The 117,351-nt window shown below is 42.7% G+C and overlaps 2 protein-coding genes and 2 long non-coding RNA genes across 9 annotated transcripts; 2 read left to right on the top strand and 2 right to left on the bottom strand.

The window, feature by feature from the left end:
- Nucleotides 1–14,453: 14,453 nt before the first annotated feature.
- Nucleotides 14,454–77,672, bottom strand: arhgap12b (Rho GTPase activating protein 12b). Of its 6 annotated transcripts, XM_080305890.1 has the most exons (20): nt 76,653–77,122; nt 76,419–76,506; nt 72,725–73,466; nt 27,789–28,061; nt 25,547–25,687; nt 25,344–25,424; nt 24,705–24,827; nt 23,240–23,314; nt 22,808–22,869; nt 22,651–22,732; nt 22,351–22,473; nt 19,204–19,308; nt 18,988–19,086; nt 18,669–18,771; nt 18,460–18,579; nt 18,258–18,356; nt 17,410–17,487; nt 17,175–17,309; nt 16,950–17,055; nt 14,454–15,854 (listed from the first exon to the last, which is right to left on the bottom strand). In XM_080305890.1, the coding sequence occupies exons 3-20, from the start codon at nt 73,397–73,399 to the stop codon at nt 15,680–15,682; spliced, it is 2,655 nt and encodes an 884-aa protein (XP_080162016.1). In that variant the 5' UTR covers nt 73,400–73,466; nt 76,419–76,506; nt 76,653–77,122; the 3' UTR covers nt 14,454–15,679. The 6 variants fall into 6 exon arrangements, with proteins under 6 accessions (XP_080162016.1, XP_026034931.1, XP_026034933.1 ...); XM_026179146.2 differs by lacking the exons at nt 76,419–76,506; nt 76,653–77,122 and adding an exon at nt 77,482–77,672; XM_026179148.2 differs by lacking the exons at nt 22,351–22,473; nt 76,419–76,506; nt 76,653–77,122 and adding an exon at nt 77,482–77,672.
- A 2,602-nt stretch (nt 77,673–80,274) lies between these two features.
- On the bottom strand, nt 80,275–99,071 carry LOC113029553 (kinesin-1 heavy chain-like). Its single transcript, XM_026180447.2, has 26 exons — nt 97,731–99,071; nt 96,701–96,788; nt 96,551–96,624; nt 96,333–96,437; nt 96,209–96,257; nt 96,075–96,130; nt 95,554–95,641; nt 93,727–93,851; nt 93,134–93,238; nt 91,020–91,165; nt 90,575–90,723; nt 89,923–90,122; nt 89,220–89,288; nt 88,694–88,900; nt 88,455–88,598; nt 87,529–87,717; nt 87,224–87,341; nt 85,585–85,640; nt 85,399–85,508; nt 85,214–85,315; nt 85,060–85,120; nt 84,079–84,150; nt 83,342–83,446; nt 83,027–83,240; nt 82,343–82,460; nt 80,275–81,937 (listed from the first exon to the last, which is right to left on the bottom strand). Exons 1-26 carry the CDS (start codon nt 97,854–97,856, stop codon nt 81,931–81,933), a joined length of 2,883 nt encoding a protein of 960 aa, XP_026036232.2. The 5' UTR covers nt 97,857–99,071; the 3' UTR covers nt 80,275–81,930.
- Nucleotides 99,072–110,665: 11,594 nt separating this feature from the next.
- LOC145430901 (uncharacterized) lies at nt 110,666–111,526 on the top strand. The gene is made up of 2 exons (XR_013911233.1): nt 110,666–110,796; nt 110,888–111,526. It is a non-coding gene; the product is annotated as an uncharacterized LOC145430901 (long non-coding RNA).
- Nucleotides 111,527–113,206: 1,680 nt separating this feature from the next.
- Nucleotides 113,207–116,748, top strand: LOC145431107 (uncharacterized). The gene is made up of 4 exons (XR_013911462.1): nt 113,207–113,212; nt 113,478–113,558; nt 116,319–116,503; nt 116,590–116,748. It is a non-coding gene; the product is annotated as an uncharacterized LOC145431107 (long non-coding RNA).
- Nucleotides 116,749–117,351: the final 603 nt, after the last annotated feature.

Here is a 117,351-nt window from a genome sequence, read left to right as displayed (position 1 = left end):
GAATGGAAAACTTTTGTTTTATAATTATAACCATGAACATATAAGACATTATATTTACACTGTAAAAAAAAAAAAGATGTTATCTCATTTAAATAGGCGGTTTTTATTTCATTGATACCAGTTTTTAAAGTGTTTTTGATTATTATATTTAGTCTTCTAATTTCTAAGTGGATATTGTATAGATGGTGTATAATTGTGCCTCTTAACCATTTTTTAAAATCTAAATATACATCTAACTGTTAATGTTGAACTAAAATGCCAATTTTAGTAGAGTTGCGATTGTGATTGAAATGACGTTGTGTTTTGACTTTTGATTCGTCTGAATGTTTGATGTGGTTTGTGGTTAAGAGTTAAGAGCAGAAGGTTTCTAGTAAGTGAATAAAGACTCCTAGTTAGTGTTCCTGTAATCACACAGTGTATGGGGTATATGCGACAAAAAAAAAAAGAACAACAACAACAAAAAACTGAGATCTCTTTATTTATACAGCACCAAATCACAACAACAGTTGCCTCAAGGTGCTTTATATTGTAAGGTAGACCCTACAATAATACATACAGAGAAAAACCCAACCCTATGGGGTGTCACATGCCCCTATGGTGACAGTGGGAAGAAACCTCGGGCAGAACCAGGGCAGCCATTTGCTCCGCCACGTAGCACATCATTATATAGCAGCTAGCCCAACTTCATTAACCCTACAAACGTCACTGCTGTTCAGTTTTCTGTCTTCATTTATGTGATAGCAGTGATAGCAGTTTGAAATCCCTCAGCCACAACATGGTATCATCTTTAGATGGAAATTAGTGAACTAACGCCCTGCTAACTTCAAATGGCCTGTATTTGTATAGCGCTTTACTAGTCCCTAAGGACCCCAAAGCGCTTTACACAACCAGTCATCCACCCATTCACACACACATTCACACACTGGTGATGGCAGCTACATTGTAGCCACAGCCACCCTGGGGCGCACTGACAGAGGCGAGGCTGCCGGACACTGGCGCCACCGGGCCCTCTGACCACCACCAGTAGGCAACGGGTGAAGTGTCTTGCCCAAGGACACAACGACCGAGACTGTCCAAGCCAGGGCTCGAACCGGCAACCTTCTGATTACAAGACGAACTCCCAACTCTTGAGCCACGATCGCCAACTTCAAACTCCGTTAAACTTCATAAATGCTGTTTTCATGGATGCCTGGATGTTAAACTTTAATAAAATGGTCAGCGTGGCTGCTCTCCCAGGTGTAACAATAAAGACAAGTTTGTAGCTCACAGTGATGCCGCAGTGTTCGTTTGACTTTGGGACCTGAAGCAGAGTTTGGACCCGGAAACAGCTAACGACGTCAGACTTAAAGACTGACATTGGCAAAGTGTTAGCAGTGTGCAAGTATGCATATCCAAAGTTTACAATAAATACATTTTTTCACACATTATAGCTTAATAAAAAAAGGGTAATAATTACTTTTATTATTGTAAGAGTATTTATGGACAATAATAATACTGTGTAACACATCACATGTAAACATGCTAGTTGCTTTAATATTTAATATTTAAATGAGCATGAGCATAAACTCTCGCTGGAAGTTTTAAACACTGTGGTGGTCTCTGTCATGGTAATGTGTACATCATTTCATTTCATTAGAGACCTTGCAGTAGCATTATGGAATATTAGTTTAAGAGCAGTTAACGTCTTGTCTAAAGCGTCTTTCTAAAGAACAGAGAGTAAACATCCAGATGTGTTACTGAGCTGTGAGTCACTCAGCAGCCAACAGCTGAGCTCAGATAAACCGACTCTCAGCTCTCTCACGTTTGGGTCACCTCACCAGTGAGGTCTCTTTTGTTAATCCGCTCGTTTCTCCCTCATCTATCGCACTCGTTAAGAATGTGTCCACCATCACCATCCCGCTGCGCTCGACCTTTGGCTGCTCCCAAGGTGTACATGCCTCGGTAGAGATGACCTTTAACCTACACCGTTCTCTTACTCTACTGGGAGATGGCGGTGTGTATGTGCATGTTTCATGGGAGTAGGAACAGAGGTTAACAGAGGGGGATTTCCTGCGCTTTAGCAAGCTTGTTCATCACTACTCCTTTCACCGATACCTGCGCTCCAAAGCACCTTCCAAATCACTCCCTCACAGTCTTCCTCGCCTCCTCCTCAACATACTTTTCACCCCCGGAGCTGTGGTTTTCTTGCTTCTCCTCTGGCTGATCGGGCCCAGAGACTTTGACGGCACCTGTTGTTTTGAATCCAGCGATTATCAACAGTTTTGGTCTTCCTCCCTTGCGCTAACAGCAGAGTCTATCAGCTCCGGCTGAGCCGCTGTTGTGTCTGAAGCCCAGGCTCCAAAGGCTCCACGGCTTTTTGCATAACAGTGTAAAAAGTGCAAGTAATGAAAGGAGCCCGTTTTCTAATTACAGACAAACTAGAACAGAGAGTCTTGTTGGGGATAATTTCATATCATCACCTTTGGATGAATACTTTGTAATAGTAACGTGGGCTTTTAGATTCAATACGAAGCTTTTTTTTTTAATGTGGCTTGCAAAAAGAAGCTCGAATGTGCCTACACAATAGTGAAACCACAGAGAAAAGTGGTGATTTGAGCCCTCATAAACAACACAATTCATTAACTGTGTTTTCTTCACCGTTGGCACGTGACAGCGGTGCAGGAGAACACAGTGTATGAATATGCAGGGTGTGATTTGTGTCTGTTTTTGAAACATGTTTATTCAGGGAGCACAGCGGGTACACGATGAAAGTTTATTTGCTGCCGCTGTCGATGTGAATTTATTATTGTTTTAGAAGCGTTCAACTAAATATGTTTGAAACTTAAACAGAACTACTGCATTATCAAGAGTATTTTTATGTCTTTTAAAAGGACTCATTTGAGGAATATTCTCAGTGTCACCTTTTGTCCTTATTAAGATTTATTAAGCAAACAGGTTAACCTTTGGAGCTGAAAAAATAGGCCAAAACCTGCAGTTCCTCTAGCTGCCACACGAGGCTGACCTCCATCTATACACTACCATATCCAAATTTAACAGAAAGTTACATTAAATAATTTTGTTCACTGTGGATAATTTTGCCCCTCATAACAAATCCAAGTCTGGTTATTTTCTTTTCTATAAATTATCCACCTGGATAAATGAGTTAGTGATGTCCCTGCTTTGACTGACGAGTGTCCCACCACAGGCAGCTTGATGTTGGTGAGTGCTGTGCTGTGCAGGGTCTGTGTAGTTGGTGCTCAGTTTTAATACAACATCTGACTGCTTTGAAATTCTATCATCAGTCCGTTACTTAACACTAATTAGCCAGTATGTCATACAGTTTATGAATGCAGCTCGGCAACCGAGTTACATAGAGTTAGCGGATATAGTTACCATATAGGTAACTTTTAGCTTTAAAAAAAACAAACAAACAAACAAACAAACAACAACAACAACACAGCGTCGGACAAAATGCTAAGTACAAATTTTCAAAAGATTCAAAAAGCAGAGCACAAAACAACAGGTGACGAGCACAGGCAGTGTTAAAGATGGATGTAGCTACCGTAAAATCATCCATTAGTTTTTGAAGTCCTGTTCTGAAGGTTTGAGATGAACGTTTCCATCATATCATATTGGTTGCAAAAAGATTTTACGCTGTGTACAGTGACAAGATGAAGAGAAACAGCAAGCTAATGGGATACACTATAATTAACATCATGAACACATTGCTAGCTAAAAAAAAAAAGTGCTTAGCATGGGCGTTAGGTCTAGTGAGCTTGTAGTATACCATAAAAACATGGCTAACTGTAGGACCTATGGACATGACATTTGGGCTTGTTGATTTGGGCCTGATGATGTAAGGCCCAAGTAAATGATCTGGGTCTTTAGCTGCTCAATATTCCATTAAACTAAATGGCAGCAAAACTTTTTGGCAGACTGATGAGTTTATGATAGTGGTGAAAGAACCAAAACAATCAGTTCATGGGCCATAGATAACCAAACCAGCAAGCTAATAGGTGCTAAAACTTGCTGTAATACTCTGATCCAGACAAAGTGCTTCACATTTCTTCATTAATATCAAATATTATAGAAGCAACAATTACAGAAAAACAAACATATTCTTTTTCCAAACAACAGTAAATCAGAGTTCATCTACATCTCTGCTCAGACTGCTGGCCCGTGACCTGAACCCAGGTAAGAAGCAGAAAATGGATGGATAGTTTGTGTGAAAGTGTATATTTCCAATAAACATGAAGGTGAACTGTTGCTACGCATTGTTGTGTAGACATTTCAAATCAATTTGTGCTTCAGCTACACTTCCCCCTCATCTTGGGCAACTTGAAAGCGTTTATTCTAGAAATAACCTGGAAATTTCCGAATGTTCCCATCTTTCTTGGAGACACCATTACCTTGCCCCGGGGATGCCAACGTGGCTCCTGTCACCTACGTTCCTTAAACTGAGGTAAAAAAGTGCCCAAATGTGAACGATGGAGTTTCCGCCTGGCAGCGTTAGCAGTAGCTTGTGTGTTTTAAAGTCTCTAAAACGACTGAGGCTAATTCACATCATTACTCAAAGCCTCAGCCGTACACTCGCACTTTCATTTGTTCTTCTTATCACAACCTTTAAAAATGACAATTGAAATGAGGCTCCCAGTCAGAGGGTGACAGAGGGAAATGAAGAGGAAAAAGGGGTGGGGGTGTGAGGGGTGGAGTGAGATGATGAGGAGGGATACTAATCAGTGCAGGCAGCATCCATTCTCTCCTTCTGTCTCTGTCTGTCCCCATTTCCTCAAGCTCTTTTCATTAAGACGCTGGTGGCCTCATTTCTGTGCCAGCGTCCAGCAGACCCTCTGACCTTTTGATGCCCTCTGTGCCCCCCCCCCCCCACACCTGGTGCAATTGTTAAGAAATGTTTGGGTGTCCCTTTTTCACCAGCGGCTGACTGCTGCAAGCCCTGCCGTGCCTTCTTTTCTATGCCATTTACTGGGTGTGGCAAGAACGACAGAAGCAATCTTGCTTTGGGTGTAGCTGACCCACAATAACAACACGTTGTCCCCAAACGTTAAAGAAAAAGAAGACAAAGAGATATCATAAAATCCCACAGAGTACATGCAGCATGTGCGTGTAATCCAACCCGCCTCCCCTCTCAGGAAGGAGAACAGGTTGGAGGCCCATCTTTCTGTGCCAGATGGCTCCACATTGACAAATCAATTAAGCTCCACCTCATCACCAGGGGGAACGGCCCCTACCTCCAACACCCTGGGGTTCTCGCTCGACCACTCCTCCGTCTCCCCTCACCTTAATCACCCCCTTGATCCCCAGGAAAGCCTTGGCTGGGTAAAGGGGGCGAGGGAGGCGAGGAAAAAAAAGATAAAACAAAGAGGCTGGCAGCACATGAATCACCTAGCATCAATATGGATGACTTCCATGCTAATGCAGAGGGGACCTGGAGAGGAACAGTAGCAAAAGCTTGATTTTGTCTGAGTGTGTGTGTGTGTGTGTGTGTGTGTGTGTGTGTGTGTGTGTGTGTGTGTGTGTGTGTGTGTGTGTGTGTGTGTGTGTTTTTACAAGCTCAGTCGGAGCAGATTTGCCATGTGCCAAAGATCCAAATGTCTCTAGTTGTTTTTCCTCCTCTATGTGGAGGTGGGAGAAGAGGTGGAAGATGAGGGGAGGGTGGACGTTTGGGGAAGTTAATCCAAGGAGAATAACAGCGCAGCCTGGAGCAGGTATGCATCTGGGTCGCCGGAGCGGAGGGTGAATCCATGTTCTTCGCTACAACCTAGTGGGAGAGAAAAGGCACTGCAGAGAGCGAGAAAGAGTCATGTAGACTCGCGGCTCATCGGCAGGAAACTGTGGACTAAAATAACGTGTTGATGATGTATAGAAATCCAGGCAGAGCTGAAGGTCAAAGAGCATTCTTACCCACTGATACCTGAACATGTGCACTGTCTGTGAAATGTGATCCTATTAAACACCACGAAAAAGCTTTGACAGTGAAATTACTGTAATAACAGACAATAATCCCATCCCAACAAGAGTAAAACTCACCACAGCAGGCTTCCAAAAAAGAAGAGTCATCAATTTATGGAAAATATTTTTAAAAAATGACAAAGAGCAAGCCTCGCTATAAAGTTAAAAAGGTATTTACAGACTGAGGAAGTAAAAAAATCCAACTAGTGTCCCAAAATAGGTGCTGGAGTCTACCCCTGCTGACATTAGGCCTGAGGCAGGGTAGACCCCGGCCATGTTGATAGTGTGCCACAGTGCAAACGCAAGCAGAGAGACTACCATCCACACCTACGACAGATTTAGAATCTCCAATTAGCCTAACACGGATGTGTGTGTCCTAATTTTGCCAAGATTGTGATTTTGCCTCAGCTAATCATTGTTTTTGATGTCAGAACAGAGCTCGGCTCGCCAGTCACTATAAAGATAAATAAAAAGGCTACAGGGAAAAGTCACAGAATGAAAGCCTTCAAATGTATCAGTTAGTTACTATTTACTTTTATTAGTTTACAGTCTGCTGCTAAAACTTTCCTTTTTGATTACATTAAAATGCATTTTAATATCATATTTGCTTCTTCGCTTAACATTTTTTCACAATGGAAATAAGGGAATATTTGCTTGCATGGGTTAATTGCTAATAATAGAGGTATAGATTAAGTACGGAGCCCCCCAGGGGACATGGGAGAAAAAAAATTAGGGAGGAAAAAAAAATTAAGACGGACTTTTGCGAGCGCTCGCAAAAGTATTGCGAGATCTCGCAAAAGTTTTAGCTGCATTCTTCGGAGGCCGCCAGCTCGAAGCCGACCGGGAGGTCGAGGCACGATGTGCCGGGAAAGTGGTGTTCCTCCCGGCTGTAGTAGGTCTCGACTTCCCGTTAGCTTCGAGCTAGTGGCCGCCAGCTCGAAGCCGACCGGGAGGTCGAGGCACGATGTGCCGGGAAAGCGGTGTTCCTCCCGGCTGTAGTAGGTCTCGACCTCCCATTAGCTTCGAGCTAGTGGGTGTCAGATCTCCAAAAACGTCGGAGCTCTTTTGCAAATATGTGATGTCTTGTAAACCGAGCAGGTATCTGACGTTTACACAACTACATTCACGCCTCAAAATATCTTAAAAGTGTATTTTGTGACCCAGAAAGAGTAATATTACAACTAAGTAGCTGCCGCCATTGTTGGAGTTTTGCGAGATCTCGCAATACTTTTGCGAGCGCTCGCAATACTTTTGCGAGCGCTCGCAATACTTTTGCGAGCGCTCGCAATACTTTTGCGAGATCTCGCAAAAGTCCGTCTTAATTTTTTTTTCTCCCTAATTTTTTTTTTCCTCCCTAATTTTTTTTTTTCCTCCCTAATTTTTTTTTCTCCCATGTCCCCTGGGGGGCTCCGTAATTAAGCCCTAATATAAAAGATAATGCTAAGCTAAAAGTTAGCAGTGTCCTAGCATGCTTCTCTTCACTGGTTAAGTCAATGCGAATGCCCTGAATAGATTGGCAATCAGAGAGACACTCACATTCACACTTAACCTAACATGCTTCAGTCTAAGCTGAAAGACAACAAAATGTTGAGCTGAGGGGAGCTGCACAGTCATTACGAGTACCACCTTTCACACCACCGATTAGTCTGGCTGTAAAGTTTGTTAACTCGTGGCAATGGTGACGACGAAAGTGAGGAGTGTGGGAAGGTATCAAAGCAAAAAAAGGGGGAGAGGCAGATCAAATGTGTCATCTTCATCACAAACACCCCGAGTCGAGGCCTGAGCGGGGAAGGTAGGAGGCAGGTTTGCGCATTAGGAGGGGCGGTGGGGTGATGAGAGATGTGTGGGTGCCCTCCTGGCTTGGCTCAATCCCCCACGTCCCTTTACTCATCCGATCTGGGGGCAGCGACGGGAAAGAAAGAGAGAGCTGATGCTGAGACCCCTGGGGAGAGATTAGCGCTGACAGCACAACAAAGAAGAATTATGCCAGGGGGTCCTCAGCTCTTCGACAAATTCAAATGTAATGTATGGCTTTAACCACGCCAAAGGAGGATCAACATAATATATGATCGACCCACTTTGCGGTGCGCTCCGTTGGCAGTGATGTAAAAGCGATTTATGCCCGTAAAGATGTGCAGGCTAATTAAGTAAGACATTGGCACAGGAGCAAATCCAATGAGCTTATGAGAGAGCTGGCAAACTAGCGCAGCCCTCCCTCTGAAAGGTCTACCTGCGGTGAGAGAAAGAAAACTTCCCCGAGCTCAGACCAGAAGCAGGAACTGTCAAAAGTGGCTTGTCGAACGCGGACGTCCACGTGTGAGGCTGTTGATCTGCTAATTGAATTCTTGTTTGTGATTTGTTTAGGGTCCCTCCTCTCCTCGCCCGACAGCATTGGAGGCCCAGGGCCTCTGTAATTACGCTGGGCCTTTTCCACCAATCAGACAGCTGCGTTGAAAAGGCTGTGGATGAAATGTCCTAATTACAGCCTCGGCGGAGACTGGCCCCACCAGGGGAATACATGCGCTGTTAGCTAACATATTCCAGAGCCAACAGTGTTAATGAGAGAGAGAAAGGAAAAACAGAACCACCCCACCTCCCCCCCAATCCAGCTCCTTTCACATTAATCAGAGCACCTAGTTCTTCCTTTGTCTCACTGTCAGTACTTATCACGGCCAACCTCCACCTCACATCTCCATCCAGGCTTGGAAGATCACTTCACAGCTGCCCTCATTTCCAAACGAGGAGCCTCTCCCTTTGCTGCCGATTGCTTCTGATTCCTGCATCAATTAAAAGCAACACACCGAGTGTAATCATCACTTGATGGCCCCCAAAAGCCATACATGCCACTGGCACATAATCGAAAGGTCTCCGGGGGGGAAGAAAAAAAAAAAGGGAGGGAGAGTGTTGGTGCAGATGAAGGGAGGGGCAGCCAGCTCAGCCCATTTCTCTAATGAGCTGCTGAACAGGCTGTGTCACAGACCTACAGAGGCCAACAAGTACCTACGCCACGTGTTCCTCGTCGTCACAGGAAAGCAGACGCTGTACTTGATATTAATATTGAAGCCTGGAGCATGAGGTTTTAACCACCAGTTGACAAAGCCAGGAAAGAAAGTATTTTTTATGTGTTTTTTTTTAAAGCTTCGAGTTGATTGAAGTCCCGTTCCACCTCTGCATATATACAGCATGCCACTGTTGTCTTTGTGTTCTCGCTCTATCTACAGTTAATTTCCCCAGACCCCCATTGCAGCTGCCGCAGGTAGACCTCAGAGAGGTGTAAGGAGGAGGCCCCGTCTCTCCTATTCACCCTCTTTTCCTAAGAGCTGCCTCATTTCAATTCTCACTGACAACAAGAGAAAATACTGGAGCAGAAGAGGCGGGTTTAGACTACCCGTGTGTGTCTGCTACAACAGCAGCTGTAACTGTCCAAGGGTAAATAAATAGATATTCTGGAGAGAGCCCATTATCTGTCATGGAATGCTGATACAGTCTTGCCTTGTATTTATTGCCTACTTAATGGACTTGATTGTATTACTGAAGGTAAGGAGGAGGGGGGGAAAAAGTCCATTGCCAGCTAGAAGGTGCTTTCAGCATCCTGCAATTACCTTATGTAAATCCTGGCCTGGAATGTTGATCCACCGCTATTTAAAATGCATTGAATTTCCATGGAAAATGATCCACTCCTGCCACCCGAAGCTCATTAATAACAACGACGAGTCGGGCTGACGTTTGGAATACTTACACGCTTACTTAGCATCACCATGCATGCGAGAACACAGCCCAGTCAGCCACGCGCTGCATCTATGACAGCACATTTGGATAAAGGATGGCTTTGAGTTCAAGTGCGCTGGCAAAATGAGTTATTTCTGCAACAGGAACCGGTTCTTCTTCTTGCACATGATGTTAAACTTGTATGCGCTCACACCATCTTTGGTTAGACAGTGTAGGAACGTGCAGACTTCAATGCACCCCCCTTTTTTTGTTGTCTTAAATTTTACCCTCACATTAAAAATGTTACAGTGTGTGGGCCGTGTTAAAGGCCAGCTCTCTCAAATAACTGAAGAAATGCTTTCTCATCTACATTTTTGCTTTTATGTCTCCAGGTTATGTGATCTCTCTCTGAAAAGTGTTTGTCCAAACCCCAGTGCACTTATAGAACCTTGGACATGTTGTGCTCACAGCTCAAATGCGTTTAAAAATCCCTCCAGTTGAGCTCAGAAATAGCAGTTTGTCTGGTTTTTGTCATATGGAAGTGAAACAGCTGCATTTAGGAAGTCTAGAGGAGCTGCCGAAGGTCTGAGGTTGTCGGTAGAGTCACAGGTTAAAAAAAAAAGAAAGAATATAAAACAGCATAATTTTACAAAATGACTGATAGGACACGAGGGGAAAAAGTCCTGCTATAGGTACTTGTAAAGAACTGCGGTGTTATACTAGTGTAAAACAACAGAGTCCAGCATATATGCTGTATACCTGAGAATAGCTACAATAGTGACAACAAACTTGATAATACTGCCTTCTGTCACTCGTTTTATTCAATGTAACCAGAAATGGGTGAGTGCAAATACACCCACTCGGAAAGTGCTTACAGAAGTCAGGGCCACAGGACGTTTTCCCCTGGACAGGAAGTGTTTTTGTAACCACAGGTTTAGTTTAAAGGTCATTACATCTCAAATGAGCAAATTTATTTTTGAATAATTTCACCTCTGATTTAAATAAAACCTTCATGGTCAAAGGTTTGAATATATATGAAATTTTAACTTAATATATGAAATAATTTGTGTTTTCTGAAAATGGTGTGTTGACTATTTCGGGGCTGTTATTCGCTCACTGAAATCTGCAGCAGTGTTTAGCCCTGAATATCTCAACAACAGGATCAAAGTCTGAAAACTTCCCTGCTTTTACTTACTATGAACTATGAGTATTAGCTAGCTGAATACACATGGAATGAAAAAGAATAAAAGCCTGGTCTTTTTTATCATCAGAGAAAAAAAAGACATGAGTTTATTTGCAACGGATACATTAAAAACTGTTTGAGTATTAGCCTGTAAAATCCAATATTTGAGTACATACCAATTAAAAAAATGTGACACTGCAAACATAAACCAGTGATATAGCAGCATATAGTTGACAATCATGCAGACTAAAACCTGTAGAACACTTTATAACTTTGAAATTCTTACACAACCTGATTCACTGTGATGGATTCATTCACACAGTGAATCAGGTCGCCGATGAGCACAGATGCCGGTCCCTTTGTTTGCCCTGACAAATGCTGCTGCCTGAAAGCTTCAATCACTGATAAAACATTCAGTATTTTTAACTATATCATCATAAATATCATTATTGCAAATTTCGATGAAATATCGTGATATAATTTTGAGGCTATACCGCCCACCCCTACATAGGTGACATTATATTAGGTGCATTCATCCTGTATTAACAGCTTCAAAAACATATCGAGTTCATATCAGTGTCAGCAGACGTCTTAAGTTTGTGTTATCAGACATGAAACTGCAGCGCTGAGTGATGTCGCCCTGCTGCTGCCACAGAAATCATTAATGGTGGCGTAGCAGGCTGGTGGATGGATGCAGAGGAGGTGGAGGAACATTAGTTCATCTGTCAAAGAGATGTTTGGACTGGATTGTCAAATGAAACGTCACTTCTAATGCACATTAGGATCTTCAACAAACCCGTTTCACCAGAAACAAAAAAGAAAGAAAGAAAACCTGTGTAGTAAAAAAAATTAAATTAACTGTCAGTCAGAAAACACAACGTTTAAAAGCTCCAACGCTCTAACTGCTGCACAGCTCAACAACCAATCAGCATCATGGAATCTAAAAGTCTCCTCTTGGATGTCTTCATCTTGCAGCACTGAGCTAACAGCACCTCACGCTTGCTCTCTGAGCTATTGGTAAAAGCAGTTGGTAAAAATGTCTTTACCACAGAGTAGAAAAAGAAAAACCTCCCAAACCATTTTGTTCCTCATTCAGCCACTTTGCTGACAGCCCACCTGCAAATGAAGCGGGGGGGGGGGGGGGGGGGGGGAGAAGATCCATAAATCTTTTATGCTCCATAATGGCTTGTTCACATTACCTACCCACACCTCGGCCTCCACGGAGCAGATCAGGCCTGAAAACCACTGCAAGCATACGGAGCATTTCAAACACTCAAAGCCTCTCCAGGCCTGCGCTGTGGTCACATCCATGAATTATAGAAATGATCTAATTGTTTTCTCATTTGGAAATACTGAGGGCCCTCCTCCTTGCATCTCAGTTTTAACGGCCTGCGGTTTTCAGCGGGGTGCACGACTCAGTGCTGCCTACCTTTGACACGTTTGTTGAATCCAGGGTGGTCCGTCCTGTCAAAACAGAGCCAGAGCTGAGGTATGAGTTAAACCTGTTGCAATAAATTAACACATAGGCAAAGAGAGCGGAGGTGGTTCAGAGTAGTGGCTTCAATCAGAGGAGGGCATGTGGTGGAAAGAAAAGAGCCTGTAGGCTGGATGAAAAGTTCTGTTTAACTCCCTTAGAGAAAGTACAGAAGATAAATACTGCCAAGAAAGAGGGAAAAGTCACACGAGGTATTCTGCTTACAGTATTAAAAATCTAACATACATGTGACTCACACATGATGTCACACATCGCACAGCTTTTGTCATCTGTGAGATACGGTCAGTCATAGATTCTAAACCCTCACATTAATGTCTGCGGGCTAATGTACAGGCTGAAATGTTAAATCAAACCAGGGAATCCACCAACAGCAAGCATTTGGGAGATCCTGAAAACCAGGTAAGAGTGAGATCGTCTGCTAGGCTGCTGTCTTCAGGTGTTTGACCTGCCCATTGAAGAACTCCTTTCTTTGCTTTGAGGAACTCTTGGGTCGATTTTGCGGTTTGCTTTGGCTTATCCATCTGCAGTGTGAAGCGCCGTCTCATCAGTTTTGCTGCATTCGGCTGAATCTGAGCAGCGGTCCTGTACACTTTAGTTCATCCTGCTACTTTTGTTAGTAGTCACATTATCGGCAAACACAATTTACAGGTTTCTGCTGACAGCCAGGCCTGTGCCATAACATCGCCTTCAGCGTGTTTCACAGATGCTGTGGAAAGCTTTGGATCATTTCTCTTCTCATCATTCTGACAGAAGTTAATCTTTGTTTCATCTGTGAAGACTTTTTCTGTCACATCTGCAGCTGATTGTCACCATGTTGTGTGAGGACACAACATAGGTTCTGTTGTGCTTCTTTATGTGTGTGTGAGTTTTTGCATTCTTTTCTATTCGCTGGTGCTTTTGACCTCTCCAGGCCACCGTACTTTCACGTTTTCTGTCAGTCCAATCTACCCTTGCTGTTTTTAGTATAGGCAAAGGTTTACACTGTGTTGTAAACGCTGTTTACATTCACGACATTAACACTGATTATGATACACCTACCTCCCCAAGAATTTAGTTGCCTGCTGTGGTCTTTCAGGCCTTTTGGTTTTCTTTGTAGCTAATTTGGCTACTCTTAAAGTTTCTGCTCTGTCCTTCACTCCATTAACATTTCTTTGGACCTCATACTGAGTTTCAGTGAAAAGATACCAAATGTATTGACTTAATTTGTCATTAAATAGCCTCATCGGGCCAAGAAACTACTACTATTATATATATATCTATATCTATATCTATCTATATCTATATCTATATCTATATATCTATATCTATATCTATATCTATATCTATATATCTATATATCTATATCTATCTATATATCTATATCTATCTATATATCTATATCTATCTATATATCTATATCTATCTATCTATATATATATATATATGCACAAAAAAATGATATGAAAAAGAGGTTAAAGTTAACAAGGTGAAAACAAGGATATTCTGAAACTATAACAACGGGAGGTGTCTTTAGTTGACGTCTTTGATGTGGCATTCCCCCGACAAATGCCACATTCCAAAAATCAAGGAAAATTAAACACTGGCGCTAATAAAAACTAAATTAGATTAAAGCAAACCCACTCTGGAAACTTCCAGATATGGAGACAACTACAGAAAATATACACACAGGCTCTGTGTGGCTTTCAGCAAAGCAGAGTTTGCTCCACTTCGTGCTTCTTAATCAGAACTGACACTGTGGCAATTACCTAATTAGACATCAATTAATCCACACCCTTCAGGTCTGCAGCCACGTTTGACCTGAGACGTAACGACAAAAACGGCGTTTGAAGAACGGAGAAATCAGATTAATGGAAGTGGAGCGGCAGAGGTTGGGCCGCGTTCAAGAAATCTCCAGAAATACACCGACGTTTCATTTCATAATTAACAGGTAGGAAAATAATTGATTGAGACATGAAAGCTTAATCACTCAATTCAATAAGCAGGATATCAGTGCTGAGTAGATTAATTCAATTATGTAATTAAAGACGAGGGAAAGGGGGGAAGCTTTAGAGCTGATTGAAGGTTAAACAGCCTGCTAACCTTTTCTTCACTTCACATCCACCACAGCACACACCGACGTGGGTTTGTCTTGTTTTTTATTAGACATAGCAATTTCACAAACAGCAGTTAGCCTGAAAAGTACATTCAAATGTATGCCTGACCATGCGCAAACACTCCAGATACACCTGCAAACAAAAGTAACAGTCGGTCACGGGTTTTTTTTTCTTTTTCACAATCTGTCTATTTTTCACGTTTTTGATTCAAACTTCAACAAAGTCAGACTCTTTCACTGGTTCGCCATCAAAAGCACACATACCTCAGTCACTACGACAGTTTAACAGCTACTTTCTTTCCCTGTACATACGCTCCGAAAGGGTTTAAAGGCTCTTCTTTGCGTTCGAACAGCCGGGCGCCATGTTCCCCTGTCTGAACACTTTGTAATATTAGCTTACGTGAGGAGAAGGGTCAGCAAATTCACGTGAAATGGTAACACTGAAGTTCCCAGAAGTCCGCTTTGTTGGTTTCCAGTAACACCAGGACTGAGGTTGGCGACCTTTCTCGCCACTGAAGTTTTAATGAAGTTCACGAAGGACCGCGGCCGGCTTAACGCAAATGTTACCAAAGCACGTTAGACTACACGACACACAGTTTGTTACAAAGTGGCAACACAGGGATGCTTCTGCTCCGATTTGATGCCATTTACCTCACTCGGCACACTCGTGTGTCAAAGGGTTAATGGCCAACACTGGTTGAAAGTGGGGGCGGGGGTGTCACTAATAAGTGGGATAAGTGTAATTCCAGTTCATCCAAGAGCCAAAAGACAGTCTGTTAGCTTAACACTGATTCTTTTTCCACCTCATCCAAATACTCAAAGGGCTCACACGTCACAAACGAAGCTTCACGACACAGAAACCAGAACCACTGCTGGTCGGATTCCACCAAGAGGTGCGAGCAGCTCCACTTTCATTTACTGGCCACAGGGAATCCAGTGTATGTGAAAAACACCTGAATACTCAAATCCACCACATCGTCCACACGTCATCGCAGCACCACTCTGAAAAAAACTCATCTGGCCCCACTACTCACAGCAGGAATGGCAACTGAACAAGTGGGTGAGATTTATACACTTTGTTTTTTTCTTTTAAATCATCTCCAAAACTTCTTCAAGTGCAACACTTTAGGAATTTTTTTTCTGCTTGGTCCACAGCAATGTTCAGTTCAGTCCAGAAACAAAAGAGAGGAGGGGAAATGGAAAACAAGTCCGTGTTTGAAAAGTGTGGCATCCTCTTCCTAAGTAGGCACCTCTACCTACCAAAAATACTTTCGTACTCGAGCAGTATAAGCTCTACTATCTGGTTCTGGTAGACCATGTGGACCGCGATGTTGCCCGTCTCGGTCTCGGGCCTCAGCAGCGTGGGTCCGAACACGATGGCCACGCTCTGCGTAGTCATGCGGTTGGCCTCTCCGTGGTCCACCACCCTGGAGAGAAGAGGAGAATGGGGAGAAGAGGAGATTTAAAGATTGCACGTTTTATAAACAGCTTCAGATGTTCGCCGGCGTTCCGGTTTCATCTGGAGAAAAGTGCATTACATACATCTTTAAGGCTCGAGCCGGAGCGCAGAAGCAAACTCGGTAACACGACAGAACGCTCCAGGCAAGAGCATAATAGCTTTTTTAAATAGAATCTACATCCTTGCATGCAGATGCACAAAACAATAACATATTCATGGAGCGAAGGAAAAAAGAAGGCAGATTAAATCCCCCTGCTGATATATGTAGACCTCCATATACAGAATGTCACGCTATAAATTTCCTCATGAAACACCACTTCACAGGTACTGAATTACAGCAAACACGGCACCATATAAATGCAAATTGGAAAGCTAGGCAAATGTCATTGTGAACATATGATATTGCCACTGGCTGCAGTGAGCCAAGAATACACAGCTGGCTCAAGTTTGTGTTTGCATGTAGGCTGATCGGAACGAGGGAGAGTAAACAGCTGAACGGGTCCGTTTGAGCCACGCGTGTGAAACTCGTTCAAGTAAAACGTGACCCAATAAATCAAAGAGGACGGGCATTAGAGAATACACACTTGAAGGCGTTTACTTTCTCCGTGTCGGATGTTCCTCATAAACGTTTATCACCAGTTATATTTTTCAAAGTGACTGCTGATGAGTTGGCCAACTAGTTATGATCCTGGGCTTCACACTGGGATGGGCTGGTTACAGTTGTCAGGCTGTACTTTTCCCATGTGTTGATACAGACACAGGTCCGAATATTTGTTTTTATTTGATGGATCTTCAGGGTAAAATGATTTATATCTGGGCTGAAACAATGTTTTGTCATTATACCTTAGTGTATAACAAAATACACAGTAATAAATAACTAACATACAACACAGTGGCTTTAATTCAGAGAATATCCGACTTCAATTGGGAAACCTAGAAGTGAACAAGTCTGACTGATGACTCTCTCACTTCTGAAGACAGTGATGAAATTTCACAGGTTTCAGGATCTGAAGAAGTTATTTATTAAATGGATGAATGGAAAGTGTCCCAGCGCACTGCTTACCTCCTCAGGTGTTTGAAGAGGATTTGCATTGTGTCATGGTTGGGCTTTGGCAACTTCTTGATTAAATCTTTGATTGAATTCACTCGCTGCTTGTAGTCGGAGCACTCTGAAGAGGAGAAGCAGAATCAGCGAAAACACATGGATGCAGTGCCACCTTGTGGTCACACCAGGCAAAGGATTTAACCTAAAGATTGAGAGCGGCACTATTTTAACCGTATAACTCACTGATGGCATTCACAAAGTCATTGAAGGATCCGTATGAGAAAAGAGGCTCTGGAAGCTCCCTGAAAAACATCTTGAGAGCTCCGGTGGTGACGTGGATGTCCTCCCACTTGCTATCATTGAGATCCACCTTCTCATCTGACAGATGACGAGGAGGTAAGGCAGAACACAACTATTACCAGAAAGCTGACCCTTTACATCACATCACATATAGAGATACAGTGTAACTAGATCTTACCATGATTCACAGCAAAGCGAAGCTTCTGGATCACTGCCAGGTTCCCGCTCACTCGATATAAGCCGTCAATATTAAGACCTGTGGGTGTAGTTGAGAGGAAGGGAACACAGACAGGAGCAGGGAGTGTAAACGACAAGCCCGCGTTTATGTTTCCTGACTTTAAAGCAGCAGCACCAACAAAGAGAGACTGATCAAATGCTTTTGTCTTCACTGCCTCGCTTTGTGTTGCTCTGGAACAAACTGCAGGTAGTCTGAATGAAAACAGTTGAGTTGATGCTTGAAAGAGACTAAAATTACGCCTGATACAGAAAGTCGCAGCATCAGAAGCAAAAACAATTTAAAAACAATTGAAATTCCACACAGATGTTTAATATTCTGAACTGGCTGAAGTGGCAGAAAACCTGAGTTTACTTCTGAAAGACTCTGCCTCTCTCCGCCATGACCTGGACACAGGTCATGTTACTGGCCTGTGTCTATGTAACCTCATCGGCTGGAAGATCTATTTATTTTTGTATTTACTGATTTTCAAACATTTTTTCCATTTAAATACTTTTACACAGCCTCTTCCAGTTTACGACTCGGGTAATTGGCTCGTGTACTTTTAACCTCTGGAACTCTGTTGTTTAATGTGTGTGAAAAAATAATGCAACTGTAACAAACGACTGGCTGAACATGAAATAAAACTGAGCCGAAACCATCGCCATGGTGATGCATGATTTATAGCAACATATTCTGGAGTCTTTAGATTAGAATGGGGGAGCTTAATGTCTGCATTTGTGAAGTTGTATATAAAAATCGATAAAAATAATAAGCAGTGTGACATATGCGTATGTATGGGGGGCTCGTACCTGTGTTCTCCACATGGTCGATGCACATTGTGACAAAGTTGGGCACTGATGTGTTCTCCCGCTGACACAGACTGGTCAGACTGCAGCCGAACACCTGATCTGTGAGCACGCACAAACATTTATTTCCATCTTTCACCCGTCTGGTGGAACATCACAGAGCACTCTCGCTGGAGTCACGTGCATAGAGCTGCTGTCCGCTTACCTTTAATGTATCCTTTGTCTCGGACAGCCTGGTATGTGGGTCGACGAGTCAGGAACTTCTTGAGCTTCATCCTGGTTTTCTTCTGGTCTGATGAATCCATGCTCACAGAGTTCTTCATTGCTGTAGGAAGACAGGCTCCATGTGAGTGCATCTCTTTTGCAAACACACTGAATGTCCATTCTGTAGCGCAGGGACACTCGCAGACTTACCTCGGCTCTTCTTAGAGTCCCGGTGCTCCTTCTCCTTGTCCTGTTTCTCAGCTCCCGGAGACTCTGGCATGTCCTCCTCAATGGCTTCATCCGACTCCCACGCCTGGACGGGGAAGACACATACATGCTGTTAGCTTAAGCTGGCTCAGAATGAATTTGCTCTCAGTTTCTATTTATTCTGTCCACTCCTGAATATTTAACCTTTCACTGCAGTTTGTTTAAACAGGTGTAAACTGGGATTTCAGCTCTGGCTGGACTTGCACTGAATTGTGGGAAAAGTATCTAAATTAAAGGTAAAGCTTCTGTGTCCTCCACTCACATGTGTGTTGATGGTCTCTGTAAGGGCGCGGTACCAGTCACTGATGACACTGTCGATCTCAGACTGTATCAGGAGCTCTGTTCCCTGACGGGTCTTCAGCTAGAGGAGGAAAGGATAAAAAGCCAAAACAGCTCAGCTTGTTCTGACATGTTTGAACCGAAAATGACTGAAAAAACAAGAGCTGAGAGTTGGGAGCAGGTCCAGTGGGTCCAGCACCTCGATGACGTGCTTCTTGCTTGATTTGTCCTTGGAGGCCCACTCCACTGTCCCCCCGCGCAGATCCACAGTGAACTCAGGCTTAGACTGATTGCTGCCAAACTTCTGGAACAGAGAGACGGGACACAGTATGAGAGACAACATCTGACGCACACATAATATAACAGGGATGTCATGCTGTGTCTGTACAAGGATGAAACCAGATATGCAACAAAGGGGTAAAGACTTAACACTGGACTCAGTAAATAACACAACAGTTAATAAAATAGTCGTTAAATCATCTAAGAACCTCAGTTATGTTCATTAATATTGCATTGATGTCAGAGGAATCACTGGTGGAGCAGGAGGTACATATTGGATCTCTTCACACACAAAGATCTTTAGTTTTGTGTTACGAAAAAGCAAAAAGGCTATTAGTTATTTATATTAATGTCATGCATATTAATAAACACAATGTTTGGAGGTTTTAAATCTAACAGCGTTGTAATTCAGTCAGAGCTATTCCTGGAAATATCACCGGAAAGTGATGAACACCGTGAGCCTCCTAAATCTCTCTTCTTGTCAGACATGCGGTCCATATGGCAAATGCCTGAAACTGTGCGAACAGATTCCTGACATCAACGCCTGGTCAGACACCCCAGCAGAAAGCTGCACGTTGGAGCAGTTGATCAACTCCAGCACTGTCCCCAAAGTCTGGCTCTTCATGTGTGGGTAACTTTCTGGAAGGGGATGCCAGGACACGACCCAGCACTGTTATTAATCACTGGAGCTGTGGTGTGACCCGTCATAAAACAAGGTCAATTATAAGTATCTCCACTTGTTGTAAATGACCAAGACAAGATTTTAAATTTGGCACTGGATTGTAGAGTGACTTGCTTTATTTTATTGTGCCTCACTCTGGACAATGTAATATATTTTTGGAATAAGACCAGGGAACCCCTCTGACTCCTTGGGTCCTGGACCTATGCTTGGTAAGCCCTGTTAGCATTCTGTATTTCCTCCCTGTGTCTTTATATGCTGCCATAATATCAACTCTTGCCTCCTCTCTCTCCCAGTATGCACTTTGTGCTTGTCTCTCCGTGCTCTCCTTCTTTTCTCTTACTCTCCACACACAACTACCAGCCAGAGGTTTCTTCCAGCTAAATGAAATATCAGTACTGCTTAAAAAAAAAAAAATCTTTCAGTGACATCACAGAGAAACTGTATGAAACACACTGATGCAGCTGTTGGGTGTGAACCTTTCATGAAGGTTTGATCACACTTTGTTCTTCCTCTCTTTAAATCACTTTTCTATAGTTACTGGAATGCTGATTTTCTTTAAACTCTTTGCATTTTTTCTTTCTTTTCTGCATATTTTTACTCACTTAATATTTAAAGAGCATTCCATTTATCAATAAAGTATTAAACACACTTGCCCCAAGTAAAATATAAGTGGATGTCCTCCTGAGGAGAGACACACTGCATACACTTTTATCCAACAGAATAATTTAAGTCCTCTTTATTAACTATTTTCTGTTTGTCTGTCTGTTTGGGCTCCACTGCTGCTCATTAGTGTATCTATGGCTACGTCCACACTAGCCCGGATAGATTTGAAAACGGTGTTTTCGTCTGAAAACACTCCGCATCCACACACTATCGTCTTCAGTCATTTTCACAGAGTTGTGCGTCCACATTGAAACGGGCGAAGACGCTTACGTTCCAGTACTGCGCATTCATGAAACACAAGACGATTCGACCTGCCTCATTTCTGCCTGCCGTTTATTTACTTTCTGACTCTTTGAAACGTCGCAGCAAAATGTCGAGAAAAAGCACCGAGTTTTTTTTAAAGTGGACTAACAATGAGGTGGAGTTGTTGGAATTTGAAGAAAAGCTATCTGAGGGATGTACAAACTGATATCAAAATTGAGAGCAAACAAAACAACTGCTGTATAATGCCCACCGCTGTTTAATTAGACACTTGATTGCATCACATGACTAAAATGTATCATTGTTTTCAAAAAGTCTCAGTTTTTGCTGTCCACACTGCGACACAAAAGCACCATTTTCAAGTGTATGCGTTTTCCTTCACAGAAAATGCTGTCTGAGTGTGGATGGGAGGCCAAAATGGAGAGAAAACTATGCGTTTTCCAACGAAAACGCATTAGTGTGGACGTAGCCTAAATCCTGGCTGCTCTCCAAGCACCAGGTAAAATGTGCAAGTTTAATGCCACAAAGTGCAACAAAGATCAAAAACGTACGGTAGCTGCTTTCTTGTAAATTTAAGATAAAAGTATAAATATCACACAACCTTTAAACCTGCACTCAATCTACAGCAGGCGGTGCTGGACCAAGGCCAGGAAGATCGTGAAGGACCTCAGCCATCCCAACAACAGACTGTTCTCTCTGTTGAGGTCAGGAAAGCGATTCCGCTCCCTGAAGACCAACACAGAGAGACTGAGGAGGAGCTTCTTCCCGCAGGCGATACGGTCTCTCAATCACACCACCACACAGTACTGACCCACACATATGGTTCTTACACACACTGGACTTTCTGGACTTTGGTTTTGCACAACACTGGTCACTATATTCTTCATTTCCGGTTAATACTTGTACAGCTGCTGTTATTGTGTATATATTTATTTATATTTAGATTTCTTCATACATTCTTATATAGTTCTATATTGTGTATTGTGTATTTTGTTGTACAGTTATTTTATTTTCAACTTTAATTTATATATTTATCTTATTCTTCCCAGTTAAATTTACCTTTCATTCTAATTTGTGTTGTACAGTTATTTCATTTTTAACCTTAATTTATATTTTATTCCTTCCTAGTTAAATTTACCCTTTTTAATTTTTCATATTTATTTCCTATCTTATTCATAGCCTTTTCCTTTTTTGTTCTCTTTAGGTCACGAGCAGTTGTCCAAGCATTTCACTACATATCGTACTGTGTATGACTGTGTACGTGACAAATAAAATTTGAATTTGAATTTGATTTGAAAAGAATCCTTTGATCTCTCTCTAAACCGCTGTTTCTCTAAAGTGAAGTTAAGGTGAGTCAAGCTTGACAAACACACGTCAGTCAGTCTCCTGGTCAGTCACAGCAGGGGTGAATGAACAAATGGGAGAGAGGTGGGAGCGCATGCAGAGAGAGAGGGAACATACAGCGGCAGCCTGACCGGGCCTACAGTTCACATAGGAGACAGCGGGACGGGGCTTGACTGAGTGCTTCCAGCTGCTAAGAAGAGTGAGGAGCAGCTCTGGGATAGAGTCGCTGCGGTAGTAAGACTTCAGAGAGAAGAGGAGAAAACTAATAAACAGAAGTTGACAAACGTCACAACACAGATGGCATGAAGGCCAGTGAATACGCAGGAATATGGAAAAGGAAAATATCAGAGAAACAAATGGAATGATAAAAAAAAAAAAAAAAGCAAAAGAAGAAGTCCGAGGTCACAGGATACATACCCAGCTGGTGCTGCCCCCCTGACCCTTTGCAAAGAGCAGGGATGAGCCCTGCAGCACAGTCCATGAGGAGGTCCAGTTCTTCCTGTTAGTCAGAACAAATGTGTTAATGAGATTCTGTGGATGCAGAGAACACTTTTAGAGAGTAATCACATCTTACCTGACTTTCTTTCCATTCTCTGTGATTTTGGTGACATTGAGAACTCCACACTTCTCTGAAGGCTGAAGAGAGAGACACACAGTGGCAGATAAAAACCTGCTGGAACACATGAATGAAAATACACACACACACACACACACACACAGACACAGATCCTCAACAAGCAAATGGAGCGGAGCAAACAGTCTTAAAGCTGCTGTGTTGCCTTGTGTCATAGCTAAACACCACCAGCAGATGGCACCCTAATGCTGCAGTGTTGAAATAGTAGTTTAGTAGGTAGGTGATAGGTTTGATGCAGGTAAATATGGCATGCAGCAGACGATAGTAAACCAACTGGGTTGTTGAGAAGATTAAAGATGAGAAGTGTTGTCTTTACATGCAGAGACAGCAGGATGATGATATGCAGTGTGCAGTGCAAGCTGGGATACTAACGGTCAAGGGGTGCTTAGGAGATGAGGGGCAGGAGTCAGAGTCTGGAGAGCTCTGCTTGGGCACCGAAGCACACTCCTACCAACAAGAGGCACAGTGTGATAAGTCACTAATAACTATACATGACTACACATGAAGACAGTAGGTCTGAGGTTAGAGAGTGATGGAGAAGAAACCTGGGATGGAATCACAAGAATGAGTTATTGTTAATAGAAGTCATTAAAAGAGAAAGATAAAAAAGACAAGTTAGGGTTTAAACTGCAAACATCTTGGATTTCGGCTTCAGAGATGTTCAATATTTAGTCCAATAAGCTTCTTCTTTTCCTGATCTGCATCAACAACAATGTACACTGAAGAAACTAACAAAACACCAACATATAGGGTGTTGTTTTTAAATCTAGCCACTCTTTAGCCAGTTCTTTTAACTCATGCATATTGTTAGATCCCATATTAGAACCATTTCTTTAATGTGACTTGCTAAACTCTGCATCAGGGAGGGTTAAAAAAAGAAAAGAAAAAAATACGTGCCTAGTTGCATAATAAAAAGTGCAGGGACTAGTTTTTGGAGCTTTGCCCAAACTGAAGGGTAAGGTTGAGGATGTCTAAATCTCTGCAGCGTCTCCTTTCTTTTATCAGTTTGTATTCTGTGAGCTTTCTTTTCAGAAGCCCTGAGCGGAAAGTGAGAAAAGCTTGTGGTGATTCATTTTCTAATCTCTAACACGTTTATTTTCCTCCTGACTTAAAAGGTAAAAATCAATTTCAGACCGTTTTACAATGTTTTACTTTTTCTACCTGTGAAATGGGAAGAAAAAAGTTCTCCAGTTGAAACAGGTGAAAAGAAAATTAGCCAAGTTTGTAAAAAAGTTTCTTAGGTAAAAAAAAAACAAAACAAAACAAAAATGTATTTTCAACCTGTGAAAAAAGTTCCTCAGAGAAGCTTTGACAGGGGGGAAAAGCCCCCCACCCAAAAAACCGTTACAGAAGCAAAAATTTTTGTTCTCACAAGAGACAAAAACAAAAAAGCACTCTCACAAACAAAGACACAAGCGAGACTGATAACTGACCCAGATGGTAACAGATGTTGCATTGTTAAAAGGAATTCAGGGACATTCAAGTGTCAGCGTGTGGGTTTGTGAGCTGTACTTTGTGGCTCTGGCCCGTTTTACATGTCACAAGATTGAATCACACACAACATGACGAGCAGGTGCCCACTGTCCTCACAGAGATATGCTGGCTACACACACCATGAAGTCGTCCCCAGAAAAAGCAAACTTGTTAATCCATTTTTTTGGCCATCATTAATTTTCACAACAACCTGCTCTCTTCTTTTCACACACAGAATTATTCACCACCTTTCCATATGCTGAACTCAAAGTGCACACAAAACACAGCATGAACAACACAGCAGAGCCTTTTTCCATCAGCCTAACACTGTTTAACTCCACATTAGTGGTGGTCTCTGTCCTACCTTGTCATTGAGGTCTAAGACATAAGTGCTGTGCCTCCACTTAGTGAGGACAATGGGCTCCGGCTGCTTTCTCTCCAGGCTGCGACTCTTAGGAACCTCGCCAGGCTGAGGGGAGATGTTGTACTGCAACGACAGAGACAAGTGGTGATGTTTACAGTCCAGATGTTTTTCTAACAGACCTCACATCCCCTTTCCCTACCTCTCCTTTTACTGTCCACAGGATCATTGGACAGAGGAACTTTCCTTACACAGCAGGCATTGTTTACAGTAAAGTCCACTGACTGTACCTGCGTGTGCACTGGACCACTGTTTACTCACTCTGCAAACGAAGCGGTCTATTCTGATCGCCTCTAAAGCCTCCAGATTAGGTGGTAAAGTGCCACTAATAGCCAGTCACTTAGAGTTCAACGTAAACTTGGCTCTTCCGTGAGCTCTCAGAACTTCATCCACTTACAACAACAGGACTGGTCTCAACACTGCTAGGATGAGGCAAAGTGTGTTACAGTGCAGTGGTGCCAGGTGATGTAATACGACAAGACTTGTCATTGTCACAGGAAGGAACCTGCATTAGGTGGTGGATGTCTGATTAAAGAGCGAAGACAAAGCACACGGACAACCAAGTTCATCATGTAATCTTACCTTAGGCAATTCCCACTCTGACCTGGAGCCATCAGCGCTGTAGTAGTAGGGTCGGCCTTGTTCGTCCACATGTTTTATCCACTGTAAACATAAACACTGGTCAGCTGCAAATAAAGAAAAAGCATCTGATGGAAGTGCAGTCGCTAAGGGTGACAGGTGAGGTCACCCGAACTCTTTTAAGCACAATCAAAATCAGATTCCACCTTCTCCTGTGTGTATTCAGACACATAGAGGGTGTGTCCATGTTCATCCAGCTCTTCAGACCAGCCTCTAGGGGGTGACCCATACTGGCTGTCAGACTGACTGGAGTGGGTGCTGTGGCAGTTTTCCTCTGAGGACAGTGGCTGTGGAGAAAGAAGGACAGCAAAGAAGACCTTAAAGCAAAGAACTGGCTGAACCAAGGGTCACACGTATGACCACACGTATGACCACATGGCAAGTTTGTTCTAACAGGACACAAAGTTATAGTCAACCAAAGTAAAAACTGGCTGCTGAGTATAAAACTCCAACATGTGAGTTACAGTGGATGTTATGCACTTCAGCAGCATCTCCATGGCTTCATGTTGATATCACTGTAAGGTACAACACCAACATTTAAAAGGTTCTCAAGTAGTTTTCAGCATCAATCATCTTGCCCAACTGTAGGCAAGAATGTAAAACTGTAAACATCATGTAAACATTTTAATGCAAAATGCTGCAGCTACACTACTTATGAGGACCACAAAGAAAGAGCATATTTCGCCAGTATCAGCTTCTCTTCATTAGGTTCCTGTTGAATCCCCCTCCTCACATATAAGGTCTTAAAAAAATCAGGCCCCATCTTACCTTAAAGACCTCATAGTACTGTATGACCCCAATACAACCACTTTGCCTGCAGGCTTACTTTTGGTTTCTAAAATATTTAAAAGTAGAATGGGCGGCAGAGCCATCAGTTTTCAGGCCCCTCTTCTTTGGAACCAGCTTCCAGTTTGGATTCAAGAGACAGACACCATCTCTGCTTTTAAGATTAGAAGTAAAACTTTCCTTTTTGATAAAGCATATAGACAGGGCTGGATCAGGTGACCCTGATCCCTCGCTTAGCTTCCCACAATGCACTGACTGTCTCTTTTTCACTCACCTTTTTTTCCCACTCTTTGTGTTTAATTCAATTCAATTTTATTTATACATCGCCAAATCACAACAACAGTCTCCTTAAGGCGCTTTATATTGTAAGGTAGACCCTACAATAATACATACAGAGAAAAACACAACCATCATATGATCCCCTATTAGCAACCACTTTGGCGACAGTGGGAAGGAAAAACTCCCTTTTTAAACAGGAAGAAACCTGCAGCAGAACCAGGCTCAGGGAGGGGTGGGGCCATCTGCTGTGACGGTTGGGGAGAGAGAAGGAAGATATTTAATCATTAGTTATTAATCTCTGTCTTTTGTCCTGTCTTCCTCTCCTCACCCCCAACCGGTCGCAGCAGATGGCAGCCCCTCCCTGAGCCTGGTTCTGCTGCAGGTTTCTTCCTGTTTAAAAAGGGAGTTTTTTGTTCCCACTGTCACCAAAGTGGTTGCTCATACAGGGGCCGGGGTCATCTGATTGCTGGGTTCTCTCTGTATGTATTTACCTTAAAATATAAAAGGCCTTGAGGCTGCTGGTGCCAGAAGAGAAAAAGAGTAGAGAAGCGTTCAACCAACTATATTTAGTGAATATAAAAGCTGAACAACCCAAGCATCAAATAACATTTGACGTGTTTCTTTTACTTTATTTATTTATTGTTCTTACTTTATAGCTGACTAATGCTTTTATTTGTGTAAAAATGGTTAACAGTCACAGCTGGAAAATAACATATTGAACAACTTCACACTAGTAGCTGATGGTATTTGCAAATGTCAGTGGCAGATTTATCTGTCGTGTATCGCCACGTTTTTCCTCAGGCTGGTTGGAATTTCATGTTTTAAGTCTTTCAGCCAAGCAGCACAATCAACAACAATAAAACAAAGGTCCTGTGACAAGCTGGAATCAACACGTTTGTTTTTTAGGCTATAATAAGCCACTCCAGTGCTCTATCAGTTATACATCAGTACATTAATGCTTCACAAGGGGGCAGTGTTGGATAGTTAGGATGAAATGACAACCTACTAAGAAACCGAAAACATGGTTTCTCTATATCAAAGGCGCACTTGTCTTCCCACCTTCGTCTAACCACAACATCTTTTAAAAGTGAGGTTGACCACAACTTCAACAGAGCCTGTTTATTTAACGTGAACTGCCAGAGACGCCATTTACAGACCATCATGATCTGATTCCTGTTTCCACATCCACTCACACCTACTAAACCCTTTGGCCCAAACAAAGGATTATTTGTTTGAATGCTTGTTCATGTTTGACATTTATGACTACTTACAGAAACAGATCATTTTTAGTATCTCTCTTCAAATACTCCAGGCACCCCTCACCTCACTCTCCGCTGTGCACTGACTGTCTCCTCGGGCACTGCTGGTGCTGCTGCTAGTATCCCTGGTGCGTGGTGGCTTCCAGGTCCGCTCCCCAGTGGCCCGGTTGTAGTAGAAGTGCCTGCCACTCAGATCTTTGTGGGTCTCCCAGTCACCCAGGATGTGGATTGGGGAGCCTGAGGGCACAGGAGGCAGGCTGGACTGAGAGATCTTCAGCTCCTGGAGGTTGGTATAGACAGGTGAGTCGGACCGGCCCTGACTTGTCGGTGATGTTGTCTGGACGAGACAGATGGAGGAAAAGAGGGGGAAAGATCAGGATTTGTGGTGCATTCATTCACGGGTGGCTGATCATCTTTTTTTCATTTATATTCACTGAGTTGTCCTGGGAATTTACGACTGTCCTCACTTTATTCTGAAAATTCAATGACATTCCAGGAATTCCATGACCACAAGACGCCAGTGTCTGCTGACATCCAAGCTACAAACAGCAGCAGCTGTCACAGCGTGGACCCAACGGTAGAACGTGATCAGCTGAGCTGTTTGCTGCAGCACAGTTAGCATTACAAACATAAACATGGAATTTAGCTGCAAAGAAATATAACTGTTGCACAATAATCTAATTTCTCCATTTAGAAGAAGGAAAGTGAGTGAGTGAGGAGGCAGACAAAGGCTTTGAGCAAGTCTGGCAGTCTGCACGGCAGGATGGAGGCGGCACATGTGGCTTGCAGTCACAGAGGTTGAAATCGCACCATATCAGTGAGACTTGAACCACATGCACTCAACAGAGTTATGTAATCATTTATCTGTCAAATCAGAGGCAAATGCTCTGAGGACAAATGTCTGCTGGTATTTTAATGCAAGAAATACCCATGTGGGATAAAAGATATGAAATGCAAAAGAAATGAAATGGTGAATTTCAGAGATTTTACTTCACGGTTCATGCATGAGGCTGTTTAATAGTTATATTAAACAATATGTAGATTGTTTTGGTATGAGCTGCCCAGTTTTTCAGACAACTTCTGCAGCAAGGCTCCTTGAATGTATTGGAACTGTTTCTACTCCTGTTCACACAGTTATTTATTATCATACAAGCCTAAATCTTAACCTAAAGCTAATGATACCATGCTGTCACACTGGCATTAGCACTGCCAGAGGTACAGGTGTAGTTTCAACTGTTCACTAAAAGGACTGCAGATTTTTCTGAGTAACTGGGTCTTAATTCCTGGAAAGAAATATGGATTTTTGGTGCTTTGAGCACAATTTACTTCATCAAGAGAAGGCAGACATACAGCAAATTTCCCCCTAGCACACAAAAAGAGCTCTACAGGTCAGAGGAAAATACAGAATTTTAAACAGAAAGTTTTCACAAGACTCTGTGCAGGCTTGTGAAGAGCTGTCACTTTAAATGTGGCTTTTTGCCATAACAGACAGCACTGTCACGGCACGGCGACCTAACAGCTAAACATCTCCTTAGCAACCATAAATATTGCTTCAAATTGTGCAACAGCAGGTTAGAAAGATTGAAAAATTTGGGGAAACAAGCGTTAGAGAAAAAAAAAAAAAGCACGTTGCACAGCAAAGGCAAGAGGAAGTAGAAGAGATAAGTTACGTGTGTCTTTTGTGCAAATGGCTGGTATAAAGTGCCGATGCGGTATAGAGATAAAAAGGTTTCTATTAACTAAACAGTTTGTCTTCCATTTAGATCTTTACTTACACAATCTAAGAGATGCCGTCTGAATATATTTTCCTGAATTTGGACCTGGCCCTGCAGTGTCAGAGCAGATAAACATCAAAGACAGTTTTTGAGATGGTCTTTTAAAACTTGGCAGCATCCGAAGGTCACTCCACAAAAGGGAAAAAGCTAAGTTACCATGGCTACGGCTCAGAGCGTTTAACGTTCTGTATGCTCTGAAAAAAAAAAATTGGGGGCTTTTGGAGCTGAGCTGAGTCTGACCGGTGCCAGCTTTGGGTGTCTCTAGCGAGCAGGAAAGCATTAGATACAGAACGCTGTGCCAGCACTGCCTCTGTTTGTTACAGGTGAGGAATGTAGGGGTGGAAACACACTTCAGTTACAAGCTTTTGGGCATCTTTCAGGATGCAGATGGAACTTCCTGCCGGTTTTGGAATAACAGGAATATTTTTCACATGAATTATTATTTAATATCCTGCACACGTGCTGGACCGGAGCAAAGGCCTCGTGGCACCCTGCTGGCTTCAGTTAGTTTTACCCGCTGCTTCTCAGTTTCAAGTCCAACACAGAGCGAGCAGCTGAACGAGGCAAAGCGAAGAGACATGACAGTTTGGCTGAACTCGAGTTCAGACTCGTTCGTCGCCACCAGAATGGATCCAGTGTGCTGCAACTTTAACTGCTCTTTTTTTTTTAAAGGAAGTAATACAGCAATGATGGAGTCTCGCGGCTGTGGAGAGCACGGCTGGGGTCAAATCCATTTAGATTCCACTCAGCCCAAACAAACCTGAATGCATCTGGTGGAGAAGTAATTTATATGCTTTAATGTCTGTTTTGACAGAAGGGAAACCAAAACATTTTTTTTGGTTTCTGCATTCAGAGTCATTTCAAAATGATTGTAGTCTGAGTGGAGTGTGCACACACTTTATTACTGGGTAAAGGAACACAGTTCAACTGCTGACCACACATGCTACAATCATTTTATATCATATTCTGCTGCCTGCATAGAGTGTTTGTCTTCTTTAGCTGCACTGGTCATTTTGCACCACCCTAACATGTAACGTTTAAAAGGACGCTCAGCTCTTCGTTGTTGTTATTAGTGTTATTACCAAAGACTGGACGAAGCTCCCTTTGTGTTTCCACAGGCTGAGTAGTGCTCCCCTCAGTGCTGTTAATGTGGAACATAATGAGTAACAAGAAGAGCACAACCAACAGAGTTTATTACCAAACACCCGACTAATGACTACTGTACACTCAAACTTAAGGCAGTGAGCAAATGCAGATCACAGTCACTGCGTGTTAGCATGACAACGTAACCACAAAGCTATAGTGATAAACTCACTATAACCTTCACCAAATTCTGTGTCGTAATTCCCAATGACATGTAGATGTTTTGTCACATGAACGCTCACTTTCTGTGTGAAATCAAGCGCACACCTTAAGGTTTCCAGTACATCAAACTTTATATATTATTTGCTTCCAGAGAAGGTACCATGATGGTGCACACACACGCACAGACTAAATCACAGGATGAAAACAAAACTAGCTTTGCTGGTTAAAAACAAAACAGGAAAAACAAAAAATACAGCCTCTAACACCATGATTCACAGCTCTTTCATCCTCATCAAGCCATTCAGTGAAAGCTCATTACAAATGATGATCCACTGCTTTCCAGGAAGAGACCACTACCATCAAGATAGATATGTTTCATCGCAGCATACAGGTGACGACTCAGGACCATTTCTAGTGTACACACAGAACTGAGATATCACCAGCAGATTCCCTCCTTACTACAAATGGTAAATGGACTGGACACTTAAAGCACTTTAGCACTTTGCCTCATTTAACAGCTGCACTGCAAGCTGGATGCATCAGAAAGCATGGGGTTAGCATCTTGCCCAAGGATATTTGGCTGCAGACTGGAGCAGCCAGGGTTCAAACTACCAACCTTTTGATTAGTGCTCTGACTTCTGACTTGCTCTACCTCCTGAGCTACAGCGACCCCATGCAGGGGTTCAAAGTCTAGCTTTTCCTTTTTTGTTGCTAATCTGTATGACATCTAAACTCGAAAGAGGGAAAAAAGTGGCAACTCCCTCGAAACTAGACAGAAATGAAAATAGCAACATGAAGAGAGGCTGTTCTGTATGAGAAAGAAAAGCTTCATGCAATGTACACCATAGACTAAAACACAACACATATCTGGTATTGCAGGAGACAACAGAGGAACTTTTTTTTTTTTTAATTCAAAATTAAACTTGACATGAAGAGAAACATCACTGGCAGTCACCATCTGTTCCCTAAATTCAGACTGGCAAACTTTCACTATGCTGTTATTAATAATACCTGGAATCCAATGCAACAGTTTCAGGAGAACAAAGCTGCTGCTTGCTGCCAGTGCTGATGGAAAGGTCTCAAACTATAAATGAACAGTCTGAGGAAGAGCACAGAGGAACTAATTGTTATGGGACATCAAAATCCATCTGTGCTGGCAACGCAGAGGCACTGTGCTATATTAATGCAGAGGGCAGAGATCTAAGCAAGCTGACATGGTGAAAATATCTAGCAGTCTCATTTGTGTCACCTTGTGTCCAGAGCTGCACACAAAGACGTCGTCGTCATCCTCCCCGGCTCTCCTGTAGCCTCTGAACACACTGAATGCACGTCGCATGGTGATGCACGGCGGCCATCAAGTGCAACGGGGCACGCGCTGTGGTTTCAAAGCACCCCTCACCAACACAGACGCAAAGAAATACACCGCTTTCACTCAGTCCTTCTGACTTGTAATGTTCCAGCTGAAGGTAACAGGAAATCTGAGACCTCACTTTGTGTGTGTGTGTGAGGTGGAAGGATTCTGTTCCCCTTTGCACTTGTCAAACACACACACACAGAGCGCGGCAGTGTACACAAACGCAACTGACACAACAGGAAACTGCTGAAATAGTGTGAGCTTCCCCTACGAAGAATGACTTTCTGTGGGTTTCGCTCAGACCAGCCGCCGACAAAACTGCTTCACCAAAGGCCAGACTCTATTTTTACCACAGTGTAGAGACCTGAGTGTGCTGATGAGAGATAACACCCCCGATCACTACTCCTGTGGACTCTTCTTTCACCGGGACAAATGAGTGCCATATGACAGATTAGGCAAAGTATATTTAAAGGAGGTTTGACAGGCAATAAAAGTGATTAGGAGAAGAGGAAGGTGTTATTTAAGTTTTAACACCAACGGCAACAATTCTCTAAAGATTTTTGCAATTCCATGTGGCAACATGCTGAAGCTCTTTCACCATTACAACACTTAGTTTTGATCACCGATTTCACTTTGTATTGTTTCTAGATGATACCTGGCACACGACAGAGTGTTAAAAATTACACTGGTAATCTTTTAACATGTTTTAGGTGCCGTATTTAATGTACTTGAGAAACAGTTGAAAAATACATCTGAGAATGTTACACTACAGCAGGAAAAGCCATAGTTAATCTTCAGGTATGACAAGCTGCAGCCGACTAAATTTAAAGCACACACACATGGCATCAGTTATCTATGTGTATCATGTGAAAGGGGTCACATGTCATGATGCATGTGCAGAAAATTATTCCCAGTATTGTCATATCTCATAAGAGCTGCAGGGACCAAATCACAATAAGAGAGATACCAGGGTCAAATAAGGAGTGGATGTAATGACTGCACCTCCTCTGATAGCAATTACCCAAGGTAGGCTATTAATGCTATATTAAATATGACTTGAAACTATCAATGAACACCAAAAAGTAATCAGTAAAATGGTAAATTAGGTCATAAATCAAGTGAGAAGTGGGGCAATTTCCTCATTAACTTAAAAAGTGCAAGCTTTAGTTGACAGTCACCTCTTTTTGCAAACACTTTATTTCAACTAATTATATTTATTTAATGCTAAATCACAACAGTCGCTGCGTTATATTGTAAGGTAAAGACCTAATCGGACGAACCTCTGTGTACAAGCACTTGGTGACAGTAGGAAGGAAAAACTATCTTTGATTAAGGAGAAAACTTCAGCAGAACCAGTTCAGGGACGGGCGTCCATCTGGGGGTGAGGGGAGGGAAACTTGACAAAACACAACGATCAATAACAACCGGGAGGCTTCCCCTGCTGGTCAACAGGAAGACTGCAAGTATAAGGCACTTCCTTACCTGTAAGGTAAGTAAGATACGATTGTGCTTATGATGATGATGATTATTTTGATGATAATGTGCCAATTTTAAAGATAATAAGCATTATTTAACCAAAACGTATGACACATTAATTTAAATAATTCACTCAATTAAATAACACACTTTTTAAAACACTCTTTTTCAACAGTACCAGAAAATACAGGCACACCTGCTAAAATCTTCCCTGTGGTATTACACAGTAAAATACAGCAGGCAACTTCAGCATGACGTCCTCCCACAGTATACTCCCAGTACCCTCACTGTAAATCGCTGTATTCTCAACAGGCAGATTCCTGGCTGAAGTGAATGAGATGTGGCAGAGAGCGGGGAAGGAGGGATCAGGACCCAGGGTCTCTGACAGGTAATTAAAAATAGAGAGGATCTAGGGGATGGGTGGAGGGAGCGAGAGAAAGAGAGCAGGTGATGAGGAGAGAGGGAGAGAGGTGCTGTTGAATACAGAACAGTCTTCTTCACAGCAGAGCAGCCTGTCTGTTGGCAGAGCCGTGATAAATGAGTTTCAGACTACAGGCCAGTACAGTATAGGATCTCCACAAACTGCATTAAGAATGCATTACGCAGGCTGAGTGTGTAGGCCCGTGTGGTTTCATGTCGTTAATTCAACTCAGAGGTCTAATGGAGAAATTGAAGGAAGCTGGGAACGGACGTGCACAGCAGAAAACAAAACAACTGATTAGAGAGAGGTTTACTAATAGATCCCGATGAGCTTAGGCTCTGTTGCAGTTTGCTATCGCCCTTGTATTTATCGCCATATTGAGAAAAGCACACTATAAATCGCCTCCCTTCAGTCAGCCTCCTGTCCCACAGAGCTTGTACAATCGCTGGAGAAGGACTGCACCCAGCAGTGCGCTGTAAATTAAACCATAAATAATTCTCTGTGTAAAGAAGTACAGGTCAGGGTGAGGGCAGCAGGGAAGCACAGGCTGCAGTTAAACTGCAGGTCCAGTAGGTGTCTCCCTTGGGTTACGACAGTAGGCACAGGGGTGGGAGGGGGGAGAGTTTCCATCACAAATATCTGGCCATGAGGAGAGTACCGTGAGGGGGAGGGGTTTCTAGCACATGGCAACCCACTCTGCAGCATCTCCATCAATGGTAGCTGTGCAGCAGTTTGCAGTCCAAACAGCACACAAAGGCAGATCAAACACTGCATTTTCTCATTTCAATCACCGATTCAGGATGCTGCTACTGCTGTCAGGATCCTGACAGACTAAAAAAGCCGAACACATTACATAATGTTTACAGATCTCACTTCCCTCCTTTGTAACACAGAATCTACGTTTCTGAATAGACACAGATATTTAAAAATGAACAGAAACAAAACGTCTTTTATGTCTTTTAAATGTCTTTAAATTGTGGGTCTGAAATGACACAGCCCCTTAAGACATCCATGCTGTTGCACTTGGTTTTGCAAATGAAAAGAAAGGGAAGTAGTTCCGCAAAGATGAAAGCACACAGCATGAAACAGAAGTTCAAACTTCCTTAACACGGCTCCACCTGTACTGCAGGCCAGAGCCTGGATAATACAGACCTACTGTGCAGTGTTTTGGGTCTGATCACTAATAGTGAACACCAGCACATAACTCCTTACTGGTAAATGTGATGTTATTTATTTGCTGGTAGGCAAATATTCTTTCCCACAAAGTCAATCTTAGGAGGTCTGCATTGAAAATTAAAGGCAGCAGAGAGATTCAACAACAAGCTCCACTCTCTGTAATAACTGTTGTTAAAATAATAATTCTGTATTCCTCCCTCTCATCACCGACAGCACACGGGTCAATCTCACCTCTGAGCGTGGCTCTATTCCCCCGGTAACCACCTTACATAATGCGACTGAGTAATTGAATTAGATGAAAGCAGGTTAAAGGAAGTACGGTGTGGTGGTGAGAATAGACGGCATGGTGACTGAGACCACGGAGACATCCAGCCAATAAGGTGGTCACCACGAGAACCGTTTGAAGCTAGGTCATGAGGGTTGGAGAGAGGGAGGGCAGGGGAGAGCATGCAGCATCGCTGAAACGCTGCCTCAATCTGCTCCCATTCCCTCTGTTCTTTTGTCCTCAGCTCTCTCATCTTTCTCTGCTGACCTCTTCCCATCGCCGCCTTCCTCTCTCGCTTCTGTTTCCCCTCTCAAGCCACGTTTCTCTGCAGACACACACACACCAAACAACCCTTTCATCTGCTGCATCTTTTGATAATCATGCACCAAAACCTCTTTGGCCATTCTTTCCCTCTTTATCCTGTGCCACCTTTCAGTCAGCCAACGCCCTACTGCTACCCCTCCTTCTCACATTCATCATACTTTCTCTCCCTCTGCTCCAGGAGATATGATGCTGATGACGATGGCCACATCCATATGATCAGATTAACCTACATTTCCGCGTTGCTAGTCATCGCTCCGAACACATTCGCCCACTCTCTCATCATAATATTTCTGGCAAAGCCCTCCCTGTCTATTTTCCATGAACATGAGAAAAGACGCATGCACACACGCGCACCACTCCTCACCTCCCTTAGCAACCAGTTTAAGAAAAAGAAAAAAAAGAAAAAAACGTCTAAATAGTTTGTGCAGGGAAAAAAATGTTAATGAAACATATATATGCAACCTGCACAGGTAGACAGGTCAGCACTTGACAACCAGGGTTAGGCACAAAAAAACAAACAAAAAGAAAAAAAAAAAGAAAAAACCAAGAGATTAAAATCGAGTCAGCATCTTTTCAGCGGTCGGCATGACGACAGCTCCTTTCATTTCACGGATCAGAAGGTTTGGTGAGGCTCATGCGCTGATAGAGATGCGAACAATTAACCTTTCGGTGTGGAGCTGATAAGGCTCAGCTAAAATGTCAGTTTGTTGTGATAAACCTCCAGATAGCTTGTTGGAGAATAACAAGTCTAATAGACACAAACTGTTGCTGCCTGGATACAGCAGACAAAAGAAGGCTCCAAGTGCTAAAACAAGCTGCAGTGGACAAATGAATTTTTGAGTTTTTGTTCCAAAATCATCTGTTTTACATGATTTAAGGCTTCTTCTTTTTTTTTTTGTTCAAACAACATCTCTGCAAAGAACAGAGGGAGTTTCACTGCCACACACTGCCTCTCCAATCAGGTTTCCTTCTTGAAATATTAATTGAGTGAGGGGTGGATTTTGAGGACAGGGGAAGCCTGCAGCCATGTTCAGTCTCCTGTGCATAAAGGGGAGACTGTCGTAGAGCCAAGAATGAGTGTGCGGCACTGTGCTCTGCCTATCTGCAACAACGCAACTGAGAATAACTAGAATGAGCCAATCAAAAGCTTCAGTTGTAAAGGACCCAAGGACCTGGTTACTTTACAGGTAAACATCAGATCACAGGGGTCGGATTCTATTTGGGCCTCAACACGAATCAAAGTGTGAATGCGAACACAGACGCAGAGAGAAACTTTTTTTAGTTTTGATCTTTTCTTTAAAGCACATGGAGACATTCCCAGACTATTTAAGAATGTGTGTGTATGTGTATGTCAAATATCACCAGGTCAGTGCATGCAGCTGCTCACACTAGCAGGAGAGACGGATCAGAAACATGTTTGTTGCATGTGCTGCTACTGTCAGTGTATGATGTGATTTGTGTAACAAGCCGTTTCAGGTGGGTACCACATGTACCTTTGCTTCACCTGGCTGTGCTCAGTCTCAGTGGTCAGTGCCTCACTGCAAACGGTGTGGTTCTTCTAGAACAGGGGTGTCAAACTCCAGGCCTCGAGGGCGGGTGTCCTGCAGGTTTTAGATCTCACCCTGGGTCAACACACCTGTTTCAAATGATTAGTTCATTACCAGCCCTCTGGAGAACTTCAAGACATGTTGAGGGGGCAGTTTAGCCATTGGAATCAGTTGTGTTGGATCAAGGACACATCTAAAACCTGCAGGACACCCGCCCTCGAGGCCTGGAGTTCGACACCCCTTTTCTAGAAGCTCCGTGCAGTCTCTATACTCACAAGCGTAAATGATTAAGTGCATACTTGACAGATCTGTGGACCTTATTACACTCCAGTCTTACGTCTTGACTCCAACAGACTTCCATTGAATAGATTATTCATATTTCATTAACCAGTTACGACAGAGAAACATATCTGCCTGTAGCAATCAATTCCACAGCAGTGCATGCAACATAATGAATTTTGCTGGAATTTTTTCTAGAGTGGAGCAAAGTTGCTACTGTTATCATGCACAGTGCTATACAAATGAGCTGATGCAACAGAGTGGATGAATTCGAAGATCTGGACCTAGGCATATTAACTGCTCCTGTAGCTGAAAGACAACCATAATGTTATTAGCAGGTTGGACTAGTCACAGCATACATCAGCACTTCAGTTTTCGCTCCACTCCATCTTTACGCATCAGCATGTATGTAACCACCTAACATGTTCTCACTGGTTCTTTTGGATGCCCAGAGGTTAGTTTATGGTGGTTATGGACACCCCTGGCGCTCCATTGGCTAATAAAGTTAGAGTCATTTAATATTGTTTTAAATTAACAAACTTCTGTGGGTTTAATTCACTGCAAAGTTTCACTGTTTAAAGTGCTGGTATAACTATGCCTTTTCTCTAAGAAATACTCAGTGCAAAGGATTGTCTAACAGAGTAACAGATTGCAACAAAGAATCTGAATGCCCATGCTGGGGGAAGTTAAAGGCCACCGATCTGCACAGGAGGACAGACTCCCAGACCCCCCAGGAATGTGTCCAGTCTGGGTCATACCCCCCCTACTGTTCAACTCCTTTTGCTTTTCATTTTCTGCCAAACTTGGAGTCAAACTTTCACTAAAAGCTGCGAGCCAGCGTGTGTGCTCTCCGATCAAAGTGTGAGACACGCAGCCAGACTTGTGGGAAAGGACGACAGAGCCGTGCTGCAATCTGTTACCCACACAGCCGTCCAATAAAAAAGGAAGAACAGGATGTGATGGATTTTGCGTACGCTCCTGAGAGAGAACTGGAAGGGGTCTGATAAATGAATTCAGGCTGCACCAGTCAAACGACCTGCCAGCACCCTGACAGCATCAATTTGTTCTGTTTAGTTGCAGTGGGGTTATGGGGGTTGGGGGTTGGGGTATCGATGACGCGCTGAAGGAAAATTCAATTTCTTTAATGGAACTGGCGTTGGCAAATCTCACTCTTATTTCTCATTTCAAGTGGCCCTCATAGTACAAAGAGTGTCTGTGTTCAAACTCGCTGCCATCAGGTTTTCTCTGACTGCAGAGCCAAAGCTAACAGAGGGTCTGTTCTGTGGTGACACCACTAAACATTACACATTACATTCTGACACTTCAGACTATGAAAACTTGCTTAATTAACACAGACAGTGTGCCTGTTTTCAGGTCCTCCTGTATCCAGGCTCACAGACTGCATTACTGCACCAACATCTGTTGGACATTAAAAGAGCAGCACCGGGCTACATATGCAACGGAGATATTTACAGCTGGTGTCTGATCCATCCACCCGTGGCTACGGCTATTAACAGAGCAGAGCGGCAGACAGCGCCACTGTATTTTAAGAACTATTTCGCAGGCGTAATTTTTGTTTTCTTGCCATGTCTTGGTGGCACGGGGCTGAAGCAGAGGCTTAGCAGCATTCCTCTGTGGCTGACAGCTGACAGCTAAGCCCCCAGTTAATGACTAATCCTGCCCTAATGCCTTCAGTGTGATTGGTTCAAGCTAATTACACCGACTCCCTTCCCTGGGTGCAGAATGGCTGGTCGGGTGGGATGGAGAAGAGGTCAAAAGGTGTGTGGACTTGTGCAGCAGAGATCTTGGTGAAAGATGAACAGTCAGAAAACTAACAAGGACCGATTCTAATCAGCTGATTAAGTTGATTGATTTAAGCAAAGCTTTAAAGCAGATTTGTCAAAGTTTTGATAGTTCTAGCTTTTCAAATCTCAAAGCAGCTTCTTTTCACTTGTTGCAACTAAAAGCAGCCACTCCAAAAGTCAAGAGTGCTGAGGCCCACGTAGAAAGCAGAAAACCCCACAGGTCTCCCCCAGTTTTAATCTTCACTCTACTCAAAATACAAGACAAGGTATTGTATTTCTTTGAAATATTTGATTAAAAAAAACATAAACAACACAGCCTGTTATGTAAAAATTGCTGCTGCTTGTTGAAGTTAAGGGCGATATGTGACAAGCCTTCCACTAGGACCCAAACTCCAATGCGAGCATATATCCAGCTCGCCATTGAGTTCCTGATGAAGGCTCTTAGGGTCCTGTTGATCTTGTATCCAGCTGTGGGGCATTGAGTCATAGGCCTTCTTGTAATCAATCCAGGCAGTGCACAGGTTGGTCAGCCTGGTCTTGTAGTCTCGGCTGACTGGTCTGTCTACCAGTAGCTGGTGTTTTACGCCTCTGGTATTCTTGCCAATCCCTTTCTTTGCCCCATGTATTGACCCGGGTGTCTCTCGTCAACTAGCAGCTGGTTCATTTCTGCTGCCAGACGCTCGTGGAGTGCAGTCGGCTTCTTTAGCCAGTAGGCGTGAACCATGTCGGGGCCTGGTGCTGTCCAACTCTTCATACTAGAGACCCTTGCTTGGATGTCTGCCACCGTGATGGTTACTGGACCCTGTTCAGGGAGGTCGCTGTGGTCTGCCCTCAGATCCACTAGCCACTGAGCATTGCAGTTATGGGTTGCGTCCTTCTCCCATATGCTCTTCCAGTATTGTGCCGTCTCCAGCCTTGGTGGTGCTGTTCTCTTATTGTTCCCTTGCCACTGAGAGTACACCTTTGCTGGTTCTGTGGAGAACAGCTGGTTTATTCTCCTGCCTTCTATCTCTCTGGTGTACCTCCTCAAGCGGCTGGCCAAGGCTGTGAGTCTTTGCTTGGCAGTTTCCAAGGCCTCAGGTATGGACAGCTTGCTGTACTTTTTATGCACTTTCTTTGTCGCACCTTTCTGCAACTCCGTTAGTTGGCTAACCTCCCTCCGTGCTACTTTGATCTTGCCCTCTAGCCTCCTTCTCCATGGAGGGTACTGCCCCTTGTGGCTGTTCAACTTATAGCCAAGTATCTCACTGATCACTGCTGCCGTATTATAGATCAGCTTGTTAGTCTCGGTAAGCGTGGTTGTAGGTATCGTCCGTAGTGCTGCATTATCATCATCTAGCAGACCTTCTGAGGGTACTTCACGTAATATTTTTTATATTGTACCTCGTCAATCTCTAGCTGTGCGAGCAGTCCCTTCTTTCGAATGTTGGAACACTGAGCTACTAGTTGTTTCGCCGTCATTGTGGATGTTGGGTATCGAAGAATCCATAGGTCCTTCATCCTATTCATGTAACCCCTTCCGCCAGGGTTACTTGCGTAGTAGCATTCCAACAACGCCCTGTTTTCGTGTCTTGCCCACCGATGCCTGTCTCGCTCATGTCTGCGGTAACATCATGACCCACCAGGGGGCCCCACTCCCATTTTGGCCATGACGCACAAAAGAACCATTTTGGATTTAGCTTTAAAGGTTTCCTTGGCCCCGCCTCTCGCCCTGTGGTAGCTGGGATAGCCTGATAGTTCAGCGTTGCTTCTAACCTGCTTAAATCACCACAAACACTTCTGCAGAACACACAACCTGCAAGAAAGATGGTTATGATCAGCTTCGAATGGATGAAAATAAGTTTTGAATATGCAATCTGTTGAGCCGTACATTGGTAAGACCACGGTTACCATGGGAACCTGCAAGCATTCAGATAATCCATAAGAGGCATGAGTTTGTTTTTTGACGTTATCACTATTTTTCATGCCCGGACTTTATCTGCCGACAAACACTGCAGCACTGCTAATGCTGCAGCTAACAGAACACAGAAAAGAGAACTGATTGGTTTGTTGTACTAATTTTTTTTAAGTCTTAATTTTGGTAAACAAAGCTTTTATCAATTAGACCTCAATTACACTCTTATACTTCTTGGAAGTCCACCACCTGGGACACACACATAGTTGGTGCCTTATAATTAAAATTCTCAGCAGACGAGTCTGTTACGTCACAAAAACCATTCAGATACACGTCCACACAGACCTGTGTCACATTGATCCGGGAGGACCCCAAATAGTTGCCTTTCCTTTCTGTTATTTATTGACCGGGCTAACTCAAAGAAAACTTGACTTGATCCACTATCCAGTGCATTACTCCGCAAATGCAGCAGCACAGGATCTGTGTTAACCCAGCTGCTTAAACAAAGCCATTATCCTTCCACTTGATGGTCTCATACTGAGCATAGCAGGCAGGAAAACCTCGGCTTTCATCACACACAGAGCAGAGCTGTTATTGGAGAAGTCTATCCAAATGCGGCATTCTGACGAGCCGTGTTTGTTTCTAGTGAAATACAGATCTATTTTTATTGTACAACATTGCTTTACAGTAGATACAACACACTTTACTAAAGCACAAACTACATCATAAAAACACATATTCAATCTGTAACAGCTCATTAGACAGAAAAACAAGGTCAGCAGAGAGCTGAAGGATTTCATTACAGAAACCAGGCTGTTATAGCATTAATCTACTGCCACAGCAGCCTTTACTTTTATGATTTTAGGATTTTTAAGAAATGCTGGAACCAGGCTGCAGGGATCTGCTCCCATTTATCCCCAGGCATATTTGTGAGTTCGGCCACTGATGCTACCTGATAAGGCCAGGCTTCGACCACAACACTGATTGATTACAATGTTTTAAAATTTGTGTCTGAAAAAGGTAACTACATGACTCATGGTGCACCTTGTTAGCTGACAGTTGTGTTCAGGTGGTAGTTGAATAACAGGTACTGGTAAGTATAAAATTCAATCTTGACTTAAAAAGCTGGAACGGGTATCATGACAGTTTATGGGGTTTGATTTATTCAGCTCAGCTCTGTGTAGTTTGATTTTCAAAGTTTTCCCATGGTCAACCTTACATCACCCGACTTCTAGGGATGGGTATCGAAACCCGGTTCTTGTTGAGAACCGGTTCCCACTGTTTCAATTCCCTTATCAATTCCAGTCGCCCCAAATGACGTCACCATGTTGCAGAGCGTCGCTTACCTGGCAGGAAACACGGTGCCTAAGCGGCTCAAACGCTCAAAAGCTTGGTTATACTTTACGAGAACGGATGACAACAGGGCAACTTGCAATACTTGCAAAGTAGATATTTCATTTAAGGGAGGAAACACTACGAATATGCAAAAGCATTTGCTCACAAAACACGCGATCGTGTTTTTAAATCCGCTCCGGACTCGTGAATCTCAACCCAGCAGCAGCGGTAACGTTTACACGTCCTCTCCCGTTAATGCGGCAGGTAAATAATCAACTAACAGTGCATATTATGTTAGCGCGATCTGCCTTATTACAAAACCTGCTATTACTGTGCATTTAGGTGACCATGATGAGACAGACAGAGTCTGACTCAGATGCTGGCAGTTCTCACTGCAGTCTACTGGTAGCGTCTCCTTTCAGGCCAGGATAGACGAATGTCACCGAGCAGTGACTAAGTTTGTGGTAAAAGGCTTGAACCCATTTGCCACAGCAGATGCCCCCGATTTCACTTTGGTAAGTGAATGTGTTTAATTGTAGGCAGGGACATTACTGGATATTCTTGTGTAATTGCTACAGAATAATTTATGTTATACTTTGTTATTGCTACAGAAGAATATTTATTTTATTATTTTACATTTACAATTTTTTTTCCTGGGGACCCTGTGACACCCCATTGAAGAGCCGTAGGCTGGATCTCTCAAGATCTCACTGTTGGGTTTGTAAGGCCATGTTACTCCTAAATTTCTATCTTGTTCAAAGAGAAGATATAAAACAAAGTTCTAAGCTAATCGACCTTAGTGTTCTCCTTTTTTAAAAATAAGAATCGATAAAGAATCGAATCGTTAAACAGAATCGAAAATGGAATCGGAATCGTGAAAATCTTATCAATACCCATCCCTACAGACTTCATACAAGGTTTTAGACGGAGCTAATGTCTCTGGGGTTTGTTCTTCAGGAGCAAGCGGGGGAAAATATTTTCCTCGTGAACATCAAACGTCAAGGCGTTTCCTTGGTTGGCACAAAAGCTCTGTCCCAAACCCTAACAACCCCCAGTCCCATTATGACAGCATGTGATGGTACTGTGCCCACTAAATCAGCCAATACAACATGGCAACCAACACAAGCAGAATGTATCATTAACATGCCCGTTTCAGACTGCATTTCATTTTGCCAATAAGAGTATGTTTAACTGCGCAGGTCTTCATGTGCGTCAGCACCTGGTTTTTATTTTAATGAATCTGACTGGAGCCTGAACCAGAGGTCACTTCCACTCTGCAGCAGAACAAAGCTGGAACATTGGCTCCACACATCAAAGATGGAACGAGGCTTTGTTGTTGTGAGAGACGAGGAGAATGTGTGCACGTGCACATATCCTTTTAATACACGTGCAAGGGCTCATACGCACACGCACACACACACACGCACGTTTCAACTTTTTATAAAAGAAGCGTTTTACACACAAAGGCTTCAACATATAAAGAAAAACGTGTCAGTCTGCAGAAAGCACTCCCTCAGTGCTCCCTGTTTTAGTAGATTAGGTTTCAGAAATCACAAACTGTATGCAGCAGTGGAGGTACATAATGACCTCATTGATGAGTTCTGGAAACATGTTGATGTATATTAACATCTGTATTCTTGGTTTGTCAGCATTTGCAGGCACTTGGCTCAAATTAATCAAATCCTGATGAGTCCTGAGCAGGTGAGAAGAAAACAGCAGGATGTGTCATGCAGTGAAGGCGTGATTAGACCGTTTCTCAGCTGAACTAAAACCAGTGATTCATTTCACGCCGATAACACCGAAACAGTTACATAAATAATGATGAAATAAATCCTAGCCGACTCCTGGAAGAGAAGGAATGGTGCACTCCCGTCCTTCACTGTCATCTCAGCATCCAAAAAAATGTTCCTGCTGCAGACAGATGAGCACTTGAAGCAGGGACTGGGACAAAAAAAGATCGAGTTACTGTCTTCACAGTACAGACGCCAAATATATTGCGAGTCAGCTGCCATCAGAGCTGAGATATCAACCTGTTAGATAATTGGGACTTTTTTAGTGATGACAGCTTTTACAGATTACTAAAATCTACACATTTGCTGATAACACGCTGATGGCGTGTTCATTTTGCAAACTTAAACAAACAGTAGAGGATTAGGATAATCTTATTGATCTATGCTGCAGAAAAATTTCTTGTCATCCTCTTCAGGGATTCCAGAGGTCAGGGGTGGCTACTAAATGCTGGAACAAGCTAGCATGCTTTAGTTAAAGCCTTTCATACAAAGGCTTCTCCCAAGTCAATCATCAGCTGTTTTCACACATCAGGATGTTCATTAGAGTTAGGTCACTTGTCATAGCTTAATTCAGATATTCCCACACTGGTGGAACAAGTCACAGTACACAGATATTATATCTAATAAACTGTATAAACAGAAGTGAAGTATTATTTTTACGCTAGCTGACAAACTGCCTCATTGTCTGGAATAATTTATCTTAAGACATTAATAAAGTAATGATTGCAGCTGATCGGTGTAGCTACTGTAAGTTGGCATAAGCACAGAATGACACAGTTTTTGCTATTTTGGTTTTGAAAGCCAAATAGTGCAGTTTTTTGTTTTGTTTTGTTTTTTTGTGGAGCCTTCCAAGGATCATCATCGTTTACTTTTACAAAATAACAGGATTTTAGTTCAAGTGCATGTCGGTGCTAGTCCATCCAATCCTCACCGAACTTGGAAAAAAAACGACTCAACTGCTTCAACCTTTTACACACCTGGAAACTGAATTTTGTGTCCACTTGCGTCCTTTGTGTTACTTTTAACTGTGTATCTTTTACTATTAGTATAATTTTAAATACTCTACATCATTGTCAACAACAGCTAGCCTTCAATAACATGTAATATGTTTGACATTATAGGTGACCCAGTGCCGTTCTGGGATATTTAGACTTTTGTCTTATATTAATTTTTTAACATCTGTGATTTCCCACAAGGTAGTGTAGATTATTCCCGTGCATGAAGAACAAACTGGTCAGATGCCAACAGATTAGTCAAAACGAGTGCATGTCTAAAAAAAGTTATACTGCTGCGAGAAAAACTGACAACCTTAGGTTCAAGATGTCACATTTTATAAACACCAGCCCTGTGTTTGCATCCTGTGAAGCTGATTATGTAATACCTACAGTAGCCTGCTAAAAAAGGTCAGCCTCGATTTAAGTCACTGGACTGTAGTAAGTCCTGCTACAGAGGCAGCAGTGGAAGAACACTAGTTTTAGACACAGAGAGGTGTGTGTGTGTGTACAAGTTTAGAAATCTTTGTCTAAACAAATTGGCATTAGGTCAATTAGATTTGTCCTCACTAAGATATGAAAACAAATGTGTGTCTGTTTTTATTGAAGAAGATTCACCTGCAATAACAGAAATATGTCAGAATAAGTCTCCCTGCTTTATGTTTTGTATGTGACAAAAACATTTTTTAAGGTCTGTTACCTAAAATTATATATAAACAGCCCTCTTATCTAGACAACTCACTGGGGCTGCTGCTAACTGAGGTCTAATTAATTCACCGTAATTACAAACATTAACTTCAGTGAGTGATTGTTGTCAATATGCACAAGCCCTGAGGGGCAAATGAAAACCGAAGAGAACGGTGGTGCGTTACGGCTGCAAGCCTTCCAAGCAGACCGCAGGTTTGAAGGTGTCTGACACCTTTTCATGGCAGCAAATAAACCCGAGTGCAACCAATGACATTTCCAACATAAAGGCTCTATTATAGTTATGTGTTCCAGTTCCAGGTGCTATAATCCTATATCTAATTAACATCCCATGCATGAAAAAGGTTTATGGTTAAAGCAGACATTTGGAATTGTCACAATACAAAGAGCACTAATAACATTAATTACAGCGTTGCTCCATCCAGGTAACTGCAACAACGTCGTTGTTATATGAGCCGACACAATGAAAAGAACTGCAGGAATTAGTGATTCACCGTTATGCAACAGTCAGACATGGTACGGGTCTTTCTGATCGATACTGGCCTACGGACTGAGATGAGAACTTTATGCATGGCTGTGGCCGTTTATCTATTATGTCACATCATTTTTGTGAGCCATTTGAAAGCTAATCATTTTAAAATATTTGTGGTGCACATACAAAGGTGTCACTGAATAATTAAAAAAAGCATAAATTAAACACAAAAAAGTACAGATACTGGAGAATTTGTTGATTGAAAAACTGATTGCTGAAACTTGAAATAGTTCTTTAAGGAAAAACACCTTATGAAAAAGTGCTTGCCCTACTGTATCAAGTCAACATGCTTCATGATAACAAATGCTAGAAGAAACAGTCATCACTGCTTTATACCAGCGTTCACTGAACAGTCAACCAGTGCTGCAGTATTAAATGATTATGTATCATATGAGAGGGCTGGATTAAATGTGACAACTCTTCGTTGTCCAAGCTTACATCTGCATGCTCCTTGTTTACTGGCTGCAGTCTTCCATAAAACAGTTAACGGGCAGAAATAGACGGTTTCACAGTTCACATAAGAAGAATTTTGAAATTGTTCTGGTACATGTGAGGTATTCCGCTATCCTCCCCTTCACTGTCCTGTACATTGTGAGGAGGGCTGATGGAAAATACAGGCCCTGAGAGCCTGGTAGCAGTAGGTCTGAGGTCTATTGATGCTGTGAGCGATGAAGTGCAGAGACGGCACACAATACAAGGGTTCTTGGTACAGAGGATAACAATGACCAGTCAGCCTTCAGTCACTGCAGCTGAGCAGCTGACTATGACGGGGGAAATGGAAGAAATGGGGGGGGGGGGTTTAAAAAGAGGTGTGAAGTGTCACAAGGGTTACTTGGTAGGAGGGAGGGAGCGGGCAGAAACATTGTGACATAGGCAGACACTAACAATAGAGAACAACAGAGCCACAGTAGGTACTACTGTGGTTGCTGTGGAGAGGTGGTGGGTGGAAGGGGTTAAGCCAACCTGCCAGTTATTATTAGAGAATAAAAGAACTGTCTGTACATGGTGTATTTCAGTCTTTTCTTCCTTCACACTGGAAGGCAGGTGTGTGGGTAACAGAGAGGAGGGGGGGGGGGGGGGTGCTTCAACTCATCAACCCATGTTGAGGAAAAACTTTAATTGTGAAGACAATCACCTCAGAGCACGCAGGCGAGGCACTGTCACATCTCACAATATCAGCTCTGTTCACTGACACAGTCTGTTCTCGTTACAGGCCCGTTCAGGCTGAACTGCATTTGCCCCGTGGTTAAGTGAAGGTCAGATCCTCTTTATACTCACTCGCTCCGACTCCCTTTTGATGCTGGAGGAAGAATGTGAAAACAAGCATCAGCCTCTTCTCTCTCATGTAACCCGAAACAGACAGACAGCCAAGGTTTAGAAATACTCCTGAGGATGCTTTAGTCTTACCAGGGCTGCCCCCTTCAAAGTCACTGTTTCAAAGCAACAGTTAAGGATCCCTGATTCAACTCAAAAGATTAATTTATCAAGATGATAACATGCGTTGTGCTCGTGGCTATCAGAAGAGAGAAGGCGAAACCTTAGGTAAAGTAATTCCCTGCTAGCTGAGCCCCTCTCTAAAAAAAACGCGGTCATGTGGGTGACCTCCTGTGTGTTGATCTCTCTCTGTTGGTGTTTTTCCTGGATCGTCATAATTGATGTTGGTCCAAGTACCACATCGCAAGTCAACAATCACATTACTGTGACGTCATGGTTTCCTGCAATCCTACACACATAACCTTAGCCGCTGTAACTTTATCACTAACCACGATAACGCTCCCAGCCCTGACCCTAGCTTCCCATTTTCTGAGTTTTTTTGTCCTGAGTGGACATCAGCAGGGTTTTTTTCTGCATTGTAAAACTATGACATCATAACAATGTGATTGGTTACTTGTAGTGCTAAACCTTAACCAATATTCATTATGAAGATTCAAGGAACAACACCAATGCAGAGATATCAGTACACACTGAGATGTAACCCTTAACAACACACAGCTGCTGTAGTTATTCAACCAACCAAGAAATGCCTTTGAGTTGAAATAGTGTTTTCCCCCTCCAATAGCATGTTATTATGTCAAAATAAAGGAATTGGTATTTGAATCACTGTAGTGAACTGCAGAATCAGAGTCAACTGAACGGGGAGGTCCTAATTGTCAACCTTCTATAAGTAAGGCCCAGTTGAACTTGCCATTCGTGTGTTAAATGTTACTTTGACACATAACGCCCACGTAAAGGTTGTTGAAGATGCATGTTCCCCATGGCAACCGGTTGCCTAATTCAGCAGGATAATGCACTCCACCGAACTTGTCCCAGATCTCAATCCCAGGCTGAACATTTATGGGACATTTCAGTAAATCCCCATGAGACAACACACAAGACCCACAGGAGCAGCTACCAATGACATGCCTCGACTTTTCTGTTTTTATGTCACGGGGTTGAACGGTGTTAACCAGGTGGTTTTAATAATTGCGTATATCCTTTGGATGTTAGGTCTAACGTTTCCACAGAAGTGGATCTTGAGTGCTCATATTGTAGAAACCTACCGATCAACAGTTAAACCACCCTAAAGAACGCCTTGCTAAACTATATGGACAAAGGTATTGGGCCAGACCTCCTAATGTGATTTCAGCCCCACAGTGTATAAAATAAAATACATTGTTGAAAAAAATAGGTAATTCTAAAGAGCTCACTGAATTTAACATGGTGATGTAAGAATTCAGTCAGTTCATGAATTTTCTCCTCTCCTCGATATTTTACAGTCGACTGGAACTTATGCCCCCTGCTGGAGTGTGTGTATAAGGCATTTCTGCATTGGCTTCCATTGTTTAAACTTATGAGCTGTGGAATGTTTTAGTGTTACTGTTTTGGTGACTGTCTGGTAAACAGACATAGCTCCAGTTCTATGATGGATGCTTTGATTATAGATTTCATATTATCATATAGATTGCTATATTGCTATTTACCAGTGTAGTTTGGATTACTGTCATCTTTTTTAGTTTTAATTCTCTGGAACTTCACTCGTCATGGTGACTACCGGGAGCCAACAGGTACAGCATGAGGTACAAAAGCAGTTTTACTACGAAGCTGCTCTGCTGCTATTCTAATTAAATGATCAACTCGCACATTCAATTTTTAACGAGAAACGTAAAGTAGCACCTCTAGCTCTATATTTAGTATGCACTTAGGTGAAACAACTATGCTACAGCATAGAGGTACTTGTTTATTCCTATTATTTAAAAACGAAATATACAGAAGTCGGATATCTAATAGTATTAGTCTTTTTTATGGAATTATTCTATCAATAACACATGCTTTTTACACAAGGAAATTACAACAGCAGCAGGGCTCGCAAAATTGCTAGCCCGACGTCCCGGGGCTAGCGATTTTTCTGGTCGGGCTACCAAAATCCATCTCAGCCCTGCCCGTCAGGCTGTCATAGGAAGAAAAAATATGTCAATGCTTTTGCATTCTTTGGCAAACGTAGCTGTCAGTATGTGACATATTGAAATCGCGTTTGAATTTCCGCTTGTTTTTTGCTTCACTTTCACTTTGCGATCGCGCGAACTGTGAATAGAGAGCGGCAGCTACTGACTGGTGAGTGACAGATTAATTGCGCACTAATTCCTCTGACATCGTCTTATCACTCATTAGCTTACTATTCAAACGTGACAAGTGAAATCTCCCGCAGCAAGCTTAAACATGTGATACAGGTTGATTGCGCAGAGAATCGCTGATCATTATGCAAGTGCCTGTGTAAAAGCAGATGGATTTATGCAGGTATTTTAGTTCTGCAGAGCCAAATAAGACAGGTCAGGGTGAAGAAGGGACAGCCAAAGAAAAGCCGATCACAAAACGGAAAAGATATGACAAATCAGGCTATGAGGCAAAAGGAAAGCGCAGCTTTTTTTGGTTTCATGGACAAAAGAATTTCTGTGGCTGGAATATGACGAGCTAAATAACATAATGTTCTGCGAGGTGTGTCTTGAGTTTCCCTCGATTTCTGAGTCAACAAGCACCTTTGTTACTGGGACCAGTAATTTTAAGAAAGACCCCATTAGAACCCATGAGAAATCCAAGAAATGCATTATTGCTCAGTCTGCAGTATCTTTCCCAGAACAAATGCCAATTGCAAAAAAACTACTAAAAATAAACCCAGCACAACAAGAAGTCCAGAAGAAACGCAGAAGAAAAAGCTGTTTAGAACAGCGTGATGTTGCAAAGAGTGAACTACCTTTGGCAAAATTTTGCAGTCTTTGCAAACAAAGCAAATGGCCTAGATCTTGGTTCCACTTACCTCTTACCCGTGACTTCAGTGGAAATGTCAGATTCAGAATCTGACACAGACTGATTCATGTCCTACACAGTTCTTACAAGTTCATAGAAGTTTCTGTTCAATTAGAACCAAATATTTGAGTTGATGATTGTATTTTTTTTTTTTTTTACAGTTGTTGTAATTTGTGTTTTAACAATTTTTTAAGTCAATCAAAGAAAAATTGTCCTCTTTTTTTTTTTTCAGGCTACTTAAATTTATTTTGGGCTACCATAAACTGAAGAGTGTCTGCCCGAAGGGCTACCAGAGATTTTGAAATTATACGAGCCCTGAGCAGTCTGCTGGTACAGCATGGTAGTGATTATCAGAGACCATGACAAGATCCCAGACTCACCAACACCTGCTCCACTTTTCCCCTCAGCCAAGTAGCCTAAGCCTTGACACATCCAGTCCCATTCACTAAGCCTTCTCTTACACAGTGCACAATGGCAGTTACTCACAATGTAATGAGGGGTCCTCAGGTATGAAAACATGGTCCGAAAGAAGAGAGACGAGTCCGGTCAGGGCTGGGGTGGTCCTGAGCAGGTATGTCGATGTGGCAAGTAGTAGCTACAGTAACAACCTGACTACATCCACACAGTCGTCACGGAGAACAGAAGAGGCCTCAGCGGCCGATTAAAGGATCTTAAGAGATCTATTTAGGGCTCTGGTGCTAGCCTTAAATAGGAGGACTCATTAGCTGAATGACCTGATCCTCTCAGAGACACAGGGAGGGAGAGAGGGGAGATGGATGTAAGGAGGGAGAGAGAAAGAAAATACAGAGCAAGATGAAGGCAATGGCAGAAAGAATCAGAAGGGACTGCTTGAGAAGTGGCCGTACCATGGACAAAGGCTATAAAAAGGTCAGAGTTCACAACCTTGGGGTCATAAAATCTGGTTCACACGCTCCATTTAGAGTGACAGACGCTCCAGTGAATTCTGCACTGAAAACTGTTGTGAATCTACTCACGACAAAAGCCAAAAACTAATCTCAGCACTTTCCGAGACACAACAAGAGCTCAACAAAAGCCATCGGAAAGCCAATCGCAAACAGGAAATAACATCCAACAAGCCGCAATGATCAAATTGCCAAAACCCACCGCCATCGAGATTAGATTTTTGGCATTGTTGTAAGTCTGCCACCAGCTGTGTGTGAAAACAAAACAAAGTGATCACAGCTGATCCCAGTGCCCCCCTTTTTGTGTGTGGTTTCAGTCTGTGAATGGAAAGGTCAGCCAAAACAGACGAGGATGATGACAGATTAGAGTCACTACCTCGTTAGCCGGGCAGCAGATCGGTGGGAGGAGTACGTCGAGCGCACATCACGGTTTTGTTTTGACGAGCCAGGTGACAGAAGGCATCAGTGCAAGTGTTTGGTGTGGGTGGAAATCCGAGAAAGGTGTCAAACTCATACCCTGCCTCTGCTGCAGTGCACAGGTGTGCACACACACATTCATAGACTCACCAAACACACAAATCTTTGTACTATAAAGGAGAAGATGGCGTTTACAAACTGGCCTGAAATGTACCTGAAATACAACATGATAATACTTTCTTCCTTATTTGATGTCACCTATTTATGTGAAGTAAACATCAAGTACTGATGCAGTTAAATGGCTTTTTTCCTCTGCTTCTGTAGCACTAAGCCCGTCCATTACAGAGCATGTAGCAGAGGAACTTCATAGGCCACAGGCGACGTTTGGGTCCCAGCTTACTTTGGCTGACAGCATTAATGCTCATTAAACAGTAATACAGTCAGCATAAACAAGCAGTACATCAAAACATCCAAGGTTTCCCAACCAGCTCCTTCTCAGTGACATCTTTTCCGCTTCACACACCCATGTGAAGAGTTCTGCTTGTAGCAGAGTGCAATGAACAAGTTAAAAACAAACAAAGTAGAGGGGCACTTGGAGAAAGCAATGTTAAAGCCTTAATGTGGATACAAGAAATACGAGTGTGTGCGTGCGTGCGTTAGGGGTAGGATCTCTCTGTCTTTATAGCAAAGCCAGGTTTACTTGAATACATATACTACTTAATACTTGAACAGCATTGTTTCTCAACTTGACTCCCGCTATATTAATGGTCACCCAAGTGCATTTTGTAACTCATTTTACCATTTAATATTTTCCATCCTCAGATTATCTCCACGCTCTTATTTTGAAACTTCAGCTGCTTCTTACCAGCCAAGCTTTTGACTTTACATGTCACATTCTCTACACGGGAGTTTGATTCTGTGCTGACCCTTCATGTCACACAGCTGCTTCTCCACACAGTCTCTCGTGGACTCCAGCTCCAAAGCCGTGGATCGCGGCTAACAACAGTACTTATTACCCAGAGCACTGCTCTGCCTTATTTGATCCTGCAGTTCAGGTGGAAATGACAGGAAAGGTAGTCTGTTACAGATGTGGTATTTATTGTTCAAAAGTAATTGTTTTGTCATTTTTTGGGATTCAGTAAAGTGCATGTGCCGCTCTTTTTGCATGTGTGGGCCTGCTCATGAACTCATTACCTGCAGCTGTACAGGAAAACTTATTCCTGTCCTTTCACACGTTGCTTTACTTCCAATCGAGACTGCTCTGATTAAACTTTTCATCATGTTGTTTGTATTTCTTCGCTAGCCTGATATATCATACTTGAGTTTTTATTCTGACCAAAGATTAACCTGGAAGCACAGCTTACCAAATACAGAGTTCAACTTGAGATGTTATTTTTATGTTTCTATGTTAGTTGCTTTATTTCTCTTTTAGAGAAGGCTCGTGGCAGAGACAAAGGGAAGCTTGTCTATCTGTGCTCAGACACAAGATGACTCATTAGTGGAAAGAACAGAGTGGGAGCGCCTTGGAGCCGCCGAGCACGCAGGTTGCGGTGCATCAGGGTACTAACCCCAGTGAATCAGGTTAATTGAAAATCAAACGTACAGCGAGGAGTGCTTTTATCTCACAACAGCATTACAGGCAAAATATGAAATGGGATGGCAAGCTGCGTGAGTTGTGAGTCAGTGTGTATCTCCATCTCAGTGTGGGGGATTGTGTTTGCACCATGCATATGCATTAGTGTTTTCATGTAGCTGATTTCTAATGCTCCAGATTTAATGATCCTCCTCTCCAGAATGTGACCCAGATAAACGCCACCCTGCCGCCCTCGAGGTTCAAATAGAATAATTCCACACATCTCCCTCTCTCTCTCCTTCTGTGTATCACCCTGTAGCCGTCTTTGGAGTGCTATAGGGTGTGAGGGGTGCGAGAATGTGCGTGCGTGCATTTCATCATGTGAACTGAATTATTAAGGCCCCTGGTTGCGATCACACTCTGCAGAAAGCTGACACAAACCATGGTGAAGCTGAGTGCCAAGTGGTACCACTTCACCAGACAACAGCCAACCGCAAGGGAAATGGAAACTTCCTCCAAGAAAACAACCTCAAACCAGCAATCTGTAGTAAATCCAACTCACGCACAAACACAGGCAGGCAAACAGGAAGTGCAGGTTGTGCTTCGACAGCTTTCCTTAAATTTAGGCTGAAGGTTCTGAATATTTAATGAGAGTTTGAACAAGCTACACCACACAGGCTCTGATATATATCAACATAATGAAAATGTCTTGTTGCCATGTTGGGTTTTGTTGTAGCTGCTGAGTAAAAAAAAACCTGAAAGGCAACCCAGGATGTGCAGGATATTCAGGTGTACCTGATACTCTCATAGGACAAGCAATGCAAATTATCATGGCATGACAGATACAGCAGCAGCAACATCTATAGAGCAGTGAGGGCGAGCGCTAAAAGAGGAGGGACAAAAGGTGAAAAAAAGAGCTAGGACGGAGGGATGAGGTGGTTTGGGACCGGCAGACAGTAATGGCACATCTGGGCTGGGAGAGGCTGACGGCAGGGACCCCCCACAGAGCTGAGTGCTGCACTCGCAGCTCGTCTACAATAAGGAAATGGAATTACCTTAGCAGAGCGAGAAAAAGAGCCATCCAATACGAAAGCAGTCCAGCTTTACTGATCCTTGGAGAGCCACAGACTAAGACAGCTACAGGCAACATTTGATGAGCCTTCTATAGTTTGACCTGTGGGGGGCCTTATATGACTTAATTTCCAGATAGATCTTCTAATTTATGAGCTTATGAACCAGTTCATGCTGTACAAACGACAGTTCGAACAAATTTGGGGAGAAAAGAGACAATTACTTTATTTATTTACAAATATATTTCTAATATTTACCTTGAGTCATGTGGAAATTCACATAAAAAAAACCCCACTGATGGCTTTCCACTGGACAGAAAACCCATTGATAACTAATCATTTCCGCTGTATAGACGTTATCTACAGATTTGCTGTGTAAATAAATTCTTCAAAATGTTCATTTTCAAAGCCACATTGTTCTTGTCAAGCTATCAGCGTCACCAGAGATTAATTGTTCAATCTGTGACCTTAGTAGCAGTGAAACAGTGGTTCGATGTATTGATTGGTCATTTGGAAGAAGCTGAGCTGATGATGTTTTATCACACAAGAATGTCACACATTTGATTACAGCTACTCGAAAGTGAGGACAGGGTTGTTTTTGCTCTTCCACCAACCTCAACTGAATCCCACTGGTTTCTTGACATACGTAGAAGACTTTGCTTTGGGCTCTGGTGAAAGGGCAGCGTCACTGTAGATTAGTTAATAATGATTTACCACAGCCTTTAGTGACAGGGCCAAGGAAAGTGGGCTACTAGGCTATACATACAATTAAAAGGGCACATTTAAATCTCCAGCCTCTTCACCCCACTCTACCCACTGGCCTACATAAAATGACTCAGGGTGTTCAGCTGGCTGTGTGTGTGTGTGTGTGTGTGTGTGTGTGTGTGTGTGTGTGTGTGTGTGTGTGTGTGTGTGTGTGTGTGTGTGTGTGTGTGTGTGTGTGTGTGACAGAAAGATGCATTGTGTCACAGGTTATGGGTCAGGCAGCCCACAATCTGGACTCTGCCAAGCAGCCGGCCCTCCCCTCTTTGTGCCCCCGTCCCGGGGTATATCCAGCCAGAGAAAAGTTCCAGCACGGGAGCAGCCACTGTAAAAGCCATTGTTGCGTACAGTCTCTGCCAGAGAGAGGGCTGCCTTGTCATCTATACTGCCTGGTCACATGTTTGGGGTCTTTAGAAAAGTGACTTGCATCATCAGCTAGCCACTGGTCTGCATGTGACACAGAAAACATGACTACACACTGAACTGTGCACTGCTTGCCACCTCCTGAGTTACACGTCAACATATTCTTGGCAGTGTGGTGCTCACATGCTGTTAGACTTGTATTCCTCTCATATTTGACAGAATCCCACTACCCATATTTAGGTTAGAAAATAAGAATGTATTAAATAAACAAAGAAATCTGGTTTAAAGTGGTGGATTTTCATTATTCTAGGTAGGAAAAAATGATATAAAATACAGAATATAATCATGCTACACTAAAGCACAAGGGAAAAACCAACTATCACATGTACACGCATTCATGGGCTCCAATATCTTTTAACAGATAAGCTTGTTCTCCTTTGTCCTCTGGTTGACCCACATAAAGGTCTTGGTTGGGTAATTGACTGTCACAGAGCTGCTTCTGTAGAAAGCAATTCAATTTCCACTGGGCGAGTTTGACCACATTATCGAGAATGCCGCCATTGTTTTTGTCAAGCCAGCAATGGCACGTAAAGGCAGCTCAGACCAGTGGGCCTTGAACAGAACGTGTACCGGGCAGCGCAGAAACTGGGGCAGTCGGTAACCCTGAGCCATGAGGTGGTCCCCTCCTGCTGAGTGGTGCTGACAGCAATCTGGAACGTGGCTGTCACTAGGTTGGATGGCATTTACGATCAGGGTCAGTGGGTTTGCTTCAAAGGAACAAAGGGGCATTGGAAATGGGACCAGATGAACCAATGGGATGGTTCAGAACGGAGAGGCATTAACACTGCCTGTTAAGAACAAGAATGGATCAGTTGCCCAAAATGTAATCTTGATCCGTCAGCTATTTATTGGGGTTTTTACATGTATTTATAGTCACACTTGGACTGTAAACTATGACTGGTGCGTAGAACTGAAAATATTAACCTGTATATGCATTGGTCATTATCCAGACATCTGCTGGTTACATTGGAAGCCCCAGAACATTGGTCTTTGCCCCCATAACGGTATCATCTGATACCTTTGTAGACCTTTTAATCAAAAATAAATGTATTAAGGAGTCCTGACAGTAAAGGTTGTTTGCTCAGCATGATGGTTTGGATCAGTTTTAGCTGAATAAAAAATACCAACAATCTGCAACAAATGCTGTAGCCTTGGTTCCTTTTTGTTGTCCTCCATCCAAACTATGGGATGCATCAGGATTCTCACAATTCTAAAAGGTGAACTGAACATGTAATTAAACTAACATATTTAAAGCAAACTGGTGTTTCTGTGATTGGCTTTCCAACACCCTCATCCTTAAACAGTGTCTCATACACAGCATGCTTAACATATCTAAAGCGCTGCAACCTAGTAACCAGTGGAGTGGGTGCTATCTGCCCAGAATATGTCACCATGGTTGCAAACGCCCACTCATTTTAGATCAATAGATGCTCAAGAGCCTGGGGACTGGCTGGCAGATCAACAACAAACATTTTTACTGACCACCAGGAGGGGGTCCTGGCCCGGGCCACCGAGCACTCACATAAACCCCGACTCTAAGAAAGGCAGATTACTTGCCTGTCAGTTACCACTGAGGGTTTTTTAGTGACACCCCAAAAATAAGGAGAGTGAATTTGTAAATTAAGCGACAAAAAAAGACATGGAAGCAAACAGCAAGCACTCTCGCATCTACCTAGGCCATCAGTATGGCACACTTGGCATTTGGATAAGGTGGGGTTTTGTGATTTGCCACGCCACAGTGAGGGTCAAGATAAGCACATTGTTCAACAACATGTTGGTGTGGGATGAACAGGAGTTTGGAGGGAGGGGTTTAACCCAGGAATGTACCGTGCACAACCCCCTTAATCCAGATATGTAAGAAGATTGCATTCTAGTATGTGTATGTGTGTAGAGCAGTGTGCCTAGGCTGACCAGTAAAGCCCCTCTGTCTCACAGTTGCCAGTGCAGGAAGCTTAGCCATTGAAGCCTATAACACTTTTCAGACGATTATGGCACTCCAGCACGGTCCATCTCTAGGTTAATCCACTCAAAACAATGTTCCAGTAGTAGCACTTTTCAGAGAAAACAAAAACTACACTCAGGCTTTAGTGTGCCATATATGTTGAATTATACACAAGCTGATTCCCTGATGCACACAAACATGAGACTGTAATACAGAAAGTACACCAGAGGGAAGTGAATCACTGGACTCAGACAACTGACCTTTGTCATGGGGCTGCTTTCAGGATTTTATTTGTTTACTTAGTCAAGACTTAGTTTTTCCAATTTAATCTAGAAAATGAAAGATGAAACAAATTCAAAAATAAAATATTAGTCCTGATCTGTCTAGACACTTCCAGACCTTCACAACACCTAAAAAGCTATCAGAGATAGACATAAAAAAAAGAAGCAAAGAAGATAAATACAGCAAATATATCTAACCACCACCCTGTGCTAAAGTGCCAAGAACTGCCGCTCCTCTAAATGCCAGCATTAAACAACTTAATTACAGCCAAAACACAAAAGTGGTCCTGGCCAGTATGGATAATTTCTTACAATAAAATGATTGCACCTCAGGTAATTGATTTTAACGCATCTGCTTGAACTATGAGAATATTGCAGTTTAGGGGCTGCTTCGATTAACCGTGTGTTGTAGCAGGCAGCTGCTGATTTGGTTCATTTGAAGCGCTGAACTGGAAAACTGTGTTTAATGAGATCATTTAGCAAATAATATGGCCTCCTGTATGGTACAGAGCATCCAAGAAGTTTGTGATTCAGGTTTGGTGAGTGGAATTCTAGTGTTTAAGAGCCTGTTGTTCTGTACTGATCAGCAGGTATGCGTCTCTGGGCATTACTAGCTCCATAAATGCTTATGCTGAGGTTAATGGGTGACACCCTGTGGCTAATGTTTATATCTTATGATCAGCATATGCCAAAAGGAACTGCTGGCTGACGGCCTTTCACTGTGGAAACAAGAAGAATTTAACCTCTATTAGTGGTTTCGGTCACATCCCACAGCCAGGGATCAGCAATACAGAAAGAGAAAAATAAATCATATCATGCCAAAATTTCAGATCAAAAATTAGATCAAATCATCTTTCTATCAAGCTTAAAAGTTTGAAAGTATTGGGAAAGAATCCCACAAAAACAAACAAAAAACCTTCTCTATACATCAAACAAGTTCGAGAAGTTTTGTACACAAAGAAGAACATTAACTGACATATTAACTCAGTTGTGGTACCCTTATGCTCCAAAAAAGGTAAATCAAATACATTTTTTTTTAGAAAGCACATGAAGTGCAATACTGTCTCTGAGTGAATCTCATCTATGGATGTACAACCACAAACCTGATATATATGACACATATAGGGCCAAGTACTTTAAACAGATGCTTAAATCCAATATATTCAACTATGCTAACTGGCACCATGTCTTTTACAGTAAAGTTACCTGTTGCATTTGTGATATTACTGTGTCTCTTCATTTTCTGTTGTATGGTATGCTGCAAGAACAGTCGTTACGTTGTGTGTGCATTGGGTTGTGCAGGCCACCCAAAGCAGTGTCTACTTCTCTGTCTGTCCTTCTCTTTTGAGGCTTGGGTTGTTTCCTTTCCCTGTGTCAACCTAATTCTCAACTATTCTCATCGTCACTGGCCGTTAGGATGAGTTCTATCGACTGTATATTGACCGTGTCTCATGTATGCATCGATGAAAAGTTTATTTTATTTTATTTTTCCCCCATTTTATCGACCGGCCATAACCACAGCCAGTGTGAGAAACAACATTAAAGAAAAACAGCAGGAGAAGGGAAAGAAGAGATGTTTGATCAGATAACTAAATGTGTTGTTACGGAGAAACTGACATAAAGAGGTGCAGAAAAGTATTCCTGATTTCTTTGTTCTGTTTTTGTATATTTCTCACACTTAAACGTTTCCGGTCATCAAACTAATTTTAATGCTAGACAAAGATAAACCAACTTAATACAAAATGCAGTTTTTAAAATTTGTTTTTTTTAAGGGGGTAGGGGAAAAAAAGCAAGGCCCTGTGTGAAAAAGTAATCGCCCTCTAAATCTAATAACTGGTTGTATCACCCTTGGCACCAAAAACTGCAATCAAGCATTTGAGCAATGAGTGCTTCACATCACTCTGCTTTAGTCTACCCTTCTTTGCTGTATTGCTTTAACTGAGCCACACCAGAGGCTTTTCGAGCGTCCAGTATAAAGTCATGTCAAAGCATCTCAATCAGATTTAAGCCCAGACTTTGATTTGGCCGACCCCGGGAAGGTTCAGCACTGTTGCAAGTTTTTCTCCATTTGGGGATAATGGCTGTCAAACCCTTAGAAATGGCACTGTAACCTTTTCCAGACTGACAGATGGCATGACTTTGTTTCTCAGCTGTTTCTTTAGTTGGTGGCATGATGTGCAGCGTTTCACGTCCTTTTAGCTTGCTACTTTGTCAGACAGTTCCTGTTTTAGTGATTTCTTGATTCAGCAGGTCTGATCGTAGCTAACAAAACAAACTGAGCTTTCGAAAAGGTGTGGTTAATCACAGATAATTTATGATTTAACAAGGTGTGTGTCTTTTCCTTTAACAATTAAAATCACCACTTTGAAAGATTAGTCAAATCTCGAGTAAATACAAACTAATCTTAGACTAATACTATTTTCTGATGCTGTGTATGTTTATAGTTTTTCACAACACTAGCTCTGAGCCCAGTGAGAAAGACTTTGCCTTTAATGCTCCTTCATAAAAGTATTTGCCACAAGCTGTTTTGCATCGTGTAGAGTTAATCTGAATTAATTTAAAGAAGTTTTTAAAAAAGTTTTAAAAGGGGTGTGCAAGGCAGGGGTAATGCACTATGTCACTGGTTCCAACAATCCCCAACACTTGGCTGTTTTGCTCCCATTCAGCTAATGCTTACCTGACCAAGGTCCATCACCAAGGTCATGCTTCAAACAGCAAAGGAGGGGAGCAGAAAATAAGGGAAAGAAGGTGCTCATCATTCTAAAGGTTCCACAGACCCTTTTCTTTAATGTTGCAAAGCTTCTCAGATGAACTATGAACAGGATTTTGTCTCCACTCCTACACTTTAAACACGAGCCAGTCTATACGTTTATGACGGAAACTCTAATCTCTCCCTGACAGAATAACCAACGAGCTGTCAATCAGTTATAAACAGGGGTGCACATAAGTGGTCCGGTGCGCATTCGCTGTCAAAATAAAACATGCGCACCAGATAAGAAGTTGCAACGTGCATTTGCGTACATATAAAGGCACTGTTTTTGGGATTTTCATGGCATATTCTGCACCACATCTCTGTGCGTTCATCATTTGTTTGAAGCCAGCTCACCTTCTGCAACCACTTTTCCAAGAATACGCGCTTCTTTTGCGGTTTGGACTCCTTCTGACATTTCTTTGGAGGTGGAGGAACACCTGATTAAAGGAGATTGCTTCTTGACATCTTTAAGAGTTCTAAACAAATGTCTGTCCTCCTCCAGAAAATCTTGTGTACGCAAACGCGCGTTGCAACTTCTTATCTGGTGCGCGTCTTTTTATTTTGACAGTGAATGCGCACTGGACCACTTATGTGCACCCCTGTTTATAAAAAGAGCTGATCAGCCCAGCCAACAGCACTGCAGAGCCAGCAGAGCATAGAGGGAGCACTGAGACATCCGTTACTGCAGACATATCCATTTCATTAATGGACACCGGGAGTGCCTCTCTGCCAATCAAATGCAAGGGCACTGAAAGGCTCCTGGCCTTGGAAGGTTCTTCCATGTGTTAAAGAGAACTCTGATCACCATCCTAACGCCTATATTTTATCAGTAAGCTATTTCTGGTCAGCTTTGAGGGAACGTACAGACACACATACTGTATCCCCTTAAGGCAGGGTTTGGTTGGAGGATTCCCCACTGAGCTGAAAGCCCATCTGAGAGCAATTATAGGACTTGTGCTGAGGCTGTGTTAAAATTGGATTTGCTGTTTGGTTACAGAGCTGTAAAGCTGGCAGAAGGATCCGGACTGATCCACAGCGGTATAGTGTGTCCACTCCCTGTGTATCCCCTTTGTTTTTCCCTCTGTAGCATCTCTGTTCGGTGACAGCTGCTCGTGGAAAGTTCTGGGGACAAAAACACAGTTTCTGGAAAGTTGGTTCAGGGGTAAACGACTATCTGGGCCACGCATGCTCGACCGCGAGCCTAAAAATGACCTACACGAACAGAAAGGATTACACACCCACTGCAGAGCTGGTTCAACTAATGCCTATAACCTCAGTGCCAAAAAAAATCAACACTGTAGCACTTCTTTGTGCTACTGAGTTTTATTTATTTTTTAAGTAGGTCAACTAGTGCTAGGCTTCATGCCCAATAATTTGACTAATAATATTCTAGCAGTCTGACAGAATGTGAAACATAAAGAAAATATAATTACACATATAATAGATTATTTTTGATCAGTTTGTAAGCTTCTGATGTATCTCTTTAAATGTGACAAACGGTGTTTTCATCCCAATGAAACACCAATAAAAGACATTTAGATTATTTCTTGCATACTTTGTCTCCACAAAATGATTCTGCTTTGTATTTTTAGGTACTCCTGCAGCACTTTGTAGTGCGTTAGGTCAAACAGCAACTGTACCAGCCCACAGCAACAACTCTACACCTTTCCATGCGCCTGTACACTCCACCAGATGATGTGACAGACCAATTCCATTCTCCTTTTAACAGTAAATGACCTCTGGCAAGACAGCCGCCAGCAGAACAATTTCGGCGTTGATCGATTCACTGCTCATACTTTGTCTCTTTGGCAGCTGCATTAAGTAATTAATGATAGCAGCAGCATATGACGAAGACAATACGTGCCCCTCGATGCCTCGAGACTCCTACGCTCTGATGCTTTCACCAGTCCTCCCACTCGCTGGCAACCAGCTCCCAGCTGCAGGTCTCCTGAGGAAAACACTGAGAGCAGAGAGACACAGCAGATGGCTCTCAAATATTGTCTTTGATCTGCAGGAAATTGCTGCAGTGTTGCGCTAAATCGCTGAGAAATACAAGCTGTTACACTCAAAGACAGAGTGCAACAAGTCAAAGAGCAGCCAGAACCCAGGGAAGAGGGCGAGAGGGCCGCAAGAGTTTTATAACACACTGATTAGTCCAAACTCTGACTTTACATGCAACGCCATTACCTGCCAAGTTGTGCATTTTGGATAGAAAAGCTGTTAAAGAAACAGTTTTTGAATTGTAAACATTAGAAGCATGGTGACGTGATTTCAAAATTCAGTCTTTATGCAGGCGAAACTAGCGTGGGCGAAGAAAAACAAACAAAATGCCAAGAACAGTGGGATACTGATGGTGCTTCACTTCAGCGCTGCGCTGACTGTGATCCCTCAAGGTGCAAGTACAAACCTCAAACACAGATGCAAAACACTGCAAATTCTAGCACTCTATTAGTCTGTTACTTAACACTAATTAGCAGATAAATGTGCCTGTGCACTGCTCCGGCACGGTTTATTAATTTAGCCTGCTAACCTTGGGTGATAACAGATGCAGCAGTTTTGAGCACGCTGGTCACTTAACAGCACATGTTATTTATTTAGAGACTGAAATATTCAGTATACTTAACAATGGTTTTATTTAGGTCCTAGTTGATTTGTCCACTTTAAAACAAAAATAAAACCAATTAGGTAATTTAGCCTCCTTTTCTGCAACAAGCAACTGTGTGCTGCCAGATACAGTTTTTATCATCAACACAGAAAGTGCAGTATTTGTGAGATTCTTAAGAATAGCTTGACCTGACCACTCATCCACACCAAGAGGCGGCTGGAGGGTGTAAAGGACTAGCAGCTGTTCAAAAGGCTCTGGACACAGCGAGAATCAGTTATGTAACTACGCAGAGAGAGCCCAGTGCCCCGAGCATCATCACTTGTGTGCAAACAGACCTCTGTGGAAAACACAGCAGAGGGGGAGCTGGCAAAGTTACTTTCTAAATAAATCCTACACTAGAACACCCACACGTGCCCAGCACCATATCAAACACATAAGCGTACACACAGCAGTTGGTGCTGTCGGTCTGAGTGTTTCCAGGTGAAATGCCACAGGCAGAAGGGAATGAGGTTTCCACATTGATTACAAACAACAGTGAAGGGGAAGGAGAAAGCATGGACAGGGAACGATCCAGAGGGGGAGAGAAGACCAGAGGAAGGCAGCTTGAGAAAAATAATGTAGCCGAGTTATGAAAAGCAGCCCAGATAGGTGTTCTTCTTACCTTTTCTGGGTACATACTGTCCCAGTGCATCAAGCTACAGCAGTGAGCCAGGCTCAGAGAGAGAGAGAGACACGTTGAGCGACAGGCGAGGGACTAGCTAAACAACAGAGAGCTGCGGAGCAAGGACGAGCAGAGCGAGATAGCCGGAGTGAGCAAATTAAACAGGTGATGTACCCCCGTCATCCACTACATGAATAGGCAGCACGCTGCCTCACAGGCTGACAGGCAGAGCAGCTTTAGGGATGCTGGATACGAAGAACTGCAACTAAAAAGGGAGACAGAAGAGAGGCCAAGGCTTCGGTCTCTCCTGTGTCAGCTCTGTTCTTCAGTGACATGCGGCTCACTTACATGTCAAGTTTACACTCATTACCTCATCTTGGAAGAACACAAGGTAATGAAGACAAGTAACAACCGATGGATTTTAAACACTAACCAACCTGTCACTCTCACTTGAAGGAGAAGTTGCCGTCTAACCAATGCAAAACCAATGTTAAATGATTATAAACTACATAACCTGCTTTTTCCCAATAACTGAGCAGTAACTGAGCAGATGTAGAATATTATGGTTTTCTAGGAAATCACTACAGGACAGCAACCCTATTAGCTTGTGACACAATAACATGTTCTCTTGCAGAGCACTTCTTTGTTACTGAAATGCCTAAGGTCACATGGAGTATGTATGCATTTCAGTAACAAAGAAGTTGTTACTTCTGGTTGTGCCCGGTTTTGTTTATGCCAACTGCAAATGAGGAAACAAGCATTGACAGAACTTCTGCAGGTTAATATAAAGGGATTTGTGCATACACTGCAGCCTTCACCTGCTCTACGCCATAACTGATAGATGGGCATCTGAGAGCAAACATGCAATGTAGTCAAAGAAGATATCAAATGATCTCCAACCTAGTACATGGTCTGTGTGTTGTCTGATTGTGCCCTCAATCTTTAGCTGGCTAATAGGAGTGATTATTGGAAGTACGAGCTCAACATCGGGGAAAAAAAGCCTCTAAGAGTATGCACTTCTCGAGTGAGTAGTTACCCTTAGGGTATCCCCAGAACTGTTTGGGCTGAAAACTCCTGATGTCCTGACATGTCCGTGTCAGTTCTCAGTTATCCAGGTCTTGGGGGAAAAACAGGCATCTGGACTTTTTGTGGAGATATTTCAACTCTAATCCAACGGCTTCCTCCATTCGAAAGAAAAGGTGGAGAGGGCCAGGTATTTAACCCCTAGTGGGGGTTGTCTCTTGGCCTCTTAGACGAGAGGAGGAACCTCTTCACAGGTTCAGCTGCCTTCTTTTTTCAGGCTCTTAAGATTAACGTCTGAACCTGTTTTTAGGAGTGCATGTGCGAGCAGCTTACGCCCTCCAATGCCATCGTTCCTCTGTTCTGAAGTGAGCGGTTTCCGTCATATTCCTTCCTGTTTTCTGAACAAAATGACTGGGTGTGCATCATAAGTTAGTACGGATAATGTCTGCCTATGTAGCTATGTGCTAACCTTGAAAAAGCTGGGAACCTTATCTTGTGGTCAACAAACCACATCTTTATCGATATATATGGAGGTGTCAAAACTCGTCATTAAGGGTACCAGGTGAGGTCATCAAATGACGTCTTTATTGGGGAAGAAGAAGAATTAAACTGGTGTGACACTTTATGACAGATTGGTCTCTCTGGCTCCTTTCATGTGAACGCACACTGTGACTTGATATGAAATCTTCTTATATCAAAACATTAATAAAGGAAAAATGGAAAGCAAGCAATCCCCCATAACAGCAAGCCTTAATATCAGCTATTGTGGGTTTCTTAAAGCCTTGTTGCTTGGGGCTTGTGGATATAATCCTCATGCGCATGCGTCACAGAGGCATGCATCGGGATGGATGTGGAGGAAGAAATAAATAGAAACATCAGAAACATCAATAGAAAAATCTCATATCCCGATATAAGGCATTTATCGTCCCGACAACGATATATAATAACAAAAATTTTACATTTTCTGTAAATTCTGTTAATCTCGGGCAACTTGACTTGCGTGAAGTGTTTTCAGCTGGGCGTTGTGTACCTGGAGTCGAGTGTTACGTATTTATTACACGGCGTGCTGCGGGGGAAAGCCTGTTCTAAGCTTTTTCTTTTTTTTTTAGCACCTGACAGCTCTTTTTAGCTTCTCATGCGTAAACACTCTGCATTCTATTTCACTTGATTCAGTTTATTTTGAAAAATCTCAACAGGCTCTTCAGCTTTATTGTGAAAGGTTTATGTGGAAAATAAACATGCGGACGGCGGAGCCACGCGGTGGTTTTACCGTCGTTGTTGCTAACGACAATGCATAAAAACAATCACTTGTCCGTCTGTAGTGTGGCTATATTAAATATAAGAGAAAGAGAGAACTTCAGGAAATTATACAGTGACCATCAAAACAATGAAAAAAATATTGCCGTAAACAGATGATTTTGCGACACCACGAAACAAACGATAACATAATATGAAACAGACGTTTTCACATCGTCATCCGATATATATCGTTATATCGAACAGCCCTAGTCACAGGTTGGAAAGTGGACCAAGAGGAGCCATTCACTAAACTCCAGAGACAGGTGTGCAGACTGACTTAGCAGAGGGAGCAGCAGAGAGACAGAGCGAGGCAGAAAAGTAGAAGAGAAACCTCAATGCCCAGACAGAAGAGAGAAAAAGAAGAACTAGGAAGAATGCATGCAGCCAGATGCACGCACTCGCAGAGACAGACGCTCACATGAGCACAGCAGATGCACTGTTTGCTCAAGTTTATTATTAGATTACCAAAAGGTCTAGTGCTGCACTTCTGAGGGAAAAGCAAGCCTTCATTGATTTTACTCGCTTGTTGCCTCACCGTGAGTGAGTGTGCGTTTGTAGGCACTGATGCAGGAATGTCAAGCACGCGCTGGAAAACAAGCAGGGGCCTCCTTTTCAGCCGGACCGGTAGCAAGTCTCGGCACAGGAGATGGTTACAGCACTGCTTGCGCTCATATCTAGTGGAATTTACTGTCTTTGTGTAATAAGAGTGTATGCTTTCTTCAAAAGCTTTCAGCTTATTTGGAAATTGGCTGTAAAGAGTCCCTGCACATAATTTTAGGCTGCACGCACAAAGGGCCCATTTAGCAAAACATGCAATTAGCAGGTTATTGTGGTGCTGTGTGTTTAAGAGCAGGTTGTTTCTGTACAGTAAACTCAAGAGCTTCCCAGGACACTCAAGTGGGACAGAAAGGCTTTCTCACTATCCACCTCACTGTCCTTTCTAAGAACAATACACACATTCTGCTTCACGTGGGAGAAAACGCACGTCACTGAACTTTAATGAGCCGATTCAGCACAACCAAAATAACAGCGGTAAATTCATCAAACCTTTCAGCGAGCGACTGCAGTTTCAAAGTGCATTTAGGAGTCTCAAGCAACCGCACGTAGCGGTATATTTCATTACACTGCTAAACCCTTGATGCACATTCCCAAACTTTGCTCTGTTGCGCAAGTCAGCAAACATACAATGCAGGAGGACGGGGCCAACGTGTGCACGTGCTTCCCTCTGCGTTTCATACACAGGAAGAAGGAAACAGCAATGAGCAGGCCATCGACATCCCAGCATATGCTCACACATTCACAACACCCGCTTTTAATGCTCTCCTCCATCTTTAATGGTGACCTTGTAGTGTCGCTATTCTGGATCACTCAGCTCACCGTGGCAGCTGCTTAGAGGTTCACAGCTCACGTGCTACAACTAATCTCCTCATTAACCAAAAATATGACAATGTACCTGTCTGGGATGCCTTTGCCATCCCATAACCGGGTACGAGCAGCAAAGTCAGGGTCCAGGGCCTCCAAGCCTTCCCCCCGTCTATCTCTCCTCCTCCAGGCACGACTAGCAAGCAAAAAGACCACAAAGCAGGCTGAAGGCAGGCAAACGCTGGCCTCAAAACAGCAGCATACTTTCATTTTTAACCCCTCTAAGAATCCATCTGGATGCATACAAGCTTGTTATGTCACTGTGGCTACACAGCAGCCCTTCAATTAGATTTCTCTGAGAGGAGAAAAAAAATAAAAACAACAACACAATACTAGAAGACAGCTTATTTAATGGGAGTGACTGATCCATCTTGTAATCTCAGGGAATTACCAGTTTCATCACAGACACAGAGAGTGCAGCCTGTGAGGATTTACTTAACAGCCAAATGTGTTGGAATTATGAAAGAAAGGGAGGGTCCAGCAGTGTTTAGACACTGATTGTGTCAAATGGTATAAATCCTGGCGTGAGGGTGGGGGCTTTAAGGCCTTTCTACCTGTGAGTGCCTGCAGGGCAGCTGGCCGACTCCATGGCATAAAAACACAGACCCAAACACTTCCAGGGCCACCACATCTGTGTGACACATCCACTGAGAGAGAAAACAACCATCCGACCTCTCCAAAAATCCCACAGAGTGGCATTCATCTGCTCATTAAGTCACAGTGCTTTGGAACAAAGAAAACTGCTTCCAGTCAAAAAAGAAGAGAAGCTGAGTAAAAAGCACTCCTGAGGAACCTGACTCAAAATAACTTTCTTTGTGGGGATACACACACTGTGTGGTCAGACAAACAGACAAAACAACAGATAAAAGCAGAGTAAGCGTAGAGAAAACCAAGATGTTTATGTGGAAAAAAGGGCTTTAAATCACATGTTTGCTAAATTCAAAAAAGAAAACACACAACAGATCCTACTGCGAGGTCCCCGAGAAGTGAGGAAAAGAGGCTTATTTTGCCCGTCCAATAAGAACGTAGTAGCTGTGCTGTCTAGACGAGAGAGGAGGGGGAGGGTTGGTTAATAAAAGGGAGTTGGTTTGGATGGGGCTGTGTGACCACCGGCCCAAGCAACCTCCAGTGGTGCAGAGGAGGCGTGGAGTGAACCATCAGTCTCTGCCAGAGCCGGCGAGATAAGCAAATTACACGAGGAAAGCATGAAGAGACACGGAGGCGTTAATCGCCACCCGCACATCAAATCAAATCAATTAAGAGGGGGCCAGCTGGCACTTGAATCCTCCCATCCAGTCTCCATTCATTCAAAGGCTCCTGAGTCGATGTGCTCAGGAGAGGAAATGTGTTTGTGGATGGGTACCGTTACTGCAGCTTTAGCCTCTTCTAATAACCTGATTTGTGGACAAGGTTTGTCCTCCTTGGGTGGCTTTAAGTTGTAAGTGGGTTAAAATTAGTCTTATTAGATGATACTGCCACTCCAGACAGCCTGACAGCAAGTGTATTAGTGCCTGGCAGTCTGCATTTTCACTGCACTGGCATGCTGGGACACTGGACATGCTCGTTGCCATAGAGATACATCATGACATCATGGTTTTGCACCTTCAGTGAGGATCTGAGATGACTGTGACGTTTACTGCAGCTTCAACAGTGTTTGCTACCTCACGTTTAGACCAGCTTCAGCAGCTTAACAGAGAAGCTCCTGTATGTCAATGAGCTACTCAGCCTTCAGTGTTGATAAGATAAGATAACCTTTATTAGTCCCACACGTGGGAAATTTGTTGATGGGCTATATGCTAATATATCGGCCACTGTTTTCCCCTTTCAGAACATGAAACAATCAGATTTCCCTAAAATTTGTTATGTTATGGGGAAGAGAGAGATGAGGAACATTGAAAGTGCTGCGAGGTTACGCAAATAAAAGTTATCATCTTGTTAAAATGGAGTGTTCACAAGCTTGGATTCTAGTATTTATGTGGATGCTAATTTGAAATGCACCACCTACCTAATCTGTTCCAGATTAAGCACACTCTTCATGGCACTTGGCAGCTGACACCTCCCAGCAGGATACTATGCACTGCCACACCACAAAAACTTAAGGTAGTCACACCAGATCGCAATATGCAGAGCGGGGCTGATCCAGCACGTGATTCATGCTGGACCAGCTCCGCTCTGCAACCCAGTGGACACAAAAGCTCTAATGCCTACATGCCATGTTGCACACCACAGCACTGCCATATCTATGCCACAAAGGTCAGAGGTGTCATAGTGGTGCGATGGTGGCCCACCTTGGGTCAATCAGATAATTTTATGTATGTTTTAGCAAGTCTCAATCACAATACAGTGGAACCCCGACTTACGAATACCCCATTTAACAAAAAATTCAACTTACGAAGGCACTTAACGGCAATATTTCTGCCCGTGTTACGTCAAAATGCCCGCTTAACAAAATCTGCTGGCTCTGATTGGCTGAGCCCAGAATGCCTACAATGCCCACAATTGGCTTTTGTACTTGCGCTTCGCTGTTCCACTTGAATGACGTATTAGTGTTGCAGTTAGCAATTAGCCTATAGCCTATCGTTCACTCAAAAGGCGCAATGGGTGCTTCGACTTACGAAAATTTTCGACTAATGAAAGACCCTCAGGAACGAATTAATTTCGTAAGTCGGGGTTTCACTGTATTAAGTAAACACAAAGGATACAATTAACTATTTTTTTTCAAATCGCATAAAAGTGAGTTTTACCACTCTGGCACTAACAAGTGTCTAAAACCAACTTCTAAAATACAATATTGCCTCAGCAGGAACCTCCCTCTGCCTCTCTCTCTTCAGGGGGCAGTTTGCTTGTACCCGTGCAATGGCAGGAAGCAGTGGAAGGAGAGGAGCTGAAAGAATTGGGCTTTCTGCAGGGTCATTCACTTGCCTGGCAACAGGCCAAACAGGACAAGCTAACACAACAAGGTACAAAGAGAGAGGGAGTGGGTTCCACCTGCCCCGGCGACTACAGACACCGCAGAGCTTGACGGGGAGCTCTGGCTAAATCCTGTCTGCTGTCTGTTACTTATGCGCCCCGCCAGCTCTACTGCAGCCTGACAAAAACCACCCCAAAGAGCTGCCCATGCAAATGTAAATGCCTGAGAGTGAAATGTGTTTATTTTGGCCAAGCATATAATTAACTCCAAAAGTTTAGTGAAGACAGGCAGTAACACAGAAAGCAACCCTTTTCTTTCTTCTTTTTTTTGTTTGGGGGGGGGGGGGGGGGGGGGTTATGTCAATAGCGACCCACCAACCCGTTGGCCATCCAACAGTACATCTGTGGCTCTGAAGCCATAAACTGTGTTGGTGTGCTGCCATTCTCACTTTCCTTCACATGGCGCATCACACATGGCATTCGCACTCACACATGTTCTCGCTCACACAACGGTCCCCGCAGCGGGGCGATCGGGGGCTACAGACTGATCCACGGCAGATATGACCTAGTTTCTATTCAGGCCCGTCTCTTTGTTCACTCAACAGTGGAGGAGGCTGCTGCAGCCCGTGGAACAAAGAACACAAGCAGCACTTGGAACCTTGGAACCAGCTGACCCTGCCTGGATACGGCCGGCCCAAAAATGGCTCGTGAAGGCAGAGCCACATGGCCTCCCACTGTCTTCAAATCTCCTCCTTTTTCCTACTTTGATCTACCAGCGCTCCAGACAAGGGAGGATAAGCCCCAGTTCCTGCAGTCTCCCACAGTCCCCCTGTCTGAGAGTGATGAGACATATCTCGTGGCCTGAGTTATCAGTCTGTGGGACGGGAAAGAAAGGAGAGGGAGGAAATAAATTTTATGATTTCAAAGTGTGTGTGTGTGTTGGGGGGGAGGTCAGGAAGTCTAGATCTCTGCAGATACCAAAACCTTTGCAGAGATAATCTGTCTCAAAGCATTAGCCTAGCTATAATGATACCTTTACACACCTTCCTGTGGTACAGCAACATAAAAGTGTTTGAAAAGCTAAAGTGACAACAAAGCTGCACAGCCTTATATTCAATCTACCTGAAGACTCAGTTATAGAAGCCTGCATTTAACAAGCAAAACCATTTAGTCATTAATGGCCCAACTACAACGCAACCCCCTCACCCCACTCCGTCTGTACAAACCAGACAAATTCTGCTTCAAAGGCAACAGCAGATTTTAATAAGCACGTGCAACTGTTGATGCGTTTACTCAGAACTGGCAAATGATGCACAGCTGATGAACGATTGCAGCTAAGCAAGATGATGAATGAAGAAGCTGGAACTTCTCTCTACGCAATGACAGAATGTGACTGGGACGAGGGCAGCTATTTGCAGATGGCCCAGAGGAAATGTGAGCAAAGAGTGTGAAATAAACCAGGGAGAGAGGAAGACGTGAACAGAAAAGGGAAAAAAAAAACATAGCTGAGAGAACAAAGAAACAGAAAATGAATGGCGATCATAAGAGTGAGTCACTTTTGCTGGGAGGGGAGCAGTTACAGAACCAAAGGTGTCACCCTGTGTGGTATTTGGTGCACCTGCAAAGCAATGCACAAATGCGCAAAGCAAGGCTTACTAATAGAAATTAAGCAGCAGCTTACCTGCATGTGTTCTGTTGAGCTGCTGCTCAGCTCGTCTCCAGACTCCGAGTCGTTGCGGAGCTTGTTTAGCTCCTCTCCAGGCAACTCGCTCAGAGGGGACGTCTTGCTGCCATCCGGGCTTTTGTGGTTGTTCCCCGATTTTGGTGTTGGTGAATCAGCCCGCGTCCGTGGCAATGTGGAATTGTTGGGGTGGTGGTGGTTGTTGTTATTGTGGAGAAGTACCAACTCAGCCACCAGCTTGCAGTGGTGGGGACTCCCCACGTTCTGGTTAGCATCCTTGGGCAGTGCAGGCGGAGTGACGCGATCAGAAGATGGAGAGGGGGTGGAAGAAGGCGACGGGCGTCCGAAGCTGGACATTTCTGGCTGAGGTCTGTTGAGGTTCTCATTGGAGGCCCGGCAGATGTCCAAAACGGCGGGCTTGGCCCTCAAGGTGGGTTTCTGGGGGGGCATGAGCGCCCTGCGCACTTCCCTGACGTACTGTGCTGGCACATAAAATGCCTTTGCGCCTTCGTCCTTTCTCACCTGCCACCAGTCCTCGTTGGTCTTCTTCACCAGCATATAGCACTCTCCCTGCCGGATAGCCACCATCTTGTCTTTGGCCTTGTACTCGTAGTCATATTCCACCTCAATGTAGACCTGTCCCGGAGCGATGGGCAGCCCCTCTCTGTCAGCCATGTCTGTGGGAACAAGTGCTTGCCTCAGCTGATCAGCAATCTGGGCCTGCAGGGTTCCTCATATCTCACTGAGGAAGACAAGACAGAGGAGAACCATAAGTTGTTAATTTTTATTTTTTTTAAAGACTACAAAACTTTGAGCAAAGTTGAACACACACATCCAGTAAACAACACAAACCCTCTGCTATTTATATGGCCTGGGTATCCACACCCCACTTTATTACTCACCTTATAACCACAACCACAAAGCGCTACTGCTGAAACACGCTCACATTATGACACAATGTTCCCCCAGTCAGACGTGCTCGGATGGTGAGTCAACCACAAGCAGGCAGTCAACACTGACTGGCCCTGATAACGGATACGACCACTAAGGATATCCAGCCTGGTAATCCGATCGTCCTCTGCTGAGCTAAAGGTGATGGCAACATGACCCCACACACTAATCTTAATGACTATAACGACACTGTGGAGGCCACGTTCTTTCAGTGGCTGCACTTAAAAATAAAGTCGGCATCATTTTATTAGCTTCTTGTCATGCACTGTATAAAACCACTACCAGCCCGTGGTAGCCTTTGTGTAGCTCTCAGGCACACAAGCAAGGCCGCACTTCAGTAAATGTGCTTCATGGATGTAGCTCCCCCGTCTAAAAAGTAAAGCCCAAGTGCAAGTGTCTTCAACATGGAGTGTTTTTAATGGCCATTAACATGCAGTTTCTCAGGGTGTAAAGAGAAGTCCAATTGGGAGGAAGTCTATGGGAAAATCCACTTCCTTCTTCCTTGATCTATGGCCTCAATAAAACCTTTCCTCACGAGTTCATAGTTTCAGTCGATAATGTGAAATATTACGAAATAGATTGTTACGTTTACTGTGTAAATTTTGGTCCCAATTAGTCTCCAGAAAGACAACAAATAATGTATAAAATAATTTTAGCTCAATTTCACATATAAATAATAATAATAATAATAATAATAATGGATTGGATTTATATAGCGCTTTTCAAGGCACCCAAAGCGCTTTACAATACCACTATTCATTCACTCTCACATTCATACACTGGTGGAGGCAGCTACAGTTGTAGCCACAGTTGCCCTGGGGCAGACTGACAGAAGCGAGGCTGCCATATCGCGCCATCGGCCCCTCTGGCCAACACCAGTAGGCAAGTAGGGTGAAGTGTCTTGCCCAAGGACACAACGACCAGGACAGAGAGCCCAGGGATCGAACCGGCGACCTTCCGGTTACAGATGCGATTCCCAACCCCCTGAGCCAAGGTCGCCCACAAAAGAGCCATTCGTTTAGAAAACAGAAGCTATACAGCTTGAGATGTGCAATTTCAACATCCCTAAGTTCTTCCAAACTCATCGAGAGTGTCATTACATGGATATTACAATTTACAGATCACACTGGATCTAGAAAGTCATAAAACCTTCATTTAGAGAGTTGTAAGGAAAATAACAGTTTTCTGTTTTTCATGATCCAAACCATTGTTTAGATTTTAAAAAATAATAATTTAAATCGACGTGCATTTTTAATCCGATGTGTTGTAATGCTGGCATCATCGCACCAGGAATATCTCAGTATTTTATTTAAAAACTGTATCCTCTTGCAGGCTGGTTCTGGACCACATGACTGGAATCCCTGATATAAAGTCTATGAGTCCTGCTCTGCAGCTTTGGCATCATTACTCATTAATGCAGCTACAAGACACTGTGTGAAACCTCTTAAAAGCTTGAGGCGATCTCTTTGCTATATCATGTACACTCAGTGTGTGAGTCAGAAGACAGCTGGGCCCCACGCCATTCCTGTGCAGTTTGTTTTGGGACGAGACCTGTCATTGAGCCATCAGATAGTATCCTTTCATCAGTTAACCTAATATCTCCTCATATTGAATTCTTCTTCTTCTTCTCCTGCCCCTGAAATACCAGCCGCCACAGACTGAAGTCTAGGCGGCAAAAGCAGCTGCTATTAGTGAGGCGTGAGAACATGCCGCCAAATCTACAAAGGGCCCCATCCTTACGTAAAGAAATAGACAGCTACACCCAGAATAGATTTACAGTGGTAAGAGCCGTCTGGGCCAGAGTGGGAACCCATGAAAGATGTCCATAATGAGCTTTAATAGTGTCTGTTTCATCTGTTTCAACACTATGAAGTGTTACAGTTGCATCAAGCCACAGCTTTCTGGGTGTGTGTCTCTGAAAGCAGCCCGGTCCAGGCTTGTCCCAGCACAACCTCCAACTGTAATGTCAAATTACACATGCATCAGCCTTTATGAATGACCGTCTCTTCAGGAACATGCAAGGGCAAGAATGCACCACTCAGACACAATCTACAGTTGACACCATGAGCAAAGCTGCCAAAGATGTAGTCACGTGCCTGTTAGGGCTTCCACGTGATAACACCATTATCACCATAGTTTGCATGGCAGTCACTGTCCTGACTTCATCACAGGAAGCTAACACAGAGAGCAGTGAGTTTAAGCTCTTCGGTCCCTGATCGCGTACGTAGTAGTATGCAAGGTTGTAACAGATAACTACTAGCATGTGAAGCTGAGGCACCTATCTGAAAGGCTCCCAAATATACCCAAGGAAAACCATTTCCCACACTGACCACAAATGACCACAAAACCAAACGATTAAATCTGCTCTAATGGGAGCATAAACCGAGAGAAACTGGCTGGAGATCAAGCATGACATCACTAGCCTCGGAAGGGGCCCCCAGCTCCACTAGTCACTACTGTTAATTATTAAAAGCAACTTCTCAGCAAGAATGCAGCTGAAATATGGAGCTCCTCGTCTCTCCTTTCAACTGCTGTGGTTCTGGCAGAGGACTCGAGAGTAAATCTTGTTGGAAATAAATCCCCAGCACTGCACAGCAGGGTGTCACAGCACTGTGCAGCTTTACAGGAGCGCACTGGCCAACTTGTTGCTCAGCAGACTCTTACAAAAAAAAAAAAAAAAAAGGGATGTTGTGCAAATACTGCCTGTCCCTGTCGATATGGACCTTGATAACCATAAACTTACTGTGTTTCTTTTGTGGAGTTTTAAAAGAGGAGCCAGGTGGTTCGAAATCCTCAACCAGTGACAACAATCCGGTGACAGAAATAGGTCTCTGGAAAAACATTTTTAAAGATTCTTAACGAACATGTTTATGACTTGCACTGCTGCACACCGTTAACATGTTAAATCAGTGTCTCTCAGCTGGGTGGGTGTAGATGGAAGAATATTAAGTAAGGAGATCACGACCAGAGCGTTTACCTGCATACATCTGCAGACAAGCCACTGTAGCAGCAGAAACACCCTGAGACCTGCACTGCCTTTGTCCCTATGCTTCACCCAAAGCAGATGTGTGGATGAGCAGCATCCACTCCAACATGTGCTCCTGCTGCTGCTGCATTGCAATCCCATCTATGCGGGTTATTTGCTGCATATGATGAGCATCAATGGGAAATAAACGCTGCTTCTCCCTGACACAGCACTGGAAAAGCCCCCTCTAAAGGCAAGCAGTCTATAAATTGTAGGGGGGGCTCAGAGCATGCCTGAGGGGGCAGGCGATGGTGAGGGGCGGTATAGGTGGGGGGTAGGGTCCCTTCCACACACACACACACACACACACACACACACACACACTGCAGTAACGCAACACAAAGGAGTTTAATCCATGTGAATTCATGACAAAGGGTCTCCGAATCGACATCACCAAGGATTCCCAGGAGCGAGGGGAGAGGAGGGCATGCCTGCCAAAGAAAGCCCCCTCCTCCTATTTATGTCGCCTCCCGGACCGGGACAAATAACCAAAAACACCGAGAGGAAATTAGCCCATCAACACGGAGTGATGCTATCACGTGGAACCTTTAATTACCCTCTCAGTAGAATATCAACAACGTTTCTTTAGTTTATTTTCCCACTAGCAGACATTTTCGGGGTATTTTCGAGAAGCTTCATGCGTGGACAAAAGCACTGCAGGTTCACTCGAGTACGAACCACCGCGCGCTCTGCAACAGCGTGCCATAGCAACAAAGTAATTCCGACAGAAGCCAATAGCCTCGCGCTGACCATCGCGCCCCGCCAGGATAAAATCACTCACCTCGAGAAAAAAGAAACTCCCGCTTCGTCTCTCCGTGCTTCGTGCCGACCGCAGAGGTACTCCGAGGGAACTTTTTTCTAACCTATTTCAGTCTCGCCTGCTCCGACTGAGTCCGCAGAAGACCTCAAGTCCTTCAGCCAGCTTGTTCGCAATCCGCCGCCTCTCCACAGGCTGTCAAGTTCCGAGCGGAAACAGCGCACATCCGGTCATAATTGCCAAAATAAATCTGCCTCCGTCAAATTCTCGATAATCACGATAACGCTATCACCATAAGAGCCATATTTATATAATCATAACAAAAATAATAATATTATTAGTAACAGACAACCTTGCCTTTGCACTTTTCTATTTCTTGGAAAATGAATTACGCTTGATGCAGTCACACAGCTGTGGGGCACTGACAGACTCTGTACCCACAAATGTACAAAACAATGGAAAAGAGTTTTATTTAAAAAATATCAAATGTGCATTATTTACACATTTTGGAGGTTATTTAAAAAAACAAAAAACACGGTTATCAAATCAGCAACAGATAATTATATTTCTTGGTTATTTTATTGTTTTATTCGTCTTATGCTACGGGAACTTTACAGGGAACTTTTGTTTTGAAGTTAATTTGCATCGTAAAGAACACATTTTATTATATCTATATTTTTGCTCACTAAAATTTATATCACAATACTCCGCAATACTAATTTGTCCAAGCATAACAATCTCCTCGCTGAACGGAGTTGTAGTCCTTGGACTGTGCTACTATATTATCATATTATACACATTTCATCTCAGAGGAAATCCTCACACATAAACACACATTTGTTTTGTTTTTTTAGGAAGAAAATTTTACTGTGTAAAAAAAACAAATCCTTGAAGGCTTGGGGAGTTAATTAACTTGCGTTTATAATCCTACATGATGTGATAAAGTAATCAGCAAAATTTTCAGTTGAATAGTTTTTAGATTTTTGATGGACCTTTAGTTTCATGAACAAACAAACTTGTTTCCGGTTTGAGTTCGCGTACTTTATTGCACCCTGTGGCAGTTGGGGCATTTAACACAGCAGTCGTCTGTCACTCCCACTCCGCCCGTCTGTCAACGCTGATAGACGGGTTTCAGAGCCTCGAGGTCTCCCTGGCCTCTCCCGGCCGAACACCCTGGGGGTCTTTGACTTTGATCTGGTAAACTTGGAATAGTTGTAAATTTCCTCAAGGTAAAGGTCATGACAGTAAGATGAAATTATTTCCCTTCAGAACCAGGCTTTTAATTCTCACAGTCTTTAAATCGTGTAACATCACCAAACATACATAGGCTACTGAGCTGAAATTTCTTTTGGTGATCAAAGAAGAGTGTTTTACCATCCAAGCAGGAACATGAATGATTTAGTGCCAGGAAGCAGGGAGGCTTCAGTGGAGTCACTCACCCAGACTTAGCCTCTGGCAAAAACACTACAACCATAGTATCTTAGAAAAATGTATGAATGTGTCATAAACAACTCTGTGTTAAAACACAACATGTTGTTGTAAAGAGGAAATGACAGTTCCGAGCACTGATTTCAGTACACATCAGTCTTGTTTAGAGAGGTTTTTTGGCTGTTTTGCTCTTTTTTTAACGTTTTGCTAGTGTGCTAGCAACTTGCTAACTTGCTTTCAGTTTTTTCAGAAAATGTTAATTCAGACTTTTATCACTGAGGGCAACATTGCACTTTTCCATGCGTATTGCTGTTCCTTTCGCTTTTGCTGTTTCTTTGGAATTTTGGAATGCCAACTCAACTTGGATTTCCTACTCAGAGAGTCAGAGCAGCCCCGCCAACCACAAGTTAGCAATCCAAGATGGCGGCCTTCAATATAAACAGTAGAAAACGAATCCCGTTTTTTCTCACTTTCCTGACTTTAAAGCTGGAACAGGCTAACTCGGGAGTGTCTGGAAAACAGCATAGGAATGCTTTCAGTGACTTGCCTTGGTTGAGTTAGGACACCATCCTGTGGTACAAGTTGGTATGACGCAAAAGAACAGCCAGGACCTTTTTCAGCTCCCGTTGATGTTGTCTCAGTCTTGTCAAAGTTTAGATCTCACTCAGATGTTAAACTGTTCAATGGTGCCTGAGTTGTGTCTCCCGCGCTAAACTGAAAGTAAAAAAAAAACTTCCCAAAATACAGGAAACCAAGTGTCTGATGCTCAGAATTTTCTGAGGCAGGATTCCCCACCTAATGTGTTAGGTAGGGAATTTGTTTTTCTTGTATTTATTTTCCTACTCGTCTTCTGGCTGCTCTTTTTAAGGATTGCCACAGTGGATCATTTGCCTTCATGTCACCCTATCCCAAGCATCCTTCTCTGTCAAACCTGTGTTTGGCCCATGACATCCATCAATCTTTTCTGTGGTCTTCTTTTCCTCCTGTTTGGTTGTTTATTTTCATACCCTCTCATATTTTCTACATTAATCAGCTCATCAAAGTCCTCCTTTCACCTTTTCAACACTCGTCATATGTTAGCACATTTCCATCTCTATTCTTAATCATGCTGCACATACTCAATCTCTGTCTGCAGCCAATCACCACAAGTCCCTTTCTCCTTCCTCAGCGTCCAGTCTCACATACAACTCAGTATAAGCTTTTTCCTTTGCTACCGCTCACTTTAATAGGTGCCCCCCCCCCCCATATACTCCTGTGTAGTTTATTCATCTCCTCAACTGTGTGTTATACTTGTATAACTATGCATGTGACAAATAAAGAACCTTGAACTTGAACTAACCCCCCCTCCATTGAGTTATCCCGATGGTACAGGAAATAAAGTCACCAAGCAAGCTTTCAAATTAAAGTTTATTAATAATTATTAATATATACATTTGAAAACTGCAGTGGAAGCTGAACCCAGCACTGTAGTAACAGATTCATTTAATAAAATGTTAAATGTTTAAGGGACAAAAAACTGCTGCTTCAGCATCATCGTTATTAGCTTGTTAAGCTATCACACCAAAATATGACAGCAGTTCCAGATTGATTTTATTGAGGTATCTTTACAATAATAACAATTACACATAGGCAGATCATTCTCTGTTCTATAATGCTAGACACGGTCATGCTTTATGCTTATGCCATTTCTGCCCTCTGCTGTCTCCAGCAAAAGGTGCTGCAATGCAGCAGTGCAACTTCAGTGACATAAACTAAGACACAGTCGTGAAAAAGAAAGTTTTCACAGTAGTCTGTGCAGTCCAGTGAAAAACTCAGTACACCCCACAATTCAGTAGCTCGTATAACCTCCTTAAGCAGCATTAACTTGCAGTAATTGTTTTCTGTATAACTTTACATCATGTGAGAATTTTGGCCAACACAACTTTACATTGCTTCAGTTTGTTGAGTTTTGAACTGAATTTATGCATAAGGACATTTCAATCAGGTTGAGGTCTGGACTGTCACTGAGCCAAAACAACACCTTTTCTTTTTTTCAGCCATTGTCCTGTTGCATGACCCAATTTCAGCCAAGCTTAAGCTGTTGGACAGATGGTCTCACACTTGGCCTCATCTACCCAGAGAAGTCATGCAGTTCCTTCAGATACAACTTTGCAAACCTAAATCATGCTGCCATCTTCCTTTCCAATAGATGAGACTTTCTCCTGGCAACCTTTCCAAACAAGTCATACTTGTGCAGTCATTTCCTAATCATCCTGTCATGAACGTTAGCATTTAGCATGCTAAGAGACGTAGCTCTTGGCAGGGTTTTTTTTGTTTTTCAGATTTTCCAAAAACTCCACAATCTGACCTTGGGGTGAATTTCTGGTGATTTTCCCCTGGGAAAACTGTGGAACATTATTAAAACACATCCGAATGTTCCAGACTAGCAAACTGGCAAAACATCTGTTTCATAGAGGCGCTCACACTCGCTGATGATCTGTTAATCAAGTGCATTTGATTAGCAGCACCTGGCTACTATGTGCCCTCGTAAATCCTATGGGAACAGTAAGAGTGGACTGCACAGAGTCCTGTCAAAACTTCCTTTTTCCTATGAGTACAACTAAAGTGGGGGGTTTTTTGCCTTCAAAAGTTTTTGTGACATCTGTGAATTGCACATGTCACATTTTAACCAATCAATAAGTCAACAAACAGACGAAAGAATCAAGGCCTTCGTTCAGCCTTGTTTTCATCTCTGCTCTCATGCTGAGGTGGCCATCAAGGTCTGATACTGTATGTACATGCATGTTGGCACAATGTAAAATATTATCTGTGCCTGGGAAAAGGAAACACACCAGCCTGTCATAATAAAAGTGGATTTTGCAGGACACTATTACACGTTATGAGTGCTTACAGAGCTTAAAAGAGCAGCTTTGCAGCTTATGCTGCGCTTATGTACAGTAAATAAATACACATTTAGACATTGGAAGAATAGTGCAACGATTCAGCTGATGGATGTCCACGTCAGTCTGCTTCTTTGGTTTTGTATCTGAGTGAGTATTAGTACCATCAGGGACTGTGAGGGGGAGAAATTTTGACAACAATTAATAATGAAATCCATAAACTTGTGGATAGATGCAAAAGAATGAATGAGAAAAGAAACATGAATCATCTTAGAGTTGATAAGTTGGTCATCACTGGCTTGTCACGTTTTTGTGTCCCCCTTTCTACAAGACTGAATTAATCAATTTTCAATATGATTAATTTATCTCTATCAACAGGATACGTATCAGAGGCTTTTAAGGCAGCTGTAATTGAGCCATTATTCAAAAAGCCTTTACTTGGCCCATCTGTCTTAGCTAATTATAAACTGGGAGGCCATCTTCAGACAGAGGTTACTCAAAGTATTAGGATTAAGCAAACATGAACGCTAATTCATAAACCTGGGACTGCAGGGAAACAGGGTGCATGTTTTTCTTGCCTGTTATTGCCTCCTCCTCCCTTAATGCCGGTAGGGTGGTTGTTCTGGATGAGGTTGGACCTGTTGACACTGAAGTTTATGGGAGCCCCTGGCAGCTGACCAGGTCTGATAGGCTTGGCTGGATTGGACACAGCGAAACAATAACAATCATTTACAGAGGGAAGGTTAATGGCCCACTGATATTTTTAAAAAACCCAAACACTAATTTCTTTCTGTTTGAGAATCAGATGAGAACATTAATAAAATACTGACGTATATGCATCATTTTAGTGATAAAGCTAGGCGGCTGTTAGCCTAGCTTTATCACTTTAGTGCTAAAGCTAGCTGGCTGTTAGCCTAGGTTAGCATAAAAATAAAAAACACTGATCAATGATTAGCCTGATCCTGTCCAAAACAACAAAAAAACTACAAAACGTACAAAACCTACTATAATAATCATAGTGTTATATATATGTTCCCTGGTCCCAAACTCCGCCTAGATTTGTTAGTCAATCTGGATGAAATTTATTATATAATCTGCCCAGGGTACCAGGATTATCAACATCTATATAGCTTTTGAGAATTATTTTTATAATGTGTCATACCTGATCTCAAAACAAACAGCAAGATTACATCAAGCTTAGCTAACTGCTACCTTTTAGTCTGGTAAAAGACGTCGCTTTTTAAAACAGTGGTGCCACCTACCTATCTGTGCTGACCCTCTCCTGCCCATGTTTTTAGGCTTGGCGGCATCCTTAATGCGCTCCACCTCCTGTTGGTAGCGTTTACGGTCATGGGCTGCATTCTCTTTGGCTTCCTTTAGGGCGGTCTCCAGGGCTTTGACCCGTTCAGCGGTGGCCCGCAGGCGCTTCTCCATCTTTGGGATTTCGCTGCGTAGGTCATTGTTGTCCCGTACCAGCTGTGGAATTTAAAACAGAAGAGAAAAAATAGAGCTTTTAACCTTGAGATGCCAGTTTGAGTGGGAGACACTCGTCTCACTTTGCTTGCATCTATTTCTACCTGCTTGTGAACTCTGGTTAGCTGCTCCAGGTTGTTCTCCAGGAAGCTGATCTTTTGCTTCTGGGCAGCGCTGCTCTCTGTGTCCTCTGAGTCCATCTGAGCATTCTGTCCAAGCACAGCAAACAACTTTGTTATCTATGTAATTTATTTTGTTGCTTTCAGTTTTTCAAATCCGTGTCAAAGTGAAAAATAATTCTGTAACCAAAGAGCCCTGCTCCAGATAATCCCATCTGTGCCTTAATGTGGTGATAAGTAGCAGTTTTTGGATGAGTACAGCAGCATAATATATTCTCTGTGTGCTCCAGGAAAGCCTGCTCTGCCTTTGTCTCATCAAGCTTCCGCTGGAAGGCAGGAGATGAGCAGCACTGAGGGCCCAGGTCCCTAAATTACAGCTGCTACCTTTGAAGAATCAGATGGCCTACTTATTGCAGACACTTTCTGTTGTGTTCCCTGGATTCATTAAAATTTCATTAAGGATGCAGATTTAATGGGAGTGTTGCCGGTGCATGAGCGAAATATGGAGCTGTTTGACTCACTCCAGGTAAACGTCGTGGTCGAGGCAAGAAGAGCTCATGTGATATTGTGTAAGACAGGAGTCTTAACAGATGACAAATCAGATCACAAGATGGCAATTACTGTGATGATCCACCATGGCAACATTCAGGGAATGGGAGGTTACATATCTGCTCCGAGAGCTGAAATGTGTTCCATCATAGAAACACTTTGAGGACTTGTACCTTTTTTAATCTTGTGGATAAGTCTTGGACAAAGAGCCTTCTCAGGTTGTGAAGTGTCTGCAGCTCCCGTGCCTAACACAAGACAAGAAAGACAGGTTTGCAAAGAATAACGGTGACAAGAAATCGCCCTCCAAACTCATGTCACAATGTATCATTTGCTGCTGGCAACAAATCTGGGTTATATCTGTGCTAGTGAGCCATAAAAATAATAGTGAGGCTGTACTGAGATGTCACATCATGTCAGTTCATACCTAATTATTGCTCCCAAAAATTACATCTTTGAGCACCACTACTCTTTGTGCAAAAATACATGAATGTGGCAAGAGGTCACATGATTAAAGCTGATTAAAGGAAACTAATTACACCAATTTCACTAGAAAGGCTTTCCATAATCCATCAAATCCATCCATCTATCCATTCATCCACCCACCCATAGACACCCATTCATACTCACAGTCACACCAGAAGTGACCATATTTGCTAATGCTAGCTGAATGTTAAAAATGTTACTGTTTTTCCTCTTACCTCTGTTGTATTGGTGGAGATCGAAATCTCCATAGCAAATGGCCTGGTAAATGGCCTGTATTTGTATAGCGCTTTACTAGTCCCTAAGGACCCCAAAGCGCTTTACACATTCAGTCATCCACCCATACACACACTGGTGATGGCAGGTCCATTGTAGCCACAGCCACCCTGGGGCGCACTGACAGAGGGGAGGCTGCCGGACGCTGGCGCCACCGGGCCCTCTGACCACCACCAGTAGGCAACGGGTGAAGTGTCTTGCCCAAGGACACAACGACTGTCCGAGCCGGGGCTCAAACCGGCAACCTTCCGATTACAAGGTGAACTCCAAACTCTTGAGCCACAATCGCCCAGCAACATACTACTGCTAACAGCTACTTACATAAGAGGTTTGTTGTGTAGTGGGTGAACTCATTTTCTAAGCAAATACAGATTTCAAAACTTGTGGCAATAACTGACCACAGTTTCCTCCAGTCCCTTCAGGTCCTGTCTGGCCTGCTCCCTCCTGTCCTGCTGCACCCTGCAGCACATGAAACAAGCATTAATAAGACTGGAAAACAGTTCTGCTAAACAAGTGTGCATTTTCCTGTTAAATAAACGCGAGAGATGTTACGTGAGCTCTTCCAGCTGGCGGCTCTTTTCCTGGTCAGCAGCCTTGAGCTTCTCATGCTCCACTCTGAGCCTCTCCTGCTCCAGCATGATCTGCTGGTTCAGACTGCACAGAGGTCAGGGATAAAATCAGCCGAGTCATGTAAGTTTCGCTCAAAGAGACAAGCGTTAGGTGATGTGGTGTCTTACTCCTGCAGCTCAGTGATAAGCTTCTCCTTGGCGTCAAGCTCATCTCTCAGGCTGCTGATCTGCCTTTGATGGGCCTCTCTGTGAGTCTGGATCTGCTTCTCCACAGCTTCCTGAAGACACGGAAAAAAACAGCTAGTCACTGCATGAGATGAGGTGGGCAATCACACTTTGTACGTGTTACAGTACCTTGACTTCATTTGCAGACTGGATCTCGTTCTCTTTCTCCATGGCATTAACCTTCTCTGGAAGGAGAAGAAATGATCCATGTTATTGGGAACAACTGGGATATAACAATGGATCTTCTTTAGTTTCTTATGGCACAAACAAGTACAAACAGTATTTTTCTTAAGCTTGCCACGTCATGTAAACCCTTTTCATAGTTTACTGGAAACAAGATTTAAAGGAGAAACAGGTATTACTTGACATGACTTTCAGGGAAATCCATAAACACAGATACTTCTTTGAACGTTCAATGCTAATAATCAATACTTATGACTTATTCAAGTTTAGTTTTACAAATTCAGGTTTAAAACAATAAAAATGTCATGGTCCCTGGATCTTGGACCCAGGATTTTAAGTTTCTTTATGGTTTTAAGGATACCTTTAAGTTTGCCCTTTATTATATTCTCAGTTTGTAGGATTCTAGTTCACCTTCTTGCTTATTAAATCTATATCTTTTGTGATCCCTTTGTTCCCCCAGTGACGTTCCCGTGTCTGTCTAGTCTTTCTGTGTTCTGTCTCTGTGTTTAATCTTCTATCCCTGTGTTAGTTTGGCATGTCATAGTCTGGGTCTCAGTGTGTATGCTTGTTCCTGTTTTATTGTGATAGTCTTGTGTCAAGTTTAACTTCCCTTGTCTTGTTATTCCTGATTTGTTCCCACTTTGTTTCCCATCTGTTTCCTCTCACTTCATTACCTGCTGTGTATCAATTGTCTGAGTTTCCCCCTTGCTCTTTGTCACATTGTCCCTCTTGCCGTGGGTCCCTGTGAGTTCCATGTTTCCAAAGAGATTTTCCTAGTTAATAAGTTCTATTATTATTCTGCACCTTGGTTCCTATGAAGCCACCAGTAAAACTACCGTTAAGGTTGAGTTCTGTTCTCTGTGTCCTGTATTTGGGACCTGCCTGCTGCACCGCGATGCACAACAAAAAATGTATCCAAATATTTTTCACATGTGAGTTGTCACAAAGAATTAAGACAGCTGTGAAGACAAAAGGGGTCAAGGTGCACCTAATGAAGTGGCCGGTACATATAATAAATACATTTTTAAAGAAATGTGGATTTTACCCTATCTGACTGGTCAATAGCCCTAAAACACCAGAGAAGATTAAATCCTTTTATTCAGGGTTGTTTCCAAGACTTTATTTTTTAAAATCAGTGTGTGAGACTTTGTTTTAAGGTCACCATTGCACCACTGTACCCACTTGCTTTAGCTTTTATGTCCTAAAACATTTGAGTCACTATACAGCAGGGGTGGGCAATCTCAGTCCACGAGGGTCGGTGTCCCTGCAGGTTTTAGATCTCACCTTGGGTCAACACACCTGAATCACATGATTAGTTCGTTACCAGGCCTCTGGAGAACTTCAGGACATGTCGAGGAGCTAATTTAGCCATTTAAATCAGCTGTGTTGGTTCGAGGACACATCTAAAACCTGCAGGGACACCGGCCCTCGTGGACTGAGATTGCCCACCCCTGCTATACAGACAACTATTAGTTAGTTTAAGGACCTCTTACAGCAGTTTCACTGCCTTCTCCACAACAAACCTTTAGCCAAACAGGGCTCCTTGTGCAAAAACAGAATGGAGAGCAGAGAGTGTGTTGCTCACCCTGGGCCCTGGTCCTGACTATTTCCTCACTGAGAGAGTCCACATTCTCTTCCAGCTGTCTTTTCTTCTGCTCCACATTCTGGAGGGACTCCGTCAGGGACTTGATTTTGGCTTCTTGCTAAACAACGACCGGCCAACGAAAGACATGAAAAGGACTCATACAAATTAAATGACAGTTCTTTTAGGCCAGACCCAATTGTTAGGCCCCATTGTTATTGATATAGAACCACATAATCTGACATCTTAACTATATGTCACTATGGCGACAGCATCTGAGATGGCAGCAGTTGTTAAGCAGCTGTTACCTGGGAGATGCGGAGCTGACAGGCAGTCAGCTCGCTCTCAGTCTCGTCCAGCTTCTGGGTGCTCTCGGTCTGTGTGCTCTCCAGCAGCTTGCTGCGCTTCACCATGGTCTTCACCTCTGACTTCATCTTGCTGATGTAGAGACGGGCCACAGTGAACTCTTCGTCAATGAGACCACTGCTCTCCTGTTGCTGAGGACGTGAGAGAACATTACGTAGGTCAAAGACATTCCTCAGACTCAGTCCCACTCAGACCATCCATGGAGTTTAAAATAGATTAGGAGTTTATCAAAATTTCTTGAAGAGCATGCAGTTGGAGATACACTGGAAACCAGTGGAAACAAACCAAGATGCTCACAATTCCTATTAAAACTAGACAACAAACTGATTGACTGTCGTCTGATCATGCAGAACATTAGTCTGCTGAAGCGTTTTCTGTGAGCATATTTGTGCTTTTACCAGTTTTACATTTGAATCAATCAATTTCACACTGTTGGTTCAACCAAATCTGTTTTACCAATTTTTTAAGGACTATTGAAAGTCATTATCTGCAGAAATTCAACACTCATAGTTTAGTTTCTGTTTCTTATTTTTCAAGATTGGGTGCTTTTCTTTTTTTGTGATAATAAAGGTTGATTTGAAGTTCTACTTTGGCAGGAACTTTATCAAGGTTCATGTTCTACATTTTCTGACTGAATCCACTAAATAAATTGAATGAGAGATACATCCACAGTGGAATTAAGTGCTTGCAACCAGCCTATGCAAAACCATCCTCATTTTCAGCAAGGATCACCTGAATACCTGATGATGTTGATAGTTCTTAGACCACAAGTTGTTAGCTTGTGGTCTAAAGCACTGTTATTTCATAGTTTTAACCCAAATGTCACTTTTCTGAATATGAAACAGTGTATCAGAGCCAAACTGGGAACCTTGATGTCATTGCTTCCCACAGCGATGCCTATTTCAGCCAGGTCTTTGAGTAATGATGACATCATCTCAGTGACCCTCTTTTTCTGGTGGTTGGTCATCTCCTTCAATTTCTGAAGCTCTGAGTCAATGGAGGCCAAGGAGCTCTAGTGGTGGACGATAACACACATCACAAAGCATCTAGGATTAGGATTAGTGTTTTTACTTCCAGCAAATTCCCCCAAAGCTTCAAGCTGCTCACCGATTTCTCGTTCAGCTCCTCACTGAGAGCCTCAAACTCTTTGGTTTTGTTTTCAACTTCCTGACTCTTCTGGTCGTAGTTGACAGCCAGCTCCTCCAGGGCCTGCAGCACTTCCTTCACTTCCTCCTTGGAGGCTTCATTCTCCGCCAACAGCCGGTTCAGCTCCGTCTGCAACGTGTGGTGGTCACGGCGAGAGGATGCTAATAGCTAGGAGAGGTAAATGATGCTCAGTGATGCTCTCCTATGGTCAGGTTTGAAAGTATGTTAAAAAATGTATCAACAGCAGGGACTACAAAACAGATTTGTGAACAGTGAAGAAAAATGTGCTCAATCTGGTGAGGCTCCTGTGCTTGCTAAGGGTGAGTTACAGTTTGACCTCTCCTGCAGGGCTACTAATGGTCTGCAATCAGCTGTCACACCAGGTTTATGCTAACAGGAGTGCCTAGGGGGATTTGGAACAGCGGGAAGGCACAGGGGAAGGAAGGAAGGAAGGAACGAAAGGAAGGCAAGGCGGATGCAGTGTCACCTCCTCCTGATCCAACATCTGCTGCTTCAGCGTCTCCACCAACTGAGACTGCTGGTTGATCTCATCGTCCTACAGGAAAGGCAGAGGAAAAGAGAAATCCAGTAATGTTTCATTCACATAATTCTCCTGCCAAAGAGCAATACTGAACAGCAACCAGTTGCACCACCTGCTGGTCAAAAGAAATAAGTTCACCACAATTAATTAGAAGACGAATGTTGGTTTTCACATAAATATATTCTCTTTATTCCAATATCAAGAATGAATTTACATTATTAAAACAAAAGAGAAAGATGAAGTGAAGATATTGTGAAATTTCATGTGACAGGAATTGTGAAACCTTTCATAGTTTTCATCCTGCTCTCACAAAGTCAAAGTACTACCGAAATAGATTCAGTGTTCTAGTTTTTACTGTCATCCTGCTGGAGATTAATAGCATGTCTTGCCTGAGGTAATGTCTATTTAAATATGTTAAAAAATCTGTCAGTTGCTACTGCATTGCACTTTATCTGCATGTTCTAATATATACATATATATACACATTCATATATATATACATACATATATACACATACATATACATACATACATACATACATACATATATACATGTATATATACACGTACACACACACACACACACACACACACACACACACACACACACACACACACACACACACACATACATACGTTGTTTCGTTACCTTGTCGTCCAGCTCTTTGTAGAGCTTGGCCATTTCCGCCTCGTACTTCTCTTTCTCTGCATCTGTGAGTTTGACTCCTGGCAGGGAGCTCAGGGCAGGTTTGGGTGGCGTCTTGTCATTGTGGTGGGTGCTCTCCAGGGCCTGGACTTCTTCTTTGGCCTTTTCTTTGTCAAACTGCTCATCCGCTGGCACACTCTCTCCTGCAGGGAGCAGCAGAAAGATGATATAAGAAGGTCTGTTTCCACCCTAAATAGCTCCCCATCAGAGAAAATATTATGACTGCACACACAGGAATCCTTTTTTTAACAGGTTCTTAATACAAAAAAAAGAAAGGAAAACTAGTCAAAATTAACGAGCCTTCATGTGTAGCATTAGTGCAGGACAGGCATGGTCTTGCATATTTTTCCGGGGGACTGTTTGTCGTTATTAAATATAGAAACAAGGAGCTCTTTCTTTAAAAGCCTCCTGTTAGGATCCATGTGCAGCTCAACTCTAATTGCTAAACACAAGGACACAAGATTTAACCTTGTTATGAACATATCCATACTAACATTAAACACATAAAAACAATGATCATATGTCTGCAAACTCCTCTGCCTCTGCTTTAATGACCCACACATAACCCACACATAATACAGCCTGTGGCCCTCACCGCTCCTCCAGCGGTTCAGCTCATTCTCAAGCCAGGTGACTGTGTTTCTCAGTGTCTTGTTCTTCTCCTTCTCTTTCTCCCATTTGCTCTTCCACTGCTCTGCTGTCAGTTCCACATTCATAGTCACTTGGTTCTTGATGGTCTTTGCTCTGGTGAGACACAGAGGTGAGAAAGTGGTAGCGGTCTGTTTTGAATACTAACAGCACACAGTTGAGCCTGGTTTCACCGCAGAGCCAGCTCAGAGGTCGGTGTTTCTGAGCTTAAGTCGGTGCCCTGTCTTTATGGAGTCAGACACCAAACCTATGGATCATTCATATTTATGACTCTAGACCACAGTCTTCTTTGCCTCTAATCTTTTAATATTAAAACGTAACTATTTGTGGAACACCTTTCAGTTCAGTAACATCATTTGTACAGATGTGATGACAGGTTTGTGTCTACGTACCTCTGTCCAAAAAGCAATGTAGACCTGGTCTCTGCATCATTGTAAGCCGAAGGTGAGCAGCAAATGACCATAGTTGTCCGACAGTTCCCTCCCAGGGAATCCTGCAGGATTCTGGTCATCTTACTGTCTCTGTATGGTATGTAGGACTAGGCGGATTGAGAGGGACCATATGTCGCATTATATGATAATTCTGCATGTCACAAACAGCATTTACAACAGTGAAGCCTGTTGTGATGAAATGTAACTGAGCAATTTAAATTAAGGACTGCAGTCCACTATCATGCACTTACAAAATATAATATACTCAATTTGTAACATTTTAGCAATATAAAAACCCTCTATGGAGGCTCCTGAGCAGTAGGCCGATGGTTCATCTCAGGGTTCCTAGAGCTTTGAAATAGGTGCAACTCCTGGGATATTCAGGGTGGCTTAGATCAGGTCTTATGATAAATCTATGGTATGTAAAATGTATTCAGGTTCTATAATGCCGTCCTACAATAAAAAGAAACAGTAAATATTTAAAAAATGTCTCCAGCTGCAGGCTGATGTTCCTATTTTTGCACACAAGATTGTTCCACAGTATTGCAAGTCCTTTAACCTAAACAGCTACACAGGTGGTTTGCACTCTGATGATTTCACAACTTTTCATAAATATACACCTTTGCCTTCACATTTTAGCATGCTGTGCTCATCTTTAGCATAATTTTTTGAGGTCCAATCTGGTCTGATAGTCCCCCCAGAACTGGAAATAGTCATAGTAATAACCAAGAAAATGGAGATATGATGTGATCAGTAGATCAACATCTATCTTGCACACATTACATGGTGATATGCACATTTATCCAGTGTGTTAAGTGTTTAAGGCGCAGACATCAGCAGAAACAGTACAACAAATTCTTCGAATTCAGCGATCTGCCTTCATCTCACCCTGTCCCTGTCATCCTCTTCTGTCACACCAACTCTCTGCATGTCATACAACACTACATCCATGAATCTTCTTTGTTGTCCTCATTTTTTCCTCCTGCCTTGCAGCTCAATATTCAACATCCTTCATATCCACTCTCCCTTCTCTGAACATATCAAAACCACCTCACCCTTGCCTCTATAACTGTCTCCAAACCGCTCATTTTTACTGTCTCCGATGAACTCATTTCTAATCTGGTCCAGTCTGGTCACTGCCAGTGGAAGTCTTAGCATCTTCAGCTCTACCTCTCCTGTTTTTTTTTTGTTAGCCACCGTCTTTAAACCATACATAATGGCAGGTCTAACTTTCATCTTGTAATTTTTCCCTTTCACTCTTGCTGCCGTCCTTCTGTCAAATCATCCCAACGCTCATCTCCACCCACTCCACCCTGCTTACACTCTCTTCTTCACCTCTCTTGTGCACTGTCTGTTGCTTTGGATGGTTTAAGGTATTTAAACTACCTCTGCTCCACCTTCTTATTCACACACATGCATTCTGTCATGCTTTTACTGGATTTCTTTATGCATGCTCAATCATTTAGGTAAGTAAATCCCAGAAGGTTGATTCTGTTCATCTGGACGGAGCGTTTCCAGTGGGAGAAACGTTTCATCGCTCATCCAAGTGACTTCCTCAGTCTCAGCTGACTGCAGGTTTCCCCAACCTTATAAAGAGCACATTGCACAATGACTGAAACTAGCACCACTGGATGAACAACGCTACGTCCAGATGAACAGAATCAACATTTTGGGATTTACTGGATTTCATTCCTCTTCTCTCCAGAGCATACCTCCACCTCTCCAGGCTCTCATCCACCTGCTCTCTTTTGTCACCACAAATCCAAATGTCCTGTGTAAACATAATGGTTCACAGAGACACCTGCCTGGCCTCTTCTGTCAGCCTGTCCATGACCACCGCAAACAAGAAGCCGTTAAGAGCTAATGTAATCCCACCCCACTTCACAGCTCTGTCACCATGCTCATGCAAATATAACTTATGGGATCAAAATATCTAATGAACGAATCAGCACATTTGTGATAATAAACTCACTTCAGCCTCTCCTTTTTACGAATTTCATTTGTAAACTTTGAATCACATTTTGGAGTGGCAGTAATTCTAACGCTTCACCAAGCAGAGTCGCAAACTGTCTCACCGAGCCTTCTGCCAGAGCTGAGATGACAATTCCCAGTGCAGACAGGGACTTGTTAATCATCTTGGCTTCATCCAGCACTGTACCCTCTGCTCCAGTTTTACCCACCTTTGAAACAAAAAAACAGCACAATTGTCATAGTGAAGCTGAAAACTGTGTCACATAACAGATGCTCAGAACCTTTTTCTTTTAGTAAAAGAAAGTTGACAAAGCATGTCAATGGCTTTCCCGGGGTTTAGCGCTATGACTGGTCTGTTAACATTTTACACTTTACTGATGGAAGATTGCTCTAGTTTCCCCCCTGAACTGAAGTGGCAGCACGATAGCATCATTAAACTTTTATCATACCGATCCATTTAATACAGACACACTTTGCCACTAGGGAAAAGGTAAATGAGAGTAAAAGAGCTGTTTCCACCCTGAGTTTTAAATCAGGCCTGGTTTCTACTCTATTAATAAACAACTACTTAAAAGCTACTCTTTAGCTGGTTCAAGTCAGAGGGGGGCTCTTGAAATTGGGAAAAAACACATTTGCAGAGGTTATGAAGATGAGAGAGGTCAGAGAGGAGGAGGAGGAGGAGTACTGAGGATCATACTTTTTCACTCCCAGCCAGATCGACGAGGTACAGCTTGCCGGTTAATTTCTGTTCAGTCTTACTGTTTTCCTGCTTGATGTTGATGAGGAAGATGCTGTGACTCCTGGAGCTGTGCTCATTCATGTCTGAATGTACATGTGGGCACACAAACAAAAAAACAGTTATTACTGATTATATTATTCTAGGTTTGCACGCTATAAAAATAATGGCCCATTGAAGTGTTTTTTCTGAGGGATTACCAAGGTAAAAGAATGAGACTTAACCAGACTAGAATACATAAAAACTCCAGCTGCGACTAACACAGGTAGCTGTAGCTGACTGGTATCTAAAAGGCCTCACATCTTCTAACACCTCTTGACTGTCCATATGCTGTTCTTGCCTTTTTAATGGAATTATTGAACATAGAATATGTCCTGCTGAGTGGAAAGATAAATGGAAATGGACTGGTATTTTTAAACCTGCAGGCACAGGGAGGATATGCAAACTCCAAAGTCCAAAACCAATCCTTGACATCTGGAATGGTGGTATAGTGGTGAGCACAGCTGCCTTCCCAGCAGATCAGCATCTCCTTTAATCTTCATGTCACAGCGTTAAATTAGGAGATCACACAGGACCTTCCGACTGTGTTATCCTGCTGATCTCAGGTAGAGCAAAAACGTTTGTTGTGGTGGCTGCAGAGCAGGTCATCGACTAATCAGAAGACTGGTGGTTGCTCCAGTCTGCATGTCAAAGTATCATTGAGCAAGATACTGAAGTTGCTCACTGGTGCTTCCATTGGAGTATGAATGTTACATAGAAAGCAGAAACAAGTGCTGGTGTGAACTGTTGTAGAAATGCATTATGTAAGAACCAGTCTGTTACCATCACAGTGGCTCTATGCATGGACCTGCATGCAACCAAAGTCTGACTAGATACAAACAGTCAGCTTCCAGCTTCCAGGACCAAAAATGTTGTCCCATGCTTACAGATTCTGTATGTGTCAAGAATCGCTGTGTGGCGGGCAGGAGTTGGACCCAAAATGCAGGCTCTCAGACACGAGGGGTGAATGCAAAATCACAGCGACATGGAACAGAGGGAGATTCCGACATAAATACACAGAAGGTAATGAGTGAGGTGGGAACACACGGGGAGCACAGCTGAGGACAATTATGCATAACAAGACAGGGAGGGCACAGAGCTGAAAATACTAACCCAAGATGCGGACCTTAAACGTAACACAGGAAGAACAGAGACACAGACAGGAGGGGAGAGAGAGCATGGGGAGAGCACATGAAGAAATACACGAAGGGAAGAGGAAAACACGGAACACAAGGAGTGGGAGCAAAACACAATAACTCACATCACTATATAAGACAGTCACACAGAGGGAGACACAGAAGGCAACAACACAGGGGGAACACATGGGCAGAGAAGACTAAACAGAACAGAGGGCACAGAGAAACATGAGGGGCAGGGGATCAAAACCTAGGAACCATAGAATAAATCACAAATGAACTTGACATAATACAGAAACACAGGAAAACTAAGAACGCTGGGTCAAATGACCCAGGATCCTGACAGTATGTTCATATGCAGATGTCTGTTTACAGAAATTATAATTTTCCAACAAACTTAACTGATGCCATAATGGGATCCATTTAATTCAGAAAATAAGTGCATAATTAAGTCAGCTCAGCTTCAGTTTAAATCGTGTACCCATGGTTAGAAAGAACCTGACTTTAATGTGTTTTTCACAGATGTCTTCTTGGCTCAGCTTTTGGGAGTGTGGCAACAGTCAGGAGACTCAGTGAGGATGAACCCATGAGAGGCCGCAATGTACGAACTCACTTGTGACAGCCACGCTTCGGTTATTTTTGCCTTCGTCTATGGCTTCCATGACCTCGTCAGGAGTGCAGACAAAACGCTCGGTACAGCCCTGGGGACACATGAACATCACAAGGAAATATTATTCTCAGTAGCCCCACAGCAGGACTGGTTTATAGAGACACATTTATTAGCTGAAGGGACCGTGACACGCTAATAGTCTCCACTGGATATTTATGAAAGGAGAGCTAGTGCTTCATGGTCTCAGTAGCTTTTGTATCTCCTTGGATTTCTTCATGCAGTCATGGTCTATGCGACTTATAGCTGAATGCCAAATGAAATACAATGATCTGTAAAGCCTTCTTACCCTTTATACATAAAACCCTGTAGGTAAGCTATCACATTAGCATCATTGTTTTGCTCTGTTGTTCATAACTAATGCATTAGAACCAGCAGGGAGAAGTTTGTGACTGTATGACTGCAGACTTTGAGTTTAATCAGAAACAATGTTGTGCCTTGAAAATGAAGCACTCAGTCTGTCTTACCTTGACATATGGGACCCTGTTCTTGTCCTCATGTACAGGAAGGTTGGTCTTTGACACTGTGGAGGAAAATGAAAGCAAAGAATGAATCATGGTCTCTGTAACAGGGTCTGACTGATGATGAGCCCCGTACATACCATCCAACAAGTCCCTAATTTTGTCCAAATAGATTTCAAAATATGAAACCTGCAAAACAAAAGCGCACAGTGAGACTTTATCAGATCTTTTCATGTGCGCCTGCCTCGTTGCTCAGCTACATACTTTGATGTGGAACTCCAGGTTCTCATCCATGGAATAAATGTAGTTAAAGATGTCTTGCACAATTCGAGGAATGATTCCCATCATTTCAGGGTCATGAAGCTTCCCCTTCAGGACATGATGATAAAAGTAAGACAGCACAGAATCTCAGGCTTTTCCTGGCTATTTTTAATATGTTTGACCAGTAGCAAAAAAAAGCAACAGCTGATACTTCATAGTACCTCCATTGTGTGTGTTTTGCCTGAAGATGTCTGCCCATAAGCAAAGATGGTCCCGTTGTATCCCTCCAAAACATCTGTACAAAGAAGTAACACATTTAGGATTGGGGTTTGGCTTTGTATTTCATGAACAGATTCCAATGCACAGCTTACCTTTGACTATCTTCTGAGCCACAGCATTATAAAACTCCTCCTGAGTTGTCTTGGACTGGAACACACGGTCAAAGTAGTATGGTTTGCCCTTTAAACAAGAGGTGGAAGCAGTGAGAAATAGTAAAGTATACCATCAAGAATTTAGTTTGCTGCACAACAGCAGCCCTACTTTTTCATGCTCACTGCACAATCTTTTTTCCCACTGTTTTCTACTTTTAGTTTGTGTTTGTAATATTTTATCCACTGTTCTTAGTGTCTCTCTTTTAGTCTTGTTTTACTTTGAAGGTCAGCTCTTTGGGGGTATTGCTTTGCTTTGATTTCCTGTCTTTATTTATTTCCCACCCATGCATTTACATAAGCCTGTATTACTGTTTTCTCCTCATGCCATCTTTGAGTCATCTGCTTCTAGATCAGTGTCCCCCCCTGGGTTTTCTGGTTTGAGATTTTAATTTTTCTTTCTTTGAAATTTTCTTTGTTGAACATGTTTGTTATATTTAGCAAATTATTTATATTTAATATATGCTTTGTTACTTCCTCCTCTGCCTTCAGGGTGTCCTCAGCTGAGGCACTTTAAGAGCATCAGATTAAAAACATAAGATACTTGATGTGACACAGCTCAAGTGTGTTCGCAAGTTACTAAACAAGTGGGATATGTTTCTAAACTATTTTACTACAGTGAGGAACATTTTGGGGGATGGCTGTGGTTTGGCAGGTTGAGCAGGTCATTTACTAATTGGAAGGTTGGTGGGGTACGAATGTTAAAAAGCACTTAGACATTAAAGAAAGTGAATGTTCATGTTCAACTGCTCCGAAGCAGTCACATCAGCCAGTCACACTGCAGCAACTCAGTGCAGGCATGGTGAAGATGACCTGTTCAAGTTGATTTAAGTGGCTTGCATTAGCCTTAATTAGCCACTGTTAGTGCCTCCAAAATCAGCATTTCCAACCCAAAATATAGAACGATGTAAAAAAAACAACAATTTCAGTTAATAAAATGTGAAAAGGTCTGCTTACTGTTTCGCACACTCACCATCAGCACACAGTCGTCCCCCTTAAACTTGGGTATGTACTGGTCTCCGCGGGCCACCTCAGCGCTGTTCAGCGGCCTGAAACGGCACACCACCTTGATGGTGCACTCCGCCGCCGCGTCCCCCATCCTCGCCGCAGTGGATGAATGGATGGATGAAGCGCTCAGAGAACAAAAATGTGGTGCTGCTGAAGTTGTCTGTCGCTCGGCTCAGAGACTTTCCCCGCAAAAAGAAGTCAAAAGTAAAAACTGTAAAACATACATTCATTTGTGTTTCTATTCAACACTTTTCAGCGAAAGCTGACAATAAAAGTCGGCTAGAAGAAACCTAACAGCATGCTCGCTTCGGGCGCAGCATTGATGAAAAAGCCTCTTTGCAGAGCAGGGCTGAACTAAAAAACGATTAGAGCACATGACACATGAACAGAAGCGTCACATTGCTGCTCAGGATCTGCGACGCTGTTGACCACCCGACGGTCAGAAGTCACGTTTAAGTACTGAGTAGCTTCAGGTATTTTAAACGAAAGAAGGTACATTTATACTGTAGGGAATTTGAAGTAGGAACTCTGGGTATTTTACAAGAATATATATCTCACAAGAAAGAAAGACAAGTGACAGTGTGCACTTTTTTATATAAGTGCTGTGGATATAAAAAGTAAACACACCCGTGTTACAATGCCAGATTTTTGTGCTGTTAAAAAATTAGACCACAATAAAAAGAGAGCGCGATGAGGAAGATGATCCCATTGCTGATGAGGACTGAGATGAATGTATCAGTGAGAATTGTGAGTATGATACCATGAATGAGGACGAATTGGAGAAGTTGTTGAAGATGAGACTGAAGACATCAGACTTCATTCCCCTCTTATAGAGCAGTTACCTAGAAGACACTCTGCAAGAATATTAACAGGCTTGGTACTTAAACCTCTGAGACAGATGTTACAGGAAGCTGCTCTGTCAAGTTTACCAAAGAGAAGCTTGGAAGTGAGACTGCTCTGAGACTGCTCTGTGCAAAAAAAAAAATGAAGAAGCAGAGAGGACGCTGTGAGCAAATTCCAAGGATACTAAATCCTTAGCTTTTTAGCCCTTTAAGAGGCAGTGAAACAGACACAAACTACAGAGAGTGTGCACCGTTAAACTCAGCCCTCAGCTCCTCCTCAAACAATAGATTCTGAGAGAGACCTTTTAAGTGCCTAATGTGAGTTATTAACAGCTACTCAGTTAAACAGTCTTGTTTGCAGGAATGGAAAACTGTGATTCCCTTACATGGTTGGCAGGCTATATTCTTGTGCCAGGGCCTGTTTTTACATATATAAACATGCACTTTAAAATACTGACAGCTGTTCTTTGCTTCTCTACTGGACTACATTTGCTTTTTCTGCATCTGTCTCAGTAGGTACTGATGTAAATAAGCAGGGTTTTAAAGGCAAGTGTATCATATTTGATACATGAGTTTTTGAGACCATCCAAAAAAGACTAAATTAATAGCACAATATATTTTTAAGGAATAAAATGCAATGTCCCAAATATGATACAAAATGAAACTCATATGTGCAAATTAACTCTTTTTTTTTTTTTTAATTGTCAGAATGTTCACAGAATTTTAACAGGCAGTTATTTCATGGTTCAGGCTTTGAAGGGTTAAAAAAATCAGCAGCTTTATGCTGATGCTACTTTTATATCGTTATTCTTTGCCTCTCATGCTCAACACTGCCCTAAACTTTGGTTACAATGTGAGGTTCACTGTGTGGCCCAAGACAAGTCAAAATGTTGACCATGATTATGATCTAGTAGATCAGGGCTGCCCAATCCCAGTCCTCAAGAGCTACTATCCTGCAGCTTTTAGATGCATCCCTACTCCAACACAGCTGAATCAAATGGTTTGATTACCTCTTCAGCATGCCATCATGTCTGGCAAAGGCCTGATAACAAGCCATTCATTTGATTCGGGTGTGTGGGAACAAGGATGCATCTAAAAGCTGCAGGACGGTAGCTCTCGAGGACCGGGATTGGGCACCCCTGTAGTAGATGATCTATAAAGACAGCACAGTGTACTATCAGTGTAGAGGACAGATATTAGCCAAGATAGCTTGCAAAACATCTCCTTACACAATACAGTTGTGTAAATCCACAAAGAACAGTAAACCTCAGAGCAACAGCAGCAGCACACATCACAGCCTGTACTTTAAAAACACTATTGACTAGTCTGCATTTGAAACACATACAAAGGCACAAGAAGAAGAAACCAAGAAAGTCAAGGTTGCAGAAAGATGAATCATCAGGTTTAAAATGAGAAGAGGGGAATATGTTCTCTTTACTGCATGCAAACAGAACACGGCTCCCTCGTGTATGAGGTCGTCTGATTAAATGTAAACTCTTCATGGTATTTTTTTTAAAGCATCCCTGCTTTACTTGTGGTGCCTGAATGTTGGCAAAACAGCTTTCCTCTGAAGTAACTAGCAAATCACAAGCATTCTGATTAATTTTGAGCTTCAATCTGCCTTCACTGTTTCCTGAGGGATCACCAACTGCTAACTTAAGGTGCTTAAATATTTTTGCACAACTTATTAAAAAAATAATGTTAAAATCTTTTAAATTGAAGTATTTTCATTTTGGAAGTTTGGAAGTATTGCATATCAAGGTTTTTCTTCTGCAAGAGTTGAAGAAAAACCTTGATGGTTTGCAGAGTGTTGATTTGGTTGCTTTTATTGCAAAAATCATACTTGAATGGAAAAAAAAACACAGGTCTTCTTGCAGAGCTTACCTTCTTCTTGTCACACTCAGAGTTAATAATGGATAAGAAAACATATTCTGCACCCCTGTGGTAGGAAAAAGGTCAGGAGGCTGTACAGTATCCTGAGGTGGTTGTGCATTTTAAATGATGATGAATCACTTGTGTACAAAAACCTGCTTGATTTACCGGACTAGTGATGTCACATAATGAAAATGTACCTTATACATTTTACCTTTGTACACATATCATTTTGTATTGTAATTTCTGCCCATGATGTTTTGGATTTGTAGTTATGAAAATGATATTGAGAAACCGGATGGGAATGAGACAGAACTGTGGAGTTGTCTAAAACACATGAAATTTATATCCACCTGCAGCTCAGAGCAACTTTCAAAGCACGTATCTTTTCCAAGACTGTAGTGGAGGGTTTGTTTGTTTTTTTAAAATGCAGTAGCTCCCTCTGCTGGACTCCAGGCTTTCCCGATGCCATTCTGGGGGAAATACACTCAACAAAAATATTAAACGCAACACCTTTGTTACTGCTCCCATTTCCCATGGGATGGACGTAGAGACCTAAAATTCAGTCCAGATACACAATATAACCATCCCTCCCAAACAGTGGTCACAAATCAGTCCAAATGTGTGGTAGTGGGCACATCTGCTATATTGAGATAATCCATCCCACCTCACAGGTGTGCCACATCAGGATGCTGATCTGACATCATGAGTAGTGCACAGGTGTACCTCAGACTGCCCACAACAAAAGGCCACCCTGGAATGTGCAGTTTTGTCTCACAGCAAAATGCCACAGATGCCACAAGCAATGAGGGAGCGTGCAATTGGCATGCTGACAGCAGGAATGTCAACCAGATCTGTCGCCCGTGCGTTGAATGTTCATTTCTCAACCATAAGCCGTCTCCACAGGCGTTTCAGAGAATATGGCAGCACATCCAACTGGCCTCACAACCGCGGACCTCGTGTAACCACACCAGCCCAGGACCTCCACATCCAGCAGGTTCACCTCCAAGATCGTCTGAGACCAGCCACCCAGACAGCTGCTGGAACAATTGGTTTGCACAACCAAACAATTTCTGCACAAACTGTCAGAAACCGTCTCAGGGACGCTCAACTGCATGCCCGTCGTCCTCATCGGGGTCTTGACCTGACTCCAGCTCGTCGCCGTAACAGACTTGTGTGGGCAAATGCTCACATTCGATGGCGTCTGGCACGTTGGAGAGGTGTGCGCTTCACGGATGAATCATGGTTCACATTGTTCAGGGCAGATGGCAGCTGAGAATGTCCCAGTTCTTGCATGGCCAGCATACTCACCGGACATGTCACCCATTGAGCATGTTCGGGATGTGCTTGACCGGCGTATACGACAGCGTGTACCAGTTCCCACGTATATCCAACAACCTCGCACAGCCATTGAAGTGGAGTGGACCAACATTCCACAGGCCACAATTGACAATCTGATAGACTCCATGCGACGATGTGTTGCACTGCATGAGGCAAATGGTGGTCACACCAGATACTGACCGGTTCTGGGTCCCCAGACCTCCAATAGCGCAAAAAACTGCACATTCCAGGGTGGCCTTTTGTTGTGGGCAGTCTGAGGTACACCTGTGCACTACTCATGATGTCAGATCAGCATCCTGATGTGGCACACCTGTGAGGTGGGATGGATTATCTCAATATAGCAGATGTGCCCACTACCACACATTTGGACTGATTTGTGACCACTGTTTGGGAGGGATGGTTATATTGTGTATCTGGACTGAATTTTAGGTCTCTACGTCCATCCCATGGGGAATGGGAGCAGTAACAAAGGTGTTGCGTTTATATTTTTGTTGAGTGTATCTTATTAAATTGAATAATGTCTGCATAACGTCTTGATTCATTGCCTTCCGCTTATCCTGTTCAGGGTTGCCTGTCTTAGGTTGAGAGGCAGGGTACACCCTAGACAGGTCGCCAGTCTGCCACAGGGCTAACACATAGACAAAGACAACCAACTGCATTCACATTCACACCTATGGGCAATTTAGTATTTCAAATTAACCTAACCCCACTAATTAACTAAGTGTGGGAGGAAGCCGGAGCCCCTGGAGAGAACCCTAGCAAACACGGGGAGAACATGCAAACTCCACACAGAAAGACCCTGACCTGATGTGAGGCAACAATGCTAACCACCGTGCTACCGTGCTCATAGACTGTACAACCAAATCAAGTTTGAATAAAAACGCTGTCAGCTGTTATAGCTAAAGAAATCAATTTTAAAATTCTCTCCCTTCACTCCTCTGTGACCGTATGTCTGAGTGCAAAGATCTCACACTTTCAAAAGCCACCCACAAAGCTTATAAGGAGGGTGCTTGTCACATAAATGTCACACAAATCACTGTAATGATCTCACTGATGGAAAATAGCTGAAAAAAAAAGACCCCGAAAAGTAAACAGCTAATGTTGCTAGGCAAAAGACTTCAGAAGAAAGAAACACAACTGCCCTGGCTGGCTACCATACATTCATCTCTTGGTGAAAAGGTCCATATGAACAAGGAGACTTCAACATTGGGACTTCATCTTCTCTTCAGGGGCGGATCTACAGGGGTGGTATGGGGTGGCATGTGCCACCCTAAAATAATCTCTTGCCACCCCTAGTGCCACCCTTGCTTTTTGCATATGACAATGTTGTTTATTAAGATAAGCTAGCATTAACCCTTTGAGCCAAGCTACAATTAATGTTGAATATAAATTCTAAAACTGGATATATTGCATAGTGTTACCCTCCCTCCCCACTGCTAAAAAATGGTTCAGCCCTGCAGACAGGCTTTATTTCTTGTTGTCAGTAGCAACCAATGCCTATGATTGTGCTGAACACATTTTGAGTTCATGAGTTCATCAATGAGGTCGATGCGGGGATGGCCCCACTGCTCATACTGTTGGTTCAGAGTGCTCACAATGGTCTCGGCTTGTCTTACGACAAAAATAAAAAGTAAAAACGGACAAAGTGATAACGTGCTCTGTGAAAAGCAGACTGTGGGTTGGAAGAGAAAGAAACAGAGATCTGTTTAGTTTCACTTACAAATTTCCGTGAGAATATTTAAAGTAATAAGTAATATATGATATGGTTTCTTTTTGTTTCCATTTCAGTGCCACGGTGAACTGAGGACTCAAACACGGGACTCCGATGGTTGGAAAGAACACAGTTTTATTTGACACTCCACCAGGTATATGTTCAATATTGCAGGAAAAGTTCCTATATACAATAGTGCCAGGGTAAGGGCTCCGGGAGATCAAGTTAATATGGATATATACAAGTTAACACGAAGGCACAGAATCAACAAGAGCTATGAACTAATCTTAAAGATGGGGCTACAGTGGTGCGAGTCATACAACGATCCAGCGATGAGTAGCGTCCTTTCCTCAGCTTAAGTAGTGGCAAGGATAATGAGGCGCAGGTGTTCACTCTCCACAGGTGTGTTGGGCGAGGGCAGGAACCCACAATGAGTTCCACTCCAGCGAGAGAGAGAAAAACAATGACACTGGTCATGCTGGTCCACCTGGCCGTGACGTTAAGTAACATGAATATGGAAGTGTAAAGAGGCACACAAGATCTCAGTTATTGAAGCACTACAGGTTAAACCATGGCCACCTTTGCTGCAGAAACGCTTATCCATGCACATATTTAAATTGTCTGTGCACTCCGAAGTCACCTATGTAGATCACATGATCAGACATTGCAGAGATCAGTAGATTGCTGGTGAGGTGATTGAAGCAAGCTATTCATTGATGATTTCAAAAGAGGGTGACCAGCTCTCTTGAGGTCAGCAAATATTATTGTTATTATTATTATGAAATATTTGTTCCACAAAACTAAAGTGTTGTAATTTGAATTTACTTATGTACACTGTGTGGAAATTGTTGACATATCCTGGTTTAGTAAATCAACTTAAAACCTCTACGGTTATACCAGTTAAAACAAGTTAAGTGAAATAAAATCCAGGTATTGCCACACACACTGATTTAAGTCAGTTAAGTTGGAGCTGCAAAGTATTTTTTTATTGGATTTACTAAATACAGTTAACCTACTTATGTAAATAGAACTTAATTCAGTATAATGACATATTTTCATGTCTGCATTAATCAACAAATTTAAGCATTTTTTGGGGTCACTTTAATTAGGTGAACACAGACCTATTACTTAAATCAAAGCTGACCAGATGAGTTTGGAATTACCTGATTTGCTTATGTTAGTTAGCTGGTAAGTACAAAACACAGTGACAACGTGCGTATTAGATACCCTCACTCCAAAAGCATAAATATTAAAAAAAATGAATCTCCAAGAATATCATCCTAAAAAATGGCACTGAGAGAGGGTGTTACAGTGAAAAAAAGCAGTCAAATTTTCATCAGAAAATGCTGAATTTTAGTAAAAACAATGCTCTGCAGTTTGATACTGTCGTTACAGACAAAGCGGATGTTTAAAGGACGCGCATTTGAAATGCCATAAGTCTCCTTATCAACTGGAAATATTAAAGCCATAAAATGACTTTTGAGAGTGGATAAAAACTATTGAACAACAGCAATGTTGAGCCTGTTCCAAAATTTGAATGTACATGTGTTGAAGGTGTGGCTCTTGTTGAATTATTAAACATATTTTTCTTCAATCTTTCGAGCCATAAAAAAACAAAACAACTTTTAATTTTCTTCTGCTTGAGTCTTGGCCTCGGGTAGCTCTACTTATCATTGATGAGTTAGTTGTCTGTTTGTGCTACTTTTTTCAAGGAACAGTCGATTATTGGTAAGGGTGACTTCATGTGTTTGGTTACTTAAGTGGATGTACTGTGGAAAGTTTAACCTTACATACATAGATCTGACAGTACAGGTTCTGAGGTTGTTAGGAGTTGGTGTTTCTCTGGTGTGGTGTCACGGGGTCTGCTTCTGTTTTCAGCACAGGTAAGCGGGGTGGTGTGTCACGGGATGCTGACACACCGGCGGTGCATCAGACGTCATTTGATGGAGCGTTACTTAGGAGCAGCGCGACTGACGTCTGGCAGGGACGTGCAGAGGGGGGGGCTAGAGGGGCTTGAGCACCCGCCCCTTTCCTGATGAGTGCCCAAAGTGCCCTTTTGTTGAGGCAACTTTTAAATTGTTTTTATTTATTTATTTATTTATTTTATGTGTGTGTGCGTGCGGAGTCCTGTCTGTGCCCCTCAACAATAATATTTAACTATTAATCATAGTTTTGCTAAATAAAAGGATCTGGCTTGCATCAGTCACATGATCACATTTAACCAATGATCGCCCTCGACGGCAGAACGCGCTGGTTACGAGCCGGGAACGAGCTCACAAAGAGCACGCGCATTTTTAGCGGTCTGGAGCAGCAGAGTGAAGCTGACCCCCCACCCACTTGAAACGTAAAGGCAAATAGGCGGAGCGGTTAGTGCTACGTTTGTGCAGATTTGTGCAGGTAAAATTAGCGTTTGTGCTGCTACGGTTTCCGAGATATTAAACTTTATTTTATAGGTCATTCAAAGGTCACCATCCCCCCAGACTGCTCCAAAACAAACCAAAATGGTCTACTTTTTTAGTGCTACGTTTGTGCTGGTTTGTGCAGGTAAAATTAGCGTTTGTGCTGCTTCTGTTTTAAAGATATTAATGAAAATGTAAAGGTCAACCAGCCCCCCCACATTACCCAAATCCAACAAAAGTGGTATCAAACATTTGTGCTACGTTTGTGCTGGTTTGTGCTGCAAAGATTTTCGTTTGTGCTGCTATCATTTTAAAGATATTAATAACAATTTCTAGAGGTCATCAGAGGTCAACCAGCCCCCCCACATTAATTAAATCAAACAAAATGGGTGTCAATCAACTGTGCTACGTTTGTGCTGGTTTGTGCTGCTAAAATTTTCGTTTGTGCTGCTTCTGTTTTAAAGATATTAATGAAAATGTAAAGGTCAAAAGGTCAACCAGCCCCCCCACATTACCCAAATCCAACAAAAGTGGTATCAAACGTTTGTGCTACGTTTGTGCTGCAGAAATTTTTGTTTGTGCCGTTATTATTTTAAAGATATTAACAAAAATTTCTAGAGGTCAACCAGCCCCCCCATATTAATGGAATCAAACAAAATGGATGTCAAACGTTTGTGCTGGTTTGTGCTGCAAAAATGTTTGTTTGTGCTGCTAACATTTTAAAATGTTTAATAAAATAACGTCTTGATGCGTGCTTAATCATCCAGGTAAGTAAATCCCAAAAGGTTGATTCTGTTCATCTGGACATTTTCAGTTGGAGAAACGTTTCGTCACTCATCCAAGTGACTTCTTCAGTCTCAGCTGACTGTAGGTTTCCCCAACCATATAAACAGTACATTTGCATAGTGAAGGAAACTAGCGCCACTGAATGAACAATGTGCCGGGGGGTTAATTCCATGATTGTTAGTATGCAAATTCTTATGACCATTGATCAATGACAACTAATCAAAGCCTATTGATCAATGGCCATGAGTACCATTCACAGAAAGTGGGGAATGGCTACAATCACAGCATTGTAGGATGGCGAAAGATGTACCCTTGGGCCCCCCTTCTCGATCCAGAGATGGTCAGCATCCTGACAGCCCGATGGACGAAGCTGTCTCTCAGTCTGCTGGTTCTGCCCCGGAGGCTCTTCAGTATCCTTCCTGATGGCAGCAAACTGAAGACGCTGTTGAAGGGATGAGTGGAGTCACCTGTAATGGAGACGACCTTCCAGATGAGGCAGGTGCAGTAGATCTCCTGGGGAGGGAGGCAAGAGAGGTCCCCACAATGCTCTCGGCTGCTCTTACTACCCGTTGTCATTTTTTCCTGCAGAACCCAATGCAGGAGTCATACCACACCAGTGATGCAGCTGGTGAGGATACTCTCAACTGTGCCTCTGTAAAAGGTGCTCATAATGGGGGTTGAATCTCTTGTGCTTCTCAGTTTGCAGAGGAAGTAGAGTCACTGTTGGTCTTCTCCACATTCAGGGACAGGTTGTTGTTGCTGTACCACTCTGGCAGATGGTTAACTTCACCCCTGTAGTAGATCTCGTCGTGGGTCAGCAGAGTGAAGAGAAGGGAGCTCAACACACATCCTTGGGTAGCCCCCGTATTCCGTGTTCTTGGGCTGGAGGTGTTGCTGTTGACCCGTACTGTCTGCTGTCTTCCTGTCAAGAAATCTAGCAGCCCGTTATACAGCAAGGTGCTGATCCCCAGCAGATCCAGTTTGTGAATGAGTTGCTGGGGAATGATGGTGTTGAATGCTGAACTGAAGTCTATGAACAGCACTCTGACATATGAGTCTCTAGTGTTCAGATGTGTGAGGGCTGAGTGAGGGGCAGTTGAAATTCCATCATCGGTTGAGCGTTTTGACCGGTATGCGAACTGAAATGGATCCAGGTTGGGGGAAAGCAATAATTTGATTTGATGCATGACTAACCGTTCAAAGCACTTAACTTAATAATGATGGAGGTGAGTTTGACAGGACGGTAGTCCTTAAAGCAGGAGATAGATGACTTCTTGGGTTCAGTAATGATGGTGGAGGGATCTCCACACACTGTCTGGGGATTGTGTCACCACGGTCTGTAGAGTGGGCTTGTAGTCTGTGATGGTTTGTATTCCTTGCCACTGCCTCCAAGTATCTCTGCTGTCGCTGAAGCTTTGCTGTAGCTGATGCCACGTGACAGGTTTGCCCTTGCTGTTCTTAGACTCACCTAATTCCCGGCTCTGAAGGCTTGCATTTTTCAACTTTAGGAGCATTTAAACCTGACCTGTGAGCCATGGTTTCTGATTGGCCCAGACAGTGATAGTCCTGGTCTCTGTGACATCATCGATGCATTTTGGGATGTAGGCAGTGACAGTTTCTGTATATTCCTGAAAGTCTGTGGTGTTGTCGTGTGTGGCGGCCTGTGGTGGAAAAGCAGTGCCTCTGAGGACCCTTCTGGCCACACCTGTACCTGCTTACGAACTGGTTTGGTGACTTTGACCAGGGGCCTGTGGGAACCCATGGCACACCTAGATTTCTGCCTGTACTGACCCTTATGCAAAATAGGTGGAATTAAGACAGTTCCAAAAGCAAACACAACTGATCAGTGCTGAGAGTGGTCCTGTTGCTGAGGTTGGGATGATCCTGTAATCTCTTATGAACGACCTCCAACGCTTCTATGACTGGGATGCAAGTGAAGACAGATGTAACATCTCTCTCTCACTGTACATGTACTGTTTATAAAATTAGGGAAACATAACCTGCACAAACAAAATAATTTGCAGGACAAATGTTTGACATCAATTTTGTTCGATTTGAAGAAGGTAGGGGGGGCAACTTCACTCACGGGTGTTTATAAGGTTGGGGAAACCTGCAGTCAGCTGAGACTGAAGAAGTCACTTGGATGAGTGACGAAACGTTTCTCCAACTGAAAATGTCCAGATGAACAGAATCAACCTTTTGGGATTTACTTACCTGGATGATTAAGCACGCATCAAGATGTTATTTTATTAAACATTTTAAAATGTTAGCAGCACAAACAAACATTTTTGCAGCACAAACCAGCACAAACGTTTGACATCCATTTTGTTTGATTCCATTAATATGGGGGGGCTGGTTGACCTCTAGAAATTTTTGTTAATATCTTTAAAATAATAACGGCACAAACAAAAATTTCTGCAGCACAAACCAGCACAAACGTAGCACAAACGTTTGATACCACTTTTGTTGGATTTGGGTAATGTGGGGGGGCTGGTTGACCTTTTGACCTTTACATTTTCATTAATATCTTTAAAACAGAAGCAGCACAAACGAAAATTTTAGCAGCACAAACCAGCACAAACGTAGCACAGTTGATTGACACCCATTTTGTTTGATTTAATTAATGTGGGGGGGCTGGTTGACCTCTGATGACCTCTAGAAATTGTTATTAATATCTGAACTGAAACAAACGAGCGTGCTGTGTGTGCAACAGCGCGACAAACATTACCTGTCCTTTTATTAACTGCACAAGTAGTGCTGGTCATAGCTGCTGGCTACCTGTGTAAGGCTGTCATGGGTCTGTAGCTCTGTCACCGTTTTAGGGAACATATTTAGTTTTAAAGTAAGTTTCTGGGCATTTCCTGCCTTTCTGGAGGGATTATATTTCACTAAAAAACGATCTAATATGCATGTCCACATAATAATTATTATAATTATAATATATTAAAAAACACACGCTGTATTTTAAAGAACATACATTAAGAAGCAGATTATATTAGATTTATATTTTAAATAAGACAAAAGTTGGATTTTACAGCAGTAAAAATACAGTTTAAAAATGTAATAAGCTTTGCCCTGCACAGAGTGGATAGTGAAACAAATGGAATCATCATAAATACATTATTTCATATTTATTACTTCCCCCTCCTCATTGCTTTATTATTGTAGCTCTAGTAATAAATAATAATGTAAGGATGCCCATAGTATATACAGTATTCTGAAGAAGGTCTAAAATGTCACTGTGTGTGCATGTGTGTGTTTTATTTAGCTGGATTTAAAAAAATATTACTCATGATATAACATTGTCCAGACATGCCTGGTAAGGACATGAGGAGGAAACAGTAGGAGCTGTGTGAGGCTACTAAAGGCAGTGCTATAACATTTTTCTGTCATCATTTTATTATAGATTAAGTGCAAGAGTTGTTAGGTGTGGATAATTAGATTATAGTTTATTGCAATAGCAAGTTGTGCCTTGTTCTCAGATAGACAGCAAGTGGAGAGTGATATATGAAATGATGGGAAGGAAGGAAGAAGAGAAGCAAAGAGTGATTCACAGGCAGAGCCGAGTTTATGTCACAGTTTTTCGTTGCCTTATGGTTCCAAGCGCTGTCACCAATCTTTGCATTTTGTTATTATCTCATGACACTTGTTTAATCAGCTACCATCTCTCCTGTGGACTTTTTAATGTCTACAGTCTCAGATCAACACAGCCCTGCCCTTCCCATATTAGATTCTTGATGAATGTGTGTTGTTGTTATTCAGCATGGTTCAATGTGCCCCTTTTTAACTTTGAGCACCCGCCCCTTTAAACCTCTCTGCACGTCCCTGACGTCTGGTGTCGGAGTATTGCTACCTCCTCGAGTGGTAACGTGTTAATTCTCCGCGGTGTGCATTACGGCCAACCTATGTCTTGGATTTTGTTTGCTTACCTGTTGTCCTGTATCCTCAGCCGGATCCATCACCCGCTTACCTGTCAGCTGTTTGTGAAGCCGCATTTCCGGGATCACTACGGAGATCAATTACAGCGTTTCTCCCACATCCCGAGAATCCTCGCCCGAGCCTGTACAGCCAGTGTGACAAGTGAGCTCTCCAACTCTCCCTATGTTTATTGCTGTTTCTTACCGGTGGTTTGGCATCTCCCCCTAAAGTTTCGTTTTTCTTTTTCTCATAGATCCACCCTGCGTGCGCGGGTAACCCCTTTCCCTCCGAATGCGTGTCAGCATCCTCCCCTGGTTTCCTTCTGTTTATTCATCAGTATTATCTCATCCCATGTAAATAAGTTTGACACAGCAAATAAAGAGCACTCCCTGCGCTTCTGTGTATTCTGCCATAGAGTCCGTTCACTCAGCATAACAGAGGTAACTGTTTACAAAATGTATCCTATCCAAAAGTCCTTTGCAATGTTACATTGAGAAACATTATTGTTAACATATTTGACCCGCATAAAGTACTATGGCCATCACGCTGTCATTTAGAATTGTTTAAATAACTTGTGTCTTAAGTCATCCCATCATACAGAAAATAAAATAGCCGTGTGGTTCACTTTTACATCACAAAATGTTAGAAATATAAGCCATTCATAACAACCTGAAAGGTTGGGAGTTTAAGAGTTTAAGACTATAATGTCACAGAGCACATGGTGTCTCTTATTGTGAAGACATTTATAAATAATAGCTTAATAAAGACACTTCATTTCTTAAGAAATATGCAGGTGGAGTGGTCTTTATCAAAAGTAGAAGTCACATCTGTGGCTATACCATTGTACACCATTGTGTGAGGCTGTGCAAATAAAGGGTGACTTGCCCTTCTTAAACCTGCTGTTGTGTTGCTTTTTGAGTGTTTGAACCCAGCATGTGACAAACCATCTGTTGGGGGTTGTGGATTTGACACCTTAGCATTGTGAAAGTGGGGCAACGCGCTTCAGGCTGAGCATAAAATTTCTGCTTACAACGTAGAATCTCAGTTCTAAATGAAATTCAAAATGTTTTTGTAAGTGTGGCTAATGCATACTTTGACTTCTACAGCATACACACACACACACATACACAAGAACAACAACACAGAGAAGAAGAAGAGGGGGTACTATGCATCATAAAAACGCAATCATTCATCTTCCAACTGCTAGCTGTGTTGTCCAGCAATAAACTTGGTTGGATTAAGAGTAGGAAACACTAGTATAAGGTGTCTATGGAACAAATCTCCTTCAACATTCACAATGACCAAAGTGGATGACTACAGGCATTTCTCTCAGTTAACTGATTGTGTTTAGGGAAAAAGCAGCTAAATACACTGAGACTGCTCCACATTGTTAGTGAGCTGTGGGTTTTGTCAAACTTGGAGCGAACAAAAGCAGAAAAACAGTAAAAGATTCGGACATTGAAATTCTGGTTTATTTCATGAATACAATGAAACATTTTAGTCCACAGAGCAAAGTAGCATACATGATAAATCGATACACATAACACGGACAGTGAGAAGTAAAACTCATTGTCATACCAGATGTTATATTCTGTAAACTTAAAATAAACCCCTGAAATTAGAGTTTAGTGTTTTAAGTCTTCTATTAAAAAACATGAGTCAACACTTCTTTCTCCCGGCAGCACTGCTGAAGTGACACTTTAACGACGTTTAAATTCTCAGTCGTTATGATGATAAAACATGTTCTCTCATTAGCAGATGTCTGCACTGTCACTTGTCATGAAAATCTCCAGAGCCAGGGTTCAAGCTTCCTCTTCAATCACCATTGATCATTATTAGGGCCCACAAAGGATTTGTCACATTATCCCCATAAACAACATGCTTTTATAGAAATCATTGTTTCACAAAGATTTAGATTCTTGTTTCACAATGTGATGGCTGCACTTACAGCCACACAGTGGTAATACCCAACATGTTAGTGTAGAGGCTTATATAAGTAACATTGCATTCACATTTGTCTTTCTTTAAATATAGGAATTAATTTACAGGACAATAAATAACTGGTTTTGGTTTAGAGTTAATTCACATATCCACATAACACTGCATTCTAAAATAAGTGCGCACATTTTAGTTTACACTGTTATGTATGATTAACCTTTTGTTTTCTGAGTTGCCTTAGTTACAGCTGTTCCAGTCCCTTGATTAAGGAGTGTTTGTATCTTTTTTTCCTTTTTTTAGGTATAAAGACGTCCTTGATAGTGACACACAACACCACTCTTTTTTTCCACTTTTTAAAGCAGAAAGACACGCTCAAAAACGGCATTTTTGGCTTGAGTTCGTTCAATGCTGAAATATAAAAAAGGGCGCCACCTGGTGGACAACTAAAAAATTACAATTTTAAGGCCCGGACTCCAAAGTGTCACCCTGACTTGGAGGATGGCACTACATTTGGTTATAATGATCCTGCAATGAAAAATAGCGTTTATAATGGGTTTCAATGGGGCGTTTTTTGGCTCTAGGACCTTGAGTGGATGGCGGTTTCATCCACCTTTTGTCCTAGAACAAAAGGTGGATGGCGGTTTGTAGCTTAGCCACTTTAAGCTAATTTAATGAACTCAGACCGCAATTCTAAAATTAAAAAAAAAAAATGTTTGGCAAATTTGGCTATATTCTATTCAACACAGTGAAAATGGCTTGAAATTAAAAAACACAGTGGATGAAAAATGGCTCCAGGACATTCCAAGAGTTACAAAACTAAAACGGGTTGGCATAGTAATAACGAAAAAAAAAAACCCCACATTAACACCAGTTTATCGCGGTTTCATAGAAACACAAATTAACAGAGAGACATTAAACGCACCTCATTGCCTCCTGTAGCCAAACGGGAGACAGTACGTTCTTCGGATCTGTACTTCATCTCAGAGGTAGGTTAATAAATTGGATTTAACTTAACCACAATACTTTGACATGGGTTCTTTATAAACTTGAGTACAACTTGAAGGTGGTAGCAAGATGCGTTGCATGGATGTTTCGGGGGGAGTTCTCTGCCGAGTGCTGTGTGAGCCTGCGCACAAACGGTGGACGGAGGCAAAGAGGAGTGAGACGTGATACCTGTCATTTATCTTGTGCCTTTGAATTGCCGTAATATGAAGCGATATACTTTTTCATATCGTCATCCGATATGTGCCCTATTTTGAACTCTCCTCGTCCTTTGAGTGCGCAGTCACCTTTGTTATATAGCAAGGTATTTAAAATGAATAAATAAATATCCTGTTCATTTCAATACGCATGATCTGAGCATGCGCGGAATGACACGGAGGTATTCTTTGATCCTTTGATCTTCTCAAAGGGGAGACTGTGACCGTCACGAGACAGTCTCCCGTGACGGTCGACCGTCACCAGCTCTACCACATGAGTCCTTAAATAGAGGTGCTTTAACACAGTTTACCTTGGTGCGTCTTCAGTAACAGCGAGTTGTTTTTGCAAAGCAGGGATCTTTGACAAAGGTAATACCTTTACATTTAAATAATTCAGGGAACATTTTTTTTCTTTTGACACACAATGGAGACAATAGATCAGCGTTTAGAGTTTATCATAGAGCAAAACAGAATGCTTAATACTAGGATGGACAACTTTGAAAGGGAGTTGAATGAACTAAAGGAAGAGACTGAGAAAATGAGGCGTGAAATCCAAGAGGAAGTACCACAGAGTGCTTTTGCCAACTTCGCATGTAACGTACCTACGTTACATGCTTTCCAAATGATGACATTTAACACCTGTACAAGTCTCACCTGTACGTTACAAGGGAAAGGATCAAAGAGCGAGCGAGTGAATTCGACAAAGTCGAAAGCTGACGGCAGCTCGCGGCCCTTGTTGTCGAGGTAGGGCTTCATGTGTGACAGACCTATAGCGCCCCCTATAGGTCTTGCCATAGCGGGCGCTATTTTCGGTGGAGATTACCTGGCCACCTTCACATATTTGGAATTGTACGGCCTACCTGATTGGCTTATTATAACACAATAACTATACTGTGCTCTCATTTATGTTAAATTTTATTTTGCCCTCACCTCCCAACCAGTCATGACAGAAGACTGCCCGTCCCTGAGCCTGGTTCTGTCACAGGTTTCTTCCTGTTAAAAGGGAGTTTTTCCTGTCCACGGTTGCTCATAGGGAATCACTTGATTGTTGGGGTTGAATTTTTGATTTGAATTTAATTGCCTTAAACTGAAAATTAAAAATTCAAGTGAGGGGTTGACCAGGGCTCGTTAGCTGGGTTGTTTTTTTTTTTATTTGTAATTTGCTAATCAAAAATAAAGAAAAATTATATTTAAAAAAATCCACTACTGCTCTGTGTGCTTACTTCAATGGAGACTTGTATTTTTTGTGATAGAAAAATATCAACACCATTAGTGATATTGTTGCTCCTGCTCCACCTGCTGTCCCAATTTCATCAAATGAAGATTGTGAAAAATTTCTTTCTTTCTTCGTTGAAAAAGTCAGTGACGTGAGGAACAATATCTCTCCTGTGTCTCTCTTGTCTGCTCCAACTCAAGCTAGGCCTGTAATTTTAGAAAGATTTTTACCTGCGTCCTTACCTGAGCTGGTCAAGTTAGTTAATTCGATGAAAGCGTCCTCCGGCTCTCTTGATATTTTACCTGGATCTTTGTTTAAAAATGTCTTTCAGTCTATTGGTCCCTGTGTGCTCACAATTATCAATACCTCACTGGTTTCTGGTCAGGTCCCTGTTTATTGTAAGAATGCTGTTATTCACCCACTGTTAAAAAAAACCTAAGCTTGATGGTTCTCTTCTTAGTAGCTACAGACCGATTTCAAAATTACCGTTCATTGCTAAGATTTTCAAAAGGCTGTGGCTAAGCAGCTTATAGCTGTTCTAGATGAATACAGCATTCTGGATAAATTCCAATCTGGCTTTCGTAGAACTCACTCTACTGAAACTTCACTTCTTATAGTCTCCAACGACATTTTGATGAGATGTGATGCAGGAAAATGCTCCGTTCTGTTGATGTTGGACCTGACCTCCGCCTTTGATACTGTGGACCATCATATTCTGCTAGACAGGCTGAGACACTGGGTGGGTATATGAGGGGCTGCTTTGGACTGGTTTGAATCCTCTTTGCATGAACGATCCTTTCCTGTGGCTACCTCTAAGTACAGTTCCTCTTCTACTTTTCTTGCCTATGGTGTGCCACAAGGTTCAGTTTTGGGGCCTTTATTGTTCTTGCTGTATTTACTTCCTCTTCAACACTTATTGAGCACCTTTAAGGACATTTCGTATCACTGCTATGCAGATGATATTCAGTTATACATCTCCTTTAAGCCGCATGATGTTTCCAAGCTACAGATTTTGCATAAGTGCATAGACTCCATTAGAGGTTGGATGGCTGGAAACTTTCTTCAACTAAATGAGGAGAATACTGAAGTGTCATGGTCCGGGTGTGTGCCAGGGTGTCTCCCTCCAAGTTGGCATCTCCACCCCTGGGAGGGGCCTCAGTGTTCTGCTGATTGCTCACACCTGTGGGTAATTAAGCCGGGGACTCATAAGGCCAGCGCACCTCAACCTCTCTTCGCCAGATTCTCAGCTAACCTTAGTTGGTGCAGGCCACCACTGTGATTTTGCACACGCTTTGTAAACTACCTTGTCTCATTGTGTGTTTCTCTCACAGCCACGCACCAAGTTGCCAGACACAAATCTCCGCCGAAGAGCTCCAATCCGGACGCTGGACCACCTGACAGTCCCACGGGCTGTTCACCCGACTCACCTGCCTGCCTCCTGCCTCAATGCCAGGAATTTCGGACCACTCACCCGGACCACCCACCCCTCCACGCCACTACAGACCACCCGCAGCAAGTACGCAGTGCTAAGGAAAATTCAGAATGAACAGCTTGCCGATATTCCTCCTGAACCATACCTGAACGTCTGTACTCTATTTACAGGAACTGCTGTTTCCACTGACCAACACCAGATTGCTTACTTAGCCCAGGCTGCTTAAAACCCTTTTGGTTTAGTTGTGGCATTTTGCACTTGTTAAACGCACATTCCAGTTTCCTGTTTATGAACACTAACTGAGAAAATAAACGTTGTCTCTAAAACTACTTCCAGCATTTGAGTCCTTTCTCTTTTGAGGTGGCCTCGGCCGTGACATGAAGTCCTTGTTTGTGCTCCTAAAAATTTTGTACCTAGTGTTATGGAAAACTTGGGTCCACTTGCTACATTTGCCAAACTGTCTATCAGGAACCTTGGTGTTACTACAGGGAGTGCAGAATTATTAGGCAAGTTGTATTTTTGAGGAATAATTTTATTATTGAACAACAACCATGTTCTCAATGAACCCAAAAAACTCATTAATATCAAAGCTGAATGTTTTTGGAAGTAGTTTTTAGTTTGTTTTTAGTTTTAGCTATTTTAGGGGGATATCTGTGTGTGCAGGTGACTATTACTGTGCATAATTATTAGGCAACTTAACAAAAAACAAATATATACCCATTTCAATTATTTATTTTTACCAGTGAAACCAATATAACATCTCCACATTCACAAATATACATTTCTGACATTCAAAAACAAAACAAAAACAAATCAGCGACCAATATAGCCACCTTTCTTTGCAAGGACACTCAAAAGCCTGCCATCCATGGATTCTGTCAGTGTTTTGATCTGTTCACCATCAACGTTGTGTGCAGCAGCAACCACAGCCT

The sequence above is a fragment of the Astatotilapia calliptera genome, chromosome 9 (genome assembly GCF_964374335.1).
Source record: "Astatotilapia calliptera chromosome 9, fAstCal68.1, whole genome shotgun sequence".
Taxonomy (NCBI): Eukaryota; Metazoa; Chordata; class Actinopteri; order Cichliformes; family Cichlidae; genus Astatotilapia; species Astatotilapia calliptera.
The sequence above is the reverse complement of the archived record's forward strand: the minus strand, read 5'-3'. Positions and strand labels throughout refer to the sequence as shown.

Coding starts and splice junctions, on each gene's coding strand:
- arhgap12b (XM_026179146.2), bottom strand. CDS start 73,399: ATGGCTGACAGAGAGGGGCTGCCCATCGCTCCGGGACAGGTCTACATT. Junction 17,488..18,257: donor CGACCATGTGGAGAACACAG/GTACGAGCCCCC, acceptor CTACACCCACAG/GTCTTAATATTGACGGCTTA. Junction 15,855..16,949: donor CTCTTCAAACACCTGAGGAG/GTAAGCAGTGCG, acceptor TCTTCTCTCCAG/GGTGGTGGACCACGGAGAGG.
- LOC113029553 (XM_026180447.2), bottom strand. CDS start 97,856: ATGGGGGACGCGGCGGCGGAGTGCACCATCAAGGTGGTGTGCCGTTTC. Junction 90,724..91,019: donor ACATTGCTTTTTGGACAGAG/GTACGTAGACAC, acceptor GTGTCTCACCAG/AGCAAAGACCATCAAGAACC. Junction 82,461..83,026: donor GAGAGGGTCAGCACAGATAG/GTAGGTGGCACC, acceptor TGTCCAATCCAG/CCAAGCCTATCAGACCTGGT.